This window comes from Acipenser ruthenus, chromosome 50 (genome assembly GCF_902713425.1).
Source record: "Acipenser ruthenus chromosome 50, fAciRut3.2 maternal haplotype, whole genome shotgun sequence".
Taxonomy (NCBI): Eukaryota; Metazoa; Chordata; class Actinopteri; order Acipenseriformes; family Acipenseridae; genus Acipenser; species Acipenser ruthenus.
Genome location: NC_081238.1, coordinates 3,054,779 through 3,181,147, shown reverse-complemented (window position 1 = coordinate 3,181,147; position 126,369 = coordinate 3,054,779). Strand labels below are relative to the sequence as shown.

General features: G+C 41.5%; 2 protein-coding genes across 7 annotated transcripts; both read right to left on the bottom strand.

Moving 5' to 3' along the window:
* Nucleotides 1–16,575: 16,575 nt before the first annotated feature.
* On the bottom strand, nt 16,576–26,540 carry LOC117404697 (zinc finger protein 501-like). Of its 5 annotated transcripts, none has more exons than XM_059015487.1 (4): nt 26,367–26,540; nt 25,833–26,057; nt 21,259–21,715; nt 16,576–20,331 (listed from the first exon to the last, which is right to left on the bottom strand). In XM_059015487.1, exons 3-4 carry the CDS (start codon nt 21,683–21,685, stop codon nt 19,202–19,204), a joined length of 1,557 nt encoding a protein of 518 aa, XP_058871470.1. In that variant the 5' UTR covers nt 21,686–21,715; nt 25,833–26,057; nt 26,367–26,540; the 3' UTR covers nt 16,576–19,201. The 5 variants fall into 5 exon arrangements, with proteins under 5 accessions (XP_058871470.1, XP_058871471.1, XP_058871472.1 ...); XM_059015488.1 differs by having other exon boundaries at nt 21,259–21,712; XM_059015489.1 differs by having other exon boundaries at nt 26,436–26,540.
* Nucleotides 26,541–55,942: 29,402 nt separating this feature from the next.
* Nucleotides 55,943–122,344, bottom strand: LOC117967637 (uncharacterized). Of its 2 annotated transcripts, XM_059015472.1 has the most exons (35): nt 122,119–122,344; nt 121,961–122,029; nt 120,866–121,024; nt 120,158–120,421; nt 118,129–118,252; nt 117,415–117,580; nt 115,536–115,713; nt 109,677–109,823; nt 108,934–109,197; nt 108,693–108,816; nt 108,184–108,349; nt 106,926–107,094; nt 106,233–106,382; nt 105,986–106,109; nt 105,477–105,642; nt 104,210–104,387; nt 103,520–103,666; nt 102,778–103,041; nt 102,529–102,652; nt 101,816–101,981; nt 94,775–94,952; nt 94,089–94,235; nt 93,380–93,643; nt 93,129–93,252; nt 92,107–92,272; nt 90,635–90,797; nt 90,212–90,258; nt 88,085–88,146; nt 86,579–86,793; nt 85,997–86,235; nt 85,766–85,882; nt 85,100–85,247; nt 84,805–84,882; nt 75,943–76,184; nt 55,943–56,084 (listed from the first exon to the last, which is right to left on the bottom strand). In XM_059015472.1, the coding sequence occupies exons 1-35, from the start codon at nt 122,132–122,134 to the stop codon at nt 56,067–56,069; spliced, it is 5,373 nt and encodes a 1,790-aa protein (XP_058871455.1). In that variant the 5' UTR covers nt 122,135–122,344; the 3' UTR covers nt 55,943–56,066. The 2 variants fall into 2 exon arrangements, with proteins under 2 accessions (XP_058871455.1, XP_058871454.1); XM_059015471.1 differs by lacking the exon at nt 55,943–56,084 and having other exon boundaries at nt 74,920–76,115; nt 122,119–122,343.
* Nucleotides 122,345–126,369: the final 4,025 nt, after the last annotated feature.

The window sequence follows — 126,369 nt, the reverse complement described above, 5'->3', positions numbered from 1 at the left end:
TCCCAAACATGCATGCAGGAGCTGTGCACAGACAGTGCCTGCAGCTTACTGACCTGCTTAACGGAGGTGATAGCCACGAGTAAGGCTGCCTTCATAGACAGGTACTTCAACTCTATGGAGTGTAAGGGTTCAAACGGGGCCTTCGTGAGAGCCTCCAGTACAAGATTAAGGCTCCATTCGGGGAGAACAGTCCACCTGGGAGGGCGTAATCGCGAGCGCCTTTAAGAAATCATGTAGCCAAAAAATGCGCACCCAGAGACACCGAATCTAAGGTGGCATGGCATGCAGAAATAGCCACTAAATACACCTTGAAAGTGAAAGGTGACCTACCAGCATCAAGCAGTTCTTACCAGAAACTGTAAGATAACTGGCATAAGGCAAGATATGGGGTCAGGGCTTCTAGGCAGACACCAAGCTTGGAAATACCTCCAATTGTAGTTGTACAAAGACCTAGTGGAGTCTGCCCTAGCGTTCAGCAAAGTACCCACAACCACATCTAATAGCCCAAAGGCTAATCAGCAGTCCCTTTTAGGTACCAGACCCATAGCCAGAACCTACTCGTTTCCGGGTGCCAAAGAGTACCTCTCATCTGACTGAGGAGATCCATGCGCAGTGGGATCTGCCAGGGCTGGCCGTGTAACAGCTGGCACAGGGTCGAGAACCAGATTCTACTGGGCCACCTGGGGGAGACTAGGAGAACTGACGCCTGCACAGAGGGCAATGCGTCATCTCCACCGAGGTGAAGAGATCGGCCTGCGCCTTCCCGAACCATTCCCAAATGTGCTCCACTACCTGAGGGTGGAGTCGCCACTCCAACGGATGCAGACCCTCCCTGGAGAGGAGGTCTGCTGCCCAGTTCACCGCTCTGGGAATATGTGTTGCCCACAGGGACAGCAAGTTCCTCTGAGCCCATTTCAGTAGCCTGAAGGCCATGTGATTCAACCCCGGGGACCGTAGGCCACCCTGGTGGTTGACATATGCCACCACTGTCGTGTTGTCCGTCCAGATCAACACATGTGTACCTCTCAGCACCGGGAGGAAGTGGTGGAGAGCAAGGGAGACCGCTTGCAACTCCAGCATGTTTACGTGCAGGGATGTCCAGAGGTCCGGCAAGGACCAGTGTACTCCTCTGCCTCCCCAGACCGCCCCCCAACCCAAGCTGGAGGCATCTGTCATCACCACCCTTGCGCAGATGAGAGGTCGTCCTTCACCAGCATAGGGCTGCCGAGCACGCGTGACACACAGTCAGCCGACGGTGTCTGTTGCATTTGGTGTTGAGGTGGAACGCATTGAGCCATGCTTGTAGCGGGTTCATGCGATGCAGACCCAGCTTAATGGCCAAAATGGCTGCGGCCATCAGACCCAACAGTTTCTGGCACAATACGAGGGTGACCTGCAATCCCTTTTGAAACAGGGAGAGGCAACCCTGGATAGCTGCAACTCTGTCTTCTGACAGGTATACGCACATCGCACTGGAGTCCAGTCAGAACAGACCAACCAGTCGTCGAGATAGTTTATTACTCTGATCCCCTGCAGCCACAGGGGGGCCAAGATAGACCGATACAAAGGAGGCCACTGAAAGACAGAAAGGCAAAAGGCTTGGTCTTTTCAAAGTCGTTGATTCTGTGGAATGCGGCTGGCCAGCTTTCATCATGAATGCAAGAGAAATACAATCGATAACAAACAGCAGCCTACCACGCAAGCGAGGAGGTCTTTTCAGAGTCGTTGATTCTGAGAAAGCGACGAGCCAGCTTTCAGCATGAATAGAAGGGAAATACAATCAACTCGAGAAGCTCTTTTCTATCAACACGCTCAGCTCAAAAAAGAGGTCTTACCGTACTGTCTTGAGAAGGAAAAAGAGAAAAAGCTTCCTCAGGATGATGGTTTAATCCCTCGGTGGGCCGGACCGAGTGCATCATCCCAGGAAGGGGTCTCGGTAACTCTGGTATAGAGAGATCAGCAATTATCTACCCAATGGGCAGGCATATCCCATACATAATGTCGTTGGTTGTGACCTTCGAATTGAAAGGGAACTAGCAATGTGATTGAAAGATGCTTTGGTGTATCGAAACGAAGGTTCCATGGTCTTCATGGAGAACTGAGGATGGCTCCTGACCAAGTTTGTAGCATTATTTGTGCTGCTGCTGTTCTGTGTAACATAGTAAGGTAATAGCTGGATTTTGCAAATCAGTATATTGTAGTAACAATATTTCTTTCCCTTACTTCAGTCTAGGATTAAAGTTGTCTTGGATTGAAACTGTACATTGTTTAACCCTTTGCAATCCATTTATTCAGCGTCAGGTCCAATTTATTTTCACAGGCGCAGTTTATTTTAGACGTGCTGTTTAAAAGTATTTTTTTTTCACAGTAAAACAGGTTTAAAAGGCACTGCATATCAACAGGACACTCAGTACTGCATCTCCAGCCCCGCCCCACCCTTTGTTCGCTGTATTTTTCACATACCTCTTCATAGTTGTGCATACTAGTGCAGCAGTGTGGAGTAGTGGTTAGGGCTCTGGACTCTTGACCGGAGGGTTGTGGGTTCAATCCCAGGTGGGGGACACTGCTGCTGTACCATTGAGCAAGGTACTTTACCTAGATTGCTCCAGTAAAAACCCACCTGTATAAATGAGTAATTGTATGTAAAAATAATGTGTTATCTTGTAACAATTGTTAATTGCCCTGGATAAGGGAGTCTGCTAAGAAATAAATAATAATACCAATAAATCATCTCTTGATCACTCGTTTTATCACCAAACTCCTCAATAATGTGATCCAAGTCATTATTTTATTACTATAACATCTCAAAAAGCTCTGCAAATGTCTGTGATATTCTTTGAGCGCTGGATGTGGAAGCAGCTGTCTTGTTTGTTTATGTCTATGTTATCTCTGTGGTGCCGGGGACATCTGTATTGCTCAGATACACCCCCCTTTTTTTCGGCTTCTCTCAGCTCCTATCGGTCTCACTCTGCTTTTTCCAGAGAAAAAACAACTGGAGACCTGTTTTTTGCATCTTTTTGATGATGTCGGACAGGGTCAGACATTGGACCAGAAAGGAAAAATTGTAATGTCGGAACCAGGACCACAAAGGGTTAAACTTAACTAAAAATAAGATTGGTTTAAAATAATTGCGACAGATTTATTTTTCTATTTGCTTAGGATTCATTTATTTTTAATTCAAAAGATAAACACTCAAACATGCATCATCCCTTTTTAGTGTTATTTAAAAGAGCTTTTGAACTTTTTTGAATTTATTTTCTTCTGAATAAATGGAACCCTTGTCTAGAGATGCATACCTTCATATATCATTTCTTACTTATTTCATTAAGTATGTTTTTATAATTCATGTAAGATCAGGAACAAAAAACATTAAAATATTCAAACACACATCTGAATAGGAACTAACAAGAAAATAAATACATACAATAAAATCAATTTTACAGTGTGGTTAATGTTGCCAGAGCAGCATACCAAGCTACAGTCTACATTAATGTTAGGAAACTCTGCCTCCCAGACCCAGAGGAACCAGACGGACCTGAAGCTCCTTTGTGTCCACTGGATGATATACCAACAGAGCAGCAGGAAAACCTCCATGATGAAGGCTCTGGGAGATACATCAGACAAGTGATTGTGGAGAATTATTTCTATGAATAATCCTTATAAAGTGATTATTTCACATAAACATTAATATTATTTAAAAATGTATTAAATGTATAGTTATTTAACAAAAAAATATGTACAGTACGTATACTTATTTAAACAGTTAAGACATACAGAAACATTGAAATATTAGAAATACTATTTACAAATATTCTTATACACTGCAATAAAAGTTGTGAAGTGTTTTAATTTATTAACAGATGATATAAATAAGTGTTTTTTAAATTAGTTTAATTAGTTTTGTGTTTTTATGATGCTTTCTAATTCTTCTTTTCTCCTGTCAAAAAACTGCTTGTCCCTGTTCAGCCACTTCTGTAACTTGTTTCACAAGTATTATTATTATTTTGCGCACTGAAATTATTTATTATTGTGTTTCCCATTTACGATGTACCCTTACTTGATTTGTTTTTCTTTTGTGTTCTCTTTTTGTTGCTGCACTTTGGAATCTGCATGTTTAAATCACTGTTTATTTTTGTGTGCACACTATTTTACCATCTGCATGAGCACTTTCCCTACATTAGTAGGAAGTCCCTCCCCAAACCCAGTCCAGCGAATGAGAGTATCTACAGGGGGATATAAAAGAGGAAGGACAGGAAGGAGGGGGGAGAGCAGTGTAGGGAGGTAGTCTGGTTGTGGCTGCTGAAGAAAAGCTGGCTGCTGGAATCGTTAAATGGATGGATGAGAAGGAAGAAGGAAGAAGGGAGAAGGAAGAAGGAAGAAGGGAGAAGGGAGAAGGAAGAAGGAAGAAGGAAGAAGGAAGAAGGAAGAAGGGAGAAGGAAGAAGGAAGAAGGGAGAAGGAAGAAGGAAGAAGGGAGAAGGAAGAAGGGAGAAGGAAGAAGGGAGAAGGGAGAAGGAAGAAGGGAGAAGGAAGAAGGAAGAAGGGAGAAGGGAGAAGGAAGAAGGAAGAAGGGAGAAGGAAGAAGGGAGAAGGAAGAAGGGAGAAGGAAGAAGGAAGAAGGGAGAAGGAAGAAGGAAGAAGGGAGAAGGAAGAAGGAAGAAGGGAGAAGGAAGAAGGAAGAAGGGAGAAGGGAGAAGGAAGAAGGAAGAAGGGAGAAGGAAGAAGGAAGAAGGGAGAAGGGAGAAGGGAGAAGGAAGAAGGGAGAAGGGAGAAGGGAGAAGGAAGAAGGGAGAAGGGAGAAGGAAGAAGGAAGAAGGGAGAAGGAAGAAGGAAGAAGGGAGAAGGGAGAAGGAAGAAGGGAGAAGGGAGAAGGGAGAAGGGAGAAGGAAGAAGGGAGAAGGGAGAAGGGAGAAGGGAGAAGGAAGAAGGGAGAAGGGAGAAGGGAGAAGGGAGAAGGGAGAAGGAAGAAGGGAGAAGGAAGAAGGGAGAAGGGAGAAGGAAGAAGGGAGAAGGGAGAAGGGAGAAGGGAGAAGGAAGAAGGGAGAAGGAAGAAGGAAGAAGGGAGAAGGGAGAAGGGAGAAGGGAGAAGGGAGAAGGGAGAAGGAAGAAGGGAGAAGGAAGAAGGGAGAAGGGAGAAGGGAGAAGGGAGAAGGGAGAAGGAAGAAGGGAGAAGGGAGAAGGGAGAAGGAAGAAGGGAGAAGGGAGAAGGGAGAAGGGAGAAGGGAGAAGGGAGAAGGGAGAAGGAAGAAGGGAGAAGGGAGAAGGGAGAAGGGAGAAGGAAGAAGGGAGAAGGGAGAAGGGAGAAGGGAGAAGGGAGAAGGGAGAAGGAAGAAGGAAGAAGGAAGAAGGGAGAAGGAAGAAGGAAGAAGGAAGAAGGAATAAGGAAGAAGGGAGAAGGGAGAAGGGAGAAGGGAGAAGGAAGAAGGGAGAAGGAAGAAGGAAGAAGGAAGAAGGAAGACAGTCTTGGCTACCCTGAAAGAAGGATTCTGGCTGTAGGGGAATTAACAGATTTGGATTCCTTTGTTTTGCTGTTTTGGAATTTTTGTTGTTTTGGGACTGTGTTACAATTTTTCTGTTTTTTTTTTGGATTTTCTTTTTTTTGTTTATGTACCGCACCAACCATTTTGTGGCTGCTTTTCATATCCCGTCATATTGGGCTGTTTGTTGAAAGCTACCAGACCGTGAAACTCAATGGATTTTAGAAAGATGTGTTTTGGAGCTTGTGACAGAAATACAATGAGTTCTGGTGATAAATCTTCCTCCCGACCTGTGAGGGCGCTAAAGAACGGGAGGAGAAGTATCTGGAAGGGCTGGCCTGACAGTTCGTTTCCGGGACCGGAAAGTGGGTCAGCCTGGAAGGAAGCGAGACTCTGTTGTAAGACCGTATTGATTTGACAGGTAAACAAGGGGCAGCTGCAAGTAATAAGGCAGCTGCAACCGTTTACCTAGATATCATGCGGGATTACATATAGGGGCCAGGGTAACGCTGTTCTTTTCCTTCGTTTGGGTTAAGCCAAGGACCGAGAAGGACGGTATAGAGTGAAGTACTGTATTACTCTGTAAAGAGTTGAGTGTGTGTGTGTTTTTGTTTGTTTATTGCTGTACAATAACTGTCTGTGTTTTGAAACCACCAGACAGCTAAAGCACATCCGGAGCTGTCGCCGTGGGCCAGCACCAACCGGATCACCACCTCACAACTGTCACCGAATAAAAAGTGTATTCATTCACCACCAGCACGACTGCACGCACCCGGGACGGGTGAACGTGTTTTTGTTTTGTTATTCAGGACTGTAACCTGTCGTTTCATCCCCGCGCTCTACACATCGTTGTGTATTGCCGGGGCTTATTATTTACGGTCGCTAGACCAGGATTTAAAATAAATAAAAACATTTGTCACTGGATTACCGTTGTCTGCCTGTCACTCCTGCACCGCATCACCGCTACACCTGTTCCCCTTACTAACCACTTTGCCACACGTGGTGTCAGAAGTGGGATCATGGACCGCAACGCACTGGCGGAGCTGCTGCAGGCGCTGGAGAGCAGGCGCGACGCAGAGGAGAGAAGGAGGGAGGAGCGCTACACGGCGCTCATTGAACGGGTAGGGCTGGCCGTTGCTGCAGCGACGACCCCTACCACAACACCGCTGATGTCGCCCCCGAAGGCACGGGCAATGAAGATGTCGGCGGAGGATGACCCGGAGGCGTATTTGGTGGCGTTCGAGCGGCTGGCTACCGCGGCGGCTTGGCCGCGGGAGTTCTGGGCCAGCCAGTTGGGACCCTGCCTGATTGGGGAGGCTCAGGCAGCCTACCAAGCCATGAGCGACCATCACGCCACCGATTATGACTTGGTCAAGCAGGCTATCCTCCGCCGGCTGAACATCACCACGGAGACCCACCGGGCGCGATTTAGGGAGTACCGGAGAGCCCCGGAGACACGCCCCAGGGTGGTTGCAGAGCGGTTGTGCGACCACATGGTGCATTGGCTGACCCCCGGGAAGAAGACCGCCCAGCAGATGGGGGAAGCCATTGTGGTAGAGCAATTCTGCCATGTGGTCGGCGCCGAAACCCAGGCGTGGATACGGCGCCACAACCCCGACACCCTGGAGGAGGCGGTCAAACTGGCCGAAGACTTCGAGGACTCCCTGACCTCTGCCCGGATCGGGATCCTGTCGGCCCCTGCCCTTCGGAGCAGCAGACCTCTCCCTCCCTCTCCTCCAACACCACCACCACCACCCCCCCACGTTCCAGGGACCCAGACCTCCCAGAGCACCGACCCCATTGGGCCCCCTTGCCTCCCCCCCATGGAGACCAAGGTTGGCCCCCAGCTGGGGTAGAGGTGCTGCCCCTGCCCCGTTGCCATACCAGCAGCGGGACAGATTTCTGACCTATGCCCCCTCTGTCCCTCCTATCTGTTTTAGGTGCCACCAGCCGGGACATCTGGCCAGGTCATGCCCCGCTGCCATGGAGTGTGACGTGGCCGCGTGCAATTGGGCACCTGAAACTGGTAAGCGTGGGGAATATGGTCGGGAGGGGCCTTGTTTGATTAATGTTGTGTTAGGGAATGTGAAAACCCACGCATTAGTGGACACAGGGTGTGAGCAAACCTTGATTAGGACAGCTCTCCTGGGCGGTGTGTCGTGGCGGCCACGAGGTCAGGTGGCCATCTCCTGTATCCATGGAGACACGGCGGCATACCCCACATTAAAAGTATATTTATCGGTAGGACCGATAAAACGTCACCTTGTAGTCGGGGTGGCGGAAAGGTTGCCACACCCAGTTATTCTGGGTCGAGACTGGCCAAAATTCAAAGAATTGATGCAAACAATGGCAGTCTCAGCCACACACGTAAACGTGGCAGAAAAAAAAAAAAAAGAGGAACGAATTGGTGATGTGTTTCCTTTTCACACTGAAATGTTTTCCCCTCTTTTCCGTCCTAGAAAAACAAATAAGGAGAGACGGACCGCGAAATGGGAGGGAGCATTTGTGAGACAAGGCTGGGGTCTGGTGGGAGAGTGCTGCAATGGTAACAAACGCCAGTCGAAGGGAGTGGGAACGCAGTGTGACCGAGAGAGCGAGGTTACTGGACCGACTAGAGCAGAGGTTATTCCAGCCCCTCTCAATGTACCGGACCCGTGGTACTCAAGCGCGGACCTAGTGTGGGGCCAACAAAACGACCCGTCACTGGTGCACGCTTGGGGGCAGGTCCGGTCCATTGAAGGTAAGGATGTTGACGGCGCTGGGGCGCTAGTATATCCACATTTCAGTATCAAGGGGCAATTACTATATAGGGTAAACCTAGCCGCGGGCACAGGACAGCCTGTAACACAATTGTTGGTTCCCCCGTCTTGTCGGACCGAGGTCATGAGGCTGGCGCATGATATCCCTTTTGCGGGGCACCTCGGAGCCGAGAAGACGAGGGAACGGATATTGGCTCGATTCTATTGGGTAGGTCTTCATACTGATGTGTCGAGATATGTAGCCACCTGCCCAGACTGCCAGCGAGTAGCGCCGGGTCGAGTGCGCCCCGCCCCTTTGGTCCCACTGCCGATTATTTCCACTCCTTTCGAGCGCATTGCAATGGACATAGTCGGCCCTTTGCTACCTTCTGACTCCGGGTATACGCACATTTTAGTAGTGGTGGATTATGCAACGCGATACCCGGAGGCAGTTCCATTGAGGTCCACTAGTGCCGCTGCAATAGCCACCGAGTTAGCACAGATTATGGCCAGAGTAGGGATCCCCAAGGAGATTTTGACCGATCACGGAACTAACTTTTTGTCCAATACGTTACAGCAGGTGTACAAAATATTAAAAATACGTCCCATCAGGACGTCCGTTTATCATCCACAATCGGACGGTCTGGTGGAACGTTTTAATCAGACCTTAAAGTCGATGCTGAGGCGATTTGTGACACAAGAGCAGAAACATTGGGCATCACTTCTCCCCTACCTCCTTTTTGCAGTGAGAGAAGTGCCGCAGAGTTCAACGGGGTTCTCCCCCTTTGAGCTCCTGTACGGCCGGCAGCCTCGCGGCATTCTCGACCTGCTGAGAGAGGGGTGGGAGGAGCACAAAGGCTCGTCTAAAAATGTAGTGAAGTATGTGCTCCTACTCCGAGATCGCCTGGATTTGGTCGGTCGTTTGGCCCAAGACAACCTCAGATCGGCTCAGCACCGACAAGAGCAGCATTATAACAAAAATGCACGGATTCGAACCTTTCGACCAGGGGACAAGGTAATGCTGCTACTTCCCTCATCAGAGTCAAAACTGTGTGCTAAATGGCAGGGGCCGTATGAGGTGATTCGGGCTATAGGGAAAGTAAATTATGAAATTAGACAGCCCGATCGCCGGAATGAACGTGAAATTTACCACATTAATTTGTTGAAGCCCTGGCAGGCAAGAGAGGTCTTATTTATAGCCCCAGGCAATATGGAGGATGATTTAGGTCCCTGTCCAGAGACCCCGAGCACAAGAGCGATTTCGATGGGGGAACAATTAGTTCCGGATCAGCAAAGAGAGCTGCGTAAGCTTATTGAGGAGTTCAGCGATGTTTTTTCTGATGTGCCCGGCAGGACGAACTTAGTTGAATATGACATTATCTCTCCCCCAGGTGTCACAGTGCGAGAGAGACCGTACCGGATCCCGGAAAGTCGACGAAGTGGCGTTCGCAAAGAGGTACGGGATATGCTCGAGCTTGGAGTGATTGAACCTTCCAGGAGCGAGTGGTGCAGTCCTATTGTAATAGTGGCTAAGAAGGACGGCACCAACCGCTTCTGCGTAGATTTCAGAAAGGTGAATGCTATTGCCAAGTTCGATGCGTATCCCATGCCTCGGGTCGACGAACTTTTAGACAGACTGGGAAAAGCGAGGTTTATTTCCACTCTGGACCTGACGAAGGGATACTGGCAAATCCCTCTAACCCGCAGCTCCAGAGAGAAAACCGCATTTTCAACACCAGAGGGGCTGTTCCACTTTAAAACCATGCCGTTTGGGCTACATGGTGCGCCCGCTGCCTTTCAGAGACTGATGGACCAGGTTTTACGCCCACATCATGAATATGCAGCAGCGTATATTGATGACGTGGTGATTTACAGCTCCACCTGGCGAGAGCATTTGGCTAGGGTTGCAGCCGTTCTTCAGTCTCTAAGGGCAGCCCGGCTGACAGCTAACTTGAGAAAATGTGCGTTTGCCAAGACAGAGACTCAATATTTGGGATTTGTAATGGGAAATGGAAGGGTGAAACCTGTGGTCACCAAAATCCAGGCTTTGGTTGATGCAGCGATCCCCAAAACCAAGACTCAGGTGAGGTCACTACTGGGCTTAGCCGGTTATTACCGCCGCTTCATCCCCGAGTACGCCACAGTGGTTAACCCGTTAGTCGACCTCACCAAAAAGAGTGCTCCAAATTTAATTAAATGGTCAGCTGAGTGTCAGGGGGCGTTTGATACGATTAAGCGTAAACTTTGCCAGGCCCCCACTCTTATTACCCCAGATTTCACCAAGAGATTCATCCTCCACACCGACGCCTCGGATGTAGGTTTGGGTGCAGTCTTGTCCCAAAAAGTAGCTGGAGTAGAACACCCGATATTGTACCTGAGCAAAAAAATGTTACCTCGGGAGCGTAACTACTCCGTAGTCGAAAAAGAGTGTTTGGCCATTAAATGGGCTACTCACTCTTTACGATACTACCTGCTGGGACACTCATTTGATCTTGTCACAGACCACGCCCCACTCCAGTGGTTAAGCACCATGAAGGACAGCAATGCCCGGATAACTCGGTGGTATCTGGCATTGCAGCCCTTCATGTACCATATGGTACACCGTGCGGGGAAAGACCACCAAAATGCGGATTATTTTTCCCGGGAGGGGGGAGCAATGGGAAAGGTAGATTTAGCCGAGTGTTCCTTCGGCTCCACTCTGAGCGGTGGGATATGTGACAGAAATACAATGAGTTCTGGTGATAAATCTTCCTCCCGACCTGTGAGGGCGCTAAAGAACGGGAGGAGAAGTATCTGGAAGGGCTGGCCTGACAGTTCGTTTCCGGGACCGGAAAGTGGGTCAGCCTGGAAGGAAGCGAGACTCTGTTGTAAGACCGTATTGATTTGACAGGTAAACAAGGGGCAGCTGCAAGTAATAAGGCAGCTGCAACCGTTTACCTAGATATCATGCGGGATTACATATAGGGGCCAGGGTAACGCTGTTCTTTTCCTTCGTTTGGGTTAAGCCAAGGACCGAGAAGGACGGTATAGAGTGAAGTACTGTATTACTCTGTAAAGAGTTGAGTGTGTGTGTGTTTTTGTTTGTTTATTGCTGTACAATAACTGTCTGTGTTTTGAAACCACCAGACAGCTAAAGCACATCCGGAGCTGTCGCCGTGGGCCAGCACCAACCGGATCACCACCTCACAACTGTCACCGAATAAAAAGTGTATTCATTCACCACCAGCACGACTGCACGCACCCGGGACGGGTGAACGTGTTTTTGTTTTGTTATTCAGGACTGTAACCTGTCGTTTCATCCCCGCGCTCTACACATCGTTGTGTATTGCCGGGGCTTATTATTTACGGTCGCTAGACCAGGATTTAAAATAAATAAAAACATTTGTCACTGGATTACCGTTGTCTGCCTGTCACTCCTGCACCGCATCACCGCTACACCTGTTCCCCTTACTAACCACTTTGCCACAGAGCTGTATACATCTTTTTATTTATTTATTTTCCAGTTGTGCTTGTGTTTAGCCAGGCTACGTTGCAGGGGCTGTCCAGGTTTGAGTAGATGGTGCCAGGAGTCCTGTGACCGGTGAAGAGAGAGAAGGGAAGAGTAATGTTCGTGATTATTAGCTTATTTCTTTGAGACTTTGATATTTTAAACTGTACATCCATACCTTATTTATCCACCCTGAGTCAGCTCTGTGTTCTGTCATGGTACGCCTGAAGCCCACTAGGGTGATTTTGGTTCCACGTCGGAGATTGAGGTCCAGGGGTCCATTCCAGGGTGATACTTACCTGTCCACCATTGGGGGTCGAAGTCCAGTGGTCCAGTCCAGGGTGCAACAGTTGGGTTCAAGAACCGGAGAGAGAGGGAGATACGCGAGAGTCCGAGATAAGCTAAGTGGAAGTAACCAGCTGGAACACAGGAGTGTATGAGAAGCTTTACTTACTGTTGTACACATTTCTGATGGCCTCCTTCTTTGCCTGTTCCGGGAAGGCTATTACTACTCGGTCATAAAGGTCCTTGCCCTTTTCAAACTCAAGGTGGCGCAGTTGGTACTATTCAAATTATTTATTTACTTGTGGTCACCCCTGGCCACCCAACCTGTGACACTTGTTTTAATAAAGTAATAGTCATGGTTTAAATGATAGAATACTAAGGTGATTTAAGATTAGCAATTTGCTTAATGGTATACTCTTTGAGCTCATGGAATAATACCATTTATTATTTATTTATGGAGTGAAACTAACAAAATGAATATATATATATATATATATATATATATATATATATATTTATATATATATTTATATATATATATATATATATATATACACAGTACTGTGCAAAAGTTTTAGGCAGGTGTGAAAAAATGCTGTAAAGTAAGAATGCTTTCAAAAACAGACATGTTAATAGATTATATTTATCAATTAACTAAATGCAAAGTGAGTGAACAGAAGAAAAATCTAAATCAAATCCATATCTGGTGTGACCACCCTTTGCCTTCAAAACTGCATTAATTCTTCTAGGTACACTTGCACAAAGTCAGGGATTTTGTAGGCATATAGTCAGGTGTATGATTAAACAATTATACCAAACAGGTGCTAATGATCATCAATTCAATATGTAGGTTGAAACACAATCATTAACTGAAACAGAAACAGCTGTGTAGGAGGAATAAAACTGGGTGAGGAACAGCCAAACTCGGCTAACAAGGTGAGGTTGCTGAAGACAGTTTACTGTCAAAAGTTATACACCATGGCAAGACTGAGCACAGCAACAAGACACAAGGTATTTATACTGCATCAGCAAGGTCTCTCCCTTTCAGAAATTTCAAGGCAGATAAGGGTTTCCAGATGTGCTGTCCAAGCTCTTTTGAAGAAGCACAAAGAAACGGGCAATGTTGAGGACCGTAGACTCAGTGGTCGGCCAAGGAAACTTACTGCAGCAGATGAAAGACACATCATGCTTACTTCCCTTCGCAATCGGAAGATGTCCAGCAGTGCCATCAGCTCAGAATTGGCAGAATACTGTCGGACCCTGGTACACCCATCTGATGTCCGGAGAAGTCTGGTCAGAAGTGGCCTTCATGGAAGACTTGCGGCCAAAAAGCCATACCTCCGACGTGGAAACAAGGCCAAGCGACTCAACTATGCACGAAAACACAGGAACTGGGGTGCAGAAAAATGGCAGCAGGTGCTCTGGACTGATGAGTCAAAATTTGAAATATTTGGTTGGAGCAGAAGGCAGTTTGTTCGCCGAAGGGCTGGAGAGCGGTACACGAATGAGTGTCTGCAGGCAACAGTGAAGCATGGTGGAGGTTCCTTGCATGTTTGGGGCTGCATTTCTGCAAATGGAGTTGGGGATTTGGTCAGAATTAATGGTCTCCTCAATGCTGAGAAGTACAGGGAGATACTTATCCATCATGCAATACCATCAGGGAGGCATCTGATTGGCCCCAAATTTATTCTGCAGCATGACAACGACCCCAAACATACAGTGAAAGTCATTAAGAACTATCTTCAGCGTAAAGAAGAACAAGGAGTCCTGGAAGTGATGGTATGGCCCCCACAGAGCCCTGATCTCAACATCATCGAGTCTGTCTGGGATTACATGAAGAGAGAGAAGCAACTGAGGCTGCCTAAATCAACAGAAGAACCGTGGTTAGTTCTCCAAGATGTTTGGGCCAACCTACCTGCCGAGTTCCTTCAAAAACTGTGTGCAAGTGTACCTAGAAGAATTGATGCTGTTTTGAAGGCAAAGGGTGGTCACACCAAATATTGATTTGATGTAGATTTTTCTTCTGTTCACTCACTTTGCATTTTGTTAATTGATAAATATAAACTATTAACATGTCTATTTTTGAAAGCATTCTTACTTTACAGCATTTTTTCACACCTGCCTAAAACTTTTGCACAGTACTATATATATTTATATATATATATATATATATATATATATATATATATATATATATATATATATATATATATATATATATTATATATATATATATATATATATATATATATATATATATATAATATATATATATTCACTTTTAACCCTATTAGTCTATGTTATTTCTATACTTACATAGTTACTATACAATCAAGTTAAATTTAATCTATGACATTGAAGGCATGAGTGAAGTTGTTTGTTCTGGTTTGTGCTCTTGATAAAAAATTTCCCTTACGGTGTTGCTTTTTCAACATTGCATTCCTCTAAAATACATACATTTTCAGCTGTGTAAACTGTGTACACATTTCTTTCCTAACATCGCCATCGTTTCCCTCTCTGTCAGTATCTGAAATCGCTCAGAATACATTGCAGGGTTGGCTAGTTAGACCGGTCTTAGGTAAGATGCCTTTATGCAACAGGCTTAGCCATATGGCTTTATCAAGACTGACTTAACATCAGACATAGTCTCAAAAGTCTATCTTTCTGCAACTGGCCTCAGGTCTCAAGGCAGTGTGGTCCAGTGGTTAAAGTTCAGGGCTTGTAACCAGAAGGTCCCTGGTTTAAATCCCACCTCTGCTGCTGACTAATTCACTGTGTGGCTCTGAGATGTTAAATCAATGTCCTATTTGTAAGTGACTCTGCATATAATGCACAGTTCACAGCCTACCTCGGTAAAGTGTTGTGATGGTGGTCCACTATGAAAGGCGCTATATAAAAATAAAGAGATTATTATTATCTCTGGTATAGACACACACACACAGTCTGGAGAGAATGCTGTGTTCATTCTTGATGTGTATTGACACATTGTGGTGTATATTTTAACTTAATATTGATTATCTAACTTAAATTAAATAAACCACATTGGTTAGTATATAAATTAATGATAGTATCTCAGAAGAAACTATTATCTCACTGTGACGGGGTGCATCCTGTCTGTGTTTATTTGTATCTTGTGTTGTATTACTGTGATTTAAATGGATTGTTTGGCGTTTACAAACACAATTGTTTTATAGCATGGATGGGGTTAAAGTTCCACATCCAGCTAAACGCATGTATAATGTGGCCATCTCCAGTTAATGATGTGATTCCCAATCTGGAGACGGCCATATATATATATATATATATATATATATATAAGAGCAGAGCCGCTGCTCATCAGGGCTGGGTGTTCAGAGAGGAGGAACGAAAGAAGTATAATATAACAGTAACAATAGCTACTTGTGCTGGCTTGAAACCAGCACAATACTTGTTTTATGTAGTGTGTGTGTGTACTGTTTTTTGTCTGTTTATTTTGGCCACTGTGCTGTTTTGTTTTGAAGAAGCCTTTTGATTTTGTTTAAACCTTTTATTTTTATTATTAAAGAAACAGCGCATTTGCGACTCGCCCGTAATGCCTTGCCGATGTGTGTTTACTTCCTGGTCGGTGACGTTAACACTCCATCATCCTGTCACACACACACACACGAGTCAGTTAATGTAAACAAATAAAAATACCAAGATTAAGTTACTTCAATATATCCTTTTTATGTTTGGTGTATATAGCTAATTTAATATTTTAAACAATATTCCCCATTAATAACTTTATAGGTGTTAATAACATTTCTTAAGGCCTGGTCACACAGGCAACTTTTGTTGACGGCATAATGAACGCTTCTGCCATGAGACGTAAACATGCTGCGAAGACTACGATTTTAAAAAAGTACTAATTACATTAACAAACCTGCAGTTCCTTCTTAATTAAATAAAAATGTGTACATTAGTACAATTATTTAGTTAGTAGGTCTACACATTTAATATACCAAACATAATAAATATATCGGTATTCATTATCCTAAACAATGTTTTCAATACTGTACTTTTAATTCTAGGATTTTGAGAGCAAGAAAGTAGACCTGAGATGATTTTTTATTTTAATGTAGGAATGACACACATGTACTGCCTACACAGAAACTGTTAAATAAAACATTTTTTAAAATACGCTACACATTTATTTTATTATTGTAAGAATTGTATTCATCGCTTAAGTATGTTATTGTAAATTGTAGACATTCGCTTACCCACATACACACTGTATTGCATCTGTAGACTACATATAATTAATTGGATGAAATGCAGGAATCGGAATGTACCATATACGCTGTCTGTCTGACTTCATGACCGATATTCTTCTTATCATGTGATATTACTGTCAAATATGATTGGTTCGTATTGAAAATGTTGCCCTCGTGTCACCTGAAAATATCATCCTAAGTGGGAGACACGTCGCCGGTATGTGGACCAGGGTGGTCACGCGAGGCGACAAGCCGGCAACAGCTGTCGTCCCCTTGCTGCTGTTGACAAAAGTGACCCGTGTGACCAGGCCTGAACAGAGCTTGATTAACATTCATAAATAAAACCAGACAACTCAGTTTAAAAGAAATTACTTTTGTTTATTTCAATGTTACAAAATTACGTAGGTTCAAAGTATCAGTATAGGATTCATCATAACTAATTTTGTAATTTACTAAACCACATATTTGATCATTTATTAAACCACTAAATAAAAAAAAATGCATTAATATATTCTATCAAGACAGGTTCAAACAATGGATTCATTTAACATAAAAGATTTACAAATTAATCCTATAATATCTATGCATCATGGAAATTCAATAAATCTGCAGATTTATCATACTTGGTTTAGAAAGAAGTTAGTCTCGGAATAAAGTTTTGACTCCTCATGGTGAAGATGATTTTTGGAAAGTCCAAAGAATGAAGTTTAGTTTTACTTTGCCTGGTGATTTCCTCAAAGAAATGAATGCCTGGCTGTGTTTTTGTTTGGAAATTCGCAGTGATGTCCAGCAGGATAGAATCATGAAGCTGTCCTTTTCAACAAGCCATGCCGTGTTATAGAAAAAGTTACTCAGATGATGTAGTTTTCAAAGGCATCTCCCCCTTGCAGCGTATCAGTGTGAGGATATCAAGAGATGAGCAGAGGAGAGATTGTGGACAGTTGATGTTGAATGGAGAGTGTGTTGAATGGACAGCGAGAGAATGTGTGTGTGTGTGTGTGTGTCAAAACAATCCCTTTTCTATCCTTAGAAAACAGTAGGCAGTTTCTTACAGATTCTGGTCCATGATTGGACAGTTTGAGAACACACAGAACTGGCCATTCCACTAGTCCATAACAACTTCACATCCTCTCCAGACAGTCTTGTTATACTAGATGGCTTTTCACTCCATACCTGAAGACACTATTTCCAGATGGCCGAGGTCTGGTTCTGCTCTGCCACTCTATATGTTAATGGAAACATCTCTTCAATGCACAGACAATTGTGTTTACTGAAAACAATAAAACCAACTTGTGTTCACAGCTGGGAGTCTCTTTGAATCCAAGATCACAGCTGGGGTCTTTTTGATCAAATTGTCATTTTGTTAACAACGGAGACTTTGAAGGAGATGGCAGTCTGAGAGCAGGCTTTCAGACTTACCCTGTACAGCAGAGATTTGTGAAAAGATTACATTCAAGTTTGGCCAAATCCTATAAATCTATACAATATATTTAAACATTTACAAACTGTATATCTTATTCTTCACAACACAGAGTCTGCAAACAATGCTCTGTTCAGAACACTTTAAACTATGTTTGTAATAAGTCTGATACAGCCACACACAATGTAGTTCCAGAAGAAAGTGAGAGAACACAAAAATCAATTGGGCAGTAGACCTATTGAAACTCTACTTCAAGTAACTGCAAAATTAGAAATCAGCAATTTATAGCTGGCAACACTGGCTGGGTCTTAAATGCCACCAGGCTCCCCTTTAACACTGAAGCTCTTCTCGCAGGGAATGCAAGCACAGCAATACAATAGAGGCAGTAATGCTATTTGCTGTATTGCACGCAAACACGCAAAACTAAAACACTCTTCAATGGGCATAACATGAGATTATACATTAGGAACTCACGGTTTTCTTGTTTCATATATTTGAAGGTGTAGTAATTCTTGCTTTGTACCGTATACATGAGCATTTAGACTTTTGGCTAGGCCTTGTATTCTTATGGGTTAGAGAACCACAAGTAATAGAAGAAGGTATTAATGCACATTTTTTACAAATCTTGTAAATGTAGAGTGGTGCAGTTGAGCATGTTGTTGTATATTAATCAACCGTTAAATCAGCACACTTAAGGGTTAATTGTAGTCACGTCTCACCAGGACAACGTTTACACAAATGCCCTCGTTACACAATTTAACAAGGTCCCGGTCTAGCACTGACATATATCTATCTGTACTAAAAATGTACATAAAGCCTTTGCAAAAAGTACAGACACATCTGTTTATTTCTATTACCATATTGCATTTTAGCCTATATTATTTTGTGCTCTGCAATCGTAATCCATGAATAGTGGTCGCTAAGCTACATTTTCATTTGTAATTTGTCACAGTGTAAACCTGTATGCCTTTCTGTACCTAAGATCCGTACACATGCTTGTTACACTTGTATTATTTGGGGCAATTTAAAAGCAGGCTAAAATAAAAGCATGACTAATGCACAGTGCAAAGCTACATGTGGCTCAACATTCAGTGATTCATGTCATAATACTATCATTTCTCATTAGTTTTAGAAACTGGATTCAATTTAAAAAGACAAATCATCCAGCTGATTGCCCAGTAAGGACGGTGCCGTCTCGTCTCTGGATGCTATATACCGGGTCACGATACTCGTTCTGATCAATTTATTTATTTTCAGATTAATCAAGTTTAAATGCTAAACCCTGAAACTCATTTACCACACGAGTTACCGATTTCTCCTGACTCGTATATCAGATAAGCTGCGGAATAGTTTCATTTCTGTATATTCCTGCTCCCAGGCACTGTCTGCATTGACACAGTTAAACTAGACATGTTCGCATCACCACCCACTTTCTCAAGTGCATCTTTACCATTTAAAACGCATGGTCTTAAGAGTGACACAGAAAAAGTATTATTACACAGGGACTAATAATGCAAGATGTTTTTTTCCCCCCTTGAATGAAAGTCCCATTGAACATGCGCTTCAAGGTTTTTGTCCTCTGTGAATTCGTTGGTGTCTTTTCAGGTTTCCTGAATCACTAAAACACTTCCCACAGTCAGAGCAGCAATACGGTTTCTCTCCTGTGTGAATTCGCTGATGTGTTTTTAGATCTCCTGACTGCCTGAAACTCTTCCCACAGTCAGAACAGCAATACGGTTTCTCTCCCGTGTGAATTCGCTGGTGTTTTTTCAGGCCTTCTGAATCTCTGAAAAACTTCCCACAGTCAGAGCAGGGATACGGCTTCTCTCCTGTGTGAATTCGCTTGTGTTTTTTCAGGCCTACTGAATCTCTGAAACTCTTCCCACAGTCAGAACAGCAATACGGTTTCTCTCCCGTGTGAATTCGCTTGTGTTTTTTCAGGTCTCCTGAATCTCTGAAACTCTTCCCACAGTCAGAGCAGCAATATGGTTTCTCTCCTGTGTGAATTCGCTGGTGTGTTTTCAGGTGTACGGACTGTCTGAAACGCTTCCCACAGTCAGAGCAGCAATATATTTTCTCTCCTGTGTGAATTCGCTGGTGTGTTTTCAGCTCTCCGGACTGCCTGAAACTCTTCCCACAGTCAGAGCAAAAATATGGTTTCTCTCCTGTGTGAATTCGCTGGTGTTTTCTCAGGTCTCCTGCCTCTCTGAAACTCTTTCCACAGTCAGAGCAGAGATACGGTTTCTCTCCTGTGTGAATTCGCTGGTGTGTTTTCAGGTGTTCTAACTGTCTGAAACTCTTCCCACAATCAGAGCAGCAATATGCTTTTTCACCTGTGTGAATTCGCTGGTGTGTTTTCAGAGTTCCTGAGTCACTGAAACTCTTCCCGCATTCAGAACAGCAATACGGTTTCTTTCCTGTGTGAATACGCTGGTGTTTTTTCAGAGTTCCTGAGACACCGAAACACTTTCCACATTCAGAGCAGCAATATGGTCTCTCTCCTGTGTGAATGCGCTGGTGTTTCTGTAGGTGTTCTGAATGACTGTAACTCTTCCCACAGTCAGAGCAGCGATACGGTTTCTCTCCTGTGTGAATTCGCTTGTGTGCTTTCAGGTTTACCGTTTGACTGAAACGCTTCACACAGCCAGGATATTCTCTACTGCCCGCCCTCACTTTAGCTGCTGGACTGGAACCTGGAAAATAAACAGGAAAGAAAGTAAGAGGGACTGCTTGTAGGCTTCGGACATGTGGTTAGGTGGTGGAGTGGATTCAAGCATGTGAATTTCAGCTGTGGAGGCGTGCACTGGGTTAAACTTAAAGCCTGTAAAAGCAAAGGTCAGTAAAGACTGATGCTGGTGAAAGTTGTAAGCACTTTTTATACAGCCCACTTTATTATTACTATTATTAATTTCTTAGCAGACGCCCTTATCCAGGGTGACTTACAATTGTTAATTGTATCATTATTTTTTACATACAATTACCCATTTATACAGTTGGGTTTTTACTGGAGCAATCTAGGTAAGTTGATTTTAGTTCAATAACTAGAACTCCCGTTTGAACAAGCGTGAACAACCCATTGATGTCAACACATAACCCCTAACCATGTGCAGTTGAGCTGTGCTCTGACAAAAAGACGATTGTCTTTAAAGCTTAGTCGAAGTCCACAGAGCTCCCTGCTGTTTTGTTTAATGCATGGTCTGCTCTCTTGCCACCTGGTGGCAGGACTAAAAGTGCAGCTGACTCAACGGCATTTTTACATTATCGCACTGGGACAGTCTCACGACAGTAAAAGCTGGTTCTCAGTACCACCGTATCCATGACTTTGCCATGAATTTATAATGATATATACAGCACTTTCATTTTTCTCCCCCTTGGTATAATATCCCCTTCCATCCCAACACAATACAAAGAGAAAAAAAAACCCTCACCCCCCAGAGCAATGGCAACATTAGATCTGTATCTTAAGTTCACCAGCAGCGAGTCCTATCTTGAACTGGTTGGAGGGATGCAGGAATAATAAATACCAAGTAATCTAACCTACATGCTCCCTTCCTCTCAACCACACTGTAGATAGCATGCAATCTAGAACAACAATGCCACAGCCAATGGGAGTCACTCACCTGCTAGACTGCATTCTGAATTTGACCGCCCGTCTTCCTTTCCACCTCCTTGCGTGCTGTTGGGGCAGTCTTCCTCTCCAGCCCCTCGCTCTCTCACGCAGATTCTCTCCAGCACCACGCTACATTCCCGCAGGGGTACAGGCTTTGGTTTGAAGTCCTTGGATCCTTCCTTCCCTGGTTCCATGTGGTCAAACTCTATTTCTGGCGGCTCCTGTTTCATTTCCAGCACCTCCTCCTCCTCTTCTTTAATAGGAAGGGGTTCTTCTGTCTTGGGCATCTTCAATTCATTGTGCTCAGCTTTAATATCAGAGACCTCCATCTGACAGCAGTCACATTGCATCTCACAGAGCTCCTGTTTAATGGGGAGGGAGGCCAGCCCAGGGAACTCCTCTTTAATTGGGACAGATTCCATCTTCACACTGTCCATGACATCACACAGGATTCAGTTTAGTAACTGCTGAAAAAAAAGTAAACCATTTATTTATTGATGGATTTTTTAAAATACAGATTTATTTAAATGCAGTGCGAATAAGGCCATTCAAGTGACTAACAAAATCTGGCTTTAACAGCAGGGGTGGCTTTACTACTGAAGGGCATAACATTTCTTGTAATACATTTATAAATACCAATGTTTGCTTCAGGACTCACAGACTGAGGGTCAATTTGGCCCCCTCTCAAAATTTTAGGGGAATATTTTCTTCAGTGAGGGGGTGTGAATGTGTGGGTTGCAGTGCGTAGGTGAAAGGGTGATGCAGGTGCTCCAGACAACGACAAACACAAAGTTCACGGTTCAAGTTCTTTTCTTTTCTTTTTGGGTCTCCTTGACCGTTTAAATAATAATGCTGGCTCGACCCAACTATGGGTATTGCCAGTGTCAAGACCAAGGGGTTGCAGTCACGAAATAATAATAACAAACACAAAGACAGGCACGAAACACAAAGACAGCCACGAAACACAGACACACGGACAGTGCGTGCTCTCAGTGCAGGTGCGGTGCTGGAAACAGTGGTGCTGGTGTGTGTTCAGGTGCAGCTCCCAGATCCGTATTTAGCCATCAGCAGAATAAGTGACTCACAGTTTAATCGTCCTTGCTTCCTCCCATTATTATTATTATTATTATTATTATTATTTATTTCTTAGCAGACGCCCTTATCCAGGGTGACTTACAATCGTAAGCAAATACATTTCAAGTGTTACAATACAAGTAATACAAGAAGAGCAAGAAATACAATAACAATAACTTTTAATGGAATACAGCCTGCTGTTTTGAGAATAGTAACAGCACTATGGAATACAGCCTGCTGTTTTGAGAATAGTAACCGCACTATGGAATACAGCCTGCTGTTTTGAGAATAGTAACCGCACTATGGAATACAGCCTGCTGTTTTGAGAATAGTAACCGCACTATGGAATACAGCCTGCTGTTTTGAGAATAGTAACCGCACTATGGAATACAGCCTGCTGTTTTGAGAATAGTAACCGCACTATGGAATACAGCCTGCTGTTTTGAGAATAGTAACCGCACTGTGGAATACAGCCTGCTGTTTTGAGAATAGTAACCGCACTATGGAATACAGCCTGCTGTTTTGAGAATAGTAACAGCACTATGGAATACAGCCTGCTGTTTTGAGAATAGTAACCGCACTGTGGAATACAGCCTGCTGTTTTGAGAATAGTAACCGCACTATGGAATACAGCCTGCTGTTTTGAGAATAGTAACCGCACTATGGAATACAGCCTGCTGTTTTGAGAATAGTAACCGCACTGTGGAATACAGCCTGCTGTTTTGAGAATAGTAACAGCACTATGGAATACAGCCTGCTGTTTTGAGAATAGTAACAGCACTATGGAATACAGCCTGCTGTTTTGAGAATGATGTTGAATCTTGTTTTCAGTACTTTATTCAGTTTATAGTTTTTTCTTTTTTTAATGTTTTTTAAAAAAAATGCAAAAGCAATGAACTGATACAGTATATGCGATGTGAAGCTTACTGATTTACAGGATTAAAACTTGAACCGGATGTGAAAATCATAAAAAAAATATTCATTTTTGTTTTATCCTACTATATAGACAAACTAATTTATTTTTTTTATGTAGACATATTGTATTTAAAAAAAAAAAACATTTATATATAACTTTGAGGCAATATACTTTATTGCCTTGCAGTTAAGTACTTTACAATAACAAAACATGTTTATATCAATGAGGATAACTAAAAGGTAACTTTATTAATGTTTATATAGCATAGGTAATAAAAATAAACAGAGACCTTGAACATCAGGTATAGTGCTATATTAAAAGACTCAGACGCGGTTTACTATCAGTGACACAGATACCATCAGCAGTAAGATTTTGTAAGAAGCTACTTTCTTTGTCACTGTTTGCTCTGTTTTAACTTCTTTACTGACCGATTTTTTTTGGCAAACCGAGTTCCTTATTTGCTCACACACACATTATTATCAAAGCTTATTTCCATTACCTGTGTTGTATAAAAAACCCATTCATGAAGTTACCTTTAGTTATCCTCGTTTATATAATTATATAAACATGTTAAAGCAAACACTTTTCTTCTTGTGAAGTTCTGCACTGAAACGCAATAAAGTACATCGGCCGAAATGATTCAAATGCATTGATGTTCCTGCTATTGAAAGACTGTTTGCGGCACTTTGTGGTAATTAGTAGGACCGCCATTTCCCCCTTCCTCTGCGAGTCCCCCCTCTTTTAGTACAAATTCCCGTGACAAAATCCAAGCCTTAACTATTCTGCACCCGTAATTAGTTAAGCCATCGTTTATTATTATTATTATTATTATTATTATTATTATTATTATTTATTTCTAAGCAGACGCCCTTATCCAGGGCGATTTACAGTCGTAAACAAATACATTTCAAGAATCACAGTACAATTATTAATACAATTTAGAGCTAGATAAAATACAATCACTTCAGTTCTAGTAAGTACAAGTATATTACAAAATACGAATCAATATCAGAGCAGATAACAGGTGCCGGTGATAGTTACATCAGGATACGATTAAATGCAGTACAGTACTCTGTAACGTACAGGATTAAATGGAGTAAAATAGTAAAGACAGTGACAGACTTAAGGAATGAACCGACAGCACCAGCAAGGTCAGCGTAATTGCCGGAACACACACACACACACTTTTGTTGCGAAACTAGTTATTAAGGTGCGGACAAAGCAGTTGCAGGAGATTAAGTTGCGCAATTTCGAGAGCGATTTGGTTGCGTAACTGATCTCGGTCAGGTACCCGTCTTACCCGACATTCTTCTGTACAAAGTACAGATTTTGTTCAGCAAGCACATTAGGGACGTGGTGCCATTCCAAAGAGCGAGCAATTGTAGCTGGAGTCCTGCAGGTCTATTAAGACTAACTCGGAGTTGAACTAACATGATTTTATTATTATTATTTCTTAAACATGGAACTATGTGTAATATCTTAATAAAAAAAAAGAAAGTTTGTTGGCCCTGTAAGCTTGTAACTTGCTTAGAATTTGAAAGTGTAACCATTTGGAGTAGTGGTTAGGGCTCTGGACTCTTGACCGGAGGGTTGTGGGTTCAATCCCAGGTGGGGGACACTGCTGTTGTACCCTTGAGCAAGGTACTTTACCTAGATTGCTCCAGTAAAAACCCAACTGTATAAATGGGTAATTGTACGTGAAATAATGTATAATTTGATATCTTGTAACAATTGTAAGTCGCCCTGGATAAGGGCGTCTGCTAAGAAATAAATAATAATAATAATAATAATTTATTTAGCAGACGCATTTCTCCAAAGCGACTTACACGTGTTATACTGCAATAAAAGATTACAGTTCGAGAATTAAAGTTATACACTAAAATACAACACGGAGACGCAACAAGTGTAACAAGAACAACAATAAATACTTCCTGTGTTAACTGTTACCCAACCGTACTGTTTGTGTGGCAGGGAACACTCAATTGTAGCTTTTTATTTTAGTTGCGGAATCACGCAGTTTATTATTATTCCGGAAAACTAGGGTCCCTGCTCATCACACCCCCAATCTGGGATCACAAACATCCACACCTCGACAATTTCATGATAGATAGAGATAGATAATCAACAAATAAATATCCTCACAGTTATATTTAATGTTAAAATAACATACATTAACTTAAATTAGACTAACATCCACGTGCACATATTGCTGCTATGACGGCCATCTCGATGGCATAAGAAGGAAAAAAAAAGGGGGGACGGCAGACGAGAAGACACAGCACACAAAAGCAAACGAAGAGTTATAAATGTTTAAAATACAACTAACTAATAAAATAACACAACACATCCTGATGTCTTTACACGATTGCCGCTCATCCTATATAGCGAGATCATCACATACCTGTAGTGGTACAAACGCATTTAGCGCGCTGAAAAGCCTGTAGCTACACTAGCAGCAGCATGCATAGGATCATGAGCACAGGACTGTACCGGAACGGAAAATGTAACCAGACTCTTGTTCATTTTGCAACCAAAGTCTGGGTCTGCCACCCGTGCGTCGCAAACTAAACAATTCTTTTAAAAATATAACTTACTTTTTTTTTATCGTCGTCGTCTTGCAAAGTGTCTTACTTTTTTTTGTTTGGAACTTCTGATGTTTTGTTCTTTCTTATGCGGTTTGATCAACGACGCCACGTTATGTCTTAAAAGCCAGCAGGATCACTTTTACTACGTCACTGGAGCTCTCGTCACCTGACTTAGTCACATGACAGGGTTCATTCTGCAGCAGCAGACGCAGGGATACGCCGCCGTTTTTCAAACTGCATGAGAACAACAAACATCAGAAGTTAGAAAACAACCATTCGGAATTATTTATTTTAAAAACCGAAACGTTGGGAAGTTACTCTTTGAGGAAAAACACATACACTAATATATATATATATATATATATATATATATATATATATATATATATATATATTTTTACATTATATATATATATATATATATATATATATATTATATATATATATATATATATGTAAAAAAAAATATATATATGTATATATATATATATATATATATATATATATATATATATATATATATATAATGTAACAAAGCCTTACGATTTACACTTGTTTTCGCCCTTCAAATTACAAACCAGACTACCAGAGCACTAAAACGTTTTTAAATACCTAAACTGTAAAACCGGGCGGCTAAGCCGTTTCCCGGTTACCAAAACACGATTTCACAGTTTTTTGTTCAAATTCAATGTAACGGTTCACACAGAACTTCAGCTTTCACACAGACCGCCCTGAACACATTTTTTAGCCTGTTTAAATACCTGACTGCTAATCACAGTCAGGTGTACCACTCCCGCATTAAAATTAAAGCCAGGTGAACCAACGTCCTGGCTCACTCCCATGGTCTTCTGGGGAATGTAGTCCTGCAGCACCCTCCTGGACTACATATTTTCTCCTCCACCCCCTGCTCACTACTCATATATATCATTTCAAACACATATATGTATGTGGGTTTGAAAAATGTAGACCTGCAGTGTAGACATTTCTTTTTGCTTTTTTTTCGGATGTACACAACAGATTTAAATGATTAAATATAATTTATTTCAGGACGTTTCTGACTGTGTAGGAAGAAAAGTAAACACAGTGGATCAATAAGTCACTAACAACCAAACGAGCAAGATAGGCTCTGCTTGACCCTCTGCTTGACCCTCTCCAATCTGGCTTCCGCTCTGCCCACTCCACTGAAACCGCCCTCCTGTCTGTCACCAACTCACTTAAGTGTGCCCGAGCTGCCTCTCTCTCCTCTGTCCTAATTCTCCTCGACCTCTCTGCTGCCTTTGACACTGTTGATCACTCTATTCTACTATCATCTCTTGCTGACCTGGGCATCTCTGGCACTGCTCTGGCCTGGTTCTCCTCCTACCACTCCAACCGCACTTACCAGGTAACCTGGCGTGGAGCAACCTCCACACCTCACCCTCTCTTAACTGGAGTCCCCCAAGGGTCAGTCTTGGGTCCTCTCCTGTTCTCTCTCTACTCCCTCTTCCTCAGCTAAGAACCTTGGAGTCACCCTGGACCCCTGCCTCTCTTATTCCCAGCACATCTCCACTCTGGCACACACTTGCCGATTCTTCCTGAGCAACATCCGAAGAATCCGACCCTTCCTCACCAACTATGCTACCCAGCTCCTGGTCCAGGCCCTGGTACTCTCCCGCCTAGACTACTGCAACTCCCTCCTGGCTGGCCTCCCTGCGTCCGCCACCCGTCCGCTCCAGCTCATCCAGAACTGGACTGCCCTGTCCCTGACCACATTCCGGCGCCTCCTTAAGACTCACCTCTTCAAACAGCACCTGTAGAACTCCTCTGTTTGTATCCTGGGACACTATCACCCTTCATGTAAATGTGCTTTATTTTGCTCTTATCTGCCCCCTATTTTACTGCATTTAATCCTGTACTTCAGAATACTGTAATCTGCCAAGTGTTTAACCTGTAGTACTTTGTATTTAATCATATCCTGATGTAACTATCACTATTATCTGCTGTATTATTGAATTGTAGTTTGTCACACTTGTACTTTGCTTGAACAAAAGTTATTGTATTTCTTGCTCTTATTGTATTACTTGTATTGTAACACTTGAAATGTATTTGCTTACGATTGTAAGTCGCCCTGGATAAGGGCGTCTGCTAAGAAATAAATAATAATAATAATAATATTATGTTCTTATGTTCTAAATCATTTAACGCTTTTCCATCCAGCTGAAGAACTTGTAGTGTGAAACGTCCTGAGATAATATTATATTCTCATTTTACCTTTTTCTGTCTGTGTGTGTGTGTGTGTGTGTGTGTGTGTGCTGTCAGCCGACCGCTTTTTTTCACCCTGCAGGCCCGCCATGCAGCTACCTAAGAGCTACAGCGTCAGTCTACAGGGGTCGCTGGTGCGCGGTGAGCCGAGCACACCCTGGCCATGAATTGATAATTGTAGATCCATATATTGTAAATCTGCTGTAGTTTGTAGTTTTGCAATAAGGTCAGGTATTTTTTGAGCATTCCATCCGGTTGACAAATTAATGAGGTGGTTCATAGATTCACAATTGTTGTTGGTCCAGCTCTGAGGCAGCTATGTCTTGGATTTTCTAGGGTCGATAACTTTCTTTTTTAATGTGGGGACTACCTTAGTTGTGAAATAACAAACAAAAGCAGGGTGATTTTTCTCATAGTGCAACTCTAGATCCATTTTCTTCTTTTCAAAGGAGTACTGTGGCAGTGTGTCCCGCCCATGTGTGTGTTATGTGTTGTGTGTTGCGTATGGTGTGTTAATGTTGGTGTATAGGTATTGGTGCATGAGATATAAATGGGTCTGTGTAGCACAAGTAATTTAAAATATATAGTTGTATTTAGGCACATTCACAGGGATTCAAGTAAATCATTAATTGGTAATTGAATCCCAGCACAACAGTATATATAGATGCACGTTTTACTCACACGGGGTTGGGGGTTCTCGGTGAGTAGAGAACGGTAGAGAGAAGGAGAGTAAAGTAAATTTAAAATAATTAATAACAATTGCTATTTCGAGCTGGAAGGACCAGCACGATACTTGTTTGTTTTGACTCGCCGTGTTTGTCTGTTAGTCCACTGTTTGTTTAAGTGTTAGTCTGTTTTGTTTGTCTGTTTAGTTTGGCCTCAAGTGCTGTGTTTTGTTCAAACCTTTTATTTTCTGTGTGTATAATAAAACACTGAGTGCCACAGCGTCTCAGTTTTACCCACCAGTACTGCCTGTCTGTGTGTTTCTTTCTGGCCTGACGTCCCCCTACAGCCAGCCTGTTCACAAGTACTCATCGGGACAGGTCACAAATGCATCCTGTCCAAAAAATATTTCTGTCTCGACACATTTTCTTTCTTCTGCTGTCATCCCAACAGTTTCTTGAAGGTCATGCTTAACATTTTGTTGTATGTGCCTAGTACAGAGTAAATGTACAGCTTCGGGAAAACAGGATTCTATAGCCTTCATCAAAGGCTAGAAGAGAGGGGGAGAAGAGAGTTTGCCTTTCCTAGCAGTGACCTGCTGTGCAAACTTGTTGTCATAAATCATGTTCAAGACAGTCTGCACGTCATCTGCACTGTTCTGTCTTTTGCTGCCTGACGGGTGATCTTTTTTCATAACTTGGTATTTCACATTGCAAACTTGCTTCAGATCCCGTGGAACACTGGTGGTGTCTTGAAGAAGAAAGTCACTGTACACCTATCCTGTGACAGGATAGCCGCAGAGAGAAGACTCAGTCAGGAAAATGCAGTGAAACAAAATACTTTTATTGACCAAAAACACAAAATAAAAAGGCATGAGAGCCAAACACAAGGTATAAACACAAAACAAAGGTTTCCAACAAAACACCGAAATAAATCAAATTAAGCAAGTATGTATCTATATCTATATCCACTCCCACCCACACTTTTTCAGGTAACACTTACTCTGTGTCTCTCCAATCCAAACCAAACCAAACCAAACCAAACCAAACCAAACCAAACCAAACCAAACCAAACCAAACCACTCCACTCCACCCAGACAAAGGATTCCTCCTGGTTTTTATGGTCTGTGGCTTAATTAATCAGTAATTAACAATTAACCAATTAAGGCTCCAGCCACATTCTCACATGTATTTGGCAGGGAGGAATTTAACCCCCTCCCTGCCAATCCAAAACAAACAAGAATTATAATGAAAATCATAATTAAAACAACAGTAAAAATGATAACACAAATTATAGAGGCGGGCTGGCACCCCATCCCAACCTCCTATGGTCATTTTGTTTTGACAGCTTCTGCTACCTTGTACAGTGCACTAGGATTTGTCTGAACAAATTCCAAAGGATTTTGCTTGGTGTTTCCATGATCTCTCACTCCAAAAGGACATTTTCCCAAGTACTCCCACACAGCAACATTACGTCTGGCTTCATCCAAGCAGCTTGGTCGCTTCTCTATCCTGGAGACACGTTTTGAATAATTACCATCTCTCGGCACCCATACCTTATTCATGAGATGCCCATACTCTCCTTTCCTATAGTTCACAACACAAGCTGTCCATCCTTCAACAAGTAATGTTGTCTGGGTTGTTTTTCCAGCCTTGGATTCCCATACACCACAATCATCAACAAAGTTGCTGTGTTGTTTATTGTCTTGTCGACTTCTGTTGTAATGATTATCAATAATAAAAAAGCAGTTCTCTTTCACACCTCTGGTTACCTGACCTACAATACTGTGTGCTTGTGTATGGCTAATGAGTCTGTAGATTTCTTCCATAATCTACCTTGAAGAGGGTAACCAGCCGCATGGTTCACTCTCTCTCTTGCTCTGGTTGAACAGTTTCAATCCCAGGTTCTATCGGAAAGGGATCTTGGTCAGGTAGATCAGAACTTGAATTAGCTGAGGAACTGTTGGGACTAGGTGTAAAAACCTTGCTTCTTTGGGTTGATGGAGATGGAGCAGGTGAAGGAGTGCTACACCTTTCCTTTTGGGTTGGCAACTCTGGAAAGTCATCTGCTGGAAAAATGGATTGACTGTTATCACTGTCTTCACTGGCAAGGTCAACTGTCACCATCTTTCTTCCTTGGATAGATGGTACAGGTACCAATGGAACAAAATGGTTCACATGAAGAACTCCGTCATCAGATATTCTTGTTGTAGAAGTCCACATAATTGTCTTTTTTGCTTGACTTGTGGTGACTCCTCGTCCTTTCACCAAGCGTGTCAATGGAGACATGCTAAAAGCTCCTGAAACTATAAACCCAGATAATTATTACTCTGTGCAGAACGCAGGGAGTCAGTGTTTCATTTTCAAATTAAACCATTTATTCTTTATAAACTACAGATAATTCCTGTATAGGGCCAAAATCCATGCCTCCTAAACAATAAACACTTAGGGGGTCATGTATCAAGAGTTTGCGACAGTGTTAAGGCCATAGCACCCAGTTTAGAAATCGCCCCATACGTATCATGAAACTTTTGACAAGTTAACGACGTGTTAGCTTTGGCAAAATGCACTCAGGAAAGGAATAAAGCAAGAATACTGATACATTATTTGGTTTATAAAGTTTACAATGTATATTGAGAAGGTAGCCTACACAGTATTCCAATCTGTTGCATAATAAGCCTATTTTTATATTTTTTTATACCTTTTTTCGAGCAGTAAAGGGTTAGTTGTTGTTATTATTATAATTGTAATACAGCAACTGGTTATACATAAAGGTAATACACTAAAGCTATATTTGTTTAAATCATTTTGGTTTGAAATGTTGAAAATGTTAGGTCATTATTTTATAAAAATGACACACGCATGGAGCCATCAGTATGAGTATGCAGAATATTTTAAAATGCCGGCGAAGCAGCTTTTTCCTTTGGGTATTTCACCCTGGTGAAGTTAGGTTGATAGTGGAATATCCACACCCAATAATGTCACTGGATTGAGTGAAATTTGACAATAATTTGCTATAAATAAGTCTATTTGTGTGAGAGACAGAATTTCAAATATTTTTTTCTGATTAAATAAAAGTACAAAATTCCCTCCAATAAACCACATTTAACTACATTTCACAGTTTTGCACATAATAGTTCATGTCTCCTATGGTACATATAAACTCAAAGATACCCTAGAAATCCATAACCCAGTGGAGGCACTTTTTTACACAGAGAATCGTGAGGGTCTGGAACCAACTCCCCAGTAATGTTGTTGAAGCTGACACCTTTCAAGATCCTTCAAGAAGCTGCTTGATGAGATTCTGGCATCAATAAGATACTAACAACCAAACGAACAAGATGGACCGAATGGCCTCCTCTCGTTTGTAAACTTTCTTATGTTCTTATGTTCTTATGAAAGTCGTTGATTTGTGAGTTCTTAATGTATTTTGAGCAACTATTTATCTGTAGCTGCTTATGATTGTAAAGCCATTGTTCAATTAAATAAACCAAATACGTTGTATCAAAGCATTCTGGCTGCTGTTGGAAGACTCGTCATGGTTACATTGTTTCAACTTTCAAGTCTAGGGATACACACTACATTGTATCTAAACTGACTTTCAATGTAAACTACTCTATTAGAAAACCTGCAAGGTTTCCAATATCGTGCGTTACAGAAATAATAATAATCTGACATATCATTAAGATGTGGTTTCATTTATAGAATATTTCAAGACTTTCGCTTTGCTAAGGACCACTGATTTGCCAGTGTTTATGTAGATGTTATTAATACATAAACGGGGGGTATATGGTAGCATAATTCAGCAGTGTGGAGTAGTGGTTAGGGTTCTGGACTCTTGACCAGAGGGTCGTGGGTTCAGTTCCTGGTGGGGGACACTGCTGTTGTACCCTTGAGCAAGGTACTTTACCTAGATTGCTCCAGTAAAAACCCACCTGTATAAATGGGTAATTGTATGTAAAAATAATGTGATATCTTGTAACAATTGTAAGTCGTCTTGGATAAGGGTGTCTGCTAAGAAATAAATAATAATAATTCAGTGCACATGGTATTACACTAGTATTCCTTGATCCTTGCTCTTATTAGGACTGAAGTTATTGTATATTGTACTTGCTGTTAATTGTACTGTGATTCTTTAAATGGGTATATTTTGTGACAACTGTAAGTCGCCCTGGGTGAGGGTGTCTGCTAAGAAATAAATAATAATAATATTCGAGTGCAGTTGAGCCTGGCACAGGGATATCATGTAAATGTGGAAGATTAGGCCATGTCTCATTCATTTTAGACCAGTTGATAGAATGGGGTAACTTTTGCACTGCGGTAAAGCAGTACTTTGCATTCCCCTGACTTGGCGCTGCATCGGCTGATCTTGATACATAACCCCTTCAGTTTCTAGCTACTCTCTCACACTATCGCTTTATCCTGCTCCTGCTCAGCCAGTGTGGCACTCCCTTATATAGGCTACCCTCCTGGTCTTTCCTCTGTGACCCGTCCTCTTAACAGTACATGTAACATAAAAGAGACACTGGACAAACTGAACAGACAACAAGACCTGCAACAATGGAATACAGGTTGTTACAAAATATTAAATCATTATGTAGGCAGCATTAACAAGCATTAAAAGAAGTTTATACTTACCAGGAGGAAAATAACTTTGGATCGGCACATCTAACACAGCACTCAGGGCAAGAATGTGATTTATAGCAGTGAAGGTACCCAGCAATGCAGTTTCCTTCAGTTACTTAATATAATTTTCCATAAGAATATAGCTTTCCTCACGGAAAGGAGAACAGTTATTTGGGTGTTTTGCATTGTACCAGGCAATGCAGAGCGCAGTCTAAGATAAGAAAAAAGATCATCCTGGTAAATTGAAATGTGAGGTAAAATCCTGGAAACTAATAAGCCCTTTCTTATCATATATGTCATTAAGTGTGTTAATGCCTTTTTTAGACTATGGTTCGAAAACAAAGGTTGGATTACCTGACCTGAGCGCTCTATTTGCCCCATATGCTTTTCTACCGTCATCTAGTTTGCTATTGTATTTGCAACGATAGGACCAGAGTGTAGTGCACATTTTTTGTTCGTGAGACCTACAAATAAAATATATTGTAGTCTAATGGGGGAAACTAATGCTTCCTCATTTTCTCTCCAGGGAAATGCAGACAGTGGATTTTTCCATATTTTTAGTGTACGGAATTGAAAATCCCAATGGTACAGCTTAAAGTGTGGGACTTCTAGGCCCCCGTCCATGTCGGTGCGCTGTAGTGTATTCAGTTTGATTTGTGGGTGTTCTATAGTGTATTCAGTTTGATTTGTGGGTGCGTTGTAGTGTATTCAGTTTGATTTGTGGGTGTTCTGTAGTGTATTCCGTTTGATTTGTGTGTGTTCTATAGTGTATTCCGTTTGATTTGTGGGTGCGTTGTAGTGTATTCAGTTTGATTTGTGGGTGCGTTGTAGTGTATTCAGTTTGATTTGTGGGTGCGTTGTAGTGTATTCAGTTTGATTTGTGGGTGTTCTGTAGTATATTCAGTTTGATTTGTGGGTGTTCTGTAGTGTATTCAGTTTGATTTGTGGGTGCGTTGTAGTGTATTCAGTTTGATTTGTGGGTGTTCTGTAGTGTATTCAGTTTGATTTGTGGGTGTTCTGTAGTGTATTCAGTTTGATTTGTGGGTGTTCTGTAGTGTATTCCGTTTGATTTGTGGGTGCGTTGTAGTGTATTCAGTTTGTTTTGTGGGTGCGTTGTAGTGTATTCAGTTTGATTTGTGGGTGCATTGTAGTGTATTCAGTTTGATTTGTGGGTGCGTTGTAGTGTATTCAGTTTGTTTTGTGGGTGTTCTGTAGTGTATTCAGTTTGATTTGTGGGTGCGTTGTAGTGTATTCAGTTTGATTTGTGGGTGCGCTGTAGTGTATTCAGTTTGTTTTGTGGGTGTTCTGTAGTGTATTCAGTTTGATTTGTGGGTGCGTTGTAGTGTATTCAGTTTGTTTTGTGGGTGTTCTGTAGTGTATTCAGTTTGATTTGTGGGTGCGTTGTAGTGTATTCAGTTTGATTTGTGGGTGCGCTGTAGTGTATTCAGTTTGATTTGTGGGTGCGTTGTAGTGTATTCAGTTTGATTTGTGGGTGTTCTGTAGTGTATTCAGTTTGATTTGTGGGTGTTCTGTAGTGTATTCCGTTTGATTTGTGGGTGCGTTGTAGTGTATTCAGTTTGATTTGTGGGTGCGCTGTAGTGTATTCAGTTTGATTTGTGGGTGCGTTGTAGTGTATTCAGTTTGATTTGTGGGTGTTCTGTAGTGTATTCAGTTTGATTTGTGGGTGTTCTGTAGTGTATTCCGTTTGATTTGTGGGTGCGTTGTAGTGTATTCAGTTTGATTTGTGGGTGCGCTGTAGTGTATTCAGTTTGATTTGTGGGTGCGTTGTAGTGTATTCAGTTTGATTTGTGGGTGTTCTGTAGTGTATTCAGTTTGATTTGTGGGTGTTCTGTAGTGTATTCAGTTTGATTTTTGGGTGTTCTGTAGTGTATTCAGATAGATTTGTCGGTGCGCTGTAGTGTATTCAGTTTGATTTGTGGGTGCGTTGTAGTGTATTCAGTTTGATTTGTGGGTGTTCTGTAGTGTATTCAGTTTGATTTGTGGGTGTTCTGTAGTGTATTCAGTTTGATTTGTGGGTGTTCTGTCGTGTATTCAGTTTGATTTGTGGGTGTTCTGTAGTGTATTCAGATAGATTTGTCGGTGCGCTGTAGTGTATTCAGTTTGATTTGTGGGTGCGTTGTAGTGTATTCAGTTTGATTTGTGGGTGTTCTGTAGTGTATTCAGTTTGTTTTGTGGGTGTTCTGTAGTGTATTCAGTTTGATTTGTGGGTGTTCTGTAGTGTATTCAGTTTGATTTGTGGGTGTTCTGTAGTGTATTCAGTTTGATTTGTGGGTGTTCTGTAGTGTATTCAGTTTGATTTGTGGGTGTTCTGTCGTGTGTTCAGTTTGATTTGTGGGTGTTCTGTAGTGTATTCAGTTTGATTTGTGGGTGTTCTGTCGTGTGTTCAGTTTGATTTGGGGGGGGGGGGGCAATGGAATCATAGCACTAATATTAATTCAGGACAGGACATTCATTTTAACCGTAGCGATTCGGGTTTGTAGAGAGGTGGGTATCACGTCCACCTCTCCATGTCTCCCTCCACCTTTTTTCGTATGGACAATGGATTGGAGGGAGGGTTGTATATCAATGCCCAGATAGGTCAATTGTTTTCTGACCGGAATGATGGAAGGCAGGAAGACTCTACCCGTGGCTGCATTGAGAGATTTTGTCCAGTTAATTTTATAGCCCGATAAGTCATTGATTTCATTGAGAGCTGATCAAATTTTAGGGATAGAGTTTTGAATATCCACAATATACAATAGAATATCATCAGTATACAAAGATATAGCGTGGTTCGATGCTTTAAATTTAATGGGAGGCACTATTGCATTCTGCTGAATGTTCTGCACTAGAGGTTCAAGAGAAAGAGCAAATAACATAAAGGGCAGCCTTGTCAGCTTCCCCCGAGAATATTAAAGGGTTCAGAGCGTAAGCCACCAGTCGAGATTGTAGCAGATGGATTGGCATACATCGTGCACACTAAATTAATAAAATTGTCTCCTAAACTGAATCTCTCTAATACCTGCCATTTCCACTCAAGTCTGTCAAACGCCTTCTCTGTATCTAATAAGAGGACCGCACAGGGGGTGGTCAAATCTTTGGCTTCATGTGCTGTACGCAGTAGGCGATGAACGTTGTCTGCAGCAAGTCACCCCTTCATAAAGCCAGACTAATCAGGGTGAATAAGTTTCCCCATATACATTTCTAGATGTAAAGCTAAAATTCTAGTAATCTTTTTTAGGAATCAGAGGAATTATAGCAGTATTAATATGCGGTAAGTTAGAAAATAAACCCTTTATGTTTAATTGTTCATTTAAATACGGCGTTTCGGCTGTGCAGATGTTATATATGATGTGCTTTGTAACAGGGCGAGGTGCCCTGTACATTGTTTTGCTTATTTATTTTTAGAATGGGGTCCCCCTCCGCCCCTGTGTTATTTTGTATTATTATTATTATTATTATTATTATTATTATTATTATTATTATTATTATTATTATTATTTATAGAAGATGGCGAAGCGCCACAGGTTTTGTTATTGTTTTGTTTAAATGACGGCATAGCCGAATGTTTGTTTATTTTGGATAGTAGCGTGGATGGGAAGCCCCATCCACAGTAGTTATAAAACTCGTGCAGATTGTGGCCGAGGGGTAATAGATTAATTGCCAGCTAGTTAAACCCCTCGGCCACGATATAAAAGCCTGCAGCTCACTGCACTCTGGGTAGGAGTTCAGAGGAGAGGAGAGGAGAGGAGAGGAGAGGAAAGGAAAGGAAAGGAGAGGAGAGGAGAGGAGAGGAGAGGAGAGGAGAGGAAAGGAAAACATGAAACTTAAAAATATCTCTATACAGGGACAATGACAGTGACAGCGACTGCCCAGCCTGACCTGTATATTTTGTGTTCGAGATTTGTTTTGTTAATTATTTATTTTTGCTCTGTGAGCAAGTTTTTCTTTTGTTTAAATATTTATTTTATTTTTGTTATATAAAAATAAAACGGCGCGCCGCGTCTTTCTTTTTGAAACTGCAGTATTGATGTCAGTATTTTTCCCTTCCTGCTTCTGCCTGACGTCACCGCCCAGTCACCCTGTCACATGCTTGAATAAAACTATTGAGTTGTATCAGATAGTTTGTGTTTCATTTTAATATTGATGGTGTTTAAAATGTAGGTATGAGTATAACCACCACGGTTCTAGTGTTAAAGTAGTCCATAAATGTACTGTGTGTGTGTGTGTGTGTGTGTGTGTGTGTGTTGTACCCCAAAGTTACCAAAATATCCCAAAGTACCACCGATTTCTAAATGACTGTGTTACAGACAGTAGGGAGTGATCAATAACTACTGCTGGATAAAGGCGTTGGGTAATTATTATTATTATTATTATTATTATTATTATTATTATTATTATTATTATTATTATTATTATTATTATTACGCATAGCAAACAATATGTGAGAAAAGTATATTATTATAATATAAAAAAACATATATAAACATAAAAATAAAACAAATAGCTGAATATAAAATACATTTATCTCAGCATCCCCTTTTTTGACAAATATTGTTTTTCATACATTTCTCAATAGGCCTATTGTAATTGTATTCAGGTGTGATACCCTGGTATTTTCTGTCTTTGTACTCTCTTTCCATGTCTTGCTCACTGTTATAAGGTTTTTGTACCTATTGGTCTAAATTTAAGGTGACCTCAAATAAGACAACCTTTTGAAGAAGAGAAATTAAAATATATTTGATGTACAGTAGAACAAAGGATTTATAGGGGAACCTGTATTAAGCAGATAAGAAAATAAATGAAATTAAAAAATAAACTTACCATTAGTGGGTGGTGTATTATTTATTTATTTATTTATTTATTTGATCCAGTAAAGTTGTTTGTAATCCAGATATGTAATTGTGTAGTCCAATGCCAGTAAAGAACTGTTGACAGGACTTATAATAACGTCTGTTATTTAAAGTGTAAACGATGGTTAATCATCTAGCAAAAATTGTACTGTAACTGAAATACCTGTTAAGAAACAAGGTAGAAAACAAATTACCAGAAATAAATTTAAAAAAAAAACTATTATTGAAAAATATCATCTGCCACTGTTTGAGTTCTCATTGGCTATTCAAACATTAAACTGGTAAGAACTTTACCTTAAACGAGCGTATCCACGTGACTCAGAGCCGATGTGTGAATATAGGGTGAATTTTATTTTTGATATCTTTAAAAATAATATTGTTTTAAAATGGTGTTTTTTTCATTCTAATAAAATGATAATTAAAAAAAGAAACAAACATGTAAACTATGAAGGTACAAGGCGCTATTAATCAATACCGGTATTGTTAAAGCAGAGATGTTACTGTGAAAACAGTTTTACACTATGTGGAATTTGTGCTTCAGAGTGCACGAAATGTTCTATTCAGTGCGATGAGTGTAACCGTCGGGTCCATGCATCATGTGTTGCCATGACACAGACCCAACTACAAGAATGGAGCAGCGATGACTTGGAATTCCTCTGCCCTTGCTGTGTGACAGATAATCCCTCTGTGGAACCATTTTCCTTCCAAAAATTTCTGCAAAGGATGACCAAAGCTAGTACAGAGAAATACTTCATAAATACCAGCATAGCCTTATTTGTGCTTATCGACCTTTACAGACTGGTGCAGATGGAAGCTGCTTGTACCGTGCTGTCTCAAAGGCGTGCTATGGTAGAGAAAAATACCACCAGCATCTAAGAGCTGTAACTTTAGAGGAGATGGCTTAAAGTGCATCTTATAATAGACTGGATCTCAGGAACTGCCTCCATCTCCTGGATCTCAGGAGCTGGTCTCTGTGATGTACTCACATCTACTAAAAGCTTCACATAAGCTGCTGGCTATTATCAAAATATGTGAAAAAGATCTAACCTCAGAGGATGGGCCAATTGATTGGAATGCGATCTGGGACAATATATTTAATGCGTCAAAAAATCCTAATCATCAGCTAAATAATTTCAAAGTGTGCCACAGGACATACTGGACACCTCTTAAGATATGCAGTGGGAATCATCTCAGACCCACTTTGTAACCTCTGCTCTCTTAAAACACCTGGCACCTTAATGCACATGCTCTGGGAATGTCCAGAAGTGAGTTATTTTTGGGGCCAAGTTACATCTATACTGTCAGACATAATCAGGAGAGACTTGCCATTAGATCCAGTGGTACTACTACTTAATGATGATTCCAGACTTCAAATACTTGAGTTCCAGCAGAACATTTGGCTTGCTGGATTGACAGCGGCAAAGAAACTGATAGTACAGCGCTGGTTCCCTCCCCATAGACTACCTGTACAGCAGTTGTTGTCATATTTTAATGATATAGTTATGCTAGAACTATCGACTGCCAGGATAAATATGGCAAAAACTGCCACCTTGGAGACTTGGAGTGGAGCAGCGGCTGAGATAACCAAACTATTGACTGCTGTCTCATTGTCACTGGAACGGTTGGGACATGTGGGGATTGTTGGGGTTCGAGGTACCACTTACGTGTTCTCTGTGTCAGATTAATCTCATGGGGTGCGGGGAGGGATGAGGGGAGTCACCGGCAGAGGGAGGGGGGAAGGGAAAAAATGTGTGCATTGTTGTATGTAGTTGTGTTGTTTTTGTGCTGTATAAAAACACATTAAAAGTTTGATCACACACAATGTGTTGCAGTTAGATGCTTTTCTCTGTGTGTATTCAAACAAGGTTAATTACATTTTTATATAATTAATTGCCAATTTATAACAAGTAGTTATAAATATACAGTACTTTGCAAAAGTTTTAGGCAGGTGTGAAAAAATGCGGTAAAGTAAGAATGCTTTCAAAAATAGACATGTTAATAGTTTATATTTATCAATTAACAAAATGCAAAGTGAGTGAACAGAAGAAAAATCTACATCAAATCAATATTTGGTGTGACAACCCTTTGCTTTCAAAACAGCATCAATTCTTCTAGGTACACTTGCACACAGTTTTTGAAGGAACTCGGCAGGTAGGTTGGCCCAAACATCTTGGAGAACTAACCACAGTTCTTCTGCGGATTTAGGCAGCCTCAGTTGCTTCTCTCTCTTCATGTAATCCCAGACAGACTCGATGATGTTGAGATCAAGGCTCTGTGGGGGCCATACCATCACTTCCAGGACTCCTTGTTCTTCTTTACGCTGAAGATAGTTCTTAATGACTTTCGCTGTATGTTTGGGGTCGTTGTCATGCTGCAGAATAAATTTGGGGCCAATCAGATGCCTCCCTGATGGTATTGCATGATGGATAAGTATCTGCCTGTACTTCTCAGCATTGAGGAGACCATTAATTCTGACCAAATCCCCAACTCCATTTGCAGAAATGCAGCCCCAAACTTGCAAGGAACCTCCACCATGCTTCACTGTTGCCTGCAGACACTCATTCATGTACCGCTCTCCAGCCCTTCGGCGAACAAACTGCCTTCTGCTACAGCCAAATATTTCAAATTTTGACTCATCAGTCACACCAAATATGGATTTGATTTAGATTTTTCTTCTGTTCACTCACTTTCCATTTAGTTAATTGATAAATATAATCTATTAACATGTCTATTTTTGAAAGCATTCTTACTTTACAGCATTTTTTCACACCTGCCTAAAACTTTTGCACAGTATTTTATAATATATATATATATATTATTATTATTTATTTCTTAGCAGACACCCTTATCCAGGGCGACTTACAATCGTAAGCAAATACATTTCAAGAATCACAGTACAAGTAATAATACAAATAAGAGCAAGATAAATACAATGACTTTGGTTTGAGCAAGTACAAGTGTGATAAAATACAATTCAATAATACAGCAGATAACAGTGACAGTGATAGTTACATCAGGATATGATTAATTACAAAATACTACAGATTAAACACTTGGCAGATTACAGTATTCTGAAGTACAGGATTAAATGCAGTAAAATAGGGGGCAGATAAGAGCAAAATAAAGCACATTTAAATGAAGGGTGATAGTGTCCCAGGATACAAACAGAGGAGTTCTACAGGTGCTGTTTGAAGAGGTGAGTCTTAAGGAGGCGCTGGAATGTGGTCAGGGACTGGGCGGTCCTGACATCTGTAGGAAGGTCATTCCACCACTGTGGAGCGAGGGTGGAGAAGGAGCGGGCTCTGGAGGCAGGGGAGCGTAGAGGAGGTAGAGCCAGTCTTCTAGTGCAGGCGGAGCGGAGAGGTCGAGTGGGGGTGTAGGGAGAGATGAGGGTCTGGAGGTAGCTGGGTGCAGTCTGGTCAAGGCATCTGTAGGCTAGTACAAGAGTCTTGAACTGGATGCGAGCAGTGATCGGGAGCCAGTGGAGCAAGTGGAGTAGTGGAGTTGCGTGGGAGAAGCGAGGCAGAGAGAACACCAGGCGGGCAGCAGAGTTCTGGATGAGCTGGAGCGGACAGGTGGCGGACGCAGGGAGGCTAGCCAGGAGGGAGTTGCAGTAGTCTAGGCGGGAGAGTACCAAGGCCTGGACCAGGAGCTGGGTGGCGTAGTTGGTGAGGAAGGGTCGGATTCTTCAGATATTGCTCAGGAAGAATCGGCAAGTGCGTGCCAGAGTGGAGATGTGCTGGGAATAAGAGAGGCAGGGGTCCAGGGTGACTCTGCGGTTCTTAGCGGAGGAAGAGGGAGAGAGTGTGGTAGATTCCAGAGGAACAGAGATACAGAGATCAGAGGAGGAGGGGGAGGAGGGGGAGGAGGAGGGAAAGAAAAGGAGGTCAGATTTAGAGAGGTTGAGTTTGAGGTGATGCGAGTGCATCCAGGAGGAAATAGCAGACAGACAGGTAGAGATACGGGAGGAGATGGTGGTCAGAGGTGGGTAAGGAGAGGAAATTCTGAACATCATCAACATAGAAATGGTATGAGAAACCATAGGATGCGATGAGCGGGCCCAGGGAGCGGGTGTAGAGATAGAACAGGAGAGGACCCAAAACTGACCCTTGGGGGACTCCTGTTAAGAGAGGGTGAGGTGTGGAGGTTGCTCCACGCCAGGTTACCTGGTAAGTGCGGTTGGAGAGGTAGGAGGAGAACCAGGCCAGAGCAGTGCCAGAGATCCCCAGGTCAGCGAAAGATGATATTAGAATAGAGTGATCAACAGTGTCAAAGGCAGCAGAGAGGTCGAGGAGAAGTAGGACAGAGGAGAGAGAGGCAGCAATACACAGCAGTGTGTAAATCATGGAGGTAACAATAATAAATGGGTTGCAGCTCAAATGATAAACAAACGTTATCCGCCCCACAATAATACAGTACATGGTCACAAGTCCTGGGTGTGTGCAGTAGTACTCGTGGTGGGTGATAACAATTATAAAGTGATTGTGGTGTAGTGTTGTTCCGGGTAGTGCTGGCCCAAGGTGACAGCTCTGGAGACGTGTTAGCCATCTAGTGATTCACAAAACAAAAGACAATTACTAACAGCGACAAACAAACAAAAAACACTCACAATTACTTTCTCTCTTTTATGGGTTTAAGAACATAAGAAAGTTTACAAACAAGAGGAGGCCATTCAGCTCATCTTGCTTGTTTGGCTGTTAGTAGCTTATTGATCCCAGAATCTCATCAAGCAGCTTCTTGAAGGATCCCAGGGTGTCGGCTTCAACAACATTACTGGGGAGTTGGTTCCAGACCCTCACAATTCTCTGTGTAAAAAAATGCCTCCTATTTTCTGTTCTGAATGCCCCTTTATCTAATCTCCATTTGTGACCCTTGGTCCTTGTTTCTTTTTTCAGGTCGAAAAAGTCCCCTGGGTCGACATTGTCAATACCTTTTAGAATTCTGAATGCTTGAATCAGATCACCACATAGTCTTCTTTGTTCAAGACTGAATAGATTTTGTTATTTTAGCCTGTCTCCATATAACATGCCTTTTAAACCCGGAATAATTCTGGTCGCTCTTCTTTGCACTCTTTCTAGAGCAGCAGTATCCTTTTTGTAGCGAGGTGACCAGAACTGGACACAGTATTTTAGATGAGGTCTTGCTAATGCGTTGTTTTAGCATTACTTCCCTTGATTTAAATTCAACACTTTTCACTAAATATCTGAGCATCTTACTGGCCTTTTTTATAGCTTCCCCACATTGGGTAGATGAAGACATTTCTGAGTAAACATAAACTCCTAGATCATTTTCACAGATTCCTTCTTCAATTTCAGTATCTCCCATATGGTATTTACAATGCACATTTTTATTGCCTGCATGCAGTACCTTACACTTTTCTCTATTAAATGTCATTTGCCCAGTTCTGAATGCTGTCTAGATCATTTTGAATGACCTTTGCGGCTGCAACAGTGTTTGCCACTCCTCCTATTTTTGTGTCGTCTGCAAATTTAACAAGTTTGCTTACTATACCAGAATCTAAATCATTAATGTAGATTAGGAATAGCAGAGGACCTAATACTGATCCCTGTGGTACACCACTGGTTACCTCGCTCCATTTGAGGTTTCTCCTCTAATCAGTACTTTCTGTTTTCTACATGTTAACCACTCCCTAATCCATGTGCATGCATTTCCTTGAATCCCTACTGCGTTCAGTTTGAGAATTAATCTTTTATGTGGGACTTTGTCAAAAGCTTTCTGGAAATCTAAATAAACCATGTCGTATGCTTTGCAATTATCCATTGTCGATGTTGCATCCTCAAAAAAATTAAGCAAGTTAGTTAGACACGATCTCCCTTTCCTAAAACCATGCTAACTGTCTCCCAGGATACTTTTACCATATAGGTAATTTTCCATTTTGGATATTATTATAGTTTCCATACGTTTACATATAATAGAAGTCAGGATTATTGGTCTGTAGTTACCTGGTTCGATTTTGTCTCCCTTTTTGTGGATCGGTATTACGTTTGCAATTTTCCAGTCTGTCGGTACAACCCCTGTGTCAAGAGACTGTTGCATGATCTTGGTTAGAGGTTTGTAAATAACTTCTTTCATTTCTTTGAGTACTATTGGGAGGATCTCATCCGGCCCAGGGGATTTGTTTATTTTAAGAGCTCCTAGTCCCTTTAACACTTCTGCCTCTGTTATGCTAAAGTTATTTAAAACTGGATAGGAACAGGTCGACATGTGGGGCATATTGTCCATATCCTCCTTTGTAAAAACTTGTGAAAAGTAATCATTTAATATATTTGCTTTTTTTCTTCATCTATGATTTTGCCATTTGTATCTCTTAGATATTTCCTCCTCTTTGAATGTTCTCTTGCTGTTATAATATTGAAAAAAACATTTTGGAATTATTTTTAGCTCCCTTAGCAATGTTCATTTCTATCTCTCTCTTGGCCTTTCTAACTTACTTTTTGACTTGCGTTTACAGTTCCAAGTACTCTTTCTGTGTAAAAGTGCCTTTTTTCGCTGAATTTTTTTTTTTAAATTGATCTATTAAACCATTTTGGCCATTTTGTTTTAAATTTAGATTTGTCTACTTTTGGGATGTAATTGTTTTGCGCCTCTAGTACTACATTTTTTAAAAAAACAGCCATCCTTTTTCTGTGGATGTTTTCTCTATTTTACTCCAATCTACTTCTGTTAGTCTCTGTTTCATACCTTCATAGTTTGCTTTTCTAAAATTGTAAACCTTAGCTTTAATCATTACTTTTTGGGTTTCAAAAATGAGACCATGTTGTGAGTTTGCCAATGGTTCTCTGACCTCTGTTTTAGTTATTCTGTCTTCATCATTTGAAATGACAAAATCAAGGCATGCCACCCCTGTAGTCGGTGCCATGACAAATTGTGTTAGGAAGCAGTCATTTGTCATTTCCACCATTTCAATTTCGTCCGTCGTGCTCCCCACCGGGTTTTCCCATTTTATATGGGGGAAGTTGAAATCCTCCATAGTATGGCTTTTCCTTTGCTACACTTATTTCTAATGTCATTGTATAACAGATTATTTTGCCTGGCGTCTGAATTTGGCAAACTGGCAGAGCAGGGCTCTGCCCTTGGAAATACTGGCAGGGGTGGAGTTAAATTCTCCTCCCTGCCTAGGTTGATTGCGTCAGGTGGGAGCAATCAAACAATTAATCATTCAATTAAGGACTCAGCCACCTGGCATAAAAGGAGGCCTCAGCCTCCCATTTGGGGAGAGTTGTGAATTTAAAAAAAAAAAAAATGGGCGGAAGAAGTAGGCAGCGGCAGCAACAACAGCAGCATCAAAAGCTGCTGCCACCCCAGCTGGAGGACCCAGCCAGCCTTTTCCTCTGGTGCTCTTGGTGCGGGAAAGTGGACCATCGCTGGAGATCCTGCCCAAAGGTGCCACCAGCGGACTGGTGTGGGCGCTGTGAAGTCTACGGCCACAACTGGGCAGGATGCCCCTACGCCCTGGCCCAGGAGGAGGGAGATGACGACAGGGAGTTGTTTTTAAAAAGTCTAGCGGCAGAGTTGTGCCCCAGGTGTGGAGCATATGGGCACACAGTGGCCATCTGCCCCACCCAAACAGAGGGGAGAAGAAGGAGGCAGAGAGGAAGGAATACATGGGAGGAAGAGGAGCGGTACACCCAGTGCATGCAGTACGGGCATGAGGAGCACCACTGCCCGGAGGTGTTACCGGACACAGACCTGGAGTGGGAGGAGCCCGAACGTACTGCGCCTGAGTGGGAGGAGCCCGAACGTCCTGCGCCTGAGTGGGAGGAGCCCGAACGTCCAGAGCCCAAGACGGGGGAGTCGGTGTGTCCAGAGCCCAAGAGGGGGGAGTCGGTACGTCCAGAGCCCAAGAGGGGAAAGGCTGAACGTCTACAGTTCAGGTATCCACCAGCAGAGTGAGAGTTCTTGTTGGTTCCACCTTCACCGCCGCAGGAGGACTGTGTGTCGCTCCCACCTCCACCAGCAGAGGGAGAATGCCTGCTGGTTTTGCCTCCATCGCCGTCACCAGCAGAGGGAGCATGTCTGCTGGTTCCCCTGCTGCTGCCTTTCCGAGAGCCAGAAGAAGTGGAGCTGCCGTTCCGAGAGCCAGAAGAGGTGGGGCTGCCGTCCCGAGAGCCAGAGGGGGTGGAGCTGCCGTCCCGAGAGCCAGAGGGGGTGGAGCTGCCGTCCCGAGAGCCAAAGGGGGTGGAGCTGCCGTCCCGAGAGCCAGAGGGGGTGGAGCTGCCGTCCCGAGAGCCAGAGGGGGTGGAGCTTCCGTCCCGAGAGCCAGAGGGGGTGGAGCTGCCGTCCCGAGAGCCAGAGGGGGTGGAGCTGCCACCCTGAGAGCCAGAGGGGGTGGAGCTGCCGTCCCGAGAGTCAGAGGGGGAGGAGCCACGGACACGAGAACCAGAAGGGGAGGAGCCACGGACACGAGAGCCAGAAGGGGAGGAGCCAAGGACCCGAGAGCCAGAAGGGGAGAAGGCTGAAGCCCCTCAGCAGCCTTTGCACATGCTGCTGAGACGAGCTCAGGGGAGGGGCACCCGAGTGCGACGACAGGAGGTGCCAGCCCGATTTCAGAGACCGATAGAATGGCCACAGCCACCACTGCCAATGCCGGAGTGTCTGGAACCGTGGCCACTGGAGGAGCTGGAACTGCCGTTGCCGGAGTGGCCGCCGTCTCCGCCTGCTGTTCCAGAGGGTCTGTCTGCTGTTCCTGAGGGTTCGCCGTCTCCACCTTTTGTTCCAGAGGGTCTGTCTGCTGTTCCTGAGGGTCTGCCGTCTCCGCCTGCTGTTCGTGAGGGGTTGCCGTTCCTGTCTTGTCCAACAGAGGGAGACGGGCTGCCGTTCCCGCCACCGCCACCAGAGACAGGCCGCCGTTCCTGCCTCCGCCACCAGAGGGAGACGGGTTGCCGTTCCCGCCACCGCCACCAGAGGGAGACGGGCCGCCATTCCCAGAGGTGCCACCAGCGCTGCTCCTGCTGGAGGGTCGAAGCTCTCTGCCAGCGTTCATGTTCTTGGAAGGTCTGGGGCCCCCGCTGTTGAAGAAAGCTTGGGGGAGCCGACATCAACCCCGCCCACCACCGCCCGTTGAAATAGCCCACCCAAGGGACATAAGGGGACTCTTGGGGGGAGGGCTTGGGTTCAAAGGGGGGGGGGGGAGTTTGGCCGATTGCGGCCTCCATGGAGGGAGGTATGTGGCAGAGCAGGGCTCTGCCCTTGGAAATACTGGCAGGGATGGAGTTAAATTCTCCTCCCTGCCCAGGTTGATTGCGTCAGGTGGGAGCAATCAAACAATTAATCATTCAATTAAGGACTCAGCCACCTGGCATAAAAGGAGGCCTCAGCCTCCCATTTGGGGAGAGTTCTAGAAGGAGAGGAAGGAAGTGTTTTTGAGTGTGCTGTGTTTTTCGTTTTTGAATCCAGTGAAGGCAACGCCCAGCCTGGAAGCCTTATTTTGTAAGTTTTGTTTTGTGTGTATTTTGTGTTTTGAACCTTTTTGTTTGGCTCTTGTGCCTGTTTATTTTTGTTTATTAAAAAGCTTTATTTTGAACTTTCCAAACTGTCTCTGAGTCTCCACCTCTGTCATCCTTGTCACAGGCAGTCTATAGCATGCTCCTATTATTATGCCCTTTGAATTTTTGTCCATTATTCTGACCCATATTGATTCAGCATTGTTTTCTTTGTCCAGATTTAACACCTGGGCTTCAAGACTATTTCTTATGTATAGCGCTACCCCTCTGCCTCTTCTGTCCTGCCTGTCTTTCCTATACAGTGTGAACCCACTAATATTATATTCGTCTCCATCACTCTCAGACAACAAAGTTTCTGTAACACCTATCACATCGTAGTTACTTGTTAGTGCAGTAGCTTCAAGTTCTAAGATTTTTTTTCTGAGACAAGCATTTAGATAAATACATTTAATGGCTGTCTTACCTGAGTTGTTGCCCTTGTTTTGATGTGGTCTCCCTTCTGTTTTTTTTGTTTTCTCCCCCCTTACTTTCTAGTTTAAATGCTTTTGAACCTCCTCAAGGATCCTTTCTCTGAGTAGATTGTTCCCTTTTGGTTTAAGTGCAGTCCGTCCCACCTATATAGATAGTCCTTGTTGTAGGTCCTTCCAGTTTCTCGTTCTTTAAACCAAGAGAAGGAGTAGATTGCAATTCTCTGTCCCCTTTTATGCTATCACACATGACCCCTTGGTAAACGAGTGCAGCTGTCTCTACAGTCTGCAGCTGCTACGTCGTTTCCCTTCCGGGTCAAGATGTTCCTGCAACGGAGTCTCGCCGCCTTCCAGAATGACCAACTTCCCGGCCCTGGGAAAGAACTGTCAGGCCAGCCCGTCCAAAGAACTCTACTTTCGCTGCTTAGCACCCTCACAGGCCGGGAGGGAGATTTAGAACCAACATTCATTATATTTCTGTCACTGGTGCCTTTCGTGAGCGCTTTACAGAGAAAAACAACAACAATCCATAACATACAAAACAAGGACATTACATTAATTTAAATTACATACAGTAAAATAGTAAAACAAGCCGTGATAAAAAATAAGGTATAAAAAGATGTTCCCTATGCATGCTAAATTCTAGAAATTGTGTCTCTATACAATTTAAAAGCAGCAAGAGATGGTGCCTCCCTTACAAATTGAAGCAGAGCATTCCACAACTTTGGTGCTCAAAAGCTGCACGCTTCGCCACCTGTCTTCTCTTCTTTCTCTGTGTCCATGGAATATTGAATAACCCTTTTCTTGTGATCTGAGAGTGCAACTCGGGACATAGGGGAGCAAGGCCATTTAAAGCTTTATAAGTTAAAAGCAGGACCTTAAAATCATTCCTAAAGCGTACAGGAAGCCAGTGTAAGGCTGCTAACACAGGGGTAATGTGTTTGTGCTTCTCTGTTCTAGTTAACCCCTTCTCTGCTGCCTGACGTACCTAGCACGTCCTAAAAAATGCTCGCTCAGTACTGCCTAACATACCAGTTACGTCCTGATTAAAAACATGTTTAAAATAACATTTCTGGAGTAAAATAGGTATTAGGGTGTGATTTGCCACATATTTTGGTCGCAAATATTTATGGCTTTACGTATTTTATTTAAATATAACTGATACAGCGTAAGTAAATAGCTAAATAACATAAATAAATAACAAAACATGTTTTGAAGTTCATACCGCATAGTTAACAAAGTTTTTTCTTTCTTTTGTAGTATGTTTTGTAATTCATTTTCTGTTAAGTCACAGAATCGCTGTTCAGCAGTTTTTTCATTCAACCATTTTATCTTGTTGTTGGAGTGGAGGTGGAGGGCATTCATCAATCACATGACAGATGGAGAGACTGACTATGGCAGCAGAATTTTTCACAAGCTGCAATTGAGATAAAACACAACTTGAAATACCAGAGAAAAGAGCATTGCAATGATCAACCCTAGACTGTTATAAAAACATGCATCCTGTGTCTCAGCATCCTGCAGCGAAAGAGAACGTCTTAGTTTGGCAAGATTTCTTAAATGCAAAAAAGACACTTTAGTTACATTCCTAATGTGTGGCTCTAATGATAGATCTGGATAAAAAAAATGACACCCACATTTTTCATTTCAGCTCACAGGAGAAACTACCAAATGTGAAATCAGAGGGATTTATATCATTTGGTTGATTCTGTGATCCCAAGAGTATCATCTCTGGTTTATCCAAGTTTAACATTTAAAAAAAAAAAAAAAAAAAAAGCATCCATTTCTTAATGTCAGCAAGACAGGCAGTCAGAGCATTTTCAGCTGAGTGTGACAAAGAGCGAATGAATCCTAGTCAACAATCTCCCTCCTGACCTGTGAGGGTGCTGTATAAGAGGAACAGTGTGCCTCGTACTGGATGGTCTGGCAGTTCATTCCAGGGTCAGTCGGAAGCCAGCCATCCAGGAAGGGGGCGGAGTCACAATGCCCAAAGTCATCGCCCTAATGCGGTATGCGATGTGTCAGTCATGGATTGGAGGAGACATGATTGAACTAGCTATCGCAGGGGGCGTGACTAAGGGTATAACAGGGGTTTGCCGATGTAATATGTTCTTTCGTTATGGTTAACTAATTACCGTGAGTGTTAAGTGTTTTGTTTATTTCTAACTGTCTGTGCTTGTCTTTATACAAGGCTAGTCTCTGGTAGCTGTAGATAAACTGCCAGCAATTAAACCCGGACTCCACTTCACCATTGTACACAAATAAACCTGTAAATCACCACTTTCACTAACAGCACTCACTCTAGACTTGTGACCATGTGGTGTTTGTGTGTGTCTTTAATGTATTATTATTTCAGGACTGAACCCTGTGGTTTGCCTGAACGATACACATCGTTGTGTAGAGCCAGGTATTATTATTTGTCAGCAAATAAAGAGCTGCTTTTTCACTGTGAACTGTGTTGTGTCTCTCATTCCTGAGCACTGCATCACCACTACGAACAACTTTGCCACAGGTGTCACCCGGTTTCAGAGATAACTGTAATTGAGTATCATCAGCACAACAATGGAAATGTACCGCACGTCTACGGACAATATCGCCCAAGGGGAGCATTCCTCACTCTCTGATGATTTGCTCTTGTATCTTCTGTTGGGTGTTATTTAATCATTCAAATAAATGTTACTTGCACTGTATTTTCAAACTTTTATTAACACAATTGGATGTTCCTATTATTGTGAATTGTATACATTTATTTGGCAATCAGTATTGGAAGTGGTAAATTTGTAAGACTGTCTTTGTTGGATATAATGGTTCAACCTTTTGGCATACATAACAATGTACACATAATTATCTGTTACTCAGTGCTCATTGCACACCTCAATCCAAAACAAACCAAACTTAATTAATTGCAGAGTGGCTGTGATGTACAGCTGTGTTCATTACAAACAAAACTTGATGAATTACAGTGTTCATTACTTTCTAGACGCTGAATCCGCTGCAGCTCCCATTCTGCGATGGTTGCTTTTCATAGTCAGCTGCCAGACTAATAATGAGGCATTATTGCCAATTATAGCTTGTACCATGTAATACATGCATTTGGTTGAATCTTATAAAATCTCCTTGCTTATTGAAATCACCGGTAGATGCAATTGGCAAAAATGGCCATATTTTCTACATAAATAAGTGTTTTGCTGTAGAATAGCTTTTCAAGTAAAATACTTTACTCCTTACATGAGTGAACATGAATGCTGACATGAAAAACAGAAAGAACGCTTCTGGAATGTAGTTCAACACATTTGCCAGCTACATGAATTTATCAATAAATGTTTCTAAATCTCATTTTACAGCTATGCAATGGACAGGGTACAAACTCCAAGTGTACCTGTTTCAGCCCACAAGGGACAGGGTAAAAGTGTACCTGTTTCAGCCCTGCAAGGGACAGGGTACAAACTCCAAGTGTACTTGTTTCAGCCCTTGCAAGGGACAGGGTACAAACTCCAAGAGTCTTCATCAGGCTCCTTGTGTGTGAGGAAAGCCTTTTGGAGGCGGTTTGATGACATACATGGAGGTCAGAAACATTTTCTTTCCTCCCCTCTCATCCATGCGCTGCTCACAACTGCAACCTCGTTTCTTCTGATGAAATCCACAATTGTGTACATGTTTCCATCAATTATTTCTATCTGTTAAACAAAATTATAAGAGCTCGGAGCTAAATTAAAGATCTTATTGGACATCTTATTGGACATCTTTTTTATGAAAATACCAATATGTTGCAGAAGTGGAATGGCTGCCCATGTACCACCACACAGTATTAATTCATATCTTTCCATCTGAGAGTATCTTCTGAACTAGATCTAATGCTCCATTTACCACGATACAGTTATCTCCAGATGCGGTTTTAACACAAAAGTCTGGCGAAATAGTTTCTTATACTGTGTGCACCATGGCATACTTGAAATGTATCATTCCTCTTATTTGAAACTGCAATGCGACCTTCTTCTAAAAGACGTAGAAGAACAAACTGGTTTTCACACCCATTTTTTAAGCTGCTGCAGTCCATTGACCAGGTCCTCCGCTTTAGACACTAACAAGGGGCTGTGGACCGGTACATTTCTCGACCGGGCATGCACAAACCACCTTAACAAAACGGTGTCAAGGTCTTCATGAACTGCTGTCGGCTGACTTCTTTTTCACATTTCTTTGCCCCATGTTGAACATGTGACGGTGCCTCTCTTTGTCTTTCAGGATCGTAGACAGTGTGTTAGCTGGAATGCCAAACGTTGCGTTGTAAAATTTAACAGACTATGGCTTTCATTTAGCATCAGTCCCAATGGTCACTGAGCTGTGCAGAGAGCTTATTATAACAACAACAACAACAACAACAACAACAGTATATGGTGTGTAGAATGACTTTCATCAGTGTTTCACGCACTCAACAGGATTATAATATGTTCTTTCACAATGACTTTAATTGTATTGCGAATGCCAAACAAAGTTGTCGGCTATATTTTATTGATTTCAATATGCGGTTTAAAAAGCTGCTCTTGCGTTTTAAGGAGTAAGTGCTTACAACTTACTCATTTTCACGATTCTGCAGCTGAAACACTGTATGGGTATTTAATTCAGAGTTTTCTAATACATGTAATTACATGGTACAGGTTTCTAGAGTAATTCACAACAAACTAATATTCCCCCATTCTGCTCGTGCAGCCTGCATGTAATACATCCAGGTGTGACGTCACAACAGACCACCTGCCGATTTTCCCCCTTTAGTGTGAACAGGGGTCGGCGGCAACACAAAGTGATGCGGAGGCAGTATGTGTGTCGCGTCCGGTGTGAACGCCCCTTTACCCTTTCAATCTTCTTTGTGAATCCGCTGGTGTGATTTAAGTGCTTTTAACCGACCAAAATTCTTCCCACACTTATTGCAGTGATAGGGTGTTTCTCCAGTGTGAATTCGCTGGTGATCTTTGAGGGCACTCGAGTGCCTGAAAGTCTTTCCACATTGCGAGCAGGGATAAGGTCTCTCGCCTGTGTGAATCCTTTGGTGAGACTTGAGGGCTGCTGCCTCACGGAAACTTGTTCCACAATCACTACAGTAGTACGGTTTCTCTCCTGTGTGAACCCTCTGGTGGGCTCGAAGGGTTGCTGCTTCACGAAATTTCTTTCCACATTCAGTACATTGGTAAGGTTTTTCTCCTGTGTGAATTCGCTCGTGTTTTTTAAAAGTATCTGATCGACGGAAACTCTTCCCACATTTAGTGCAATGGTATGGTTTTTCTGTTGTGTGAGTCTTCTGGTGAGTTTTTAGCGCAGATGCCCGACTAAAACTCTTCCCACAGTCAGTACAATGACAGGGCTTGTCGCCTGTGTGAATTCGTTGATGGGATTTAAGAACTCCTAACTGCTTGAAACCTTTCCCACATTCACTACAGCGATAGGGTGTTTCGCTTGTGTGAATTAGCTGATGGGATTTAAGGGTTCCTGGCTGTTTAAAACTCATCCCACAATCAGTACAACAATAGGGTCTCTCTCCTGTGTGAATTCGCTGGTGTGATTTAAGTGTTTCTGACCGACTGAAATTCTTTCCACATTCAATACAATGATAGCGAGCCTTGCCTGTGTGAATACGCTGATGCAGTTTAAGGTGTGCCGACTGCCTGAAATGCTTTCCACATTCAGAGCAGCAATAGGGTTTCTCTCCTTTGTGAATGTGCTTGTGACTTTTAAGGGTCCCCGAGTTTCTGAAACTCTTCCCACATCCATCGCAGTGAAAAGGGGTCTCCCGTGTGTGAATTCGCTGGTGTATTTTAAGGTGTCCCGACTGTCTGAAATTCTTTCCACATTCTGAGCACTGATAGGGTTCCTGTCCTTTGTGAATCTGCTCATGTGCTCTAAGATGGTGCGAGTTTCTGAAACTCTTCCCACATGTAAGGCAGTGATATGGAGTCTCGCCTGTGTGAATTCGCTGGTGTTTCTTAAGGTGGTCTAACCGCCTGAATTTCTTTCCACATTCAGAGCAGCACAATGGACTCTCTTTACTGTGTATAAGCTGGTGCCTTTTAAGGTTTGCAGACTTTGTGAAACACTTCCCACATTCAGAGCAGTGAAAGGGGGGCTCTCTTTTGTGACTTTGCAGGTGTTTTTTGAGGGTTCTTGTACTTCTAAAACTCTTCCCACATTTGCTGCAACAATTAGAAGCCTGGCCTGTGTGCAATAATTCTTGGTGTGAGTCCTTTATATGATTCTCAAGGTGCTGTTCCACAGTTACAGTGATTTTGCAGTGAGGGCACGGATAGGATGTATGTTCTTCATCCCCATCCACTTCAAAGAAAGAAAGGGGAGAGGGGGTTAGTTCACAGCACTCATTCATTTTCTAATCACATACAGTATTTCAGTGACTATCCCACATCAAAAGTAACCAATTTCAATCTGTGAATTTTGTATAAACATGGTATGGTAATAAGCATAAAGCTCACACAGAGTGACTACATTTACAAAGCTCCATATGAAAAATAAAACTAAAATAACCAGTCCTTATTAGTATGACATTGAGAATTTAACAGATTACAAACAAATGTAATTTGAAACATCTGTAGGAGGATATGATTGTAGAGTGTGACAGACAGACACAATCCAGAATGGGAAACTACTCACAAGAATAGGGAAGCAACTTTACTTGCACAACACAAAACTATCAATAAAACTAATTTTAAAAAAGGACATGGAACAATGTTGGTCAAGTTTTAAATATACTCGAACCACATGACAGAAGTTGGCATTTATTTATTGCTCCAAATAATTAAAAGGTTTCTTACATGCTGTCCTGGAACACATTCCTTTGTTTTTTTTGCCAGCAAAGTATTTTGTTGAGGCATCTTCTTTTGTGTACATTCTTTGTTCAAAAATGGTATCCTTCTCAGACCCCTCCAGTTTACTGAGCAAAGACTCAACTTTAGGAACCTTCTCTCTAATGTAGCCAAGCTCCAGTTCAGTGCTCTCCTCTTTAATGTGGACAGGCTCCAATTCAGTGCTCTCCTCTTTCATGCGGACATGTTCTAGTTCAACGGCCTCCTCTTTAACGCAGACATGTTCCAGCTCAGTGCTCGCCTCTTTAATGCAGACATGTTCCAGTTCAGTGCTCTCCTGTTTCATGCAGACATGTTCCAGTTCAGTGCTCTCCTGTTTCATGCAGACATGTTCCAGTTCAACAGCTTCCTCTTTAACGCAGACATGTTCTAGTTCAGTGCTCTCCTCTTTCATGCAGACATCTTCCAGTTCAGTGCTCTCCTCTTTAATGCAGACATGTTCCAGTTCAGTGCTCTCCTGTTTTATGCAGACATGTTCCAGTTCAACGGCTTCCTCTTTAACGCAGACATGTTCTAGTTCAGTGCTCTCCTCTTTCATGCAGACATCTTCCAGTTCAGTGCTCTCCTCTTTAATGTGGACATGTTCCAGTTCAGTGGCCTCCTCTTTAATGTGGACATGTTCCAGTTCAGTGCTCTCCTCTTTAATGCAGACATGTTCCCGTTCAGTGCTCTCCTGTTTTATGCAGACATGTTCCAGTTCAACGGCTTCCTCTTTAATGTGGACATGTTCCAGTTCAGTGGCCTCCTCTTTAATGCAGACATGTTCTAGTTCAGTGGCCTCCTCTTTAATGTGGACATGTTCCAGTTCAGTGGCCTCCTCTTTAATGCAGACATGTTCCAGTTCAGTGCTCTCCTCTTTAATGTGGACATGTTCCAGTTCAGTGCTCTCCTCTTTAATGTGGACATCTTCCAGTTCAGTGCTCTCCTCTTTCATGCAGACATGTTCCAGTTCAGTGGCCTCCTCTTTAATGTGGACAGGCTCCAGTTCACTGCTCTCCTCATTCAGGTGGACAGGTCCCAGGTCAGGAAAAGACTCCATCTTCAAACCTTCCTTGAAATTAGAGTCAATATCTCTTCAGTGCCTGTGTAGTAAAAAAAGTATAGTGAACCCACATATTTCCATCAATGTGTACCACTGAAAGTTTCACAATGAAGACTTCCACCTTAAAACATGTAAACACCTACGTTTAGGTTACTAGTAATAAACATTAGAAAATCCATAAACTATAAAGTAACATCAAACATTTTATCAGCAATGTGTTTTTGTATTACATAGCAAACGCTTATTGACTGAATGGCATTATTAAAAAACCTACCTTTGATCACAGACTGGCTGTAGATGTATTTCTTTATATACTTGCGTGCCAGGACTGGTGTACAAGTGCTTGTTAGGAACTACAGAGTTCCCAATGCACCTGCCTCACGAATAAGGCTGGCTTATGGCCTTGCTTATTGCTCATGATGCAGTGTTAACATTTTAAAATACATGTTGCTCCCAATGTGGAGCAGGAGACGGTATAAGGAAATGCTTGAAATGGCAATGCAGAACTAACCTGACAGGATCAAGCCCATTGTTTGTAAACCTAAAAGCAGTTATTGCCAAAATAATATTTTAGTTTATTTTAATTTTAACCCTTTGCGGTCTTATGTCGAACCAGGTCAAACATTATCAAAAAGATGTAAAGCACAGGTCTCTAGTCGTTTTTTCTCCAGGAAAAAGCCGATAAAACCTTTCAATGGCCGAGTGAGAGCGATAGGAGCCCAATAAAGCCGAAAAAAATAAGGCGTATCTCATAGCCCCCTGCAGTACAGAGATCACACGGACATAAACAAAGGAGATAGCTGCTTCTGCATCCAGCGCTCAAAGAATATCACTGACATTTGCAGAGCTTTTTGAGATGTTATAGCAATTAAATAATGACTTGGATCACATTATTTGAGTTTGGTGATAAAACGAGTGATCAGGAGAGGATTTATCAGTATGCACATCTATAAAGAGGTATGTGAAAAATACAGCAAACAAGGGGTGGGGCTTGGCTGGAGATACAGTACTGAGTGTCCTTTTGCGATTCAATACCTTTCAAACCTGTTTTACTCTGAAAAAAAATATTTTAAACAGTGCGTGTAAAATAAACCGCGCGTGTGAAAATAAATTTGACCCGATGCACTTGACAAGCACTGAATAAATGGACTGCAAAGGGTTAAAATTGGCTTGTGTGAGTTACCCGTAGATCTGCAGAATGTTCTGAATGCCCTCTGTTCACCCACAGAAGTACATGTGCAAATAACTTTGTGTACTAAAGCAGGGTCAGCTATTGCAAGGAAAAGGGAGTTTATTTGACCATTTGAAGAACGGTGAAGGCAGAAAGCATATAAATACTTAGGACTGTAATTTGGAAGTATACACCTCCCCAGACACCAGTACCCAGACCCATGTGCTACTGAAGTAACTGCTAAAAATATCTAAGCAATTAAAAATGAAATTGAATGCAACTGACCTGACTACAATACAAAACCTGCCATCCACTGTAAAAGAATCGAGGCTCTCAGGGGCGCGGGTACCTGCGTCCTTTACGCATGCATTGTTTGTCGGGACTCTCAGGTTTGCAGATGTCTGCGTCCGTGGGACACGTGTCTGTCCATCTGACACTGGCAGCCCCACCACAGATTTATTTATTTATTTAAAACCATGCAGGTAATACAGTTGTCTGAAGTGCAAGCTTCAGAATGTTGGCTGGCTCAAACTCAGCATTGTACACTAGTTCTTGCTGTGGAGAACTGGAGAATATGGACATGGGTATGTCTTGGATCGGACTGAACACTACACTGAGTTGTGCCCCTTTCACATGATCTCCTGTGTAAGGCTGCTTGCTGAAATCCCTTTCAGGCTTTCTTGCTAACTGCTTTCCAAACAAAGTACTGTTTGAAAGACTTTAGCGGCTGCTGACAGAAAGAAATGGCAGAAAAGTTCAATGCCCCTTAAAGAACTGAACCAGCACAAGACCAGAGAGAACCAGAGAACTTTTTTTCTGCCAATTTGTTGCTGTCTATTTGGCTGTACTGTGGTTACAGAGCTGCCAAGTTTAAGGGTGTACTGGTTGCTTTTTAATTCTAGTTCTGATGTTGGGTACCATTTATTTATTTATTTATTTTTTAATTACCGGAGCTAGATGTATACAGAAATAGAAAGAAATGTGGCAATTTAAATATCCCCACTACTAGCCAATTTTTATATATATATATATTTATATTAAAAAAAGAGCTCCCCTCGATTTAAGTTCGAATCAGCTTTAAGACATGTAACAAAAGCAGAAGTTCACTTCCCACTTCTCTACAGTGTTGTGTCTCCTGGCACCGAGAGCAGAGCATGCATAGTTTGCAATATTGAATAAGCAAGTTGTAATTCTGCTTTTGTGGGTTATATTGCTATGTTGTTTTGTTCTTCGTTCTTTTAGACAGAATTGTATTTTCTGTTTGTGGTTTTTAGTGTTTGTTTATTATTTTTAAAATTGTCAAAAAATGATTTGTGTACACTTTATTGTGACCTCCAACATTTTCTCTGGGACCTTTAGTTTTTTTAGTTGAGAGTCCTGGACCCTCAATGGGAAAAAGTTTGACAGCCCTGAGAATGGTTTGGAAATATCTAAAATATATGACAACGTGCTTGCAAAATATCTAAAATATAAAACATACGGTTTTCATTGCAGACATCGGCTGCAGAGATTAACCATTCAGCAGAATAAGGCAACAAAAGTACAAACTAAGTTACTGTTTTAATATCCCTTTAGTGTACAGGTCGCTCGTGGCAGCCATATTAGGCCAAAGTTAAATTTCATGGTCAGCAACACATTTAGCATGAAGGGATTATATAACCTGCAAATATGAAGTCGCCATTTCAAATGGGTTCTGAGATAAAGATTTTACATTGTAACAAAAAACTGTCAAGAAAGGGTTCATTATTTTGTATGACACCCACGATCAAACTCCGCTTAGAGAATCACAGAATACCCTAATGACCCAAATATGATGCCGGTATCTCAAAGAGTTAGGTCTTTATCATTAGGAAACCAAAAAGTCACATGACCCCAATATGGTAGCCATCTTAGTCACAGTTCAGAGTTTTCACAACCCTCAATTTGAAGCTGCCACCTTAAATGGGTTATGAGAGATTAGCAGTAGTTGGTGTAGCATCACCGGGTTTACAAACTCATAATACAAGCTTCCATTATAGGGATGCTTAATGAACAGAAGTATAATCAATGCACTGGATTTGGAGTTTCACCAGTAAAAAGGTCTAATTGTTGCATCAACACTCCTTTTGTGTTTCAACACAATGCACAAGTCAATTCTGGTTTTACAAACTCCAACTACAGGAAAACTGACAATTTGGAATTAAAAACTTGGGAGGTGATCTTTTCTGTATGTCTTGCAATTAACCATGCACTTGACCAGATGCACAAATCAACAATAGACAACGATTGAAAGACTTTCCTTTGGTTCTTACTTTGGTTAAACTTTTCCATTTGTAACCTTTACTTTTAGTTCTACACATTGTTAAATTTGCTGAAAAATTGCCTGTCCACCGTAATGCACGTGTTTTATACTAAATTACTTTTCAAAGTTTTACGACTTGAAACACCAATGAAACTAAAAACGATTCCCTGCAAAGTGTGTTGATCTTTGTAGATGCTGACCACAAAACCCAGAAAGAAATGTTGGTACATACAGAGTTGTATCAGACATTTAACTCTAAAAAACATTCTTAGCTGTATGCTCTTAATTGTTTAAAAAAGGTGAATCTTCTACTAAGTTTTAAAGCCTTATCATTCACATTATTCAGAGAAACTTAAAAAGGGGCTGCCATTTTTGAGAAAACTCCTTTTACAGGCAGGTTTTTTTTTTTTTAATGAAGTAACAAACACACTGGGGATTGTGTTTGCTTACCTCCATGCTGCTGAAGTGTCCCACATGTATGTATAAACAACATTAACCGTTATTTTTGTTTGTTTTGTTAAAACGTTTTCACATTTTGGCTTAAATAAAAACATGAATTTCATGAATACACCACAACAAATAAAAGAAGAAGAAAAAAAAACGTTGACCTACCAGTATATCTTTATTTAACGTCCTTCAAAGCATGTATGCTGTATTTAAATAAGAGGCTAAACACAGTGATACTTTTTTGTAATGTTTAATGGCCCAAGTGGATATTTCGCTGGAAAAACGGATGTTTTATTTCTTACGCGTAGTAGTACCTACAGAAAGCCGGTTGTGTATCAAGCATCCACGACTCTCGTTTCAGATTTACTGTGGGAATTATTATAAATAAAATGTTTAAAACAAGCAATGCAACGCCTAGTGTAGCTGTACAACTCCTAGTTGTGTTGTATTTACTAGTATTGTTATTTCTGTAAATCACTGCCTCAGACTCGGCCAGTCTTGTCCGCTGTTGTCTCCGGTTTCCTGTATCAGTTGAAGTGCTGACTAACCCACCCTTCCTTAACAACCAGGAACCTGTTCCGGTCTAGGAAAATCGATTTCTTAAAGAGACAGAAAAAATAATGTTCTTAAATGTAAATCTCATACGTATTTTCCTGTAATTACCAGCAACATAACAAATAAAACATTTAGTAAAAGGGCTATCAGTATTTTGGTTTGCTTCTAGAAAGCTACATATTGCATATGATGACCATCCCTGCCTATATAATCTCAGCAGCTGGGGAACGGTTTGTGGAAAACACCCAGTTTATAATTACATCATTAGTTAAAAGGACTGGCTGGCTACACAGATAAGAACAGGTCAGGGTGATAGCAAACTACCAAACTACCAGCTCTACTACAATATGAAAATAAGCATTGTTCCAGCAATAATTATATTTTAATAGTCAGATATGCATGCTTTATTATAATGCATGTTTACAGTAGGGTAGAGATATATATATATATATATATATATATATATATATATATATATATATATATATATATATATATATAACTGTAGAAATATATATTACTTAATATCCTGTGAAAATAAGCTTGTTGAAGAACAGGGGTGATAAATAATACTAGTCCCATTTTATTTTTGTATTATTATTATTATTATTATTATGGGGGGGTAAAAGGTGATGCTTTTGTAAACAATCTCTATTTTATGCTTTCAATAAAATTACCAAGTTCACATTTACTCAGGTCTAATATACACGGATGATGTTTCTGACAAAACCAAACCAGGTAACTACAGACTAATAAGCCTGACTTCTATTACATGGAAACTTATGGAAACTATAATAAGATCCAAAATGGAAAATGACCTATATGGTAACAGTATCCTGGGAGACAGTCAGCATGGAAGTAGTTAGGAAGTTAGAAAGGCCAAGAGAGAGATAGAAATGAACATTGCTAAGGGAGCTAAAAACAATTCCAAAATATTTTTCCAATATTATAACAGCAAGAGAACATTCAAAGAGGAGGAAATATCTAAGAGATACAAATGACAAAATCATAGATGAAGAGAAAAAAGCAAATATATTAAATGATTACTTTTCACAAGTTTTTACAAAGGAGGATATGGACAACATGTCGACCTGTTTCTATCCAGTTTTAAATAACTTTAGCATAACAGAGGCAGAAGTGTTAAAGGGAGTAGGAGCTCTTAAAATAAACAAATCCCCTGGGCCAGATGAGATCCTCCCAATAGTACTCAAAGAAATGAAAGAAGTTATTTACGAACCTCTAACCAAGATCATGCAACAGTCTCTTGATACAGGGGTTGTACCGACAGCCTGGAAAATTGCAAACGTAATACCGATCCACAAAAAGGGAGACAAAACCGAACCACGTAACTACAGACCAAATAAGCCTGACTTCTATTATATGTAAACTTATGGAAACTATAATAAGATCCAAAATGGAAAATGACCTATATGGTAAAAGTATCCTGGGAGACAGTTAGCATGATTTTAGGAAAGGGAGATCGTGTCTAACTAACCTGCTTGATTTTTTTGAGGATGCAACATTGACAATGGATAATTGCAAAGCATATGACACGGTTTATTTAGATTTCCAGAAAGCTTTTGACAAAGTCCTGCATAAAAGATTAATTCTCAAACTGAATGCAGTAGGGACTCAAGGAAATAAGAACATAAGAACATAAGAAAGTTTACAAACGAGAGGAGGCCATTCAGCCCATCTTGCTCGTTTGGTTGTTAGTAGCTTATTGATCCCAGAATCTCATCAAGCAGCTTCTTGAAGGATCCCAGGGTGTCAGCTTCAACAACATTACTGGGGAGTTGGTTCCAGACCCTCACAATTCTCTGTGTAAAAAAGTGCCTCCTATTTTCTGTTCTGAATGCCCCTTTATCTAATCTCCATTTATGACCCCTGGTCCTTTTTTCTTTTTTCAAGTCAAAGAAGTCCCCCGGGTTGACATTGTCTATACCTTTTAGGATTTTGAATGTTTGAATCAGATCGCCGCGTAGTCTTCTTTGTTCAAGACTGAATAGATTCAATTCTTTTAGCCTGTCTGCATACGACATGCCTTTTAAACCTGGGATAATTCTGGTTGCTCTTCTTTGCACTCTTTCTAGAGCAGCAATATCCTTTTTGTAACGAGGTGACCAGAACTGAACACAATATTCTAGGTGAGGTCTTACTAATGCATTGTAGAGTTTTAACATTACTTCCCTTGATTTAAATTCAACACTTCTCACAATATATCCAAGCATCTTGTTAGCCTTTTTTATAGCTTCCCCACATTGTCTAGATGAAGACATTTCTGAGTCAACATAAACTCCTAGGTCTTTTTCATAGTTCCCTTCTTCAATTTCACTATCTCCCATATGATATTTATAATGCACATTTTTATTGCCCGCATGCAATACTTTACACTTTTCTCTATTAAATTTCATTTGCCATGTGTCTGCCCAATTTTGAATGCTGTCTAGATCATTTTGAATGACCTTTGCTGCTTCAACAGTGTCTGCCACTCCTCCTATTTTTGTGTCGTCTGCAAATTTAACGAGTTTGCTTACTATATCAGAGTCTAAATCATTAATGTAGATTAGGAATAGCAGAGGACCTAATACTGATCCCTGTGGTACACCACTGGTTACCTCACTCCATTTCGAGGTTTCTCCTCTAATCAGTACTTTCTGTTTTCTACCTGTTAACCACTCCCTAATCCATGTGCATGCATTTCCTTGAATCCCTACTGCGTTCAGTTTGAGAATTAATCTTTTATGCGGGACTTTGTCAAATGCTTTCTGGAAATCTAAATAAACCATGTCGTATGCTTTGCAGTTATCCATTTTCAATGTTGCATCCTCAAAAAAGTCAAGTAGGTTAGTTAGACATGATCTCCCTTTCCTAAAACCATGCTGGCTGTCTCCCAGGATATTGTTACCATATAAGTAATTTTCCATTTTGGATCTTATTATAGTTTCCATAAGTTTACATATAATAGAAGTCAGGCTTATTGGTCTGTAGTTACCTGGTTCGGTTTTGTCTCCCTTTTTGTGGATTGGTATTACATTTGCTATTTTCCAGTCTGTTGGTACAACCCCTGTGTCAAGAGACTGTTGCATGATCTTGGTTAGCGGTTTGTAAATAACTTCTTTCATTTCTTTGAGTACTATTGGGAGGATCTCATCCGGCCCAGGGGATTTGTTTATTTTAAGAGCTCCTAGTCCCTTTAACACTTCTGCCTCTGTTATGCTAAAGTTATTTAAAACTGGATAGGAACAGGTCGACATGTGGGGCATGTTGTCCGTGTCCTCCTTTGTAAAAACCTGTGAAAAGTAATCATTTAATATATTTGCTATTTTTTTTTCTTCATCTATGATTTTGCCATTTGTGTCTCTTAGACATTTAACCTCCTCTTTGAATGTTCTCTTGCTGTTATAATATTGGAAAAACATTTTGGAATTGGTTTTAGCCCCCTTAGCAATATTGATTTCTATCTCTCTCTTGGCCTTTCTAACTTCCTTTTTGACTTGTGTTTGCAGTTCCAAGTACTCTTTCTGTGTGCTTTGTTTTTGGTCCCTTTTAAACGCTCTGTAAAGTGCCTTTTTTCGCTGAATATTTTTTTTAATTGATCTATTAAACCATTTTGGCCATTTTGTTTTAGATTTAGATTTGTCTACTTTTGGGATGTAATTGTTTTGTGCCTCTAGTACTACATTTTTAAAAAACAGCCACCCTTTTTCTGTGGATGTTTTCTCTATTTTACTCCAATCTACTTCTGTTAGTCTCTGTTTCATACCTTCGTAGTTTGCTTTTCTAAAATTGTAAACTTTAGCTTTAGTCATTACTTTTGGGGTTTTAAATATTTCAAATGAGACCATGTTGTGGTCTGAGTTTGCCAATGGCTCTCTGACCTCTGTTTTAGTTATTCTGTCTTCATTATTTGAAAAGACTAAGTCAAGGCATGCCTCCCCTCTAGTCGGTGCCTTGACAAATTCCGTTAGGAAGCAGTCATTTGTCATTTCCACCATTTCAATTTCGTCCGTCGTGCCCCCCATTGGGTTTTCCCATTTTATACAGGGGAAGTTGAAATCCCCCATTAGTATGGCTTCTCCTTTTCTACACGCATTTCGAATGTCATTGTATAACAGATTATTTTGCTCAGCGTCTGAATTTGGCGGTCTATAGCATGCTCCTATTATTATGCCCTTTGAATTTGTGTCCATTATTCTGACCCATATTGATTCTGCATTGTTTTCTTTGTCCTGATTTAACACCTGGGCTTCAAGGCTATTTCTTATGTATAGCGCTACCCCTCCGCCTCTTCTGTCCTGCCTGTCTTTCCTATACAGTGTGTACCCACTAATATTATATTCGTCTCCATCACTCTCAGACAACCAAGTTTCTGTAACACCTATCACATCGTAGTTGCTTGTTAGTGCTGTAGCTTCAAGTTCTAACATTTTGTTTCTGAGACTTCTAGCATTAAGATAAATACATTTAATAGTGGTCTTACCTGAGTTGTTGCTCTTGTTTTGATGTAGTCTCCCTTCTGTTTTTTTGTTTTCTCCCCCCTTCCTTTCTAGTTTAAATGCTTCTGTACCGCCTGAAGGATCCTTTCTCCGAGTAGATTGGTTCCCTTTCTGTTTAAGTGCAGTCCGTCCCACCTGTATAGATAGTCCTTGTTGTAGAATGTGCTCCAATGTTCAAGAAAGGTGAAGCCTTCCTGTGTGCACCACGATTTCAGCCATGCATTTTGATTTTGTATTTCCAGCTGTCCATATGGTCCTTTGCAAGGCGCCGGCAGTATCCCAGAAAATACCACAGTTTTGGTCTTGTCTTTTAATTTCCTTCCTAGCTCTCTGAATTTGTTTTGCAGGGATCTTGGCCTGTCTCTTCCAATGTTGTTTGTACCAATGTGGACGACTACTACCGGGTCATCTCCTGTTCGTTCTAGGAGCCTGTCCACATTCTCAGTGATGTGCTTGACTGAGGCTCCTGGAAGGCAGCACACTGTTGTAGTAAGGGGGTCCAAACTGCGAACTGAACTTGCTGTGTTTCTCAGTATGGAGTCCCCAACAATCATGACCTCCCTTCTTTTTGCTGCCTGGTCAGCACTGTTTATAGGGTCCTGGGTGTTGTTTCTTTCATTCTCGTGATGTTGGTTTTGGTCATCTAAATGTTGAAGTGGCTCAAATTTGTTGGATGTCTGGATTTCTGGTGGTTGTGTTTGACGAAGTTTCTTTTTTTCCCTGCTTCTGCCTATCTGAACCCAGCTGTTTCGACTCTCTTCCATCTCCCTGTTGGCTTTCAGTCTGCTAGGGGTGCAGACTTCCATGAATTGTGGGTGTGTCAGCTCCTCAAGCTCCTGTTGCTGTCTCATTTCCTCCAGCTCCTTTTCTAGCAGGCTTAATCGCTGAAGCAAGTCCTGGATGGTGCGGCACTTTACACACACTTGGTTGAGCTCTGTTGGGTTTTCTCGGATTTCCCACATCATGCAGTTGTCACAGATTACTGGCTTGAATACCATTTTTTTTTTTTTTTTTTTAGTTTAGCTTCTGCAGCTGTCAACCTGCTTTCAACTGCTTCTAACTGCGTTGTACTTGTCCACTCGTACTTCTCCCACGATGTCGCTTCCACATGCTGTCGCTTGGAAGTCTGCCTGCCTTTTGTTTGTTTGTGTTTGTGCTGCGTGCTGCGCTCCTCCCCCGTGTCCCAGAACGCCGCGGGATTTGAATCAGCTGCTCCGAGTTTCAGCTGATCAGAAAAATACACGCAGCTGCAAGGCTTTAAGCTGCAATGTTTTCTGATTAAAGCACCTCCAAATTTAAAGATATAATTCCTCCTTTCTGCTTCTAACTGCGTTGTACTTGTCCACTCGTACTTCTCCCACGATGTCGCTTCCACACGCATGCACATGGATTAGGGAGTGGTTAACATGTAGAAAACAGAAAGTACTGATTAGAGGAGAAACCTCAAAATGGAGTGAGGTAACCAGTGGTGTACCACAGGGATCAGTATTAGGTCCTCTGCTATTCCTAATCTACATTAATGATTTAGATTCTGGTACAGTAAGCAAACTTGTTACATTTGCAGATGACACAAAATAGGAGGAGTGGCAAACACTGTTGCAGCAGCAAAGGTCATTCAAAATGACCTAGACAGCAACATGGCAGATTACATTTAATAGAGAAAAGTGTAAGGTACTGCATGCAGGCAATAAAAATGTGCATTATAAATATCATATGGGAGATACTGAAATTGAAAAAGGAATATGTGAAAATGACCTAGGAGTTTATGTTGGCTCAGAAATGTCTTCATCTAGACAATGTGGGGAAGCTATAAAAAAGGCCAGTAAGATGCTCAGATATATAGTGAAAAGTGTTGAATTTAAATCAAGGGAAGTAATGTTAAAACAACGCATTAGCAACACCTCATCTAGAATACTGTGTTCAGTTCTGGTCACCTCGCTACAAAAAGGGTATTGCTGCTCTGATTCAAGTATTCTAAATTCTAAAATGTGGTGACATTGTCGACCCAAGGGACTTTTTCGACCTGAAAAAAGAAACAAGGACCAGGGGTCACAAATGGGGTTTAGCTAAAGGGGCAGTCAGAACAGAAAATAGGAGGTACTTTTTTACACAGAGAATTGTGAGGGTCTGGAACCAACTCCCCATGTTGTTGAAGCTGACACCCTGGGATCCCTCAAGAAGCTGCTTGATGAGATTCTGGGATCAATAAGCTACTAACAACCAAACGAGCAAGATGGGCTGAATGGCCTCCTCTCGTTTGTAACCTTTTTTATGTTCTTATGTTCTAACAAAACCACGGGGTTCAGTCCCGAATTAATAATAACAAACACACACTTTAAGACACCTATACATTCACCAGTCCAACAGTGAGTGTTCCAGGTGCAAGTGGTGTTGTGAAAGTGAAACTAGTTCTTTACAGTGGTATAGTGCAGTCCGGGTTTAATGCTGGCTTGACAGCGACAGCTCCCGGCTCTTTAGCCGTCTACAGTGACAAACAAGACACAGTTAAATAGACAGACATTACTACACTAAACACTCACTGCTTCTCTTTATTCCTCACGGTCAGTCCGTAACCATAACGGAGGAACAGATCACTGGGGCCACTTCCCCTAAATACCCTCTGTCACACCCTCTTTCGGTGGTGCGGCCAATCACATCTCCTCCAATCCATGACTGACATATAACCTACCACATTATGGCGCTGACTTCTGGTATCGTGGCCCCACCCCCTTCCTGGATGGCCGGCTTCCGATTGACCTTGGAATGAACTGCCGAACCATCTATTACGGGGCACTCTGCTCCGGTTATACAATGCCCTCACAGGTCGGGAGGGAGATTGTTGATTAGGATTCATTCGCTCTCTGTCACAACATTTTATTTATAAAAATGTAACATTTTATTTTGTCAAGAAAAATATGGAATGTTTTAGCGTCACTGATTAAGCAGTATTAACTGAGCAAGGAGCTGACACCAACCCCCAAAAGAGTCCACAGTATGCATCTGTGACAGAAATACAGACGTGCTCAAATTTGTTGGTACCCCTCCACAAAAAACGAAGAATGCACAATTTTATCTGAAATAACTTGAAACTGACAAAAGTAATTGGCATCCAGGCTGTGTGGTCCAGTGGTTAAAGAAACAGGCTTGTAACCAGGAGGTCTCCGGTTCAAATCCCACCTCAGCCACTGACTCATTGTGTGACCCTGAGCAAGTCACTTAACCTCCTTGTGCTCCGTCTTTCGGGTGAGAGACGTAGTTGTAAGCGACTCTGCAGCTGATGCACAGTTCACACACCCTAGTCTCTGTGAGTCGCCTTGGATAAAGGAGTCTGCTAAATAAACAGCACTGGAGACACAGGGCTCAGACTCCACTCCACGTGCCACAGGGATCGACGGCTGCGTGGTGGTGTGCTGACGTACCTGCTGGGGGATTTCAACTTCCCCCATATAAAATGGGAAAACCCGATGGGGGGCACGATGGACGAAATTGAAATGGTGGAAATGACAAATGACTGCTTCCTAACGCAATTTGTCAAGGCACCGACTAGAGGGGAGGCATGCCTTGATTTAGTCTTTTCAAATAATGAAGACAGAATAACTAAAACAGAGGTCAGAGAGCCATTGGCAAACTCAGACCACAACATGGTCTCATTTGAAATATTTTTTAAAACCCCAAAAGTAATGACTAAAGCTAAGGTTTACAATTTTAGAAAAGCAAACTATGAAGGTATGAAACAGAGACTAATAGAAGTAGATTGGAGTAAAATAGAGAAAACATCCACAGAAAAAGGGTGGCTGTCTTTTAAAAATGTAGTACTAGAGGCACAAAACAATTACATCCCAAAAGTAGACAAATCTAAATCTAAAACAAAATGGCCAAAATGGTTTAATAGATCAATTAAAAAAAATATTCAGCGAAAAAAGGCACTTTACAGAGCGTTTAAAAGAGACCAAAAACAAAGCACACAGAAAGAGTACTTGGAACTGCAAACACAAGTCAAAAAGGAAGTTAGAAAGGCCAAGAGAGAGATAGAAATCAATATTGCTAAGGGGGCTAAAACCAATTCCAAAATGTTTTTCCAATATTATAACAGCAAGAGAACATTCAAAGAGGAGGTTAAATGTCTAAGAGACACAAATGGCAAAATCATAGATGAAGAAAAAAAATAGCAAATATATTAAATGATTACTTTTCACAGGTTTTTACAAAGGAGGACACGGACAACATGCCCCACATGTCGACCTGTTCCTATCCAGTTTTAAATAACTTTAGCATAACAGAGGCAGAAGTGTTAAAGGGACTAGGAGCTCTTAAAATAAACAAATCCCCTGGGCCGGATGAGATCCTCCCAATAGTACTCAAAGAAATGAAAGAAGTTATTTACAAGCCGCTAACCAAGATCATGCAACAGTCTCTTGACACAGGGGTTGTACCGACAGACTGGAAAATAGCAAACGTAATACCGATCCACAAAAAGGGAGACAAAACTGAACCAGGTAACTACAGACCAATAAGCCTGACTTCTATTATATGTAAACTTATGGAAACTATAATAAGATCCAAAATGGAAAATTACCTATATGGTAACAATATCCTGGGAGACAGCCAGCATGGTTTTAGGAAAGGGAGATCATGTCTAACTAACCTACTTGACTTTTTTGAGGATGCAACATTGAAAATGGACAACTGCAAAGCATACGACATGGTCTATTTAGATTTCCAGAAAGCTTTTGACAAAGTCCCGCATAAAAGATTAATTCTCAAACTGAACGCAGTAGGGATTCAAGGAAATGCATGCACATGGATTAGGGAGTGGTTAACATGTAGAAAACAGAAAGTACTGATTAGAGGAGAAACCTCGAAATGGAGTGAGGTAACCAGTGGTGTACCACAGGGATCAGTATTAGGTCCTCTGCTATTCCTAATCTACATTAATGATTTAGACTCTGATATAGTAAGCAAACTCGTTAAATTTGCAGACGACACAAAAATAGGAGGAGTGGCAGACACTGTTGAAGCAGCAAAGGTCATTCAAAATGATCTAGACAGCATTCAAAATTGGGCAGACACATGGCAAATGAAATTTAATAGAGAAAAGTGTAAAGTATTGCATGCAGGCAATAAAAATGTTCATTATAAATATCATATGGGAGATAGTGAAATTGAAGAAGGGAACTATGAAAAAGACCTAGGAGTTTATGTTGACTCAGAAATGTCTTCATCTAGACAATGTGGGGAAGCTATAAAAAAAGCTAACAAGATGCTTGGATATATTGTGAGAAGTGTTGAATTTAAATCAAGGGAAGTAATGTTAAAACTCTACAATGCATTAGTAAGACCTCACCTAGAATATTGTGTTCAGTTCTGGTCACCTCGTTACAAAAAGGATATTGCTGCTCTAGAAAGAGTGCAAAGAAGAGCAACCAGAATTATCCCGGGTTTAAAAGGCATGTCGTATGCAGACAGGCTAAAAGAATTGAATCTATTCAGTCTTGAACAAAGAAGACTACGCGGCGATCTGATTCAAACATTCAAAATCCTAAAAGGTATAGACAATGTCAACCCGGGGGACTTCTTTGACTTGAAAAAAGAAAAAAGGACCAGGGGTCATAAATGGAGATTAGATAAAGGGGCATTCAGAAGAGAAAATAGGAGGCACTTTTTTACACAGAGAATTGTGAGGGTCTGGAACCAACTCCCCAGTAATATTGTTGAAGCTGACACCCTGGGATCCTTCAAGAAGCTGCTTGATGAGATTCTGGGATCAATAAGCTACTAACAACCAAACGAGCAAGATGGGCTGAATGGCCTCCTCTCGTTTGTAAACTTTCTTATGTTCTTATGTTCTTATTGTTTATTCCATATTTAATAGAAATCAGACTTTGCTTTTGATTTTTTATTCAACATAATATTGTAAATAATAAAACAAATGAAAATGGCATGGACAAAAATGATGGGACCGCTAACCTAATATTTTGTTGCACAACCTTTAGAGGCAATCACTGCAATCAATTGTTTTCTGTAGCTCTCAATGAGACTTCTGTTAACAGGTAGTTTGGCCCACTCTTCCTGAGCAAACTGCTCCAGCTGTCTCAGGTTTGATGGGTGCCTTCTCCAGACTGCAAGTTTCAGCTCTTTCCATAGATGTTCAATAGGATTCAGATCAGGACTCATAGAAGGCCACTTCAGAATAGTCCAATGTTTTGTTCTTATCCATTCTTGGGTGCTTTTAGCTGTGTGTTTTGGGTCATTATCCTGTTGGAGGACCCATGACCTGCGACTGAGACAGAGCTTTCTGACACTGGGCAGTACGTTTCGTTCCAGAATGCCTTGATAGTCTTGAGATTCCATTGTATCCTGCACAGATTCAAGGCACCCTGTGTCAGGCGCAGCAAAGCAGCCCCAAAACATAACCGAGCCTCCTCCATGTTTCACTGTAGGTATGGTGTTCTTTTCTTTGAAAGCTTCATTTTTTCGTCTGTGAACATAGAGCTGATGTGACTTGCCAAAAAGCTCCAGTTTTGACTCATCTGTCCAAAGGACATTCTCCCAGAAGGATTGTGGCTTGTCAATATGCATTTTAGCAAATTCCAGTCTGGCTTTTTTATGTTTTTCTTTCAAAAGTGGCGTCCTCCTGGGTCTTCTTCCATGGAGCCCACTTTCGCTCAAAAAGCGACGGATGGTGCGATCAGAAACTGACGTACCTTCACCTTGGAGTTCAACTTGTATCTCTTTGGCAGTTATCCTTGGTTCTTTTTCTACCATTCCCACTATCTTTCTGTTCAATCTGGGGTCGATTTTCCTCTTGCGGCCGCGCCCAGGGAGGTTGGCTACAGTTCCATAGACTTTAAACTTCTTAATAATATTTGCAACTGTTGTCACAGGAACATCAGGCTGCTTGGAGATGGTCTTGTAGCCTTTACCTTTACCATGCTTGTCTATTATTTTCTTTCTGATCTCCTCAGACAACTCTCTCCTTTGCTTTCTCTGGTCCATGTTCAGTGTGGTGCACACAATGATACCAAACAGCACAGTGACTACTTTTCTCCATTTAAATAGGCTGAATGACTGATTACAGGATTGGAGACATGTGTGATACTAATTAAAGAAACTAATTCGTTTGAAATATCACTATAATCCAATTATTTATTATCTTTTCTAAGGGGTACCGACAAATGTGTCCAGGCCATTTTAGAATATCTTTGTAGAATAAGCAATAATTCATCTCTTTTCACAGCTTCTTTGCTTTATTCTATGACATACCAAAGCATGCAAGTATACATGATAAAATAGCTTTTAATTTCATCACTTTTCAGGAGGAATGAAGCATTATTTCAATGAGCTGTAAGGGTACCAACAAATTTGAGCACGTCTGTATAATGAGTTCTGGTTGTAAATCTCCCTCCCGACCTGTGAGGGCGCTAAGTAGCGAAAGGGAAAGGCTTTGGACGGGCTGGCCTGACAGTTCATTTCCTGGGTCGGGAAGTCGGTCAGCCTGGAAGGCAAGACTCTATTCCAGGAATGTATTGACCCGGAAGGTAAACGAGGTAGCAGCTGCAGGCAATAGAGTCAGCTGCAATCGTTTACCAAGGGGTCATGCATGATAGCATAAAGGGGCCGGAGAATCGAAATCTTTTCCTTTGCTTGGTTTTTATTGAGAGACTAGAAGGACCGTGTGAGACGCAGAGAAAGCCTACTGGAAAATATTTGTGAGTGTTTTGTTTGTTTGTTTGTGTCTGTTTAGTAACTGTTTGTGTTTTTGTTATATAGCACGAGACGGCTAAACATGAATCCGGAGCTGTCGCCAAGGGCCAGCACAAAACCGGATCAACACTGCACTACAGTCTTGATTAACATTGTTATCAGCACTTGTTCACAAGAATAGCACGTATTATATTGTATTTCAACACAAGCACTGAGAGCACTCACTTTGGACTTGTGATCGTGTGTGTGTCTAATTGTGTGTTAGTACTGTGCTTATTATTTACAGGACTGCAACCTATTTTTTTTATATATTTTTTTTTTATAATTTAGTCGTTGCCAATTAGTTTTTATTATTTTCTCCCCAATTTGAAATGCCCAATTATTTTTATTATGCTCAGCTCACCGCTACCACCCCTGCGCTGACTCGGGAGGGGCGAAGATGAACACACGCTGTCCTCCGAAGCGTGTGCCGTCAGCCGCCCGCTTCTTTACACACTGCAGACCCACCGTGCAGCCGCCTCAGAGCTACAGCGTCGGAGGACAACGCAGCTCTGGGCAGCTTACAGGCAAGCCGGCAGCCGCCCGGCCAGACTACAGGGGTCGCTAGTGCGCGGTGAGCCGAGGACACCCTGGCCGACCTAACCCTCCTTCCCCCGGACGATGCTCGGCCAATTGAGCGCCGCCCCCTGGAAGCTCCCGTCTACGGTCGGCTGTGGAATAGCCTGGACTCGAACCGGCGACGTCCAGGCAGGACTGCAACCTTTTTGACTACTGTGCAATACACATTGTTGAGTATTGCCTGTTCATTATTATTTGCTGGCTGGTCATCAGACCATTGGATTAATAATCATTAAATCAACCATTTCAGCCATACTTTGCTGTCTGTTTGTTCTTGGGATTACTGCACCCGCACCGCACCTGCTATACACCTGCTACTAATTACCACTTTGCCACAGTATCCCATTATTATAAGTCAACGAGTGATACTGTCAGTAACATATGCAATTTGAAAACAGTTTTGTGTATTGCCGACTTATATGATCAATACAATAATGTATATGATACAATAAATATGATATTCCAAGTAAAAACTTATGGTTTTCTACGGTGTAGACATTTTTTTTTACATACAAATAGTGTGCTCTCTCCAGGATTACCTGTGCTGACCCACGTGGACAATATTCTTTTAAAATCGATGAATTCCAAAAAATGCATGTCTAATTTCTACTCAGTGACTCCCTGTGTTATATGTAATGTCAATGGGGTCCTGGATCTTGGCAGAGGGATCTGGGTGGATCACCTGAAGAGGAGGCTTGTGCAATACAGCAAGTATAAGATTTAGCATTGTGTGCATAGAACACCTTATATCTCATAAAATAGACCCATGGATCTCACCAACCTGCTCCGAATGTACAAAGGACATTAGAACTCCTCTCCATTGCTTCAGGACATGCCCAGTGATAACTTCCTTTTGGAATGGGATTCAGCTGGAATTGGAGATCATGTTTGATTGCAGGTTGGACAAGGATCCCAGGCTCTTTATTCTGGGCATGCGTCCCAATTGGATTACGCTAAGTCCCGCCCAACTGAAACTGATTAGAAAGCTGTTTGTTGCCAGAAAATTCATTTTGATAAACTGGATTTGAGACAACCCACCGACCGTCAATCAGTGGTATGGGGAGATTTTTAAAGCCCTCCCCCTGAAAGATTGAGTGCTGTATTGATGGAGGATGAGGAGTCTTTCTGAACATATGGTGCCCAGTTTTAGATCAACTCCCAAATAACCTGGGAGATATTGTGGGGAGTGGACAAGGTTCCATATATAACTGGAGTCTTATTGGATAAACAAAACTCCAGATACATGGGTGTATGACACTTTCCATGAGTGCTGGAGCTAGGATTTAGGATTTAGGATTTTAAGACTGTGAAGTAGACACCGGAATCCCCCCCTCCCCCAAAAAATAAAAATAATAAATAAATATAACACACAGTGCTGCTGCAGCACAACTGAAAGAAAACCTTTTGAAATAAACACATCAGCAGCAAAATCTGAATCGGTCAAAAACATATTCTTTTTCAACAAAACATATCCTAACGTTATTTTAAGATGACTGTGAACAAGACAGTAATCAATCAAGTAATCAAGTAACAGTATATCTAAACATTTTAATAAATCAATTGTGTAACAAGATGAATAAATTTGATTAATAACTCTAGATGATACTGAAATATATTTAATAGCTTCAAATTAGTCACAAAAACATATTAATCATAGACATCAATTGGATTTTTAAATGAATTTTAAATGTTATCAAGTACAAAAGTTAGTATGAAAACGTTTCTATAAAAAAACACATCTAAGTCTCAAAACTTAGCCCACAGTACAAATGTATTAGTTACAACTCATAAGCAAAAACATTCCATAAACACACTTAAATTAATATCCCAAAAGCATGTCATTTTTTTAAATTGTGAATTTTTACGCTCTGTTAGTTAATATTATCTCTCTCAGCAGAACAATCACATGACCTTAACAATGACCTATTGCCAGAGCGCTCGCTCTGAGTCCCACCTCCAGATAGACAATCTGTCAGCTGTGATTTGCGGATTTGTGTTTTGATTGACAGTCCGCCAATACTACCATGCTATGGTTTATTTTACTAATCCCAGTAGATTAGACAGCACCTCTATTTTTACGTTTAGTCATTAAAGTGGGCTTTGAAAAAAAAAGAAATTGACTCAGGGCAGGTGTTTTTATGAGTAGAAGTAGTAGATGAGTAGAAGAAATAAGATTCTTACAAAAAAAGAAAACACTATTAAGTATAGTTTTGTAAATTATGATTAGCGGGTTGTCAAAGTTTTGATTTGATCCGGGCCTTGGAGAATATATTAGGATAATTCACCCTGCCTTGTAAATGAAACCCACCTCCGCCAGTCCTGCAAGACTGGAGGTTGAATACAAGCTGGTTGAGCTTTCCTGATACAGCGGAGTGCAATGCTTTTCTATGGAGACAATAGTGTGCAGTGACACTGGATTTTGAATAGGCTACATATCCAAGGGTTATTTTTTTGTTCTGTTTTGATGGATTCAAGTTTTATATTGAAGAATCTATTATAAGCAGTTATTTGCTTCTTAGTCGACTGACTGCCTGTGAAGTCCAAGAGTGACGTATAAGACAGGGTCCCTCTCTGCAAGTTTTGAGATGAGTTTCTCGCTTGCAGAACTCCCCTTTTTCCTCACCATGTCGATCAGGCAGCTGGCCTTGTCCTTGGTGCAGGTCTGCCCCTCTTTCACACGCTCCACCTCGCCATCGTTCAACACATTCATGTGCAGCATGTCATCCAGCAGGTCCCGGATTACTGAGGCGTTCAGCCCCTCGATGAGCCTCGTCCGCACCGCCTTCAACCTCTCACCTGAGACACAACAAGCCATCATTAATCCAGCACTCAAAATACAGCAACGCAGAGCCTTCAACCTCTCACCTGAGACACAACAAGCAATCATTAATCTAGCACTCAAAATACAGCAACGCAGAGCCTTCAACCTCTCACCTGAGACACAACAAGCCATCATTAATCCAGCACTCAAAATACAGCAAGAATACTCCAGCCCTGGTAGTTAATGTGTATGTTTTTTTGTGTCTGTATTAAAAAAGCAAAACAAATAGAGATTGCATTAAAACTGGATGTTTGAGTCCTGAATTTAGCTGGGAGTACATTCAAACCTCAATGCAATGGGAGTTTCTAATGGGGTCACTTTATAGCATTTACGATTGTATTTTCTTTCCATTTGTTAATATAGGTTTACATAATAGCAGGATTTTCTTTGGCTATTAATACAGGTCTCTTCTCTTGGCTATAGTCTACAACACGTACTCAACATGGTGTGTTATCTGGTGTTGAAAGAAAAGTGATTGCCACTTACCAGGGAAACCTAAGAAAATAAAACTAAATCTATCTATCTATCTATAGATATAGATCTCTCTCTCTCTATATATCTATATCTATACCTATATATATATATATATACACATACATACACAGTACACAGTACTGTGCAAAAGTTTTAGGCAGGTGTGAAAAAGTGCTGTAAAGTAAGAATGCTTTCAAAAATAGACATGTTAATAGTTTATATTTATCAATTAACAAAATGCAAAGTGAGTGAACAGAAGAAAAATCTACATCAAATCAATATTTGGTGTGACCACCCTTTGCCTTCAAAACAGCATCAATTCTTCTAGGTACACTTGCACACAGTTTTTGAAGGAACTCGGCAGGTAGGTTGGCCCAAACATCTTGGAAAACTAACCACAGTTCTTCTATGGATTTACGCAGCCTCAGTTGCTTCTCTCTCTTCATGTAATCCCAGACAGACTCGATGATGTTGAGATCAGGGCTCTGTGGGGGCCATACCATCACTTCCAGGACTCCTTGTTCTTCTTTACGCTGAAGATAGTTCTTAATTACTTTCACTGTATGTTTGGGGTTGTTGTCATGCTGCAGAATAAATTTGGGGCCAGATGCCTCCCTGATGGTATTGCATGATGGATAAGTATCTGCCTGTACTTCTCAGCACTGAGGAGACCATTAATTCTGACCAAATCCCCAACTCCATTCGCAGAAATGCAGCCCCAAACTTGCAAGGAACCTCCACCATGCTTCACTGTTGCCGCTCTCCAGCCCTTCGGCGAACAAACTGCCTTCTGCTACAGCCAAATATTTCAAATTTTGACTCATCAGTCCAGAGCACCTGCTGCCATTTTTCTGCACCCCAGTTCCTGTGATTTCGTACATAGTTGAGTCGCTTGGCCTTGTTTCCACATCAGAGGTATGGCTTTTTGGCCGCAAGTTTTCCATGAAGGCCACTTCCGACCAGACTTCTCCGGACAGTAGATGGGTGTACCAGGGTCCCACTGTTTTCTGCCAATTCTGAGCTGATGGCACTGCTGGACATCTTCCGATTGCGAAGGGAAGTAAGCATGATGTGTCTTTCATCTGCTGCAGTAAGTTTCCTTGGCCGACCGCTGCGTCTACGGTCCTCAACGTTGCCTGTTTCTTTGTGCTTCTTCAAAAGAGCTTGGACAGCACATCTGGAAACCCCGGTCTGCCTTGAAATTTCTGCCTGGGAGAGACCTTGCTGATGCAGTATAACTACCTTGTGTCTTGTTGTTGTGCTCAGTCTTGCCATGGTGTATGACTTTTGACAGTAAACTGTCTTCAGCAACCTCACCTTGTTAGCTGAGTTTGGCTGTTCCTCACCAAGTTTTATTCCTCCTACACAGCTGTTTCTGTTTCAGTTAATGATTGTGTTTCAACCTACATATTGAATTGATGATCATTAGCACCTGTTTGGTATAATTGTTTAATCATACACCTGACTGTATACCTGACTGATTTTTCTTCTGTTCACTCTCTTTGCATTTAGTTAATTGATAAATATAATCTATTAACATGTCTATTTTTGAAAGCATTCTTACTTTACAGCATTTTTTCACACCTGCCTAAAACTTTTGCACAGTACTGTGTGTATATATATATATATATATATATATATATATATATATATATATATATATATATATATATAGTGCCTTGCAAAAGTATTCAGACCTCTGACCAATTCTCTCATATTACTGAATTACAAATGGTACATTGAAATGTTTTTCTGTTTGATATTTTATTTTAAAACACTGAAATTCAAAATCAATTATTGTAAGGTGACATTGGTTTTATGTTGGGAAATATTTTTAAGAAATAAAAAACTGAAATATCTTGCTTGCATAGATATTCAACCCCCACATATTAATATTTGGTAGAGCCACCTTTTTCTGCAATAACAGCTTTAAGTCTTTTGGGGTAAGTATGTACCAGCTTTGCACACAGTGTAGGAGTGATTTTGGCAGATTTGCTCCAGGTTGTTCAGGTTGGTTGGACGACGCTTGTGGACCGCAATTTTCAAATAGTGCCACAGATTCTCAATGGGATTGAGATCAGGACTTTGACTGGGCCACTGTAGGACATTCACCTTTTTGTTCTTGAGCCACTCCAATGTTGCTTTCGCCTTGTGCTTGGGATCATTGTCCTGCTGAAAGGTGAATTTCCTCCCAAGCTTCAGTTTTTTAGCGGACTGAAGCAGGTTCTCTTGCAGTATTTCCCTGTATTTTGCTCCATCCATTTTCCCTTCAATTTTAACAAGATGCCCAGTCCCTGCTGATGAGAAGCATCCCCACAGCATGATGCTGCCACCACCATACTTCACTGTAGGGATGGTGTGTCTTGAGGCATGGGCAGTGTTAGGTTTGCGCCACACATAGCGCTTTGAGTTTTGGCCAAAAAGCTCTATCTTGGTCTCATCTGACCACAAAACCTTTTCCCACATCGCTGCTGGGTCACTCTCATACTTTCTGGCAAACTCCAGATGTGCTTTCAGATGGTACTTTTTGAGTAATGGCTTCTTTCTTGCCACTCTCCCATACAGGGCAATGTTATGCAGAGCTCTTGTTATGGTTGACTGATGCACCATTACTCCACTCCCAGCCACTGAACTCTGTAGCTCCTTCAAAGTGATTGTTGGCCTCTCTGTGGCTTCTCTCGCAAGTCTCCTTCTTCTTTGAGCGCTGAGTTTTGAGGGACGACCTTTTCTTGGCAGTGCCTGGGTGGTGTGATGCAGCTTCCACTTCCTGATTATTGATCCAACTGTGCTCACTGGGATAAACCAAACACTTGGATATTATTTTGTACCCTTTCCCTAATCTATGCATTTGTATTACTTTATCTCTAACTTCTGTAGAATGCTCTTTGGTCTTCATTTTCCTTCAATTCACAGCCTGACCAATGATCCTTCAACAGTGGGGTTTTTATCCAGAAAATGTGACAGCAACTTTAATGGTTCACAGGTGGAGGCCAATGGTAAGGTAATTGTGTCCTCGTTAGGGCAATTTCTTTAATCGGTGTAAACTGGGAGCTTCCACAGCACAGGGGTTGAATACTTATGCAAGCAAGATATTTAAGTTTTTTTATTTTTCTTAGAAAAATATTTCCCAACATCAAACCAATGTCATCTTACAATAATTGATTTTGAGTTTCAGTGTTTTAAAATAAAATATCAAACAGAACAAAATTTCAATGTACCATTTGTAATTCAGTAATATGAGAGAATTGGTCAGGGGTCTGAATACTTTTGCAAGGCACTGTATATATATATATATATGAGGCACACACACACACACACACACAAGGCCGTTGCCAGCTATGAGGCACCCAAGGCACGGGCCTCGGTTAAAATCATACTAATTATTTATTTAGACTCTTTTACACATTGTTTTGCAGCAAAATAAAATGTATTTCATCCCTCATTGTATGCATACATGCATTCCCAAGTCCATATATGTATATATATATATATACAGTGCCTTGCGAAAGTATTCGGCCCCCTTGAACTTTGCGACCTTTTGCCACATTTCAGGCTTCAGACATAAAGATATGAAACTGTAATTTTTTGTGAAGAATCAACAACAAGTGGGACACAATCATGAAGTAGAACGAAATTTATTGGATATTTCAAACTTTTTTAACAAATAAAAAACTGAAAAATTGGGCGTGCAAAATTATTCAGCCCCCTTAAGTTAATACTTTGTAGCGCCACCTTTTGCTGCGATTACAGCTGTAAGTCGCTTGGGGTATGTCTCTATCAGTTTTGCACATCGAGAGACTGAAATTTTTGCCCATTCCTCCTTGCAAAACAGCTCGAGCTCAGTGAGGTTGGATGGAGAGCATTTGTGAACAGCAGTTTTCAGTTCTTTCCACAGATTCTCGATTGGATTCAGGTCTGGACTTTGACTTGGCCATTCTAACACCTGGATATGTTTATTTGTGAACCATTCCATTGTAGATTTTGCTTTATGTTTTGGATCATTGTCTTGTTGGAAGACAAATCTCCGTCCCAGTCTCAGGTCTTTTGCAGACTCCATCAGGTTTTCTTCCAGAATGGTCCTGTATTTGGCTCCATCCATCTTCCCATCAATTTTAACCATCTTCCCTGTCCCTGCTGAAGAAAAGCAGGCCCAAACCATGATGCTGCCACCACCATGTTTGACAGTGGGGATGGTGTGTTCAGGGTGATGAGCTGTGTTGCTTTTACGCCAAACATAACGTTTTGCATTGTTGCCAAAAAGTTCGATTTTGGTTTCATCTGACCAGAGCACCTTCTTCCACATGTTTGGTGTGTCTCCCAGGTGGCTTGTGGCAAACTGTAAACGACACTTTTTATGGATATCTTTAAGAAATGGCTTTCTTCTTGCCACTCTTCCATAAAGGCCAGATTTGTGCAGTATACGACTGATTGTTGTCCTATGGACAGAGTCTCCCACCTCAGCTGTAGATCTCTGCAGTTCATCCAGAGTGATCATGGGCCTCTTGGCTGCATCTCTGATCAGTCTTCTCCTTGTATGAGCTGAAAGTTTAGAGGGACGGCCAGGTCTTGGTAGATTTGCAGTGGTCTGATACTCCTTCCATTTCAATATTATCGCTTGCACAGTGCTCCTTGGGATGTTTAAAGCTTGGGAAATCTTTTTGTATCCAAATCCGGCTTTAAACTTCTCCACAACAGTATCTCGGACCTGCCTGGTGTGTTCCTTGTTCTTCATGATGCTCTCTGCGCTTTAAACGGACTTCTGAGACTATCACAGTGCAGGTGCATTTATACGGAGACTTGATTACACACAGGTGGATTCTATTTATCATCATTAGTCATTTAGGTCAACATTGGACCATTCAGAGATCCTCACTGAACTTCTGGAGAGAGTTTGCTGCACTGAAAGTAAAGGGGCTGAATAATTTTGCACGCCCAATTTTTCAGTTTTTTATTTGTTAAAAAAGTTTGAAATATCCAATAAATTTCGTTCCACTTCATGATTGTGTCCCACTTGTTGTTGATTCTTCACAGAAAATTACAGTTTCATATCTTTATGTTTGAAGCCTGAAATGTGGCAAAAGGTCGCAAAGTTCAAGGGGGCCGAATACTTTCGCAAGGCACTGTATATATATATATATATACACAGTACTGTGCAAAAGTTTTAGGCAGGTGTGAAAAAATGCTGTAAAGTAAGAATGCTTTCAAAAATAGACATGTTAATAGATTATATTTATCAATTAACTAAATGCAAAGTGAGTGAACAGAAGAAAAATCTAAATCAAATCCATATTTGGTGTGACCACCTTCTGCCTTCAAAACAGCATCAATTCTTCTAGGTACACTTGCACAAAGTCAGGGATTTTGTAGGCATATAGTCAGGTGTATGATTAAACAATTATACCAAACAGGTGCTAATGATCATCAATTCAATATGTAGGTTGAAACACAATCATTAACTGAAACAGAAACAGCTGTGTAGGAGGAATAAAACTGGGTGAGGAACAGCCAAACTCAGCTAACAAGGTGAGGTTGCTGAAGACAGTTTACTGTCAAAAGTCATACACCATGGCAAGACTGAGCACAGCAACAAGACACAAGGTATTTATACTGCATCAGCAAGGTCTCTCCCAGGCAGAAATTTCAAGGCAGACAGGGGTTGGCAGAAAACAGTGGGACCCTGGTACACCCATCTACTGTCCGGAGAAGTCTGGTCAGAAGTGGCCTTCATGGAAGACTTGCAGCCAAAAAGCCATACCTCCGACATGGAAACAAGGCCAAGCGACTCAACTATGTATGAAAACACAGGAACTGGGGTGCAGAAAAATGGCAGCAGGTGCTCTGGACTGATGAGTCAAAATTTGAAATATTTGGCTGTAGCAGAAGGCAGTTTGTTCGCCGAAGGGCTGGAGAGCGGTACACGAATGAATGTCTGCAGGTAACAGTGAAGCATGGTGGAGGTTCCTTGCAAGTTTGGGGCTGCATTTCTGCAAATGGAGTTGGGGATTTGGTCAGAATTAATGGTCTCCTCAATGCTGAGAAGTACAGGCAGATACTTATCCATCATGCAATACCATCAGGGAGGCATCTGATTGGCCCCAAATTTATTCTGCAGCATGACAACGACCCCAAACATACAGCGAAAGTCATTAAGAACTATCTTCAGCGTAAAGAAGAACAAGGAGTCCTGGAAGTGATGGTATGGCCCCCACAGAGCCCTGATCTCAACATCATCCAGTCTGTCTGGGATTACATGAAGAGAGAGAAGCAACTGAGGCTGCCTAAATCCACAGAAGAACTGTGGTTAGTTCTCCAAGATGTTTGGGCCAACCTACCTGCCGAGTTCCTTCAAAAACTGTGTGCAAGTGTACCTAGAAGAATTGATGCTGTTTTGAAGGCAAAGGGTGGTCACACCAAATATTGATTTGATGTAGATTTCTCTTCTGTTCACTCACTTTGCATTTTGTTAATTGATAAATATAATCTATTAACATGTCTATTTTTGAAAGCATTCTTACTTTACCGCATTTTTTCACACCTGCCTAAAACTTTTGCACAGTACTGTATATATATATATATATATATATATATATATATATATATAGGGATTCTGCGGCGTCGCCACAGCCGAGTCCCAAGCACTGGGCTCTGTGAATAGGCCATGTGTATACATGGCTGTTTCAAGTTGAGTCAACAGTCTGCAGCTCGACAGCATGTGATAAACTGTGTCTATTTATTTACGTCGAGTCTCTGTAGCCCCCACTTCTCTCCTTGTACCTGCCTTTAAATATGTTTTTTGCCGACTATTTTTATTAAAAAGTGAAACGAGCCGATTAACTAAGACTTCTTTCTACTTCAACATGCAGAATGAAGGCGGTGGAATAAAATGATCTGTTCTGTATTTTAATTGGTGCTCTTCTAATAGTGCCTCTTCATTTTTCATGGCTGGATATTACTGGTATTAACAAAACTAGCAAACAAACTAAAAGGTCTGTCCTGATTAGGTAAAGTTTGAAGCTTTTGTACTGAACATTTGTGGCTTTTTACCATCAGTCATGAATAGACGAACACCAACATGTGTTTGCTACTTCTTGTCCATATTTTATTGTAAAAAAAAACCCCAAAAAAACCCCACTCAGTAAATTTTGCTCTCAGATTGTGCTAATAAAAATATCTAAAATATATGACAGTGCTTCCTGTAGTGTATATAATATCGTAAATACAGTAGAACGAACTCACTGCAATTAACTTGTTACTGAAAAATAAACGGTAACATGTAATCATAAGCGCTGTGTGTGTTACATGCTGTCAGATCAGGACTTCACTAACACTGAGCATGGGAGCTGCAGCATGCTGTCAGATCAGGACTCCACTAACACTGAGCATGGGAGCTGCAGCATGCTGTCAGATTAGGACTTCACTAACACTGAGCATGGGAGCTGCAGCATGCTGTCAGATCAAGACTTCACTAACACTGAGCATGGGAGCTGCAGCATGCTGTCAGATCAAGACTTCACTAACACTGAGCATGGGAGCTGCAGCATGCTGTCAGATCAGGACTTCACTAACACTGAGCATGGGAGCTGCAGCATGCTGTCAGATAAGGACTTCACTAACACTGAGCATGGGAGCTGCAGCATGCTGTCAGATCAGGACTTCACTAACACTGAGCATGGGAGCTGCAGCATGTTGTTTTGCTCTCAGATTGTGCTAATAAAAATACTTAAAATATATGACAGTGCTTCCTGTAGAGTATGGAAACAGCATGCTGAGCATGGGAGCTGCAGCATGCTGTTTCCATATTACAACTGTAAATTAAAAGTGTGGTCACCAATTCCATACACAACACTTGCTAAATATTTAAAATATAAACATGCTGAGTTCATTACAGTCATCAGCTGCATAGATTAACCATTCAGCAGAATGAGGCATCAAAAAAGTGAGTATAGAAACAACAACAGGGCAGCAGTGTGGAGTAGTGGTTAGGGCTCTGGACTCTTGACCAGAGGGTCATGGGTTCAATCCCCGGTGGGGACACTGCTGCTGTACCCTTGAGCAAGGTACTTTACCTAGATTGCTCCAGTAAAAAAAAAACCCAACTGTATAAATGGGTAATTGTATGTAAAAATAATGTGATATCTTGTAAGTCGCCCTGGATAAGGGCGTCTGCTAAGAAATAGATTATTAACAAACCTGCTTGTAATGGGGTAGGTCTCGGTTTTATGGCAGCCGTTTCAGATTGCACATAGTTACTGGTACACCTGGCGGTCTCTGCAGGGAAAAAAAATAATTTACATTTAATAATAGCATTATTGAAGTTTTCCACATTTGTATTTCCAGTTGAAAAACAAAGAAATTCCAGTTGAAAAGATTCACTTATTTAAAATAGTTATTATTGAATTCAAATTCAGGTATGGCATTATCAAAAGCTGGCAATTTAATGATTGTTAGTTTTTTAGGTCACTTAATTACAAATGAACCCTCTTACCATCAAGCCATACTCTGCGAGACCAGACCGAAGCATCTCTTTTGGTGCTTTTGAAAACTTCAAGAGTCAGACCTTTTACGTCATTGTTCAAAAAGATTTCAAATGTTGGGTGGAAGTTGGGACCGTAGTCTCTTACAAAATCATATGTCTGCAAAAGTGAAGAGAAACAAATCTTTTATTAGGTTTAGTTTTGGTCTACTTGTGTTCAAGTTCCTACACATAGTATTTATTACCCAACCTAATCAGAAAAGCAAACATGTATATCCTGTGACAAATAATTTCGCTGTTATTTTGTTATTGGTGGACACATGAGCTACCATGTAGTGATTTGTTCAATTCCATGTTACCATTCAATTTAGTAAAGTACTGTATACTGGGGAAAGCTTTCTTTGCATATCCCACACAGAACCCACTCAGGGCTAAACCATGAGAACCAATCGATATATCATTGGAATGGTAATACTGTGTCTGCCATGTCAGGTCATGGTGAAAATAAAACCTGCAGAACTACAATTGTGGGAATATCAAAATGGTTATGGATTCCACTAGACGTGAAAAATATCAGCTAAAATGCTTATATTTTACATCGTGGCATATTACATTACAAACAGCTTTGTGTTTCAGAAGGCCAGTCTATATAAAGTAAATGTTAAAAGCTTAGCTTACGTCTGGTTGTACATGAGCATTTTCCTGGTCACATGAAACGCTGTACTTTTCCTCTTCCAACACAACACAGCGTGAACTTGTCTCAATGAAAATACTGTCTTTTTGTTTCTCTTGCACCTTTGAAGGGGTGAAAAAAGTGTTCATTAAACCTGGAATAGTAAGAGCTGGTCAAAAAATGAATGACTATTTAATAGTATTGAAAATATTTAGCTTCTCCAGTTTTTTACTTACATCATCTAAAACAATATTTGAGGAGAGCAAGAAAACATTCAGCTTCTTTCTCTCAGTCAGCTGCCTGAGAAACAGAAGCACCTGAGCTTTACTTTTATATTTCAGCCATCTTCTCACAAGACCAAAGAGAGACATTTCTGTGACTTTTATTTTGATGTGAGTTTCTGTCACTTCGCTTGGTTTAATCATCTCAACATTGTCATTCTTGTAGTGTGCCACCATCAAGTGATTCTGAACTTCTGGAAAAAAAAAGATGAAAGGAGTTTAAGTTTAAACCGAGAAGGACAAAACTAAAAATGCCACTGAAGAGAACTCTTTAGACTGCTGGTTCTAAAACATAATGCAGGATTTCTTGAAATAATATACCAGCGAATGTGGGGTTTCTTTCTCATCTGCAGTGACATGTGCTACAGTTTTACCTGATAGTCACCAACAGGACTGCACTTTTGTGGCTGCTTTAGACACATGTCTGCTTGTTCTCGTGCTTGTTATTTGCTCCCTCTCATGTATTTGAGTTCAGGGACTGTAAATAACAAATTGTTAAGATAGCTTGAGTTTCAGCAATTTCAAGTTGCCACTGACCAGGGGAGCACTCCGAATGTGGGAAGGAAAGCTGCTTCAGTGCTCCGCTTGGACTGTTTATATCATACAGCGGGCCGGCAGGAAGCAGGGAGCTCTGGTCTAGGGGACACTTCTCCCATTGCTCAGTCCCATACACAACTTCAGCTGGAGACACCATGTCAAAAATCAGAGCTGTGATCTCACACTGGTATTCTCCTTCTTTCTTGAACGAAAACCTAGACGTCAGAACAAAACATTAAAAAAAACGATTGCTTGCGTACGGGGTGTGCTGTATGATACAAGTATGAAGAAATAAGCACATGTACGAAACATTTGGGTATACGGCCCCACACTAGTTTTTTATTCCAATAGGTGTATAATGCATTTTAATGCATATGTTACAGTAAAAGTCAGTTTTACCGGTAAATGTCAACATTTACCAAATAAGGGGCGGTGCGGTGCGGGACATACCAATCCTTTCCTGGGGCCCATGACGGCTCTCGGCGGCCCTGCCAGCACACAGCTCACAGCACACAGCACACAACACACAGTACACCCAGCACACAGCTCACAGCTCACAGCTCACACAGCACACATACAGCACACATAGAGCTCACAGCTCACAGCTCACAGCATACACAGAGCTCGCAGCTCGTAGCTCTCCTTAACCAACAGGTTGACCCTACCCTTTTTAAAAGGCTCCCAATTGTTTAATTGAAGGCAGCTGTTGAATCGAATACACAGTCACCTATTTTACAATTACGCCATCTAAAATGGCTGCCCAACTGTCCTGTGGCCTCCTGGGAACTGAAGTCCTGCTGCGCCAGACTGGCAGGACTACATTTCCTTAAAACGGGTACAGACTGCGTATAATCCGTGACCTAAAATACCAGCCCTCAACCACAATGCCCCACACTTCATCACAATATTTATTTCTGCATACGCATTTCCCATTAAGAAAATAATCATGAACGAGCTTTTAACTAGTTCAACATGGTACTGAACAATATTGTGATTCACTTATGTAGAACAACCAACTTTCTGGTAAATTTGCGTATAAAACAATTCACATGGTGTTGAAGGATATTGTACTCCAAAGACGCAGTAGTTTGATGAAAAATAACGTCACGTTAAATGTAAATGAAATCATTTAGACCTTAGTTTTTTCAACAGACAATCACACTTTGGTTATGACACAAAACGCCACAAAGACAGGCAGTGAATAGATAGGTTTACTTACTTACTGCAGCATGACAGACTCATCTGGCACTTGGAGTTACACAGGACTCCTGAAGCCTTACAATGCGCAAAAGCGAGACATTTGTCATTAGCCAAAGGCACTTGGTTATTCTTAAGATTTACCAGTAAATCTCTGAAGTAAAGCGTTATCATTTTTATGTTGTAAAGACATTCGGTCATTAGCAAAAGGCACTTGGTTACTCTTGAGATTTACCGGTAAACGTCCGGACATTTACTGTTTTGCTTGGTCGACATTTTTTCTAACTTTTACTGTAACACATACTTTACCTGTAGTATTTATGGTGTCCCTCATGGTGTATTGTAGGCCGAAATGTTGTTAATTCTGTGACCTAAAACAGATAAACACATATTCTTCATACAATTGTTTAAAGCGCTGATTTAGTTTTAACTTTAAATGAGTTCTATCCCAAGATGCCTTTTTATTGTGAAAAAAAATCCTTTTGGCCGGCAGGTCCAATAAAAATGTGAGACTTCATGCCTTGGGGCTGCACAAAATGGCATCTTCCTCTGTTAAGACTTGTTCTAGACAAAGACTACTTTACTTACTTCCCTTTGTTGCAATACAAAGATGAATCTGATTTTTTAAATACTGTTTTTAAATGACAGATAAGCTGAAAGATAAGCTAAGCTAGATGTACCTAAATGGTACATTATTGTGTTTATACTTTAAATTAAATGTTCTGTATTTCATTTAATCATGTATGTATTTTCTTATTGTGGCAGAATGAGGGTACTGCCCTATGTTTATAGTGTGTGTATATGTGTGTTTGTAGTGGTGGTGGGTAATTAAAGAGTTAATTCACTGGCACTTTAAAAACATGTGAGAATGTGGTGGAGGGTTTAATTGATTAAGTGGGTGTAAATTGCTGCACGGGTGTGTATATAAGGGAGCACTGAGAGCACAGGTTTAGTGGGTGTTATGATTCTGGAGAGGGTAGATCTCTGATTCCGTGTGTAGTGATTTTTCTTTGTTAAAGTGTGTGCGAGATCTGTTTTTGTTTAAACTGTTTATTTTGTTGTGTTTGTTCTGTAAATAAATAAGCGCCGTAGCGCTTTCACCTGTTGTCTGTCTCCGAGTCTCCCTACATTGCCGCCTGACAGCCCTTCCACTCATGTCATCCTGTGATGACCGATTGATTGATTGACCTCATTTTGCAGTTATTTTGTTAGCTCGTCCTTCCCTGTATGTATTTTAAATTTCAATCCCAAGGGAAGAGATTTGACTCATATAGGCCTATTGCATCAATTCTTGTACAGAAGGACACTTAACATCTTTCCAAGATCAACCCTTTTGAAACTTGGTCCAGTCTATATTTTTTACATTGAAAAACACGGCACTGTATTATAATCGGGGAAGGCGATCTGGTTATCAAAAACACCAACTGTAGCTGAGCTGTGTGCTGATCCATAGATTGCAGTTAAAATAAAATGGCAAGAGAGCAGAATGGCAGGAGTGGGACCTGCTTCGAAGACACAAGAAAAAAGAAAACTGACAGAAAACCAGAGACAGCTACCAAGTCGTGGCTCCAAAACAAAAGCAGTGTGAGGATAGGGTGGTTAGCAGTTATATAGTGGAGGTGATGGTGAGGTCATATAGTAGCACACGTTACATGTTTCCATATATCTTGAAAAGCACTGATCGAATTGTAATCGACACTGTCAGACTGATAGCTGTTCCATTCACATCCACGGCGGGGAATGTGTGTTACTGATGTACTTGTTTTGTAAAGTTGATTCTCATTCAGCTTCGGCATTGTTGCTGTTAGTGGTGTTTGTTTTCTAGATGGTTTGTCAAGAAAACTTTCTGTGACAGAGAGCACTGATGTAAAACAGGCCTTGTTGGAAATTTTGACCCTTAACTTCACTAAAGGGGTTAGTGTCCAGGTAGGAACACCCTAGTGACAGTGTTATGGCAGGTGTTTATCATTTTTGTCTAATCTTGAATTATAACTTCACAAAAAGATTACTTATGGGAGCCTCTTCTGTGAATAAGAACACTGATTGAACTGAGATTGCCATATTGATGTAAATTATATTATATACAAAACCATTAGTATAATAACCAAAATGACCTCCTCTTTGTAAAAAAAAAAAAAAAAAAAACACCAAAAAACCAGCACGGACTCAGTGCTTATGGTGATACATGCTAGCCTACAGACAGTCAGCATATTTTTTGCTTGTCAATGGGGGAAAATATTGTGCAGTGCTCACAATTTAGATAGGACTGTCTCTTAAATGTAATATGCACCATTTAGCTGTTAGCAAGGCAGCAAGGCAGCATGCTTTCTGTTTTACTGGACAATGCCGTTTTTATGTCTTTGCTTACACTGTATATCAGACCTTGAGAAAAATAGAGCAGGAGAATGTGGGATGTTAAGAGGGCGATTACTCTACCTTAAGGGTCAAGCGGTTGCCTCTTTCTTCCAATCTGGAATCTGCATCTGCATAAAAAATCAAAAAACACAATATTGACAGGAGAAAAACTCAAGGAAATACAAGTGGAGAAAAAACTGGAAACCACCTGCGACACTGATAACACAATTTTACAAAAAAATGCTGCCCCTCATGTGACTAAATAACCTCTCAGAATGAATTAAAGGTTTATAATCTAATGGCTGCATGTACTGTAGCTCCTAAACAGAGCGTGTAAGATGATAAGCTGTGAGAGGACATAACCACGGAGGGACCAGATCTACAGCTGATCATTTGTCTTTCTTCACATTTTTGTGTTACCATAAAGATGAATCCGATTAATAATAATAATAATAATAATAATAATAATAATAATAATAATAATAAAGACACCCAAACTCTTACTGCTAATATATATCTTGTGTGGGTCGACTGGATCTCGACTGTGATCAGCACGCAACACCAGACACTCATCTTTATCCAGCGCACGCTGGAAATTCCTCCTCCAGGCAGCAGGATCGGGCTGGTCAATACCCTCCCTGTAACGACCTGTCGCCACTGCCCAGTCCTAGATATAAAGTGAACAGACTGAGAATAAACACTCTTTCTTTTGTAGTTGCTACTGTTATTAAAAAAAATCCCCATTTTCTAACATAAACTTGATTTCAGTCTGTTTTCTTTTTTCTTGCGGCTTTGATTTGCCTAGGTTTGGTCCTGTTAAAAATCACAGTACACAAAGGGGGCTCCCGAGTGGCACATCCAGTAAAAGCACTCGCTAGAGTGCAGGATGCGCTCTATAGCCTGGATATCACAAGTCTGAATCCAGGCTATTCCACAGCCGACCGTGGACGGGAGTTCCCAGGGGGCGATGCCCAATTGGCCGAGCGTCGCCCGGGGGGAGGGAGGGTTAGGTCGGCCAGGATGTCCTCGGCTCACCGCGCACCAGCGACCCCTGTAGTCTGGCCGGGCGCCTGCGGGCTTGCCTGTAAGCTGCCCGACGCTGTAGCTCCGAGGCGGCTGCACGGTGAGTCTGCAGAGTGTAAAGAAGCGGGCGGCTGACGGCACACGCTTCGGAGGACAGAGTGTGTTCATCTTCGCCCCTCCCGTCAGCGCAGGGGTGGTAGCGGTGAGCTGAGCCTAAAAATAATTGGGCATTTCAAATTGGGGAGAAAATAATGAAAAAAAAAATTGGCAACAACTAAATTTATAAAAAAGAAAAAAAAAAAAAAAAAAAAATCACAGTACACAGGTTTATGTCCACGTGTTTTTTATGTCCACATGGTTGATTATTGGTGTGTTTTTTATTACTTTTTTGGTTTCTAATATAAACTTGTTTTCGGTGCATTTTCTTTTTTCTTGTGGCTTCGAAGCAGGTCCCAGTATTTCATTCTGGTGTCTCAGACTGCGCTTCCTTATGTGGAAATACTACAGCCTACAGATCACCAGAAACATCGAATGAGACGGGTCTCAAAGGGTTGGGATTGTGGAAAACACCTAATCCAGTGAATATGAGGTTGGGGGATCTTATTACCAGTTGGATGGCAAAGACCAGGCTGCCAGATGGTATTTTGGATAAGGGGATATTAGGGACTAGTTAGTTGGGTCTGAGAGAGGAAAGACCCACAGTTTAGTACAAAGCAAGTAAGCACACCTCAGTTCTGACCTGACCAAACCTTCCAGTCCTGGGATAACTTAGAATCAGAAAACTGCACAATTGGTCCTGGATTCAAACCTAGAGTCTCCTGACATATAGGGCATTGTGCTGCTGTATTAACTATACCCCTCCTTGGGAAAATGAAAATATCAAAATTGCTATCCTCTGGGGGAAGGTTCAAACTATCACAGGTCTTTTATCTTTTAAATTAGTGTAAACCCACCTTGAATATCATTGTGTCCTCAGGTGTCAAGTCCAATCGGTCGTCATGTTTCCATGGGATTCGAAACTGTTTTAGTACCTCATTGGTCCAGCTCAGACCAGGGTACCGCCCACTGTTGATCTGCTCCACCAACCAGGACTGGAGCCCGGTATTCTGGGGAGCATCCCTAAAACAGAATAATAAAGAAACGTGGAAGAGCTAAAGATAAGAATCTATCTGTCGATCCAGCTGCCTTCATCTATAGAGAAATCAATCAGTAATGCATATGTTCATAGTAACTACAGTGTATTCCAGTCTTGACTACTATTCTTCCAATAGGAAAACACACTGAATACTGACTCCCCTTAAATAATACACACTGTGTGTATTTATTATTATTTGTATTTGTTTGCGGCACGGATAAAGGAGAGGAGAGTATGGGAGAGCGGAGAGAGAGCGAGGAGAATATAAAAAAAAATTGCTATATTTAAAAATATACTTGTTTCTGTTTGTTTGGCCATCGCGCCTTTTTGTTTTGTGTTTTGTTGATTGTTTAAATCTTTTGTTTTGTTTATTTGATTTATTAAACACGCGGAGTGCCGTTGCATTCAGCTTCACCCGCCCATCCATTGTTTTGGTTTCTGTAACTGGTCCGTGCCGTCACCACACCTCACCACTGCAAGCCATCCTGCCACAGTATACCATGCAACACATTAAAATATGCTTCTTAAAAGGGCATTTGCAAAAAATATATAAATAGTATTTGTGTGGTGTGGAAAACAGAAATAGGCAAACACAAAATCAAAGACATTTTCAACCTCTCATTAGTAAGATGCTTGTGTCCAATAGCCTTACTTACATGCATGCTGCTGTCCTGCAATTGACTACATGTTAAAATTAATACAAAACAGCACAAAATGTGCTTTTTTCCTGAACCCTGCTCCCTTTTGAGCTGCTGCATCCCTAAGCAATGCTTATTCTACTTACAGCTGGCACAGATACTTGGATCCAGACATTACAATGGAATAGGAAGCTGAGCCTACCTCACTTCCTCCACATCCTCATCGCTCAGCACCTTCATCTCCAGCATGTCCTTCAGCAGCCCCTCCATCACGGCATCACTCACACTCTCAACAAACTGGGATTGCACCTGCATTAGCCTGTCAACTGAAACAGCATCACAAATCACATTAACACATCTACAACATTTTCTTATTACAGGTAAAACAGTCTTGAAATAAAAAAAAATAGAACAAGGACATGATTTGAGGTGTATAATGAGTGAGAGTCTCACCTGGGTTCAAATAAGGGCAATGTATAGTGTAGAATTCGGGGTCCCTCTCTGCGAGTTTGAAGAGGAAGTTCTCTCTGATGGCATCCCCCTTCTTCATCACCATGCTTGTCAGGTGGGAGGCCCTGCACTGTGTGCTGGCCTGTTTCTTCACTTCCTCCACCTCTCCATCACTCAGCTGCTTCATCTCCTGCATGTCCTTCAGCAGCCCCTCGAGCACTGCATCACTCTTAATGAACTTGGGAATCATATGGACCAGACTCCTTCCTAAAATATTTATCCCCCGCCACAGTTGTAAATACAAGATTAGAGCTATCATGAAAAAGTAGATACAGACAGACACACAGATGCCTTTATATACCTTCAGATTTTAATATTTGCTGATGGATTTGTCAGAAATTAGGGGTTTTGGGGGGTCACTTGTGTTACTGTTGATGATATTCCCTAAAGAATATCTTAACCAAGTTTCATCACAATTGGAAAAGCTGTTCTCTAGACAGACTGTATGTAAAAATGTAAGTTTGATATGTGCATTACATATGGATGGCATTTCCTTACATCCACAGATTCTGACACCCTCAATAACTTGTGACAAGCACTTCTGTAAAACTTTGAGGTGTGACAGACTGTGATGTATGTACAGGCACTTCCACTATATCCTGCTGGGGATCAGCATACAGAGTGCAGTGAGGATAATAAGTGAGGTTCTCACTGTCACGATGAAGACTAAGAGTCCTGTAGAGATTGAGGTTCCTCTCTGCGAGTTTGAAGATGAATTTCCCAGAAGCACCATGCCCTTTTCCAACCAGTAAGCTGATCAAACAGCAGGCTTTTTCCAGTTTTACTTTTGCTCTCTTATCTGAAATATGACAAGTAATAGTTGAAGATGATTTAAAAAAGCATGAATTAAATAAAATGTCTTAATTCCACTTGACATTTGAAATTGTTTTTTTTATTTTATAAAAAGCACCCATCAAAGTTATGTAAGAGCCCCTGCCACAATTTTTCTGAAAGAGGAATTCAAGAATGACTTCAGAATGACTTCATCCTGGATCTTTTAACATACAGCAGGTTTAGTGACAAGCTGCAGTTCTCCATTATCAACCTTTTTGAAATGGAAACATTTGAACAGATTCCATCTAAAATGAAAACAGGGTAAGACAGTCTACTTATTTATCTGGTGCCAAATCTAATGATTGATTGCAGTGCTTATTATTTCCAAACTAAATCTAACGCCTTTCCCTTCTTTGAGGAACTGAGGAATGGTCACACGGGGACATAACTACGAGGGACCAAGTTTATGGCTGGCATAATGTCTTTACTCACCTTATTTCATGTTACACACGCACAACAAGATTTTAAATAAATAAGGCAGGACACCCAAACTCGATGGTTTACCTGCTAATATGTCCTCACTCCAGTATATCTTGTGTGGGTCGACTGGATCTCGACTGTGATCAGCACGCAACACCAGGCACTCATCTTTATCCATAGCGCACTGGAAATGCCTCCTCCAGTCAGGAGGATTGGGCTGGTCAATACCCTCCCTGTAACGACCCGTCACCACTGCCCAGTCCTAGATATAAAATGTGAACAGACTGAGAAACATCCAACAAAGGATTTAATGGTTCACAGTGACCTGGGGCTGAATTGATCAGCATCTGGTTTGAGGATGCAGTAATCCACAGCAATGTTCATGTTCAGTTTCACAGTGAACTATATTAAGGATTGAAATATCTCAATTTATAACTATGTCAGTGTTAAACAATACAATTTGACTATGTTGTTGCAGGTGACGCTGAACTAGTTATTCCGTGTAGTAAAACATTGGACTCCTTTGCATGGAGGATCTCAGTAAGCTACAGTGCACAGTTCATCAGCTGATTCAGATTCAGTTATGTTAAGTCTGCCAACTGATGATGTAGGGCAAGGCAACAACTGAGTGCCCAAAAATATGAATCACAGTGAGTTTTGACCTCCTTTAGAATTCTGGATGGAGCGCATACCTTGCAAAATGACCCGGTGTGAACAAAAGGAAATATATAGAAGTAATATGTACAGCTAAACGTGTCCAAGTATCTTATAGGAATGAAGTCAGACCATGGAAATCCACACCTGTGCTGGAGAAACATTGGATCAAGGGACTTCTTGTGGAATCAACTAGAGCTGAACCTGGCACAGAAGCTGAATCCTGCTGGGAATGTGTGGATATGCTGGACATGTACTATGCGATTTCAAATATGGAATGTACTTTGATATAAAAATGAAGTGTTAGAGGTTTTTTGAAGGAAGGATAAAGAGAGAGTATCCTTGTACCGCCAGCAGGTGGCTCTCTTGCTCCATGAAATAGGTCAGTCCACCCTTGTTTTGATAGGACACTTAATTAAGTACTTAGTAATCTGGGAATTTCTAAGAAAATATATAATGAACGATTTACCACTTGTATATCTTATCTTCAGAAAGCATGACGCTTGATAAAAAGCTAAAAAGTGGACATTAATCACACCTACAAATTTATGTTTCCAAAAACAAGATAAGAAAGGAATTCATTGCAACATATAAATTAACATTAAAACTTAGCAGCCAAGGTCTTAAGAAAAAACCTGTTTTGGCTGGATTTTGTATGAACAAAGAACAGGGTCAAGCCTAGTTCTGTCATTATAAAAAATATAAGAGTTGAATGCATTTATACTGGCCTGTATTTGGATTTAAATCTTAAGAGGGATTCACCAAAGAAATAAAGAAATATTATAAATTCTAGGAGCAACTGTTAAACTGAAGTAAATTAATTAAAAGTTTATCTTATAATGCCATTCATAGTTAAAAAAAGGTTCAGTGCTAATTGACACTGTTTATAGTTTATAATGGTCAACGGATAGAAATTAGACACAAAGGTATTGCAAATTAATAAAATAAATGATTAACCCTTTTTTAGACAGCACGATATTTGAAACTAAAAATAATTTTAAAACATTAAAAGCTGGAGCAGTATTCGATTTAATTAATTGGAAAAGTGGTACAGTTTCTTTCTCCTATTGAACAAAAAGACCTCTAGACATTATGATATCCATTGAATTATAGAATATAGAAGGTGTTGTGTTCTTGTGTTAAGTTTGTAATAATATACTATAATGTACCTTGTTGTTAATCCACTATACTATTGTCTAATGATGGCAGATGGAGTCATTATAATGTGGTTCTTTGAAACTGCTGCATGGAAAAAGGGGCCTCTCTCCTTATCAAGATGTACGGACTGTAGAGAAAGGAGGGGTCTTTTTTTTTTTTTTTTTTGTTTTTTTTTTTTTTTTTTTTAAATTTAGTCGTCGCCAATTATTTTTACCCCGGTTTTCACCCCAATTTTAGCATGCCCAATTATTATCTGTATCCCCGGCTCACCGCTCGCAACCCCCCCACCGACTCAGGAAACGGAGGCTGAAACACGCGTCCTCCGAAACGTGCTCCTTCCAAGCCGTCATTTTTCGCACTGCAGATCCACAGCAATGCTACCAGACCTATAGTGCCGGAGGACAACACAGATCTGGCGGCTCCGCTGCAGAGCCACAGGCGCCCTATCGGCCACAGGGGTCGCTGATGCGCGGTGAGCCGTGGATTCCCCTGCCGACCTAAGCCCTCCCTACCCGGGCAGCGCTCAGCCAATTGTGCGCCGCCCCCTAGGAACTCTCGGTCACGGTCAGCTGTGACATAGCCTGGATTCGAACCAGCGATCTCCAGGCTATAGAGCACATCCTGCGAGGAGCGCCTTTACTGGATGCGCCACTCGGGAGCCCCAGAAAGGAGGGGTCTTATTACATTCCACTCTAGCAAAGCTGCAAGTCTTATAGATTTGGAATTTAAGGTTTATGGAATTAGTGGTTTAGCACAAATAAGAATATATCTTGAAATAATATGCAAAAAATTATGGTTTAACAGACATTGATAGGTCATATATCTAAAAAAGTGTTTGCACAGACTTTGGCCTTGAAAAAACAAGAGACTGTGGAAATTGCTTGCAAAAGCCTGGTTAGTGCATCTTTTAAGGGATAAATAATTATAATGGAAATACCACTTAAACTTATTGAAACTAATTGACTTGAATGTTGTATGAGACAATCTTTTGTCAAATACCCTGTTAGACAATGGTATATGGAATCAAAACTGACTGATTGAACTCAGTTTCATTTGCCTGGTGAAGACAGTCATATTCCTTTACGATTTATATTAAAGGGTAAGCATTAATCAGTTATTATTTTATCTCACATGTATTGCATGTATTGCTATAAGGGACTCACGCTATGTTTAGAAAATAGGAGAACATTTGTTGAATGTGCTGAAATAGGCTACTGGGTATTTTTAGTGTCGTGGTCGTGGCCAGGCCTGCAGGCTGCACGAATACATAAAGATGTATTAAAGTGTTAACGTCAACATCTGTTAAGACACTGGACTGCCCAGAACATCTGTCAGCTGGAGATATGAAGTAGCCTGTAGCTACTCAATCCAATATTTAACCGTTAATAAACCGAATGAGTACTGATCATACCCTGATTCGTAAAAAACACTTTAGATACATGAGTCTGTCAATTTCTTGGGTACTATATTAGTCATCTGGATATATTGCGGGTCCAGAGCACGAACTATACCCCACTAGGAGTAATAACATCTCTGTCCTCCTAACGTCTCCCCTGAGATAAGAGTGTGTGCTGAGCAAATAAAGAAATAAGTAAAGTAAAGAAATCTGAACCCTCAGATTTCGAGACAATGTATTTCTCTATAAACAGGTAAGTGCTGATTCCTTGTGTGAGAGTGTTATGTATTCAGCAACAGAAGGATAATGGCAGTCCAGCATTTGGAATAGCTGCCTGTGGCAATACCTTAGATTAGCCTAAATGTTGGTCCTGTTAATAATCACAGTACACAAGGTTATGTCCACACTTTCTTTTGTAGTTGGTAGTGTGACTATTGATTCTTGGTGTGTTTTTTATTTATTTGTTGGTTTCTAATATAAACTTGTTATAGGTCTTTTTTCTTGTGGCTTCGAAGCAGGTCCCAAGACTTCATTCTGGTGTCTCAGACTGCGTTTCCTTATGCGGAAGCACTACAGCCTACAGATCACCAGAAACATCAGTTACATGCATTGACTCTGATATCAAGACCTCTTGATTCAATGAAGTGCAGTGCTTTTTAATAAGGCTAGTATTGTGCAGGGGTGGTCGATTTAGAATGGGCCTGGTCTCAAAGGGTTAGGGATTGTGGAACACCCCTAATCCAATGAATATGAGGTTGGGACAGTTTATTACCAGTTGGGTGGCAAAGACCAGGTGTCACATTGTATTTTGGAAAAGGAGATATTAGGAGGTAGTTTGTTGGGTCTGAGAGAGGAAAGACCCCCACAGTTTAGTACAAAGCAAGCAAGCAAACCTCTGTTCTGACCTGACCAAATCTTTCAGTCCTGGGATAACTTAGAAATAGAAAACTGCAAAACTGTTCCTGGATTCAAACCTAGAGTCTCCTGACATATAGGGCATTGAGCTGCTGCATTAACTATATCCCTCCTTGGGAAAATGAAAATATCAATCACTGTCCTCTGGGGGAAGGTTCAAACTATCACAGGTCTTTTATTTTTTAAATTAGTGTAAACCTATGTCACGAATAAAACTAAAACCACTCTTCCCTTGTACGAGGTGCAATCACCTTTTTTGAGTGAAAGGCATATGCGGCAGAGATAGATGTCTCTTTGATAGAAACAGTTTAATTTATTTGAAGTCTTCCCACTGATGATGGGCATGAGAATGTAGAGATGGAAGCCCTGCTAACAAGATTTAAGTTTTTGCAGGTATCAGGCTTTTAAAGACACACCTGTGGTGGCTTTGACAGACTCACTGAGAGCAGAAACTGTGTTTTAAAGAATATAAAGCCAGCAGAAATACTAAACAAATTGTTAAAACACACTGCTCATACAATAAGTTATAATATGCTCTGTATTAACTTATAGTTATGTTAGAGCATTCTTTATTCCCGTTTATTCTGTTATAACAGTAACAATATTACCGTATCTTTGTAAGTCTGAGTAAAAAGGGAGCTAGGTTGGGTTCACGCTGACCAAAAATCACCTGTGAAATGGGCTAAGCTTGTCTTTGTCTGAGCTACTGGTGCCAAGGCTTATAACCTTGAGGAGAAAATCAGAAACGAGAATCTCATTTAATTAACTCAAATGTTCACACTCAAGTCTCTTATTTAGAGAAGTAAGCTTGATCTGAAAGTAGTCTTTAAGCTAAACACAGGTATTCTAGAATAATTCAAACAGAATATAAGTCTAAATGTTTTATTTTAACAGAAGAACTGTTAAGTTTGAAACTAAGAGAATATAATGTAGAAATTAACTTAAAGTAAAAACTTCAGTCAAAGCAGAATGGTACCAGTCTGTGTCAGGCATATAGTAGGATCTGCCAAAGAGAATGGAATTCATTTGTGAACCTTGTCTTTGCTTGAAACGGTTTCAATGTTTGGGGGGTCTGAACTCCAAGGTTTCTATAATGAGTGATCTTTTACATAATACGAAAAACCTCCTGGTACAGGAAAGGGGAGTCAGTGGTGAACTATATATGGCTTCATTAAATCATAGAAATTAATGACGACCTGGTAAAAACCAGTGAGGGGGAGCAATAGCATAGGACCATGTTATGCCATACGTCTGAGAAAATGCTTACAGAAGAGTCTTCTATTAATGTTGGATGACCTCATGGGACTGTTATATTTTGACTATGTTCTTAATAGACGGTATTTAAGTGAAAATAATTGGATATATAACTGCAGATTTAGAAGTTTGATATGAGCCTTCTACCAGCCCCTATCCAATATGTTTTAGTTAATTGTTAAACCACATCTCTACATGTAATAAAGCCAATCTATTAAGGATGATGTCTTTTGATGTTAAAAGGGAAATATATTTTTAACCCAGGATTGGAATAATTAAAACAAAGTAGGTGTTATATATTAAACACATCTTTCTATGTATTTTTCATATACTTGCACTGTATTCACATGCATGCTGTGTTCAGGAACTGTCTGGTACCCAAAAAGTATAACATCAATTCAAAAGTTCACCTTACATATTTTGGAGATGCAGGAGAGGTGGACTAGGGGATGATGGCTAATTAATCTTATAGAAGGAGTTACTGGGTGTTTTGAAAATATTATTCACTTGAAGGACATGAGCTGTCAAAGCATATTAATGTTTAAGATTTAATTATGACTTCTGACGTAAAAAGCGAAGCAAAAACTCTATAAAAACCGAGGTAAAATCCTAGTCACTCAACTTGCTAACTACAAGCTGATGTGATCCATGCTCTGAAGATCTCTGATCGAGCTGATTGCTGTTGGTGTCGTATTTATTTATATTTTTATTTATTAGCAGATGCCCTTATCCAGTTTGACTTACAATTGTTACAAGATATCACATTATTTTTACATACAATTACATTATTTTCATATACAATTACCCATTTATACAGTTGGGTTTTTATTGGAAAAATCTAGGTAAAGTACCTTGCTCAAGAGTACAGCAGCAGTGTCCCCCACCTGGGATTGAACACACAACCTTCCGGTCAGGAGTCCAGAGCCCTAACCACTACTCCACACTGCTGCCCCTATTTAGAAGTCTTTGCCTTTAAAAGACCGTTTCTGTCCTTACATTATATTTTACACATCCATAGATATTTTGGAAGGTAAGAACTATTTTGAATATATATATATCTCTTTATATATATCTCTTTAGTACTGATTCAGCCATTAACACCAGACAGAAGGATATCTACATCATCATATGGAAGAAAACATAAATGGATGGAGACACATATGGATCACATTAGTTTACTGTAAAGCTACGTCTTAGTTGGTGCTTATCTTGGCGAGAGCCGAGTTCAAATCAGCATGAAGTTTTAACATCTACTCTCGTGTAATGGAAATCATGCATTGCTATAAAGTTTTAGTTCTGGAGAGTGATATATTGGATGTTCTAGGATTTAGCGGTGGACGTTTTTGGATTTATGCATGCATAGCTTAAGGGCAAAACATGTTATAACCATAAACATATTGAAGTATTAATGCTATTATACCTGTTAAGGTACTGGACTTCCCAGATTGCCTGTCAGTTGGGATTCGAGTCTGTAACTACTCAATCCATTTTTAAGCATTTAATAAACTGAAGGAGTACTGATACTACTCTGGTTTGTTAAAACTTCAAATCGAATGAGTCTGTGTGAATTTCTTGATCATTAAAAGTTATCTGGATACGTTGCAAGCCCAGTGCACAAACAATCCACTTACAGGAGTCCGAAACATCTTTATGTCCTCCTGAACATCTCCCCTGAGTTTAAGAGTGTGCTTAGAGTATATATATATATATATATAGACAAAGAGAATATGTGCAAATCTGACACCCACCTTGAATATCATTGTGTCCTCAGGTGTCAAGTCCTTCCGGTCGTCATGTTTCCATGGGATTCTAAACTGTTTTAGTGCCTCATTGGTCCAGCTCAGACCAGGGTACCGCCCACTGTTGATCTGCTCCACCAACCAGGACTGGAGCCCGGTATTCTGGGGAGCATCCCTAAAACAGAATAATAAAGAAATGTGGAAGAGCTAAGGATAAGAATCTATCTGTCGATCCAGCTGCCTTCATACATAGAGAAATCAATCTGTAATGCATATGTTCATAGTAACTACAGTGTATTCCAGTCTTAACCAAACTATTATTCTTCCAATAGGAAAGAACACTGAATACTGACTCCCCTTAAATAATACACACTGTGTGTATAACATGCAACACAAATTAAAATATGCTTCTTAAAAGTGCATTAACAAATATATATATATAAATAGTATTTGTGTGGTGAGGAAAACAGAAATAGGAAAACACCAACATCAAAGACATTTTCAACCGCTCCTTAGTAAGATGCTTGTGTCCAATAGCCTTCATTATATGCATGCTGCTGTCCTGTAATTGACTACATGTTAAAATTAATACAAAACAGCACAAAATGTGCTTTTTTCCTGAACCCTGCTCCCTTTTGAGCTGCTGCATCCCTAAGCAATGCTTATTCTACTTACAGCTGGCACAGATACTGGGATACAATGGAATAGGAAGCTGAGCCTACCTCACTTCCTCCACATCCTCATCGCTCAGCACCTTCATCTCCAGCATGTCCTTCAGTAGCCCCTCCATCACGGCATCACTCACACTCTCGACAAACTGGGATTGCACCTGCATTAGCCTGTCAACTGAAACAGCATCACAAATCACATTAACACATCTACACCTTTTCTTATTACAGGTAAAACAGTCCTGAAATAAAACTTTGAGAACAAGGACATGATTTGCAGTGCATAATGAGTGAGGATCTCACCTGGGTCCAAATCAGGCCTATGTATATTGTAGAATTTGGGTTTCCTCTCTGTGAGTTTGGAAAGGAGGTTTTCTCTGATGGCATCCTCCTTCTTCATCACCATGCGTGTCAGGTGGGAGATCCTGTGACTTGGGTGGGGCTGTTTCTTCACTTCCTCCACCTCTCCATCACTCAGCAGCTTCATCTCCTGCATTTCCTTCAGCAGCCCATTGAGCACTGCAGTACTCTCAATAAACTCCGGAATCATATGACACAGAATCCTACCTGAAACATTACAAATCAGAACAATCATGTCAGTGACATTCATCCTCCGCCACAGTTATAAATACAAGATTAATGAGAAAGAGCTATCAAGAGAAAGTAGATACAGGCGCACAAATTCCTCTATATAACCTCTGGTTTAATATTTGCTGAGGGATGTGACAGAAATTAGTGGATTTTGGAGGGTCACTTGTGTAATGGGTGATGACATTCCCTAAAGAATATCCTAACCAAGTTTCATCACAATTGGAAAAGCTGTTCTCTACACAGACTGTATGTAAAAATGTAAGTTTGACATGTATGTTACGTATGGATGACATTTCCTTATAGCCACAAATTCTGACACCCTCAATAACTTGTGACAAGCAGTTCAGTAAAACTCTGAGGTGTGACAGACTGTGATGTATGTACAGGCACTTCCACTATATCATGCTGGGATCAGCATACTCAGTACAGTAAGGATAATAAGTGAGGTTCTCACTGTCATGATGAAGCCTAAGAGTCCTGTAGAGATTGAGGTCCCTCTCTGCGAGTTTGGAGATTAATTTCCCAGAAGCAGCACGCTCCTTTTCCACCAGCAAGCTGATCAGACAGCGGGCTTTTTCCAGTTTTACTTTCGCTCTCTTATCTGAAATATGACAAGTAATAGTTAAAGATGATTTTAAAAAAAGCATGAATTAATTAATTATAAATGTATTTTAATTCCAGTTGAAATTTGAAATCGCTTTTTATTTTTTTAAAAAGCACCCATAAAAGTTATGTAAGAGCCCCTGCCCCAATATCTATTTTTCTGAAAGAGGAATACAAGAATGACTTCAGAATGACTTCATCCTGGATCTTTTAATATTAAGCAGGTTCAGTGACAAGCTGCAGCTCACCTTTATCCACCTTTTTGAACTGGAAACATTTGAACAGATTCAATCTAAAATGAAAAGGGGGTATGACAGTCTGCTTATTGATCTGGTGCCAAATCTAATGATTGCACTGCTTATTATTTCCAAACTAAATCAAACCCCTTTCCCTTCTTTTGAGGAACTGAGGAATGTCCACCTGAGGACATAATTACAAGTTTATAGCTGGCATAATGTCTTTGCTCACCTTATTTCATGTTACACACGAACCAGAACAAGATTAAATAAAGAAGACAGGACACCCAAACTCGATGGTCTACCTGCTAATATGTCCTCACTCCAGTATATCTTGTGTGGGTCGACTGGATCTCGACTGTGATCAGCACGCAACACCAGGATCTCGTCTTTATCCAGAGCACGCTGGAAATGCCTCCTCCAGTCAGCAGTATCGGGCTGGTCAATACCCTCCCTGTAACGACCTGTCGCCACTGCCCAGTCCTAAATATAAAGTGGACAGACTGAGAAAAACATCCAACAAAGGATTTAATAGTTCACAGTGACTTGGGGCTGAATTGACCAGTGTCTGGTTTGAGGATGCAGTCCTCCACAGCAGTGTTCATGTTCATTTTCACAGTGAACTTAACTATATTAAGGAATGAAAGATCTCAATTTAGAACTATGTCAATGTTACACAATATAATCTGAATATGTATTTCTCTATAAACAGGTAAGTGCTGATTCCTTGTGTAAGAGTGTCTAGATGTGTTCAGCAACACAAGGACAATGGCAGTTCAGCATTTGGAATAGCTGCCTGTGGCAATACCATTGATTTGCCTAAATGTGGGTCCTGTTAATAATCACAGTACACAAGGTTATGTCCACACTTTCTTTTGTAGTTGGTACTGTGTCTATTGATTCTTGGTGTGTTTTTTAATTATTTGATGGTTATAAACATGTTATCTGTCTTTTTTCTTGAGGCTTCGAAGCAGGTCCCAAGATTTCATTCTGGTGTCTCAGACTGCACTTCCTTATGTGGAAGCCCTACAGCCTACAGATCACCAGAAACATCAGCTACAAGCATTGTCTCTGATAACAAGACCTCTTGATTCAATGGACTGCAATGCTTTTTAATAGGGCTAGTATTGTACAGGGGTGGTTGATTTAGAATGGACCTGGTCTCAAAGAGTTAGGGATTGTGGAGCACCCCTAATCCAGTGAATATGAGGTTGGGACAGTTTATTACCAATTGGATTGCAAACACCAGGTGTCACATTGTATTTTGGAAAAGGAGATATTAGGAGGTAGTTTGATGGGTCTGAGAGAGGAAAGACCCCCACAGTTTAGTACAAAGCAAGCAAGCACACCTCAGTTCTGACTTGACCAAACCTTTCAGTCCTGGGATAACTTAGAAGTAGAAAACTACAAAATTGCTCCTGGATTCAAACCTCAAATGTCCTGACATAGGGCATTGAGCTGCTGCATTAACTATATCCCTCCTTGGGAAAATGAAAATATCAAATCGCTGTCCTCTGGGGGAAGGATCAAACTATCACAGATCTTTTATCTTTTAAATGAGTGTAAACCCACCTTGAATATCATTGTGTCCTCAGGTGTCAAGTCCTTCTGGTCATCATGTTTCCATGGGATTCTAAACTGTTTTAGTGCCTCATTGGTCCAGCTCAGACCAGGGTACAGCCCACTGTTGATCTGCTCCACCAACCAGGGCTGGAGCCCGGTATTCTGGGGAGCATCCCTAAAACAGAATAATAAAGAAATGTGGAAGAGCTAAAGATAAGAAATATAAATAGTATTTGTGTGGTGTGGAAAACAGAAATAGGCAAACACCAACATCAAAGACATTTTCAACCTCTCCTTAGTAACATGCTTGTGTCTAATAGCCTTGCTTATATGCATGCTGCTGTCCTGTAATTGACTACATGTTAAAATTAATACAAAACAGCCTGAAAGATTTTTTTTTTTTTTTTCCTGAGCCCTGCTCCCTTTTGAGCTGCTGCATCCCTAAGCAATGCTTATTCTACTTACAGCTGGCACAGATACTGGGATCCAGACATTACAATGTATCTAGCTGAGCCTACCTCACTTCCTCCACATCCTCATCGCTCAGCACCTTCATCTCCAGCATGTCCTTCAGCAGCCCCTCCATCACGGCATCACTCACACTCTCGACAAACTGGGATTGCACCTGTATTAGCCTGTCAACTGAAACAGCATCACAAATCACATTAACAAATCTACAACTTTTCTTATTACAGGTAAAACAGTCCTGAAATAAAACTGAGAACAAGGACATGATTTGCAGTGCATAATGAGCGAGGATCTCACCTGGGTCCAAATCAGGCCCATGTGTATTGTAGAATTTGGGGTCCCTCTCTGCGAGTTTGGAGATTAATTTCCCAGAAGCAGCACGCCCCTTTTCCACCACCAAGCTGATCAGACAGCGGGCTTTTTCCAGTTTTACTTTTGTTCTCTTATCTGAAATATGACAAGTAATAGTTAAAGATGATTTTAAAAAAAGCATGAATTAATTAATTATAAATGTATTTTAATTCCAGTTGAAATTTGAAATCGCTTTTTATTTTTTTAAAAAGCACCCATAAAAGTTATGTAAGAGCCCCTGCCCCAATATCTATTTTTCTGAAAGAGGAATACAAGAATGACTTCAGAATGACTTCATCCTGGATCTTTTAATATACAGCAGGTTCAGTGACAAGCTGCAGCTCACTTTTATCCACCTTTTTGAACTGGAAACATTTGAACAGATTCAATCTAAAATGAAAAGGGGGTATGACAGTCTGCTTATTGATCTGGTGCCAAATCTAATGATTGCACTGCTTATTATTTCCAAACTAAATCAAACCCCTTTCCCTTCTTTTGAGGAACTGAGGAATGTCCACCTGAGGACATAACTACAAGTTTATAGCTGGGATAATGTCTTTGCTCACCTTATTTCATATTACACACGAAGCAGAACAAGATTAAATGAAGAAGGCAGGACACCCAAACTCGATGGTCTACCTGCTAATATGTCCTCACTCCAGTATATCTTATGTGGGTCGACTGGATCTCGACTGTGATCAGCACGCAACACCAGGATCTCGTCTTTATCCAGAGCACGCTGGAAATGCCTCCTCCAGTCGGGCTGGTCAATACCCTCCCTGTAACGACCTGTCGCCACTGCCCAGTCCTAGATATAAAGTGGACAGACTGAGAAAAACATCCAGCAAAGGATTTAATAGTTCAGTGACTTGGGACTGAATTGACCAGCGTCTGGTTTGAGGATGCAGTCCTCCACAGCAGTGTTCATGTTCATTTTCACAGTGAACTATATTAAGGAATGAAAGATCTCAATTTAGAACTATGTCAATGTTACACAATATAATCTGACTATGTATTTCTCTATAAACAGTTAAGTGCTGATTCCTTGTGTGAGAGTGTCTAGCTGTGTTCAGCAACACAAGGACAATGGCAGTCCAGCATTTGGAACAGCTCCCTGTGGCAATACCTTAGATTAGCCTAAATGTGGGTCCTGTTAATAATCACAGTACACAAGGTTATGTCCACACTTTCTTTTGTAGTTGGTACTGTGACTATTGATTCTTGGTGTGTTTTTTATTTATTTGTTGGTTTCTAATATAAAGATGTTATCTGTCTTTTTTTCTGGAGGCTTCGAAGCAGGTCCCAAGATTTCATTCTGGTGTCTCAGACTGCACTTCCTTATGTGGAAGCCCTACAGCCTACAGATCACCAGAAACATCAGCTACAAGCATTGTCTCTGATAACAAGACCTCTTGATTCAATGGACTGCAATGCCTTTTAATAGGGCTAGTATTGTGCAGGGGTGGTCGATTTAGAATGGACCTGGTCTCAAAGGGTTATGGATTGTGGAGCACCCCTAATCCAGTGAATATGAGGTTGGGACAGTTTATTATCAATTGGATTGCAAACACCAGGTGTCACATTGTATTTTGGAAAAGGAGATATTAGGAGGTAGTTTGATGGGTCTGAGAAAGGAAAGACTCCCACAGTTTAGTACAAAGCAAGCAAGCACACCTCAGTTCTGACCTGACCAAACCTTTCAGTCCTGGGATAACTTAGAAGTAGAAAACTACAAAATTGCTCCTGGATTCAAACCTCAAGTGTCCTGACATAGGGCATTGAGCTGCTGCATTAACTATATCCCTCCTTGGGAAAATGAAAATATCAAATCGCTGTCCTCTGGGGGAAGGATCAAACTATCACAGATCTTTTATCTTTTAAATGAGTGTAAACCCACCTTGAATATCATTGTGTCCTCAGTTGTCAAGTCCTTCTGGTCATCATGTTTCCATGGGATTCTAAACTGTTTTAGTGCCTCATTGGTCCAGCTCAGACCAGGGTACAGCCCACTGTTGATCTGCTCCACCAACCAGGGCTGGAGCCCGGTATTCTGGGGAGCATCCCTAAAACAGAATAATAAAGAAATGTGGAAGAGCTAAAGATAAGAAATATAATAGTATTTGTGTGGTGTGGAAAACAGAAATAGGCAAACACCAACATCAAAGACATTTTCAACCTCTCCTTAGTAAGATGCTTGTGTCCAAAAGCCTTGATTATATGCATGCTGCTGTCCTGTAATTGACTAGATGTTAAAATTAATACAAAACAGCCTGAATTTATTTATTTTTTTTTCCTGAACCCTGCTCCCTTTTGAGCTGCTGCATCCCTAAGCAATGTTTATTCTACTTACAGCTAGCACAGATACTGGGATCCAGGCATTACAATGGAATAGGAAGCTGAGCCTACCTCATTTCCTCCACATCCTCATCGCTCAACACCTTCATTTCCAGCATGTCCATCAGCAGCCCCTCCATCACGGCATCACTCACTCTCTCAACAAACTGGGATTGCACCTGCATTAGCCTGTTAACTGAAACAGCATGACAAATCACATTAACAACTTTTCTTATTACAGATAAAACAGTCCTGAAATAAAACTTTGAGAACAAGGACATGATTTGCAGTGCATAATGAGCGAGGATCTCACCTGGGTCCAAATCAGGCCCATGTGTATTGTAGAATTTGGGGTTCCTCTCTGTGAGTTTGAAGAGGAGGTTCTCTCTGATGGCATCCCCCTTCCTCATCACCATGCTTGTCAGGTGGGAGATCCTGTCCTGTGTGCTGGCCTGTTTCTTCACTTCCTCCACCTCTCCATCACTCAGCAGCTTCATCTCCTGCATGTCCTTCAGCAGGCCCTCAAGCACTGCAGCACTCTTAATAAACTCCGGAATCATACGACACAGAATCCTACCTGAAACATTACAAATCAGAACAATCATGTCAGTGACATTCATCCTCCGCCACAGTTATAAATACAAGATTAATGAGAAAGAGCTATCATGAGAAAGTAGATACAGGCGCACAAATGCCTCTATATAACCTCTGGTTTAATATTTGCTGAGGGATGTGACAGAAATTAGGGGATTTTGGAGGGTCACATGTGTAACGGGTGATGACATTCCCTAAAGAATATCCTAACCAAGTTTCATCACAATTGGAAAAGCTGTTCTCTACAAAGACTGTATGTAAAAATGTAAGTTTGAAATGTGAATTACGTATGGATGGCATTTCCTTACATCCACAGATTCTGACACCCTCAATAACTTGTGACAAGCGCTTCTGTAAAACTCTGAGGGGTGACAGACTGTGATGTATGTACAGGCACTTCCACTATATCTTGCTGGGGATCAGCATACCCAGTGCAGTGAGGATAATAAGTGAGGTTCTCACTGTCAAGATGAAGCCTAAGACTCCTGTAGAGATTGAGGTCCCTCTCTGCGAGTCTGAAGATGAATTTCCCAGAAGCAGTACGCCCCTTTTCCACCAGCAAGCTGATCAGACAGTGAGTTTTTTCCAGTTTTACTTTCGCTCTCTTATCTGAAATATGACAAGTAATAGTTAAAGATGATTTTAAAAAGCATGAATCAATTAATTATAAAAGGTATTTTAATTCCAATCGAAATTTATGTTAGTTATGTAAGAGCCCCGGTCCCAATAACTATTTTTTCTGAAAAACTTATTTATCTGGTGCCAAATCTAATGACTGATTGCACTGCTTATTATTTCCAAACTAAATCTAACCCCTTTTCCTTCTTTTGAGGAACTGAGGAATGGTCACATGAGGACATAACTAAGAGGGACCAAGTTTATAGCTGGCATAATGTCTTTGCTCTCCTTTCATGTTACACACAAAGCAGGATCAGTTCCCTGAAAGAGAAGATGACTGCCAATTTAAATACTTTTGGGATATGCCTGCTTGTCAGGTATTCGCTGATCATTATATAGGCCCCTCCACGGAGTGACGTCCTCAGTCCCGCCTCACCAAGGTAATAAATAGTCATTACTCTGAGTTTCTTTTGCATTGAACCCGCAAATTCTTGTGATGCGACCTCACAAGGTTGGTGGTCATCTTCTCTTTCAGGAAACCGGGGTTACATCCGTAACTTATCGTTTTCTTTCAATTCGAAGATGACCGCCAATTTGAGTACTTTTGGAAAAGTTTATACTAGAGCCGTCGTGAGGGAGAATGAGCGGACTGCATCTGAGGGACATCTCGCTACCACCATCTAGTGTTGGTGGTGTGAGCGTGCAACCTCAAGGACCCTAGTGCCTATTAAATGCATAGAGGGATCTACGACATTAAGTCGGTAGAACCTGGTAAACGTATGCAGGGCAATCCAGCTAGCCGCATTACATATATCGGTCAATGAGGCACCTCTAAAGAAAGCCCATGACATAGCCACACCTCTAGTTGAGTCCAGGTGGGGGTAGGCCGGCATTAGTATACGCAGTCAAAAACCGCGTCCACAATCCAATGGGACAGTTGCTGCTTAGAGAGGGCTTGACCTCAGGTCCGTTCACCATGACAAACGAAGAGCTAGTCAGACTGACTCTTGTTCTATTCACATAGCATCTCAATGCCCGAACTGGGCAGAGGGAATTCAATCTCCTATCTGAGGTGATAGCCAATAGAAAGGCTCTCCTCATAGAGATATTTCAGCTCTATGGTATCTATGAGCTCAAAACAGGGCCTTCGTGAGAGCCTCCAGTACCAAGTCTAGAATCCTTTCGGGGAGGACGTCATTTATAGGAGGTTGTAACTGCCGAGCACCCTTTAGAAAACGGGTCACCAGAATATGAGCACCAGGGGATACTGGGGATACTGAGTCGTATCAACGTAGAAACTATAAAATAACTGCTATAGGGCAATAAAAGGGATCATGGCCTCTGGCCATGCACCAGTTTTGAACATATTTCCACTTATAGGCATACAACGCTCTTGTGGAAGAAGCCCTACTGTTCTGCACTGTACTCACTACTGCATCAGAGAGCCCTAGGGCTGACAGACGGTCCCGTTCAGGGGCCAGACCCACAGCTAAAGTCCTCCCAGTTCTGGGTGCCAGAGGGTGCCTTTAACCTAGCTGAGGAGATTAATGTGCAGTGGGATCTCCCAGAGTTGCAGCAGCTGGCAAAGGTTCCAAAACCAGGTTCTCCTTGGCCATCTGTGGGCCACCAGGAGAACTGTCGCTTCCTCTCTCCTGACCTTCGAGGAAGGCAGGGAGCACCGGTATAGGCGGGAAAATGTATAAACCACTTTGGGCCATTTGTGCGATAGGGCATCGACGCCTAGTGGACCTCCGCAGCTGCGGTGGGAGAACCATAGGGGGCAATGGGTCATCTCTGCAGTGGCAAACAGGTCGACCTGGGCTTCCCAGAAGCGTTCCCAAATGCGCTGCACCACCTGAGGGTGCAGTCGCCATTCTGACAGGTGAGGACCCACCCTGGAGAGGAGGTCTGCCACCCAGTTCACCACTCCAAGTTGATGTACAGCCTGGGGGGAAAGTAGGTGCCTTTGTGCCCAGATCAGTAGCCAAAAGGCTATGCGATGTACCCCGGGGACCGAAGCCCTCCATGGTGGTTCACGTACGCAACCACTGACACATTGTCTGTGCGAACAAGGACATGCTTGTTGCGGAGCACAGGGAGAAAATGTTGTAGCGCGAGGTGGACTGCTCTCAGCTCTAGCGCATTTATGTGCAGGGACGTCCAGTGGCCCGACCAGGATCCGCAGACTCCTCTGTCTACCCAGACTGCCCCCCAACCGGAGTTGGATGCGTCTGTCGTCACCACTTTACGCCTTCGCTCAAGTGAGGGGCTTGCCTCCACCAGCGTAGCGCTTTCCAGCACAGACAAGACACTGTCAGCCGACAGTGTTTGTCACACTTAGGGTGTAGCCGAAAGGCATTGAGCCATGCTTGAAGCGTACGCATGTGAAGTAACCCCAGTTGAATAGCTGAGGACGCTGCAGCCATCAGTCCCAGTAGTTTCTGGCACAACACTAATTGCACTGTGGTCCCTGGTTGAAACAGGGCCAGGCAGTTGCGAATGGCAGCTACCCTGTCGTCCGACAGGTAGGCTTGCATTGTAAGGGAATCCAGCCGGAGACCCAAATAAACTTGTTATGTGTTAATTGGCTTTTTGCATTGTTGAGGGTGAGACCCAGCTTCAACAGATGCTCTGTCACAATCGCTGTGTGGACCACTGCTCCTTCCTGGGACTAGGAACAAATCGTTCAAGTAATTCATCACCGTGATCCCTTGCAGCTGCAAGGGAGCTAGGATATCATCCATGCACTTTGAAAACGTGCGGGGGGGGCTAAGGAGAGGCTAAACAGCAGCACAGAGAACTCGAAGTCACTCCCCTGAAAGGCGAAGCACAGATATTTCCTGTGCGCTGGACAGATAGGAATGTGAAAATACACGTCCTTCAAGTCCACTGTTGTAAACCAGTCACCCGGCCTGACAGACTGCAGGATGTGGCGATGTGTGACCATCTGGAACCTCCTCTTCCTCAAGAACCTGTTGAGGTGTCTCAGGTCTAGAATGAGGTGAAGTCCGTCGTCCTTTTTTTGCACCAAGAAATACCTCGAGTAGAACCTCTCTCCTTGGAGAGGTGTGTTCTACAAGACAGATAGCTTGTTTTTGAAGTAGAGTTTCTACCTCTTGTTTAAGGGCCAAGACCTGGAGAGGATCATTTCAACCGTGATCCCTTGAAAGGGAGGAGGTCCCGAGTGGAATTGCAGTGTGTAGCCGGTGTGTACGGTGGCGAGCACCCAAGAGTCTGAGGTGCAATTGTGCCAGTAGTGCACATGGTGTTGTGCATACGGGTGGGTCTGAGGCCGTAAGCCTTCAGGACCCCTGCTGGGGCTACTGAGGCTGCGGCGGAGGTTGCCTTGGAGGCTGCCTGGAGCGGTTCTTGTGGAACTGTCTCCCTGGGCGCTGGTGCACTGGGGCCCCACGTCCGGCATTCTCTCGTGCTTGTTGCTGGCTCCTTGGTGCGGAGGCCTGGAGGCAGTGCCTCATGTCACCCCATGGTGCCATAGGGATCAGGATAGAACTGGTTACCATGGTAACTGCCGGACGCAATCGCCTCCCCCTTCCCCGTGCCGAGGCATGGGAGGGGAGCATCACTGCCACCTGTCGGGACACCTCTCGCTCTGCGTGTGAGCATTGCAGTATCTCCTCTACTGTTGGTCCAAAAGTATGGCCAGGGGAGATAGGCGCGTCCAATAAGGCGGACTTGTCCGCATCCGGGACCCTCGCCTGAGACAGCCACAGCTGTCTGCGCGCCACCACTAAGCTTCCCAGGCTTCTGCCCAGGGCCTGCCCTTGGAACCCCGATATTTGCAATAAGGTGCCCAAGACTGCACATATGGTGAAACTGCTGCCTGCTTAACTGCTCGAGTATCTGGGCCATTTGGCCCTTTAACTCGGCAATATCCCTCACCTGGTCCGCGTTTCTTGCTCTCTTTATGCCCCTCGAAGGAGATCTAGAGTGATTGCGATGGCACTGTGAAGTCTGCGCAGAAGGAATACTTTGCGCAGGGTTTGGAGGGTAGGGAGGGGAGGCCTGGGATCCCAAGACCGACGATGGCTCTCTTAGGCTGGCTGCAGAGTTCTCGTGCTCTCCTTGGACCCAGCACAAAAGGAGCAGGGTGACCTGTCTGCCAAGGCAGCAGAGGCGTGCTCAATCACAGGGTGTGTTTGTCCTGCGGAGGCAATTTCCGCCTGCAGGACACATACAGGTGGTAATAAGACATGGCAGGCGAGGCTATATAACACCAAGACACCAAAAAAACCTCCAGGGGATTGAGTATGTTGGCGAAACGCCGCGCTATGGAAGCGAGTCCTCAAGGCACCGAGGGTGTTGAAGCACTGAGGTACCGAGGCTATGGAGCACCAGGGACCCGAGGGTCTCGAGGGTACTGGGGGCGCATGGCTAGAAGAAACTCAAAGTGTCAAAGCGCTGAGGCGTACAGTCCTCGAGGTGCAGAGGGCGTCTAAGCACTGAGGCTATGGACGGAGCTAAAAAAACATCGAGGCGTTGAAGCGACGAGGTGTGGAGTTCTCGAGGCACCGAGGGGCTCGAAGCGCTGAGGTACCAAGGCTCTGGGACAGCGTGCCACCGAACGCACCGAGGTACCGAGGCTCTGGGGCAGCGTGGCACCAAGAGCGCTGCTGCACAGGGCTCGAAAGGTCTCGAGGCATCGAAGCGCCAAGGCGTGTAGCTCTCGAGGCGCCGAGGGGCTCGAAGCTATTGAGGCTCTGAGGCACCAGGAACCCGAGGCCTAGACACGGGGGCGCCTAAGCGCCAAGCACTGAGGGCAAAGCACCAAGATATTGGGCTGCGTGTCTGTGTCTGGGCTGCTTGCAACCGGTGCAGCACGTAGCCTGCATCGTGGTAGTCACAAACCTGGAGAAAAGGAGAGAGACAGAAGAAAGAAAGAAAACACACCTGTTCCCCTCTTTTTTATTTTTATTTTTTTTACACACTAACACACCTATATGGGTGAGTGGTGATGCGCGTGGTCTGCTCACCACAAAGGCCAAGGCTTAATGGAGTAAGCGAGCGGTATTATTTAGTTATAGTAAATCAGCGGCCTGTAGGGGCGCTAAGCCACGCACACCGAGTGGGCATACTGAGTCAACCCAAAGCCCTCGAGTCAACAGGACTTGCTGGAGGGTTGTGTCTTCCTTATCTTTTTTTTTTTTTACAGCTGCAAAGAAGAGATGAAAAAACAGGAAGAACGTGCAGCCAGCTGCAGAGGTTAGAAGCAGGCTACAATCGCCGAGCGATGTAGGCTAATGAAGAAAAGTTTTTGTTTTGTTTTTTTAAACAAAACGCAGTTGCGTATGTGTAGCTCAGCCTTCAGTTGCCAAGATTCTGATTCCTGGGAAATGGCAAGCCTACATCCAGCAATTCAAATCACAGAAACTCGGAGAAGGAGCTCTAAAGAGTCAATCACAACTTGAAGAAAGGGATAGAGTAATACTCACCACTTTACCTACCTGTCTGTGAAAGACAAAAGAGACTCCGTTCTCTGCGCAATGACTATTTATTACCTCTGTGAGTCGGGACAAAGGACGTCATTCTGCGGAGGGGCCAATCGGCAGCTTTGATATAAAATGCTCAGTGAATACCTGACAAGCAGGAATATCCCAAAATTATTCAAATTGGCGGTCATCTTCGAATTGAAAGGGAACAATATTTTAAATAAAGGCGGCAGGACACCTAAACTCGATGGTTTACCTGCTAATATGTCCTCACTCCGGTATATCTTGTGTGGGTCGACTGGATCTCGACTGTGATCAGCACGCAACACCAGGCACTCGTCTTTATCCACAGCGCGCTGGAAATGCCTCCTCCAGTAAGCAGGATCGGGCTGGTCAATGCCCTCCCTGTAACAACCTGTCGCCACTGCCCAGCCCTAGATATAAAGTGAACAGACATCCAACATCCAACAAAGGATTTAATGGTTCACAGTGACTTGGGGCTGAATTGACCAGCGTCTGGCATGAGGATGTAGTCCTCCACATCAATGTTCATGCTCCGTTTCACAGTGAACTATATTAAAGATTAAAAAATCACAATACAGGTACACAATACAATTTGACTATGTATTTCTCTATAAAGAGGTAAGTGCTGATTCCTTGTGTGAGAGTGACACAATGAATCAGCAACACAATGGCAGTCCAGTATTTGGAATAGCTGCCTGTGGCAATACCCTAGATTAGCTTAATGTTTGGCCCTGTAAATCACAGTACCCTATATTAACCCCTTCTGTGCTAGGGGGCGCACGGTGTACGTCCTAAAAATAACCTCACTGTAGCACCGGCTGTGGGCATTCGATCATTTTTTTTGCAGAGTATAGAAGGGTTTAAACTCTCAAAATATGTGAATGGTGTATCGTCATTTAAAAAGTGCATGATTTACGTGTAAACTGCCCTGTATACGATTTCTCCGTGTTATTCAATGTCGGAAGCAGAAGTCAAACAAGCAAACAAAAAGGTCTGTATTATATTTTTTATAGTGCTTTGATTGGCGCAACTTTTGATGGATACAACATTTAGAGGATATAAGGACATATTTCTAGCAAACATAATCTTACTTTCAATAGTTATTTTCAGAACTGATCGATCACTATTGATTACTGTATGCTGTCTCTGTTGTACCCTGGCATATGCTGTAGTAACTCAGTGCTTGGGCACGCTGTGTTTGACTAATCTTTTTTTTTATTCAAGATTCAAGAAAAAACTCTAGCACTTGGGGTGGAAAAACCCTAAGCAGGGGTCAAGGACTGAAAGATCTCAACTTACAACTACGTCAATGTTACACAATACAATTTGACTGTATTTCTCATTTCTCTATAACAGGTATAACAGTGCTGATTTCTTGTGTGAGAGTGTCTAGATGAGGATAATGGCAGTCCAGCATTTGGAATTAGCTGCCTGTGGCAATACCCTAGATCAGCCTAAGGGTTGTTCCTGTTAATAATCACAGTACACAAGGTTATGTCCACACTTTCTTTTGTATTTGGTAGTGTGACTATTGATTCTTGGTGTGCTTTTATTTATTTATTGGTTTCTAATATAACTTTGTTTTAGATCTATTTTCTTTTTTCTTGTGACTTCGAAGCAGGTCCCAGGACTTCATTCTGGTGTCTCAGACTGCGCTTCCTTATGTGGAAGCACTACAGCAGACAGATCACCAGAAACATCAGCTACAATCATTGACTCTGATATCAAGACCTCTTGATTCAATGGAGTGCAATGCTTTTTAATAGGGCTAGTACTGTGCAGGGGTGGTCGATTTAGAATGGATCCGGTCTCAAAGGGTTAGGGATTGTGGAAAACCCTTAATCCAGTGAATATGAGGTTGGGAAAGTTTATTACCAGTTGGGTGGCAAAGACCAGATGTCACATTGTATTTTGGAAAATTAGATATTAGGAGGGAGTTTGTTGGGTCTGAGAGAGGAAAGACCCCCACAGTTTAGTACAAAGCAAGCAAGCACACCTCAGTTGTGGAGTCCGAAACATCTTTATGTCCTCCTGAACGTCTCCCCTGAGTTTAAGAGTGTGCTTAGACCATATACATAAATAAAGAAAGTATGTGCGAATCTGACACCCACCTTGAATATCATTGTGTCCTCAGGTGTCAAGTCCTTCTGGTCGTCATGTTTCCATGGGATTCGAAACTGTTTTAGTGCCTCATTGGTCCAGCTCAGACCAGGGTACCGCCCACTGTTGATCTGCTCCACCAACCAGGACTGGAGCCCGGTATTCTGGGGAGCATCCCTAAAACAGAATAATAAAGAAATGTGGAAGAGCTAAGGATAAGAATCTATCTGTCGATCCAGCTGCCTTCATCTATAGAGAAATCAATCAGTTATGCATATGTTCATAGTAACTACAGTGTATTCCAGTGTTGACCAAACTACTATTCTTCCAGTAGGAAAAAACACTAAATACTGACTCCCTTTAAATAATACGCACTGTGTGTATAACATGCAACACATTAAAATATGCTTCTTAAAAGGGCATTAGCAAAAATAAAACGGTATTTGTGTGGTGTGGAAAACAGAAATAGGTAACCACCAAAATCAAAGACATTTTCAACCTCTCCTTAGTAAGATGGTTGTGTCCAATAGCCTTACTTACATGCATGCTGCTGTCCTGCAATTGACTACATGTTAAAATTAATAAAAAAAGAGCACAAAATGTGCTTTTTTCCTGAACCCTGCTCCCTTTTGAGCTGCTGCATCCCTAAGCAATGCTTACTCTACTTACAGATGGTACAGATACTGGGATCCAGACATTACAATGGAATAGGAAGCTGAGCCTACCTCACTTCCTCCACATCCTCATCGCTCAGCACCTTCATCTCCAGCATGTCCTTCAGCAGCTCCTCCATCACGGCATCACTCACACTCTCAACAAACTGGGATTGCACCTGTATTAGCCTGTCAACTGAAACAGCATCACAAATCACATTAACACATCTACAAGGTTTCTTATTACAGTTAAAACCAGGGAGTCAAATCGCATCAGGTCAATGTCTGTTCCGCTTAGTAGCTCTCCGGTTCAGAAAACCCTGCTTCGAACCGGTTCACATAAATATGTTCATTGTTTTGTAAAAAGTAAAGAGTTAACTCTTAACTTTTTACAAAACAATAATCATAACTAAGGAAAGAAAAATCACACTTATTCCATGAGAATTCCGATGCAACAGATCATCATAATGTCCTCCAGGACCTCCTGCCATGTTTGTTCTTTGTGGTGACAGCACAAACTAGAGACTAGAAAAAGCCCTTTCAAATGTAACTTGAGTTGATGGAACAGCCTCTGCAATCTCATTCATTGGTTTAACTGCCCATTAGTGGGCGTGCCAATTGCATTCCCTGAAAGCACAATAAACATGAATAAAAGTGAGTAAGTTACTTCTATAGAACAATTTAAATTAAATACTGAAATATTATAACAAAATTCCAAATTATGTATTGATTATGACTAAATAATGTCTGAAAATATTGTAATTATACTATTAAATAAATAATTAATAAATGATAAAATAATTAAATAAAAACATAAAATGTATATCTTAGTAAAAAGGTGATTGGTAGTTCGTGGGAGTAAAAAAGTTCTGCCTCCGCAATCTCATTCATTGGTTTAGCTGCCCATTAATGGGCGAGCCAATTGCATTCCCAAAAGTGCAACGACTCCCGCCCCCTAGCTTGGCAACACTCTGTTATTGAAGCAACGAGTAATCAATCACAACTAAACCTAAATTACATGCTTCGAAGGTAGTAAGAAAATCTTTCTTTTGGTTCAAGTCTGTACGTTTTCAAACGTTTTCTATTTACTATAGTTTGATTTTTTTGCATGCATCCGCTCTTCTTAGCTACACAAAACATTTCTGCACATCCGTTCATAGAAACTAACTTAAAAAATAATAGTTTTGATACTATTTCAACAGATTATAATGTGATTATAACGAAAAGTTTTTTTTGTTGTTGTTGTTTGTAATGTACGATTTATGTGAGTTTTGATTTGGTTTCATGAAAACTCCTTGCACAAGAATTCAAAGCAGCCAGATTATCATCAAAGCAATTAGAACTTTTAAGTATATCAAACACTTTACATAATTACAAATAATACAAAATTAATATTGACCTATTAATAAAAAGTCTGTTATTATAACGTATTAAACAACAATTCATGGCATTCAGATTTTATAATATAAATTATTATTATTATTATTATTATTATTATTTCTTTCTTAGCAGACGCCCTTATCCAGGGCGACTTACAATAGTTACAAGATATCACATTATTTTTACATACAAGTTGAACCCACAACCCTCCTGTCAAGAGTCCAGAGCCCTAACCACTACTCCACACTGCTGCCCTATAAAGATATATCCCGCAAACACAAATACATGGCAAAATAATTATTAGCATCATAAATAAAAGATGATCACAGACAAGACACAAAACATATACTGATTAAAAAAAAAACATTTACTAAAAGACACATTTTTTCCCTACCTCTTGAGCTGCGGAGGGTTCTTTGTAAACTCTCACTCCAACTGATATTTCTCGTGATCAGCTCAGATACCCCCCAAACCCCGTGAAACAAGCCATTTAACTTAAAATGACTGTACAAAGTACTTCCAAATAAGCCTTAGATGTTTTAATAAAAAAAAAAAACGTTAATTACTTTTACTTTTTCTCTGGTTTTGAGAAAATAAAGCGATCGAACCAGTTCACGGTTCACGGTTTGGGTTCGGTTTGACTCCCTGGTAAAAACAGTCCTGAAGTAAAACTTTGTGAACAAGGACATGATTTGTAGTGTATAATGAGTGAGGGTCTCACCTGGGTCCAAATCAGGGTAATATACACTGTAGAATTCGGGGTTCCTCTCTCCGAGTTTGGAGAGGAGGTTCTCTCTGAAGGCATCCCCCTTCCTCATCACAATGCTTGTCAGGTGGGAGGTCCTGACCCATGTGCTTTCCTGTTTCATCACTTCTTCCACCTCTCCATCACTCAGCTGCTTCATCTCCTGCATGTCCTTCAGCAGCCCCTCGAGCACTGCAGCACTCTTAATGAACTCTGGAATCATACGATACAGTCTCCAACCTGAAACGTTACAAATCAGAACAATCATGTCAGTGACATTCATCCACCGCCAGTTATAAATACAAGATTAGAGATATCATGACAAAGTAGATACAGGTGCACAGATGCCTCTATATACCCTCCGGTTTTAAAATTTGCTGATGGATTTGTCAGAAATGAGGGGTTTTGGGGGGTCACTTGTGTAACAGGTGATGACATTGCCTAAAGAATATCCTAACCAAGTTTCAACACAATTGGATAGCTGTTCTCTAGACAGACTGTATGTAAAAATGTAAGTTTGATTTGTGCATTACGTATGGATGGCATTTCCTTATACCCACAGATTCTGACACCCTCAATAACTTGCGATAAGCACTTCTGTAAAACTGAGGTGTGGCACTTCCACTATATCCTGCTGGGGATCAGCATACAGAGTGCAGTGGGGATAATAAGTGAGTTTCTCACTGTCATGGAGAAGCCTAAGAGTACTATAGAGATTGAGGTCCCTCTCTGCAAGTTTGGAGATGAATTTCCCACAAGCAGCATGCCCCTTTTCCACCAGCAAGCCAATCAGACAGCAGGCCTTCTGCGTTGTGACATCTCTCTCCTCTGTTGTACTGAGACCTGAAACATTACAAATCACAGTTAAGCATCAACTCTTTTATAATTATTTGTTAAAAAAAACAAAACATTTTTTTGTAATTTGTGCAGCTGCTGTGTGTGTGTGTGTGTGTGTGTGTGGGGGGGTGCAATAAAACCTCCAGGTACCCTCATCCCTTACACAGAGACATGCTACACATAAGAACATAAGAACATAAGAACATAAGAAAGTTTACAAACGAGAGGAGGCCATTCAGCCCATCTTGCTCGTTTGGTTGTTAGTAGCTTATTCATCCCAGAATCTCATCAAGCAGCTTCTTGAAGGATCCCAGGGTGTCAGCTTCAACAACATTACTGGGGAGTTGGTTCCAGACCCTCACAATTCTCTGTGTAAAAAAGTGCCTCCTATTTTCTGTTCTGAATGCCCCTTTATCTAATCTCTATTTATGACCCCTGGTCCTTTTTTCGTTTTTCAAGTCAAAGTCCCCCGGGTTGACATTGTCTATACCTTTTAGGATTTTGAATGTTTGAATCAGAATTCACTTCTTAAATACATCTATGCAGGACCGGATTAACAATGCTTATCCTCCACCCTGGTATCTGATTTCATGCCTTTAACACTGTGCTTGTGTTGCAATTCCATCGCCCTCTCGTGGCCATGGCGGGAACTACACATTATATTAAACACACAGGAAGACATTCCCTATGCATCAATATATTGACAATCATTTGGACTGGGCATAGTTTACCACAAGCTATTGGGAGTATCAGAATCTCAGGGTACATTTTTCAGGTGTAAACAGTGTTACTCATGGCTCTAGTTCTGAATTTACAGCGTATCGGAGACTTAATGTCATGCTTGTCTGACTGACACTGGTGTCCTAATAAGTATTAGCAGGCTGTCTGTATGCCGCTCCACCACCGTGAGATCCTAATCTAAAGGAAGTTGTTTTTGCTTACTTGTTCCACTCGACGTCATCTTCTTGTAGAACGCGTCTGTTTCACATGCGAGTTGAGTAATGCGTTCCGCTATGAAAACACCAAGAAGCAGAGTTGAAATAGGAGAAAAACAAAATAGACACCAATACAGGAAGTGCAGCAAAACAAAACCACTGTACCGACTGCCGCTATCATCTGTTTAAACAGACACCAATACAGGAAGCGCAGCAAAACACAACCACTGTAGCGTGTGATTCCTCGCTCACGACGCAAAGCGCGTAATTTGTCATTGCAATCCACTAGACTGTAGAGCAGCGTCTGCTGCAACGTGGACGTGCGGTCTGCTGCAAACGGGAGCGAGTTTATAGCTTCTGGACGGAAGATGTTTGTGGAAGGTTGTGATTTCAGCGATTCTACATCCAGAATAGATTGTTTAAATACACTAACAACAACAACTATATATTGTGTTTCTTCAAATGTGTATAAATGAGCTCGTTACTTACTCTTATTAGGACGGAAGTATTGTATTCACTCTTACTATATTGTGATTATCGAACTGTACATGTATATATTTTAGTTAAAGTTGCTCTGAAGTTATTGTATATTTGATCTGCTCTTTATTGTGAAATATGTATATTTTGTGACAACTGTAAGTCGCCCTGAGTAAGGGCGTCTGCTAAGAAAATTAATAAGAAAAACAACAACAACAAAACGCAACGGTAATTAAATGAAGTCTTGTGACGAACTGTGCCAGTATGTTTCACAGACCACAATAAACAAATTGAAACACTCTCGTTTATATTTATTTATTATTATTACTACACAAGTAATCTACCACGTGTAAATTAATCCCGTTATTTTATAATTCAGTTAAATGCAGTACAATCTTCTAAATGTTTATTTGCTTATTTATTTGTAAGTAATTTAATTCCTGATAGATTTTCACAACTGTCACACACACACACACACACACAGATAAACCAGTAACAGAAACGTTGAACTTGAAAGGAGATTATAATTATTTTTTATTTTTATTTTTGCTCTTATCACTATTTAATCATATCCTGATGTAACTATCACTATTATCTGCTGTATTATTGAATTGTGGTTTGTCACACTTGAACAAAAGTTATTGTATTTCTTGCTCTTATTGTATTACTTGTATTGTAACACTTGAAATGTATTTGCTTACGATTGTAAGTCGCCCTGGATAAGGGCGTCTGCTAAGAAATAAATAATAATAATAATAATAATTTGCCATCTGAATGCATACTCAACAACTTTTGTCACTCTGCTGTGCATTTGCTCTCAATAAACAAGGGGGCACCATTTTTTACAGTCGCCCTGGAATATTTGGTGTCCCCTCTGTAAATCAAGCAGGAGCTTTCCAAAAACTGCCAAACTTATACTGTTAGTGTCTCTCTCTCTCACCTGCATACTAAATAGGTTTGTGTCACTGCTGTGCATTTGCTCTCAATAAACAAGGGGCACCATTTTTTCCAGGGGCACAGTTTTTTAAAGTCACTGGAATATTTGGTGCCCTCTCTAAATTAAGCAGGATCTTTCCAAAAAATGGCAAACTTAAAACATAACAAAAAGGATTGCAACAAAAACTCTCCTCGCTTTTTTATTTTCACCCCCCATAGAAATCTAAAAACCTAAGCATCTATTTTGTCCCAGTATTTAGTAGGATTTGAAAGAAGAATCATTGGAGTAATAGAATTTTAACAGTAATTTTACTGGCGTGGGCACGGCTCTAGCGCGGCTGATCCAGTTGCGCCTGCAGTGGAAATGAAGCATTTGTGTGTCCTCACATTGTGCATGCTGCACAAAAAATGCTGACATTAGTTGATGGCTGTCCAACACATGTGTGGAGGAACCACCTGCTGCAGCCATCACATGCAATCTGAAAAATACAAAGGAAAGGAGAGGGTGTAGAAAAACGAATGCAGTGTAGAGAGTTTAATCAGGAAATATTTACGAAGTATGGAAACCATGGACATTTCGTTTGCATAAACTTTTAGAAAACATCTACTTCTATTTATTTATATATAATTTTGATTAGAAGATGTTTGGAGTTGCAGTTGAAAAAGTTAAAAAATACAACTAAAGTGTTCACTACTAAATTACCCATTCATCTTGTGACACTGCATCCCCCAGAGAGTCCTGCTCTCGTGATTTCCATTACACGAGAGTAGATGTTAAAACTTCATGCTGATTTGAACTCGGCTCTCGCCAAGATAAGCACCAACTAAGACGTAGCTTTACAGTAAACTAGTGTGATCCATATGTGTCTCCATCCATTTACGTTTCCTTCCATATGATGATGTAGATATCCTTCTGTCTGGTGTTAATGGCTGAAGTGTAATGCTGGCTCCAGGGATCAGCTTATTTTGCCTCCCTGGCGCATCAGCACACACAACGGCTGCAATGCTGGCTCCGGGGATCAACCAAAGTGCGGCCTCCCCAGCGCATCAGCATGACAACCGTCTGGATTGAGCTAAGTAGGGTACATCTCTGGGGTTTTCAAGTGGGCACCTTCCATCCTCAGTGTTTCGTCGACTAGCCCACGACACCTCAAGAGGGCTCGACGGTGATTCTGGCGTCCCAGCATCACCCCCCTCCGTCCCCCACTCAACTCAGCCCAGCTTACTTACCTGTCCCCAGCCAGAATCTTTCCGTCTCAACCACAGCCAATTGCTGCTCCTCTCTGCTGCTTCAGATAAGTTCTTCACTGTGCGACGCAACTCTTTGCCACTGAACCCGACGTCTCTGAGAAACCGGGTTGTAGAGTGTGCCACAAATCCTCGACAACCCACTTCCACTGGGTAAACCCGAACTCTCCATCCTCGCTGTTCCGCTTCAGTGGCTAGTTGAGCATACCGCAGTTTCTTCCTCTCATACGCCTCATCTACAGCATCCTCCCATGGCACTGTTAACTCTACCAGGTGAACAAGGCGTGCCGATCCAGACCACAAGACAATATCTGGTCGAAGGTTAGTGGTGGCAATCTCAGGTGGAAAAATAAGCCGTTGACCAACATCTGCCAGCATTCTCCAGTCTCTAGCAGCTTCCAGTTGTCCTGGGCGAGGATTGGTTTTAACACCTTTTCTTGGTGGTTGCTCTCCTGGGCGGAGGAATGTTGTCTTTTGTGTGTAATGTTTTGATGGAACAGGTGGCAACTTATTGGTCATGTTACGCTTGTCTTCCAATGCTAAGGCCAAACATCGCAGCACCTGGTCATGGCGCCAAGTAAACCGTCCTTGGCTAAGAGCCACCTTACATCCTGTCAAAATGTGCCTTAATGTTGCAGGTGATGAACACAAAGGACATGAGGGATCCTCTCCTACCCAGAGGTTTAGGTTCTGTGGTGATGGGAGAACATCATATGTTGACCTGATGAGGAAACTGATCCTGCTCTGTTCCATTGACCATAGGTCTTGCCAGCCAATCTTGCGTTGTTCCACACTCTCCCATCTCATCCATTCTCCCTGCTTGGCCTGGGAAATGGCCTTTATACACCTCATCCTCTCCTCCTGCTTTTGCACCTCGTTGACTACCAGCTTCCTCCTTTGAGCTGGGGCTGCCTTGTGCCATGTAGGAGGAGTTGAACTGAAACCAAGACCCCCTCTTCCATGCTGAACTTGCCCCATGATATCACCAAATCGAAGGGCAGCCTTTGCATCTTCCACAGCTTTCTTTGCCGCCCACTTTCTTCCAGTTTTCAACACAGGTGCTGCCTCCCTTACGCATTTATCGCGTGACTCTACTAATGTCATTTCCAGTCTGACCTTGGCGCACTTAAACTCCTCGGTTAGAGCAGAGACTGGTAGCTGCAGTATTCCTTTACCATAAAGTCCCACTCTGCTGAGGCAGCGTGGAACTCCCAACCATTTCCTGATGTATGAACTGATTAAAGCTTCCAGCTTCTCTACTGTTGTCAAAGAAACCTCGTACACAGTCAGTGGCCATAGCAACCTCGGCAGTAGACCAAACTGAAAGCACCAGAGTTTTAATTTACCTGGTAGAGCGCAGCTGTCTATGCTCTTCAACCCTTCCACTGCTTGTTGTCTAACTTCTCCCACACGAACTGTGTCCTTTAGATCCCCGTCGTACCATCTCCCAAGACTCTTCACTGGCTTCTCAGACACTGTTGGTATTGCCTCACCATTAATGAAGAATGTTTTATCTACTACTTTGCCTTTAATTATAGAGATGCTCCTTGATTTAGTGGGCTTGAATTGCATTCGTGCCCATTCAATGTTATTGGTTAATTTGCCTAATAATCGATTAGTGCAAGCCACCGTTGTAGTCATGGTTGTCATGTCATCCATGTATGCTCGAATTGGTGGTAGTCGCATTCCAGAAGCCAAGCGCTCTCCTCCTACTACCCATTTTGATGCCCTAATGATTACTTCCATTGCCATGGT

Excerpts from the sequence above, each read along its gene's own strand:
- LOC117404697 (XM_059015487.1), bottom strand. The coding sequence starts at position 21,685 with ATGGACAGTGTGAAGATGGAATCTGTCCCAATTAAAGAGGAGTTCCCT. Across the intron at positions 20,332-21,258 it reads TTCAGAATGCAGTCTAGCAG|GTTCCAGTCCAGCAGCTAAA; the intron begins GTGAGTGACTCC and ends TTTATTTTCCAG.
- LOC117967637 (XM_059015471.1), bottom strand. Across the intron at positions 103,667-104,209 it reads GAGTGAGGACATATTAGCAG|ATAAGAGAGCGAAAGTAAAA; the intron begins GTAGACCATCGA and ends GTCATATTTCAG. Across the intron at positions 86,794-88,084 it reads GGACACCATAAATACTACAG|GTTTTCGTTCAAGAAAGAAG; the intron begins GTAAAGTATGTG and ends TCTGACGTCTAG.